The 144,179-nt window shown below is 45.5% G+C and overlaps 1 protein-coding gene across 1 annotated transcript; it reads left to right on the forward strand.

Annotated features, from left to right (window-relative positions):
- Positions 1–25,828: 25,828 nt before the first annotated feature.
- Positions 25,829–82,945, forward strand: MED10 (mediator complex subunit 10). Its single transcript, XM_086965285.1, has 4 exons — positions 25,829–26,069; positions 45,227–45,310; positions 45,842–45,944; positions 82,315–82,945. Exons 1-4 carry the CDS (start codon positions 25,915–25,917, stop codon positions 82,411–82,413), a joined length of 441 nt encoding a protein of 146 aa, XP_086821411.1. The 5' UTR covers positions 25,829–25,914; the 3' UTR covers positions 82,414–82,945.
- The last annotated feature ends 61,234 nt before the right edge of the window (positions 82,946–144,179 follow it).

Genomic DNA, 144,179 nt, shown 5'->3' on the forward strand with positions numbered 1-144,179 from the left:
GGAAGAGCAGGTTCTGGTGCCTGCATAAGAGTGGAGGTGCCCGGCAGTATACCCCCATCACCTGCTGTAAAATCATTGCTGCCTGTGCCATGTTGCACAACCTTGCCGTGAAGAAGGGCACAGAGGTGGAGTTGTCAGACTTTGAGGATCATGACGACGAGGTTGCTGTGCCTGAAGCACAACCTGCTGGAGTGTCAACACCAAGTGATGGCAGATACAGACGTGAGGAGATTACACGCAACTATTTCTGAGTAAGTAATGAGACACAGACAGGTTGTGTATGGGACCAACGTATTTTAATGGTGCCACAACGTTTAAGCATGAAAGTGCAACAAACAATAATATACACGTGGGGACTGTATGTCCCGGGTTACTTCACCCATGAACGGTAATGTCATTTGCGCCCGCGCTTCCCTGAGCCACTTAGATGTTGTTCGCTTTGTTCAGCGTGCCCTGCAGCCTCAGCTTGGCGCCTGGTACTCCTCCGTGTCTCCACATTAGAGCTTGCTATGCTGCTCCGGCTACTTGTGTCTTCACCCTCTGCCACGTCCAGGGCAGGATTCTGTGCTGTGTGGGATATCAACATTGCCTCTAGAGCACTGGTCCTTCTGGCCATGCCCCTGGTGACCTCAGTTGTATTCTGTGTCAATGTCTCCTGCATATTTATACCTCTCCTGCATAGCAGGGATGTGGTAGTGGCCAAGCGATTGATGGCCGTATTCTGGGCACGGGCCTCCCTGCACCATGTGTGTGACACACTGTCAAGTTTAGAGCATAGCTGCGTTACTGAGTGGCTTATCTGCTGCCTCCCTGCTGCAATGTCCCTATTTGTTTGTGCAAGTACTTTATTCGCCTCCACTATATCTCTCATGCCCTTCCCTATGTCTCCTATGTGCACATTCAGGGCTATGATTTGGCTTTGGCAGGCTTGCATTGATTTGCCCTGCATCCTTTGAATGCGCACCATGCTCCCCTCCAGCCCACGGAACTCAGTGCCCTCACCACGTCCACCTGCACTACTGACTCTGCGTTATCTGCTGCGAGAAGGGCCCATCTCATTTGTGGACTGCAGTGCTGCTGAAATATCATCCACGGTGTCTTCAGCCTCCCCCTCACCCTCTGCTGCCTCCATTGATGATAGTGGGGCCACGAGACGCCTCTTGGCTGGTGGGGTTACAGGAGTGGACTGGAGCAGAGATGGTGACATTTCTGGTGAGAATTGCAAGTGAGGGGATTGGGAAAGCTGTAGGGAGTGCAGCAACTCTGAGGTCAGTACAGTGTTGTCTTCCAGGGACATGCCAGTTGTGTCACCTTCGTCCTGCGAGACTTGCACTCGGCTTGGACCTGCTTCCTCACTCTCCTCCCTCTCTGGTGCAGTCCCTTCTGTGTCAGAGGGTCGACTGCGTGATTTGGCACCTAGGTATAAATGAGCGTATATTAACTGAGTGCTACTGTGTCACGGTCACTACAATACATGATTTACACATTTCACTTTCATTTATCTGCAATAATTTCACTAACTTGTTGATGTCTGCGCTGTTACGCATGGTCTTACATTTGCTGACTACATTTCCCATAATGCATTGCTCCTGTATGGTGCTAGCAGTACTGGACTGGGGTTGGCTTGTCCACAAAGTGTAAAGGGAAGCAGGTTTGTATGGGGTGTCATGCTGCGCATGCGTCTTACCTTTTTTTGTTGCACCTCTGGCTGAGCTGTCCACATCTCCCAGTCCGCAGACGCTATCTGCCTCAATGGTTGAGGCCACCAACTCCTCCAGGTCAGTCGGGGGGGGGGGGGATGTGTTCCTGCCTCCACCGGTTAGACCTGCCTGCTTGTGTCAAAAAAAAGTTTTTAAAAAAATAACTTTATTCGATTGTTCATAGTAACAACCATAAAAGCGCATTTCAATAAACATACATTGACACATAAAATCCAAGCATTGTTAAAAACGACGTAGAATAGAGTCACAAGCAGAATATACAATAAAAAAGTATAAATATAAATAATTATGTTAGTTAAAAATATATCTATCAGCAACACAATTACCCCTCCATGCTTTTCCTAAATTTAAGTGCTAATTTTAAAAAGCTGCATACAAATAAAGTGCAATCACAGCTTAGAAGTTGGAGGTAATAAAGTGCTGGTCTGATTTGTGCAAAGTTCATTTGTTTGAGGCATGGTTTTAAATATAGCTTCCGTGGTACAGTATAAAAGGGGCAGATGAATAGAAAGTGTGCCACATCTTGCGGAGACTTTTCGTCGCAGCCGCAAGCTGGCAACACTTGGCCTCGATGGGCCCCCCTCGGTACAGCCAATAATAGATGGAATATGTCTAAGCGAAACCTCGTCAGCAGAAAGCGATCATAACCTGACAAGGGCCATGACAGGTACGGTTCCATGCGCAAAGAGGTTTTTAGTAGCACGTGTTTCCGAACACTGTCTTTCTTTATTTCGACCTCCTCCCGAGCTAAATACCTAGATACAATAAAGGTCTTCTTCACAAAAATAACATCAGATTTAGTGAAAGACTCTGGGGTTGCAAAAAGATCAGGACGCCCTAGTTCAGAGAAACAGTTACTGATGTACTTAATCCAAGGGACTTTAAACCCGTTTTCCCATGTTAGTGCTTCTCTCAGGATTTGTTGGTTAAGGGGTATATCAATATTTAGCCAACAGTTTATTCAACAAAGTAAAAGATTTACGGCTATCCTATCGCATAAATAAGGCATGCCCAGCTCTTCATGGGCAGAAAAGTTTGCTGTTCCCCTTGGAACCCTCAAAACCTGTTTTAAAAAACTATTTTCTGCAACCTCCAGGCCTCCAGAGGAGGCATACCCCCATAGCTCACTTCCATAGCATGCAATAGCAGTGCTCTTAGCTTGATAGAGTTGGAGCAATGCGGCCACCGGACTATTACCCATTTTTCTTGCAAAGTCAAGTATTGCTGCATTGGCTCTAGTTACCTCTCCCATTTTTCTCTGTACTGCAGGTCCCCAATTTAATTGATGATCAAAGAGGACACCGAGGTAGGAAAATGTTTTAGCTACAGGAATTTTTTCGCCGTTAACGTTAAAGGAGTTTGGCTTTTTTTCCCTAGGTCTACCTTCATGACATAAGATTTTGAGTTATTGATACTCAGGTCCCGGGACTTCATAAAAGCATGGAAAGAATTTAGCAAAGCTTGTAGGCCAATTGCAGTCCTGGATATCAGGACTGCGTCATCCGCATAGAGCAGAACCGGCAAGCCTTTCCGACCAACATAGGGGTAATCTGCTCCTGTACTTAAAAGATGCTCTTCTAGGTCATTTATGTATAAGTTAAAGAGGAATGGGGCTAGAATACACACTTGGCGGACACCCCGATGTATTCCAAAGTCCCTCGTTACTTTTAAGTCTTGTGTGTAACGGACATTTGCTCTTGTGTCGGAGTGCATGTCGGCTAGCAAATTAATCAGATTCTGCTCTACACCCATTTTTGCCATGGCATCCCATAGCTTACCACAGTCTACACAGTCGAAAGCCGACGATAGGTCCATGAATGCCATGTGAATTGTACCTTGTCGGGCCATGGTGTATTTTCCTATAATCATGTACAGGTTCAAACACTGGGTAACTGTTGAGTGACCAGGCCTGAAGCCGTATTGAATTGGGGAAATTACATTATTTTCATCTGCCCATGCTACTAACCTGTTTAGAATTACACCCCCCACTACTTTCACTACAGAATTAATTAAAGATATTGGTCTGTAGCAAAGTGGGCTGTTACGGTCTCCTTTTTTAAACACGGGTACTATGGTGGAGATCCCCCACGACTTTGGGCAACCAGAGGCCACTGCTGCATTAACTACAGTGGCAAGAACAGGGGCCCATAGTGATGGACAAGATTTACAAAGATCAGGAGGAAGGCCATCAGGCCCTGGGGCCTTATTGCAGGTTAGGCCTTGAATTCCTTTTTCAACCTCATTAATTGAAAAATGCAGAAGGTTCTCCATAGGAGTAATAAGACTATACTCAGCTTGTGGCTCGTTATTTTTAAAAATAGTACTGAAATGGGTGACCCACTCCTCCTCTGGGATATTTGTGCCAAGAACAGTGTTACTTGGATGATCAAACAAAGGTTTATTAATAATTTCCCAGAACTTGGCACTATTACCCAAAATTTTAGGATCTAAAAGGGACTCCCTGGTACTTGCCTTTACCTCTTTTTTCGTGTCGCAAGGGATTTATTGTAGTTTGCGCGCATGACCTTAATACGTGCCGGGTCTCTGGGTCTGGCTTTTAGGGCCATCTTATGGTCTCGACTGGCTTTGGAGCAGGAGTGGTCAAACCATTTTGGGTTACTGCCGGCATGCCCATTTGCTGACACCATTAACAAGGACCCTACTGTTGATACAACCCCCTCAAATGCAGACAAAGGTTTGTCCAGTAGATGATGTAGGTGACACACAAAGTGAGAGTTCGGAACTACATAGATTATTGAGATATACAAGTTATCACAATTCACCATTGTCCATTTCAAGCGGCGCTTTCCGTTTGTGCACTTTAAAGACCCCCGGCCTTCACAACGCTTTCGCAGTTCGAAGATACCTCCACCCAATTTGATGGAGATGGGGTTATGATCACTGTGAACATTCATTTGGATGCGAAAATCTGAGGCAAAGTTGGCAAGGTCAGCAGATAATAGGATAGGGTCTCTGTATGATCCGTTTATGTTGCCTTTATATGTAGGCACGTGAAAAAGTGTGTGCTCCGCCGTCACAGACATAGCTGCAACTAGATTATTTTCATTTATCAAAATGTTAAGTTGAGTTCCACGCCGAGAATGATTGAAGTGAAAGCCTTTCAGGCTGTTGCACCCCAAATGACCCATGGACTTCACTCCTGGATTCCCACAGGGATGGGTGTTAAAATCACCTGCAATCAATATTTGGCGCGACAAATTTCCCACATTGTCTCTCAGAAGATCACACAACTGCAGTAAGTTACATTCTCCATATTGGTTTACTGCGTTATAAAAATTGATCAAGGTCAAGGTATGTTTGCCCCTCTTTAACTCTAGGACTTGGATATTCCTATTGCCTGAGTGACGATTGTTTATTTGACAAATAAGAGCCAGATTAATGTAAGTTACCAGGCCCCCTTTGCTCTTCCACTGCTCGATGGTTCGGCTGGCATGAAGAAGCTTTGATATCCCTCGATGTGAACGTATTTTTCTTCTACCAGCCATGTTTCTTGGAGGCATATCACCGCGTATTGCTTGACAAAAGACAGCCAAGTGGGATCGCAAACTTTATCAGCCAGGCCCGCCGTATTCCAGGAGACCAGGCTTGTGCTACATGATGGTATTATATCTACTTCAGTGACTGTATCTGTGTTTACATTGTCAGCTAAATTTAGGTCAATAAACTCTGTGCGTGTGACTACCTGCTCTACCATGGTGCTGTAATTTTGTTCTATGTAGGTTAGATCGGGGCTAGAGGCCTCTAAGTAGTCAGTGGATGAACTTAACCGATCTTGTAAAAGCGAACTCTCTAATAAGGTTCTCGTTTCTGGGCCTGTCTGGCCAGTTAATATTAGTTTCTCAGCAATGGTGAATTCATTCAATTCCTTTGTGTCAGCGGCTTTACCAGATGATATGTCATGGTTTGCGTAATCATTATATACAGGGGGGATTAGTGTTACGGGTAGTCAGTCGACCCCCTCCAAGCCACTCTGTTCATAAAAGGCATTGAACCTGTTTGAAATGGGAACGCTGTACTGATTATTCAGATAGGTTGAGTAGGGATATTCGTGTTGGTATACTTGGTGTGATCCTTCCCTCCTCTCTGGATGCGTTACAAAGTGATTTGTAGTTCTGTAGTTCCTGGGTATGGCTCGATTTGAATATAATGAGTCAACTGAGGTATAATGACCATAATTCCCTATAGTGTCCCAGTTTTGATGTTGGTTAGCGAAAGTATAAGATCTCCCCTGTTCCGATGAAAAATGTAGGTGCATGTTATTTAACCCAGGGTCGTTTGAGGGGTAAAAGTAACTAAGATCCATAGTACGAATCAGACTGTTTGTGGGGCCATCCCTCCATCTACTGATATGGCTTGCCACGCGGATATCTCTAAAACTTACGATAATACACTCGCCCTCGGTAGACTTAAATCTATGGCCCACCCAATCTACCCTCCTGATATGGGATATTTGCCCATTGAAGTGTGAGGGAATCGGTCTATGTGTAGTTAGCCAATGGCTCACTTTATTTTTTAGTTCCCCATATGTTTCTATTTTCCCCTCACCCAATTTCAGGATGCCTATCATTACTATTGTGTTGGGGTGAGACTCGGGGGGAAGGTTGATATAGATTGGCTTTTTAGCTAGTATCCAGTTTGAGGGTTTCTCAGGGCGATCATTTATGGGCATATTTTGAGGTACTGTGGGCCTTAGAGGTCCGGGCTGGTCATTTTGTTTATCAGTACATAAGCCCTCTGCAGCCCATTCGCTCTCATCGTTTTCAGTTGTAGGGGACTCAGAAGCTATGTCCGGGTCTGAGACCGCTACAAGTGCAATATTTTCACGAATGCTGGAGTTTTTATTTGTGTAATTTGGGGCTATTGCTGCAGATAGAGGGGACAGTGTCTGTTTAGTGTTGCCGCTGTGTGGTGGTTTCTTTGATCGTACGGTCTTATTATTAATCGGCTTTGATGAACATTTAGCCGACGTGAGATTCTCTTTTGGTAACGGTGATCTGAGTATTTTTAACATTGTTGCAGTGTTTTTATTTTGTGACACTTCAAATGTCTTGACGGTTTCCTCCAACTTAATAATTCTTTCGCGTGTGGGCAACAGGAGGGACCCTATTAGATGTTCCAGTTGGGTCAGGAGTGTGTTATCACTTAAATTTAATATTTCAGTCTGACATGACTGGTCTGTACTGGCTATTACGTTTTCTGCCTGTAGCTCTTTTGGCTGTCGGGATGCCACCAGACTAGATGGTAGTGGTGTCTGGTGGTTAGGTATTTTATTTATCAGTTTGGCCAATCTAAAATTGGACCAAACGTCCTTCACTGAGAGCTTGTGTTTACAGAGGGGTCGGGAAATTTTCCTCACTATTGATTTTGTTTTTTTCCCAATCCGCCTTTTGGGCTTAGTTATCGGGCTGCCTTTATCGGGGACAGAGTTATTTATAGATAATGGTCTCCCAGGGTATTCGTCACCTACACGTGGTGAAGCTATAGGCATGGCTCAAGAAGGAAGAGGGCCGAGTTATCCTGTGACTACAAATCGGCAGAGGGCTGCTTTCCCTGCTGTTACGGTTTAATGGTGTGCTTTTGTCTGATAATGAGTTTTCTCTGACTTGAATATTAGGCAACCCTGTAAAGGATTGCATTAAAAGTGATTCCTGAGAATTTATAGTAGTGTCAAAAGTATTGATAGTAGCGGTGTTATGTAGTGAGAGATTAGGGAAACACAAATTTGGAGTTAGCGAAAGACGCCTCTCTGTATTTTGAATTGCGTCTGCCACAACGCCTATAGTTTTCTGTAGCATTATGTCAATAGCGGTGAGGCTAGGAAGAGGTGTAGGAGGGGCCGCTTTATTCCTAGTGGAGGATCTTGTGGCAATGGGTGTCTTTTTGACTTTCATCATGTTATTATTGTTAAAGTTGGTTTCTGTATACTTTAAAGCTGTAGCCTCTGCTTATGTTCGTAAATATTAATTACAGTTGTAATACTACTATCCATACGGCCAGAAAAAATATGTTTTTTTGAAACAGTCACCTTAAGCCGTGTTCCACGTAGCTGGTTAAAAGGTAGGTGGCCGTCCCGTCCACCTTTGTCCTCTGAGGGCCACAGAGGGCCCACTCTTTGCACCTGATTGGCTGCCTTCATAGGTTTCACTTTTGTTTTTTTTTCCGATTCGCTATTTACCCAATCGGTATTTACCCAATCGGTATTTCCCATTCAATCCTATGGCCAAAAAGGCCCATAGGAATGAATGGGGAATACCGATTCGGTAAATGAAATACCGATTCAGTAAATACCGAGTCTACGATACCGAATTTTACCGAATCGGTAAAAATTACCGATTTTTTTCCTACATTCCATTTATCGGTAAAATTCGGTATTTTAGAATCGGTAAAATGGTTTTACCTACATCTGGCCCATAGTCTTCAGTACTTTCTTCAGCCAATTTTTTCCTTTTGTTATAGCTGTGTCTCTCTACCATTATGTTTGGCTGTTCAACAAACCTTTTTTCCAACCTTTTAACTGCTTCTGTATACACGTCCCAAGGAATAAATTGTCCCGGAGGAGGTTCAGATTCAGGAATATTATCGAAAATTTCCCATCCAGCATCTCCCAATAAACCATAAAGTACTGCTTTTTTCCTTTCTTTTGAATAATCTTTTCCATCAATAGCGATAATGTAACTTTCAGATGATTTAAACCATTGTTCCAATCGTACTGGTAGTTTTCCCGCATTTTGTAGAAATGGATTAATCTGATATGGCTGTATTTGATATGCCATACTAATTAATGAAAGATTTTATATAATATCTCACCTTTAGGTAGTTGTTCAATTAGTAAAATACTCCAAAAATGATGTAATTCTGCAAATAATTTATTACTTTGAAATGTACTTTCAAAATAAAGCCAACTAGCTCATCGCGTTTTAAATAAATATTGCTCCGTGGAAATCGGTGAGGTTGCTATGTGGTTGCTATGGAAAACAAGACTTGAAATGGCCGCCACGTATTCTCACGTTGATGTGGCCTTGCGTGATGATATTACTATGCGCAATGACGATACCACGCAGCATTTTCCTTCCGTTCCAAGGATGACTACCTCCGTTCCTTCAGAGTGACGGAGCAAGATTCCAGTGCACTCAGCAATGATCCAGCACGCTCTGTCCAACTCGAGCCTCAGTCAAATGAAAACAAGGCAACGGTTCAACGCGCGTGCCTCAGAAACATTAAGAGAGGTAAATTAATCTTACCCTTTGTTTCTCGTACACTGCGTTAGAGTCCTGAGTCAGTCAGTCAGTCAAATTCGCTTTATTTGAGATAAAAACTCATAAAAGCTAGACAAGTACAATTTATCCATGATTCAAACAGGATTACATAGTACTAGATTTAAAAACAAAATTATTTGGACACCAAGTAGAAAAATAAATACATATACTATTCACTAGAGGAGGAGATAAGCAACACATTTCATAGAGTAAAATAAATAAAACCATTTGATTTAAACTTAAAAAAGAGAATAATAAAATCGGCTAAAATAATCAATACATGGTCAGAGAAATTCACCCATTATTCCACAACAGTCAATTGAACTCGAATAAAATTCTGCCGTAAGACCCATGCCCATCCCAAGTATTTGGCTACAGGTATTACAATAAATGGAGTGGTGCAAGTACGTATCAGTCTCTCAGCAACAGAACTTTTGTTGGTGCCCAGTAATTTACACATTGGTGTCAGCCAAACACACCTCAGGGATGCATACAATGGGCAGGCAAATAGAAAATGTGCAAGAGTTTCTACAGAGTTCTCACACACCGGGCAAATATTAATAGAACTTACAGCAGCCCATCTAGAGGTTAAAGCCTTCAGGGGCAAAGAACCAGCTCTGAGCTGAAAAAATAGCTTCCTGTCTCCAGGCTTAGTAATAATGTCGCAGTAAGATTCGAATTTGGGCAATACTTTTGCCCCTAGAAAGACCCCCGCCATGGTGGAAGAATCTACACCACTCCATGTCTGATACGCAATCTGCTCCCAGTAACTTTCCTTCAGGATTGTTTTAGAAGGAAATGCAACTTCCGTAGGGCTGTCCCAAAGCTTTTGCATGCCCAAAGCTACCAAGCTATTTCTTAAATGGGCAAGCCAACGAATCTTATGGAATGAGTCAGATGAAATGATGTCTAAAAACCCTGTGGCGTATGCTGAAAGCTCGGGTGTCGTCCAAAGCCTACACCAGTATAAAATAGGGCGTAACCTGGCACTATCAACGATAGCTTTCCTTCCCAGATCATATCTTAGTGGTCCTAAAGGTGTACTCTGCGGGAGGCTAGTGATATTACGAAGAAACTTATTTTCAGAAAGGGACAATGGTGCCAACTTCTCAAAGCCCCACAGTTCAGCACCATAGAGGACAGAACTAACTGCTATACATTCATAAACTTCCAGTACAGGCAGAATTGGTTTGGACAATGAGTTTTTATGTTCCATAGAGAGAGCACCTGCAATTTGGCGGTGTTTAATGGCTGCCAAATTTATGTGATGCTCCCATTTAAGATCGTTGCCCAAATGGGCACCTAAATAAGTAAAAGCTTAACCGATTCAAGTGGCTTTCCGTTCATGAAAACATTCCCCTTAAAAGTACGATGCGGATTAAAAATCATCATTTTGGTTTTAGCCACGTTAATTTCTAGGCCCTTCATGGAACAAAATTTTTCAAAAATGTCCAAAGCAAGCTGCAGGCCACTTGGAGTTTTAGATATAATTAGTGTGTCATCCGCAAACATTAAAATCAGAACATTAATACCGGCTAAAGAGGGAGAATCAGTGTTTACATGTGCCAAACAATCCACTATACCATTTATATACAGGGAGAACAGAGTTGGGGCCATAGAACAACCTTGCCTCACTCCACGCTCAACCGGAAATTGAGTGGTGACCCTGCCATAACCTCCCCATTGGATTTTAGCATAGTTTGCCTCGTGCAGCCGCATCACCATAGTTAAAATCTCTGCAGGGAGACCTAATTGCTGTAGTGTCAACCACAACTGTGCACGAGGAACTAAGTCGAAGGCTGCACGCAGATCAACAAAGGCAGCATAAATACTGCCTTTGCTCAAGATCACAGCCTTCCAATGGAGGAGAGTAAATCAAAAGACTTGATCGATTGTACTAGTATATTTTCTAAACCCCGCCTCAAAGGGGGACAATACGTTGTTTTCTTCGATCCAAGTTATGATCTTATTTAAAGTCATCCTCCCAATTGTTTTTTGGATAGTATCTATCAGACTGATAGGTCTGTAATTTCCAGGTTGAGTCTTGTCGCCCTTTTTATAAACAGGGATTATTATTGCTCCTTTCCAGGAAACCGGGACCAGGGGTACCTTGAGCTATAGCATTTGCCAATAGCAAGATATATTTGCCCCAGCGAGCCTTGTCATGCAGAAAGACATCTGCCGGGACCCCATCGGGCCCTGGGGCTCTACCTCTTGCCACAACATTAAGAGCAATTAAAATATAATTACTGTTAAAAACAGAATCTTTAGAAAATACAGAACTTATATCCTCCACTTGAACTCCTACATGATTGGACGCGTACTGTGGTCTGAAATAATCAATCCAGCCTTCTTGAGTGACATAGTTTTCGGGTTGTCCAGCCCTCCCCCTCTACCTCATTTGATAAGATTCCAGCATAATCTGGTATTCTTTTTCTCACTTGCTTCCTTAAGCTCTTGCCATCGACGTTCGTCCCAAATTCTTTTGGCCTTAAGAATTGCTCTTTTGTAGGTCTGTCTGGCACAACGAACTGCATCCAAATTGCCACCCTTTATGGCCCTACCCAGGTCCACTCTGGCTTTTCTGCAGTCTTCATTGTACCACCTCAGTGCTTTTTGGGTACCTTTTTGCTTTGTGTAGCCTGGAGCTAAAAAATGGCCGCTAATGGACTTAAACAGGCTATCATGGATAGGAGTAACACAACCCAAGTCAAGATGGTCGATACAGTCTTCTAATTTCAAAAGAGCGCTGTCAACTTCCTCTGCAATTTTATTCAGGGCCTCTATATTAGAGACGACTTTTACCCAGTTGAGACGCCTCATATCATTAGTTGGCACAATGTCTGGGGGGCAGAGCTCAAGCCTTTCTTGATGGGGTAAATCTCGATCCCACCATCCATGTGTGACACACAGGGGGTTATGATCACTTTCCATGCGTTCTTTCACCTCCATATCTACAATTGTGTGCCAAAAATTCAGGATACAAAAAACATAGTCAATTCAACTCTTTCTTTGCCCATTATTGAATGTTACGGCCTCAGTCCTGTCTTTCGGAGTCCTGCCATTAAGTGCCCTAAGACCTCTTTCACAACAGACTGTGTTAATCTGTATCACTACCTCTGTCCACTTTTTAATAGGTACAAGCTCCATTTTTGGTATCCCCCATTGACTATCTTCATCCTCGTCTGTTGAGTCCCACTAAGTCGCTACTAGGGGCTCGAAGGTGGTGTTTAGATCTCCTGCAACAATCACATTAGTGTCCTGTGAGTGAAGCTCGATGAGGGAGTCCAAGGCCGCTAAAACCTGTGATCTACCCCCTCTAATAGACATTATAAATGTCCAAGCAACCCAAAGAACCCAAGTCAAGTCTTAATACTTGGATGGCCTTACTCCCAGACTATAATTATTTGATAACTACAGGAAGATCCTGCCGCACCCATGCAGTTAAACACCCCATTGGCCGCCCCTTGGTTCCTTTTGTCGCGGGGACGAAGTAATTTAGATACCCAGAAAAGAAATGCGGCTGAGATAGAAAAGTCTCCTGGAAAAGGCAGACATCATAATCACCAATGAACGCTAACCATTCTGGTGATGATATTTTAGCACCCAGTCCTGCTATGTTCCAGGAAACTAGTTTCCCCTCCTTAATATCACAATTCGCAAATGGCAGAATGTTAACCTCACTCACACGATGGTCCCTAGAACCATTGTCGGGCCCTGTGATAAATAGTCTGATAGGCTGGGTTGGAGTAATAGCCCCAACCTGGCACGTAGTAACCTGCTGTGGATAATCGGCCATAATGGTTGAACAAAAACCAGAGAGGGTATCAGCCCTTTCGTATTTTACTACCTTGGTAGAACGTTCGGCTGTGTTGGCATTACCCGTTTGTACTACTGTACCATTACCAAGCTTCGGGTTACTGGCAAAGTCTACCAAATTTATTACCGATCTTCCACTAACAGAGTCACCAGGACCTAACTCAAGGAGATTTACCGTAGCCTCACCACCTGCAAGTCAATCTATATTTTCTAGACCAGAGCCCCCAGTATTATGCTGTAGTGCATGTCGATTAAAACAATTAAGGAGTCCTGAGTCACTTTCCAGAATTAAAGTTGTTGAAAATTGCCGATCTTTATCCTTGGTGGATTAAATGAAATAAGAACTCCAAAAAATGACTTAAAAATGATTTAAAAATCCCATCTCATCGTCGCCAAAATTATGTTGTATTGATGAAAACAAAAGTCATTATGTAAAAGGAGTTTATTTAGATAGGAATAAAATATATATAAAATAATCCACAGGAAAAGATAGAAGATCCAGATGTGATGTTTTCAGGTCTTAAGTTGAAGCAAGAATGTTGTATCCATATACATGGTATTATATTGTGTGCATATTTCTTTAACAGCTCGTGTTCTTCATGATGTTATGTTTAGATTTGATGTATGCATTCTACATTCTATGTGTTCTGTTCCAGATGCGTTGTTGGTAGCATTCTTGCTTCAACTTAAGACCTGACAACATCGCATCTGGATCTTCTATCTTTTCCTGTGGATTACTTTATATATATTTTATTCCTATCTAAAAAAACTCCTTTTGACTTATGCTGTCATCAATACAACAGAGTGTCATGCCATAGGAGCTTTGGTTCGGAGTGGTGGAATTTTCAGTTTCTTCCTCCTCACTTGTTTAAAAATATATAGTATTGTGCCAAACAACAGCTATTAACAATATGGCGTTTAACAGATGCAACTATTGCAACAACAAAAAAAGAAATGTTAACATATTATTGCATTTCTCTTTCATTTTGTGTATTGAGTTAACTTGCTTTGTTTATATAAACACATTTCTCGTGTTTTGGTGTGTGCTGCAATTATTATAGAAGTCCTTAAGTATCATCATGTCTTGCCCTTAGCTCCGCTCCTAGCCCCGCCCACTCCCTACACCTCTGGATCATTTGAATGAGCACCTGCACTTATTTTATTTCCATTTAAAGCACTGGGCTTCCGTGGTCTATTTTATAACATTTCTCTCATGTAACATAACTGCTTCTACTATACAGCACTCTGACGCCTTCGGGTAAAATCCCCGCTATGTAAAAATGTATTAAATTAATAAAATAGATAAATCTCTGTCTGTCTCGCGATCCTGGAACAGTCAAGCAGTGACATACAATACACTGTATCTCTCCCCCCAGGCTGCCCCCCACCTCGTGACCGGCCTCGGTCCCAGGATTTAAATAAAAGGGCCCCAGGCAGCACGTGACCTTCGGCCGATACCCAAGTTCGAATGTCTTGGTGTGCGCTGGCAAAAGGCACATCTGTTTTGGTGACACCCTCCACAACAGGGTCGGCCCTCTTCCCTCCCCCCCAACTTACCTCATCTCATATTCCTCCCCCTCACAGTATGTCCCCTCCCACATTACTTCAGCCTTACCACTAGCTAATACGCTCCTCGTCCCATCTGCACTATCACGATACTCCAATCTCTTCTCCTCCCACATACTTCTTCCCATCACCCCCCTTTTTAGTCCACCTCTCCTCCAACCCTCTCCCCAATTAACTTTCCCTATGCTCCCCTTATCCTTCCTTCCATCCCTCCTCTCCACCCCTTCATCCCCTCGTCATTCACCCCGTTTTCGCCACATTCCCACTGCATCTCTCTCCTCCCTTCTACTCCTCCAGTACTGCTGCACTACCCACTTTCCCCTCCTTCCATCTCCCTCCCTCGGGCCCAGCAGAACCTCTTCCTTTCCTCAACTTCCCTTTCTCTCAACCCCCCTCACCCTGCCAGTTGACCGTTCCCTCACTGCCACCTCTCCTAACTGACAGGACCTCCACAACCACTGCACCTCTTTTCCTCCCAAACCTCCTACATTCCCTTGACGCCACACAGGCCTCCCCCCTCCTACTTCCCTACCGCCGTGTTCCGCACCTTTCTCCCTCCAAATTTGTCCTTAATTCCTCTCCCTCGTGCAACACCAACAATGACAACTCTCCCTTACCCTCCAATTCACTTACGCCCGCTCTCAACCTCCACCTTTACCCACCTGTGAACCCCACACCCCAACTCTCCTCCTGTCCCCCACCTCTCCCTGCCTTCCACCACCAATTCCACCCCCCCCTTGTTTCAATCGAGCCACCCAACCTTCTGTGCTCTGCCTCATTCTCACTGGAAAATACGCTAGGCTCTCTAATCACCTCCACCTCCCAGCTTACAGCTGCCATTTCACTTCTATGCTCTAAGATCTCCACCCCTCCATGCACCTCTACTCCCTCCCAACTTCCCATGAGATGCACCTCACTCCCTCACCCCAATACAGCCAAGCTCAACCTTTCATCTGCAAAAGTCATTAACTCACACAAGCCCTTGAACGCCACCCTTCTTCAACAGGCAACCCCACTATCTACACTATTCCGACCACCACCTCTGTCAGAACAAAGCATCCACCTAAACCCTCCCGAGCACCCCCGCATAAGTACAATATCCCGATCACCCTTCAGAGCCCAAGTGCCCCCGTCACCAAAACAGTCTTGACAGAGCTGCGCTGTATGCTTCACAACTGCAGATCTGCAGTAAAACACAAACTTGAAATCTCCGATACCATCACCCTTAACAAACTTGACATGCTCTTCCTCAGAGAGACCTGGTTCAAAGATACCTCTCACTCTATGTTTGATCTCCTATTACCCACAGGTTATTCCATATTTAGGAATGACAGAACTAACAACACGGGGGGAGGTGTTGCAGTCATCTTTAGAAACGCCCTCCAACTTAAGGCTTCTCCAATCAGCTCCTCTCACACCTTTGAATGCCTTTCTCTTGAGCTTCAATTGCAACACCGTTCACCGCTCAGATTCCATATCATTTACCGCCTGCCTCGTAGTGGCCCTTCGTTTATAGAAGATCTCACTGACTTAATCAGCGACCAATACTCACAAAGTGACAATCAGACCTTCGTGGGTGACTTCAATCTCCACTGGGGCGAACCGCAAGACTCCTCTGCGAACTCACTGGCCACCTTCCTCTCTGCAAACAATCTTATCCAACACTGCACTGAATAAACCCACTCCAAGGGCGCAATCCTGGACCTTGTTATTTCTAAAGCAGGCGTGCTTTCTACCACTACCCCAATTCATGTAGATTGGTCGACCACCACCTCATCCCATTCTCTCTTCAACTTTCACACTCTATAACTCTTGGCCAACCCAAGAGGGCCATCTCCTGGTTCCGTGATGCCAAAAATATTGATGTCGGTCCCCTCTGTGAATCAGCTTTGCTATCACTTCCAAGGCTAGACCCGAACATAGCTGTTGACGATCTCACCTCCCAATGCCTCACAGTTCTTGCAGCTGAAATTAATAACGTTGCTCCACTCAAAAGCAAAAGGATAAGGCCCACTCCCTCAGCACCTTGGTTCAACAAATCCCTTTATGCGGAAAGGAAGCAGCTAAGATTCCTGGAGAAGCAATGGAGGCAAGTGCCCTCCACTGACAACTTAGCCATGCTTCGCACAGCAAGATCCAAGTACCACAAGCACATCTTCCTTGAGAAAGCGGCGCACTTCAAAACCCTCCTTGACTCCGCCAAAAATAGATCCAAAAAACTATTCGATCTCATCAAGATTCCGAGCTGCTCTCCCCCAACCTCCAAGGTGGAGGATTCTACAAAGAGAGCAGCGGATTTCGCTATCTTCTTCGATGAAAAAGTGAAATCACTTGTGGATCAGGTCGCTCATCCTACACCTCCAGGGGAGCGCAAATCCTTAGCCATTTGTCAGAGCTTTGACCCTATATCTGAAGATGCCCTTCTCAAGTGCATACGCGAAACAAAGCCCTCCAACCATTCTCTCGACCCTATCCCCAGTGCCATTGCCTTTGACTTCTATACCCATTCCCTTTCCTATTGGACCACTCTGATCAACCTCTCCCTCTGGCAAGGCTCCCTTCCTGTCTCCTTCAAAACTGGGCAGGTCACCCCTCTGCTTAAAAAGCCCACTGCTGATGCGAATGACCTCAACAACTTCCGCCCCATTACTAACCTTCCCTTTCTTGCGAAGATCACAGAAAGATGTGTAGCAAAACAATATCAAGGACAATGATCTTCTTGACAATTGTCAGTCCGGCTACATCCAAAACTGCAGCACTGAAACAGCCCTACTGCAAGTGGTTGATGATGCGCTGAGGATACTCGACTCAGGAGGGTCCTGTCTGCTAATTCTCCTTGACCTTTCTGCAGCCATTGACACTGTCAATCACAACACCCTCCTCAATATTCTTCAATAGAGAATGGGCATGGAGGGCACTGTGCTTAAATGGTTTGCATCCTTCCTCTCTGACAGATCTCAAATGATCAAAATAGCAAACAGTCTTTCTTCTCCTGTGGTGGTGGGTCAAGGTGTTCCCCAGGGCTCTATACTTGCACCCACATTGTTCAATCTCTACTTAGAACCACTGGGAAACCTCCTAAGCAAATCCGGGATTCACTATCATCTCTATGCAGACGACACTCAACTCTACCTCAAGCTTGCCTCCACTCATGATCTCTCCATCCTAAGCTCTACTCTTGACTCCATTCAAGTCAAGTCAAAAGATCTTTATTCGGAATAAAAAACATCCATAAAAGTACAAACAAAAAACATTTTAAAAACATTCAGTTCAGTAGTTACAATTGGAGAATAGTCCGAGGGCAAACGAGCACAATCAAAATCAAAATCCATTTGCAATTTCACAGCCATACAAGATGTGTCCCTTCCTAATGATAGAATAACTTACAGTATTATTTAAAAACGCTGTTTAAAAACACAATTTTAAAACCATTGTTAAAAAAGGATGGACATCACATTGTTATAATATTATCTATTTACACATAATTTTTTATATTACAAAAAGATAAAAAGAGGTGGATTTAAAAATTTTTATCAAAAAGTGCAAAATAGAAAGTGCAGTGTGCAATAATTATACATCAATATTAAGGGTGATTCTCGATCTGACAGCAGCTTTGAGAAAACAACTCATCCTAAAAATGACTTCATCTGATCCCAATACCAGGAAAGACCGAAGTGCCAGTTTAAAATTAGTCAATCCGTTTTTCTTACAATAGGGCATAAGATAATGTACAGTGAGTTTTTTATAAAAACCACAAAAGAACAAGAAATGCATAAGACTTTGCTTCATGTCAGGGTTACAAGGACAGTTTAAGGTTTCGAGGTGTTTATTGTATCCCAGCGGGAAGTTCAGTAAATTAACTATACTCCCATCTCGGAAACGAAACAGTAAACCCCTTTCCCATCTACCAAGATGCAAACGCAAATATCTGTACGGTTGGCCAGGTTTTTTAATGTGTGGTTCAGAGTAGGCCGAATATTTTACAACCGTGCATTTAGTCTGGTTCTTTCTGTCCCGCTCTTTGCTATATAAGTCATACAATGCCCTTAAAATGATGGTCTTATGGGAGCGATTTATTAGGTTTGGTGATGTGAACAGAGAAGCCAAACCCACACTTGCAAGGCACTCTTTTACTGATTTCAACCATGGTATATGGTGTCCCCTATCGCACTTTAGGCAATCCAAAATAATTTCACGGGTCAATGTAGCAGCCGTGTTGTTCCATATCTTAATCCAGAATAATGCTGGTCTTGATCTCACAAAATCCTCTATGTAAGGAATATTTAGTTCGTTATGACATACATAGTTTGGAGAACAGATAACCCCCCCCAATACCTTACGGCAAAATCTATTTTCTTCTATTTGAATAGGGGAGCAGTTGGTGTAACCCCAAACCTCAGCGCCGTAAGTGCCAGTTGGCATACATTGGGTTTGATATATCTTAACCAGGGGAGTTATTACATCAGCTTGGTTGGGTTGTCTCAAGGAGGTTACACAATTAATGGCCTTGCCCAACTTATTCCTGGCATAAGAAACATGTGCATGCCATGTACCACTGTTCGAAAATAGCAGCCCTAGATAGGGAAAAGTGCTGGTACTTTTTAAAACATTTGACCCTGAAATAATCTGGGGAATTTTATGATTTTTTGGGCCACAACTCATGATCAATGATTTTTTAAAATTAGTTGTTAGGCCTAAATCGGCCATAAAAAGGACAAACCCTGATATTAAAATACGCAGTGCCTTCGGAGTGCGGCCCATCAGGACCGCATCATCTGCATAAAGAAGGGTGGGTATAGGGGCTCCATTAATGTAGGGCACATCACTAGTTAGGGTGCTCAAAGTGCCGCTTAACTTATTGATATACAAAATAAACAGGAGAGGGGCCAGCACACACCCTTGTCTGACCCCCCTACCAATGCTAATATCATCAGAAACTTCACCCATTTGATTCACACGTACACAGGCTTTAAGATCACGATGTAAAAAAGCTAAAAAATGTACCAGATGGTCATCTAAACCGTATTCAAGAAGGGTAGACCAGAGCCGGGAGCGGTTAACAAAATCAAAAGCCGAGCTCAAATCCATAAAACCAAAATATAAAGGGGATTTCTTTGCAATATTATATTTTGCCATGATCAAGTTCAGATTCAAGCATTGCTCCACCGTTCCGACACTGCTGCGGAACCCAAACTGGCTAGGATGTAGGATGTTATTCTCATCAGTCCAGGTTCTTATCCTTTTAAATAAAATCCGTCCCAAAACTTTTAAGGTGTTATCTATTAGGGAAATTGGGCGGTAACACCCAGGATCCAGCCTGTCGCCCTTTTTAAAAATGGGAACAATAATGCTACGTGACCATGTTTCCGGGATCTCCCCTTCAGTTAAATTGTTAAAAACATTGCATAGCAATGGGGCCCAAAAATCTGGCTCACATTTTAATTGGTCTATGGAGAGCCCATCAGATCCAGGCGCTTTATTCCCGGCGCTTTCTAAAATAGCATCAAATACCTCAGATGTGGAAATAGACATTGGGTGTGGAGGGGGTAACAACAAAGGAGGATTATCTGGAGTTGCGTAGATTTTACCAAAATGTGCAACCCAGGTAGGACCAGTAATATTACAATTAATTTCGGTCAAATTAGAACCGATAGATCTTATTTCCTTTACCTCCTTCCAAAACCCAGTGGTATCTTTTAGGTCAGCAGATCGTGCCAGGGAATCCCAATGGGTTTTCAGTAGATCATTTGATCTGGTGCGTAAAGCACGCTTGTACTCTGCTCTGAGCAGCCTTACCCGTGGTATGTCCCTCGGTTCAGCTTTTAAGGCAGCTCTAAGCATCCTGTTTGCTTTGGAGCATGGGGCATCAAACCATCTAGGCGTTTCCTCAGCCTTACTAGAGGCTGGTCTGGAAATTTCGCCTTTAATTACGGTGCAGAGTTCAGAGAACGCTTTAACCACGTTGATCCCATGGTCCTCTGTGGTAAGGCAATCTTTGATCAAAGTTGGATATTTTTTACATACTCCTGCCAGGATTCCCTTGTTGTCTACTCCCTTCCAGATTACCCTCAACTTATCCGTCGAGACTTCCAGACCCCTTGCGCCTATTTCACGTCTTGGACACTTACCCTTCGGCAATGATAAATAGATGGCAATTGGGTAATGATCACTGTGGATTTCACACACTACTTCTGCCCTTATTAATGCCTTTGCGACGGCGTGTGAAACAAAAACATAATCAATTGTTGTACCACCCCCATGTCCAATAAAGGTGGGGAATGGTGATGCATGGTTTTCCATACCTGCATGTTCCATGCAATTAACAAGTTCACTAGTAGCAAGAAAATCTAACAGTTCTATACCTCTTTTACATGGGGGATTTCTTGGATGTACATGTGCATTAAAATCTCCCCCTAAACATATGCCATCTAATTTCCCGTGTACCTGTCCATCCATAATTTCATTAATAAAATCAAATAAGAGAATAAAATTTGGGTTAGGTTGGGACAGAAAATCATTATTATAGAAATTGATTAAACACAGTTTTATCCTCTGGGTATAAGAGAGTGCCATGAAACTAGGACAATTTGTTTGTAGTTCGTCAATTCTTGCTTCAGCAGAAATTTTTATCCAGATGGACAATCCACCACTAGGACGACCAGCCAAAGGGACCGGAACAGTCCTATTGTGGCAACTATACCCCTCAAACAATAGGTCCTCAACACACCAAGTTTCTTGGAACATCAATATGTCATAACAATTGACACAATCCCTCCATGAAGGAATTCCCATCTTGGACTTCAGGCCCGCAATGTTCCAACTGAGAATTGTTAGGTTAATGTTATTATTATTATTCCTCAAACAGGGACCCTGGTTAGTACTTGAGGCGGATTTAGGTGTAACATGCCCCTGTTGAACGCATAGTGGACCGGGTGACGAGATCTCCAGTGTTAACAGGGCCGCCTCTGTGGATGGTTCCTCTAGCTGAGCTGCCTCAGAGCACACGGGGAGTAATTCGGTGCTTCCAGAGGGCAGTCAGTCCAATGTGTCCAGGTCCTGGAATATTCCAAACCTATTCTGTAAGGGAAAAACTGGAGGGGGTTGCATCATCTTGTGGGGAGGACGATAAAAATATTTTAATGGTAGTGGGGTCACCACAGTAGATGGACCGTGACGACCAGGATTGTAGTTCAACAGGAATTTTGCAGTGCCCGGGTTTCTAAAATTAATTACAATACAGTCCCCATTGATATTTTTGTATAGGGGACCGACCCAGGTTACTCGCCGTGTGGTTATGATTTCTTTTGAGATATCATAACCCACTCCCTTGTGCTTTGTTAACCAGTCTATACACTTATTGTGAAGTTGGACCCATGATTCTCCTTGACCTTCCTTGAGCGGAGGGATACCAGCCAGAACTAAAACATAGGGACAGGCCTCAGGTGGAAGATGTAGGGCCGGGCCTTGATGTTTAATAGGCCTATTGTCCTCGTGCATGATCTTTTTGTTGTGCTGGCTGGGGTTAACAGGACCCTTCTGTACTAAGGTGGTCTGCTTCGCTGCATTACTCTTTTTAATAGAATTAATTGATGATCCGCTTGCATCGTTAGCGGAAACAGAGGATTTTGGCGAAGTGACATGTCCATGTGTAGGGTTACATGGGAGTAAGGGGGTGTTGGTTTGACGATCAGACGGATTGCTGCCTGTTATACCCTTACTTTTAGTGACCTTAGGTGTAACAGACTGTGCTGGGTTAGTAATGGCTTGTTGTTCCACTGTCCTGATGTTGCCATGGTCACCTGTAGTGGGGACACGGGTAGTGGATTCAAGATCTTTTAACAGACGTTCTACTCTCATTTTGTCCAAGTTCGCTATACCTTTTCTCTTTGCATCCTCGTTTTTAATTAAATTCTCGTTTATCAAGTCTTTTAAAAATATTATTAAATTGTTTGATCATTTGACCTTCCAAATTTTTAAAAATTGTATCTGCAATAGTCTCAATAAGGTTCCCCTCTGACTTGGAATAGTGACTGGATTTGTCAGATCCGTGGGGGGACTCAGTCTGGGTGGAGATAGATATATAATTTGACCCCTCATTATTTATAACGACCATGTCACCCAGATGCGGTTGATCCTTTGTGGGTACTGTATGTTGGACCACCTTCTGTCTCTTCCCCTTATTCCACATACTTTGGGGGGTTGGTTGGTTAACAGTCCTTAGTGGCTGCTTCCGTTTGTTGTGGGTTATTTTAGCAGGGCCCCTCTTTCTCTTGGCTGCAACTTTATCAGATACCTTGTTAGCAGCCTCCGTAGATGTTATTACTGTGGCATGGCCAAGAGTCACTTCTGGTGCTATGTACGTGACAGTGTCATCATCGTCTAAGACAATTGGTACTTCAACAACGGGATGTGAGGGTTTTACAACAATTATTTCAGGATTTATATGGGTATTGCCATTACCATTGAGACTGCTGGTGGCATGTGGTTGGTTAATGCTCTTAGGACCCATTGAAAACCTCCTTTCAGTCTCAACAATCTCGTTGAATGCAGTGTCTATCAATGCCTCAAACGACGTTAGCAGTGTTACTGGGGACTCTGCGTCCTGAATAAGGATGTCAACATTATTACTGGTAGCGGTACAATCAGCCATTGTAGGAAACCAATTGGGAGACTAACCTTAATGAGAATTGTTGGTGGGGTGGCCGGCCCGACCACTGTTGACCTCTGAGGGCCTCAGAGGGCCCGCCCTTTGCCCGGGCTTCGCCCCGGGCGTCCCGCTCGCGTCCCGCGATGCGGGGCTCTCCTTCCTTTGAAGGGCTCTGGCGCCCCCACGCAGCGCGACCCGCGTCACTGCAGACGCGCCGCCGCGAGGCCTGCCGGGATTTGTGGTCTCCCGGAGCGGCGGCGCGGAGTCCGGTGTTCTGGGACTCTTGGCGGTGGCTGGCTGCTGCTGCTGCTAGGTGCTGGCTGCCCTCTGACTCTCGTGGCGGTGGCGGCAAAATCCGGTAAGTTTAGGTCCCCCCGCTCTGCCGAGGCTCTCCTTCCTTTGAAGGGCTCTGGCGCCCCCACGCAGCGCGACCCGCGTCACTGCAGACGCGCCGCCGCGAGGCCTGCCGGGATTTGTGGTCTCCCGGAGCGGCGGCGCGGAGTCCGGTGTTCTGGGACTCTTGGCGGTGGCTGGCTGCTGCTGCTGCTAGGTGCTGGCTGCCCTCTGACTCTCGTGGCGGTGGCGGCAAAATCCGGTAAGTTTAGGTCCCCCCGCTCTGCCGAGGCTCTCCTTCCTTTGAAGGGCTCTGGCGCCCCCACGCAGCGCGACCCGCGTCACTGCAGACGCGCCGCCGCGAGGCCTGCCGGGATTTGTGGTCTCCCGGAGCGGCGGCGCGGAGTCCGGTGTTCTGGGACTCTTGGCGGTGGCTGGCTGCTGCTGCTGCTAGGTGCTGGCTGCCCTCTGACTCTCGTGGCGGTGGCGGCAAAATCCGGTAAGTTTAGGTCCCCCCGCTCTGCCGAGGCTCTCCTTCCTTTGAAGGGCTCTGGCGCCCCCACGCAGCGCGACCCGCGTCACTGCAGACGCGCCGCCGCGAGGCCTGCCGGGATTTGTGGTCTCCCGGAGCGGCGGCGCGGAGTCCGGTGTTCTGGGACTCTTTGCGGTGGCTGGCTGCTGCTGCTGCTAGGTGCTGGCTGCCCTCTGACTCTCGTGGCGGTGGCGGCAAAATCCGGTAAGTTTAGGTCCCCCCGCTCTGCCGAGGCTCTCCTTCCTTTGAAGGGCTCTGGCGCCCCCACGCAGCGCGACCCGCGTCACTGCAGACGCGCCGCCGCGAGGCCTGCCGGGATTTGTGGTCTCCCGGAGCGGCAGCGCGGAGTCCGGTGTTCTGGGACTCTTGGCGGTGGCTGGCTGCTGCTGCTGCTAGGTGCTGGCTGCCCTCTGACTCTCGTGGCGGTGGCGGCAAAATCCGGTAAGTTTAGGTCCCCCATTCAAAACTGGATGTCAACTCATCAATTGATTCTGAATCCCTCCAAAACTGAATTCCTCCTCTTCTCCTCCTCACTCTCTCCTCCCCCGGTTCAATCATGGATGGATCAGATGAATCTACTAAACAATAAACCCGAAAATTGTCGACAGTGCAAAATACCTTGGTGTCATTCTAGACAAAAAACGCAATCTAACTCCCCACATCAATTCTATTGCAAAATCTGCTCGTTACCAACTGCGCCTTCTTTGGGGAATCCGTCGCTTCTTCCCGGAGCAGGACCTTATAATCCTGGTGCAATCGCTGGTCCTCTCCAGACTAGACTACTGCAACTCTCTTCTTACTGGCCTCCTCAAACCTCACCTGTCCCCACTTAAGTCTGTTTTCCATTCAGCAGCTCGCTTCATCTATGGGGCCAAAAGAAGCGATCACATCACACCGATGTTATCCAACCTCTGCTGGCTTCCCTTCGAGGCTAGAGCTATCTACAAGACCGCTTGTATCACCCACAAAGCCTTGCACTCCTCCTCTCCTCGCTACCTGGCGAATAAACTGAAACTCTCTGGAGGCTCTAGACCTTCACGCAATGCGGAGAATCTACTGCTTGAACCTCCCACTTTCAAGAACGAAAGAACAATGGCCCAATTCTTTTCAGGCAACGCAGTGAGAATCTGGAACTCCCTTCCACCTCAGCTCCGGACCACCGCCTCCTCCCAGGCCTTCAAAAGGGACCTCATAGTTCTCCTCCTACAGAGACACCTCCAAAAGTAATTCACGTCCTCTTGTTATTTGGAGGAAGACTTCCCACTACTGAAAATTTCTACTTTGCAGGACCATGGAAGTGCCTTCCCAGTGTGTTCTTGTGATTGGAGTGTTTGCCTTTTTGCAGTATTTTCCATGTACTTGTGTTTGGTGCCCTTTTGTAACATGCACACACCACTTTGCCCTTGCAACACACGGTTTGCTACCTCTCGCATGTTTTTACCTTTGATACTTGCACAAGTGCCACCTTTGCCTATGTAACGCTTGCTCTTGTGCCTGAGTGTCTAGCACTTATTGCAGTACTATACCTCAAATTATACTGTTTTCTCTTGTAACTGCACACTTGTCACTTTTTCCTCCTGTGCACTTTTTACTACCTCATGTATTTTGGTTGCTCACAATTTTACTACCTTGTGTATTTTGTTTGCTCACAATTGTCACTATTACCTTATGTAATGTAACGTCTGCTTTTGTAATCTGTTCTTGTGTAATGTTTTCCATCATGTTTCATCTCTGTTCCTATTGTGAAGCGCTCTGACGCCTTCGGGTAAAGTCCGCGCTATATAAAAATGCATGAATAAATAAATAAATAAAACATTGAAATGAGCAGCAAGGAATAAGCACCTCCCTGTGACTTAGGATGTGCTTAACTCTGCGTCACGTTCCTATCAAGGGCGGAGCCTGGGTGCTCACGTTTCCGTTCTCTAACAAGAACATATGTAGTCCGTCCTCTGTTTTTCCTGGACCTGGTTTGCTGCTGATTGGCTGCACTGGCGGCACCGGGACCCAGGAGACTGGAAAATGTTCGGTCGGGCAGGAGGGGAGGCGGCCGATATGGCGGAGAAATTCGACAATCTGGAGGAACAGCTCGAGAAGTTCGTGGAGAATATCAGGCAGCTGGGGATCATCGTCAGCGACTTCCAGCCTAGCAGCCAAGCTGGGCTTAACCAGAAGCTGTGAGTGCCATCAGGCTGGAATCGTTCGTGCACCTAGAATGGACATAGCGTAGTTCCAATTTATTATCCATTGTGATGCTCCATTCAGTGACTACCCCGAGCCTTTCCTGGGATTTGAGAGAGACTGCCACCAGCCTGCGAGTCATAACCCTTATATCACCCTCTCTGTGTTGAAAATATACTGGAGTTCACTTGAACTTCCCACCGTTTAGGCTAAGTGCCTTGTCGCCGTCATATTTTCTTTGTAGTATTTGATTTAGCATTGCTAGATCCGACTGTGGCAGGTACAACAGAGGTAAAATACCGGATGGGTATAGTGTCATACCGTCGGTTCTTCGTGAATAAAGTGCGTCGTTGAAGGTATCCCCCTTTAAAACTAGCTCTGACAGAGCCAGTAGGTTATGCCTGTTTATAATCCCCCACACGCTAACATGCCCCACAGAGACCGCAACACATACGTTCATCGGTGCACACAGACAGCAACACACTTAAACCCATCTATACAGACGCCAAAACGGATGCCGGAAAATGTGACAGTAGCAAGGTTTTGAAGTGTGTAGGGACGGATGAAAGTGGGTGAGGAAAAAAACAATAACGGATGTGGAAAAGGGTTTTTAATGTAAAGGGTTCGGGGTGGAATGTGGAACTTTGTTTATGTTCCAATGTTGCCTGGACAGCGATTGTTCCACTTAAGGCAGTTACTCTGTGGTTGGTTTGGGAGAATTGCGTTGCTCTTAGGCTTGAGGTTTATTCATTGCCTACGTGATTTCATCATTACAGATTTCTCTCTCAAAGAGCTGGAAATAAGGGCTACATGTCATCAACATTTCTTGAAGAGCAGGATCTTCAGTTCTTTTCTGAAAGGGAGGAGGGGTGCATTTCAGACCATCAGAACACATGGGAATGCTAGATGATTGACGTTTTCCTTCTTGCAAAACTTGAATCGATTGGATAGTGACACTCCAGCCAATAACGATTTGCTTTGTTGTACTCCACTGCATTCTGAATGCTTGATATTAGCAAGCTCCTGTTTTATGAATGATTGCAATCTTCCCTATATACTGATGGTTGCTTCATATATGATATAATTCCAGATTTGTAACTATGGTTCATTAACAACCAAACCAACTAAATATAAACATGGTTTGTGAACCTAGGTCTCACCCTCAGTCGGTAGATTTAGCTTTTTGGACCACATGTACACTGCAGTCGTTGCATAAACTAATTGTTCACAGTTTTATTATCTCAGAAGCATTGCATTCTTCACTAAGATGATAATACTGCAAGGACTGTCTAGGTTCAAGAAACGGGTAATGTGTCAACTTAAATCTCCACTCAAAGATATGTTCTTTACATCAGGCACAGATGCCTACGTTGAATAACAGTGCTTTATTGCAAAATATTCACTGTGTATTAAGTAACGCTATCCTCAAAAATGTAAATGCTGGTCAAAAGGGAGTGAAGGCAGAAATTGCAAGGCAGTGCAGTAGGTGAGGAAATATTGATTGATGAGGATAAGCATTGTCTGAATCCTGAAAGGAAAAGCGGTAATAAGACAAGAAAAGGGGTGACCATATCCTTGTGTATTATCTGAAGACACTTTCTATTGAATCCCAGGTATGCAGCTGTGCCAAGGCACTAAGCGCTGACAAAGAAACCTCAGTTGTTGCTAAGGAGAATTACATAAGTAATGTATGCGAGTATCACTGTGTGTGCATTGGAGAGAGGCTGAGAATTGGATGAGCATGTAATCTGAACACTGTTCAGGCCTGCTGATTCAAACTGTCTCCAGTCTCAGAACCAGAACTCTCAATCATGCCCCATTATCAACACCCTCCTACAACTAAAACTCACCTGGACACCTAAATGTGACTCAGCTCACATGCACCATACAGTCTCATTGGAAATCCAATAGCTCAGTCTTTTAGAGCCAATAATTCTTGGCTTTACCAATACATAAAAAATTGGAATACAAAATTGCACTAAAGCAAGGAGAGTTTAAAAATGTCAAAGTCTAAGGGCCCGATTATGAGTTCGGCAGTCCATGGGACCGCTAAGCCTGTGATGGGGGTCAACTTGCCGTATTACAAGTACAGCGGTTGGACCACGGCAACTGACAGAATCCTTGAGTGGCGGCGCCGCGGTGTAAGGAAGTATTATGCTGGTAGTGCCTCAGCGGCGTTGAAGAGCATTTTACAAGTTTTCTCACTGCCGTCCTTTTTATGGCAGTGAGATTGCCATGAAAAGGGTGCCCTACATGGCCTCTAGTTGCCTGTGTGCATGGGGGTGCTTGCAGGGGGGAACATGTGGTGCCCCCCTGTAGTTTTGCACCCTCTGTTTCTCCACGGGCAGAAATGCACAATAGGTGCATTTCTCTCTATGTAGGGATGCCTGCTACGCTCCTATGGCGATGCCTTTCCAAGGCTCTCCTTTCAAGAACAGTTAGAATAAAGGCACACAGGAATAGCTGGGACAAGGATCTGATCCTTTGTCAGAACTTAATTGGACTTAAAATTACTTACCCAATGAGAGCCATGCAGACCAAACCTAAGAGTCTAGAGGGCAATTATGTAATGATAAATCTGATCCGTACCAAAATTCTAGAGCCTTTAAATCTGATTTTACACCAAAGGTTCTAAAAAAAAAAAACAAACGTAAAAGCTATCTTCGTCATGCATTTAATACTTTACGCCAAAAAGCATGAAGTGCGTTATTGTATCTTTCACCATGTATAGCAGAGTGAAAATATTCATTAGTTACAGGTAACTTGCCTCATTTCACTTGGTAAACACTAGTTGGGAGAGTCCCCAACCTGAACTTGATATATAAAGTGCATTGCATTTCAATTTGAATCAATTCCATGTATGGCTCAAACCCTGCATCTAAATAAGTCACTGGTGAAGTCCCTGCTGTAACACTATAGGTGTCAAATACTGTTCCTTAACAAGTCTAATAGCGTCGGGGCCAAATAGGTTGAGGTTACTCCAGAGGTATTAGCAACACAAAAGATGATGGGTGGAATGCCGAATATTGTCAACTCTTCACCCCCAGTCACAAATCTGAATTAAATCCATCATTTTTTTGCTCACCATGCCACCCCAGTGTGGACCCAATCATACGCAAATTCGTCTTGACCCTTCTCCCCATGGGAACGGGTCAGCCCAAACTGCCAAGCCAGATCCTCCATTGACAGGAAAAATAAGCAGACAAAACCGAATGTGGAGCAGGGTCAAGACTGATTTTCTTATGGCTAGGTCCAAAGTGAGGTGGCACGGTGAGCAAATAAACAATAGATATAACCCAGTACTGTGACTGGGGGTGAATGTTTGACAATGTTCAGCATTCCGTCCATTTTTTTGTGTTATTACTCTAGAGACAACTAAATTGTAGATCATCTAGTGTATTTTTATTTACATGCATTGGCCAGTAGTTTCTTCCTGAATCTTCATACATTCATTGATATCGCCAAAGCAGATTGCATATATGAAGCTGCGTGAGGGTTTGGATTCACACATAACCATTATAATGAAGGTTACATGGAAATAGTGTTCGAGATGGGTCAGATTAAAGCTAGAAATACATTGGGATTAGCGATGTAGTAGGATCTAATCTCAGGATTGTCCCAGAAATCTTTTCTTGATTACCTGCAGCTCTTTGTTGTTACTAAATTCTCAAAATTCTTCCCAAGAAAATGCAGCTGCGTCTACATTTTTGCTTTTTACTTGAGGGATTGTTATTGTAAACTGGCTGTCCGCCATATTCTAAAATATTAGTAAAACATTGCAGATTTAGAAGAACCTAGCTGTGGCCTTTTCTTAAATTTGCATACAGATTAAATTGCTGGTCAAATTGAATACCCAAATAATTGAAATAGGTCACACACTTATAATCCTGCGTGCAAAATTTCCTTTTTAATGGCAAGAGGGGCTTTAATAACAAGTTATTTTTTGAGTAAGTTTAGCAAGTCCTCCTTGCAGTACTTTTTGAATCTTTCTAATAGCCTGTGCATTGAATGGTCTGTTCAAAATATAAAAATGGCATCCTCTGCAAAACGTAGGGCTGGCGTTTTTATATTGACTATTTTATTTATATCAAGATCAGATTCCATTAAATTGACTGTGTCTTTCAAAAACAAGCTAAATAGAACCAGTGCCAGTACACAGCCTTGTGGATATGCCTAGGGATTTAAAAAATGCCACTGCATTCACCAAAAGGACCATATCGGATCCTAGCAGTATTATCTCAACGCAGACCTTTCACTACAAACGGGGCATAATCAATACCCATTCTCTGCAGTGAGTACTACAGCTTATCTTGATTTACTAAATCAAAAATTGATTTTAAATCAACAAAATGACAGGTATATAAAATGCTTTAGAATTATAGTGAATTTAGTACAAGTCATGAGGCTTATTCAGTGGTTCTTGTTCCATTTCTGAAACCAGCCTGAGCGTCTATCAGGATACTATGACAGTCAGCCCAACCCTGCAGCTGGTTTAGCAGCACCCTATTTTGCTGGCTCCATCTTGTAACAAAATACATTGATAATGACCCTATCTCCACGGCCACCTACTTTTCTTCTTCAGAGTAACTGGAATTTCTGAGAGCCTAGAAAATGGAATTATGTTGAATGTTACTAATGCTGTACATGTCTTCTTTAATATGCAGGGCCACATTTTTGGCTCAGCACTTTATAAATCTATTGGCACAAGATCTGGACATGTGGCTTTATTAGCTTTCTGGTACAAAAGGGGGTAGTGATGGACGGACATCTGAATCAATCAAACACTCACACCCAGTCAAAAGATCTGGGTTTAATCCATCACCGTTCTTTAGCCCACTCTGCCACCCCAGTTCAGACATGGCTATATGCAAATCAGTCTGACCCTGTGCCTCATGGGAACAGTCCAGCCCGAACTGCCAAGCCATGTCTTCCCTGGACCGGAAACAAGCTTCCGAGGACCGGTTTCTGGCATTCCAGCTGTCTTCAGCCCGGCTTGCTTGAATCCAGTGGCAAAGTGAGCAAGTGACTCACGTCTGAGCATACCCTGCCACACTTAAGGAGGCCAAAAGAGGTACAAAAGGGGGTGGTGATGGACTCTCACTTTGCCACTGGATTCAAGCAAGCCGGGCTGAAGACGGCTGGGTCCAGGGAAGACATGGCTTGGCAGTTCGGGCTGGACTGTTCCCATGAGGCACAGGGTCAGACTGATTTGCATATAGCCATGTCTGAACTGGGGTGGCAGAGTGGGCTAAAGATCGGTGATGGATTAAACCCAGATCTTTTGACTGGGTGTGAGTATTTGATTGATTCATATGCTCCGTCCATCACCACCCCCTTTTTTACCGCTTTTGGCCACCATAAGTGTGGCAGGGTATGCTCAGACGTGAGTCCCTTGCTCACTTTGCCACTGGATTCAAGCAAGCCGGGCTGAGGACGGCTGGAATGCCAGAAACCGGTCCTCGGAAGCTTGTTTCCGGTCCAGGGAAGACATGGCTTGGCAGTTCGGGCTGGACTGTTCCCATGAGGCACAGGGTCAGACTGATTTGCATATAGCCATGTCTGAACTGGGGTGGCATAGTGGGCTAAAGAACAGTGATGGATTAAACCCAGATCTTTTGACTGGGTGTGAGTATTTGATTGATTCATATGCTCCGTCCATCACCACCCCCTTTTTTACCGCTTTTGGCCACCATAAGTGTGGCAGGGTATGCTCAGACGTGAGTCCCTTGCTCACTTTGCCACTGGATTCAAGCAAGCCGGGCTGAGGACGGCTGGAATGCCAGAAACCGTTCTTCGGAAGCTTGTTTCCGGTCCAGGGAAGACATGGCTTGGCAGTTCGGGCTGGACTGTTCCCATGAGGCACAGGGTCAGACTGATTTGCATATAGCCATGTCTGAACTGGGGTGGCAGAGTGGGCTAAAGATCGGTGATGGATTAAACCCAGATCTTTTGACTGGGTGCGAGTATTTGATTGATTCATATGCTCCGTCCATCACCACCCCCTTTTGTACCGTTTATTAGCTTTCTGGCACACTTTTGCCCTCCACCTCTGGCACCAGTGGTCAAGGAACAAGCAGTTTTGTTAAACCAATTACTCTGAACCCTATTGTTTCTCTTGTTCTCAGAGGATTAACTGCACACAAGATAAAGCAAAATTAATTTCTTGCTGATTAGCTCCCTCTCCATAAGCATAGGTGACACGCTCCCAGATGTTTATTATAGCCTTTCTAATGGCAACTTCTTTTAGCTTATTCCATAACCTCTGCTGATCCCGTTCAAACCATTCATTGATACTCATTCTATAGTTCAACAGTGATTAAAGAAGTAGGCAATAGGCTGGCCTTCTTACCACATCTAAATGTATTTTTTGCAGGTGAAGCGAATATGGTACGGTCATTTTCAAACGATAACCCAAAATTTAATTGGAGCATTGTAAAACATTTTCTCTTTTTATGGACTTTTCTCCAGTTTAGTTCTGGTTTCAGAATGCACAAGTACCCTTCTATGACCTTACTTCCTATAAATCTGGTGTGAAGGAAATGTCTTAAAGTCTCCACAAACAAGTAACGTGATTCAGAAGTATTTACAGTGCATATGATACAGCTCAAACAATTCACTAACTCGTTCCAAAATACTTGCATCTCCGAAGACCAATCCGGTGGAATATATTCATTCCAGATCTTTTCCACTTAGGTGCTTACTTCTGATAATTTCACACGCTGAACATTAGAACCTGCGTTTACAGAAATACTTTGTTGTGATTTACAATGTTGTGATTTACAATTTAACTTGGTGAAGGCCCAAACCGAGAGACCACCAGTTGGTTGCCCTATTTTTTTACTTTTCATTGGTTATGGTACTCCAAATAATCTTCCAGAATCAAGTCGGACAATGCTCATGTATCCTGAAAGCTGCAAACATCATGGATTTTCAATAATCATGTCTCTCAGCATCATCAGTTATAACATTTAAGACCGCAATATTCCAAGTCCTAATCCTCACACAGCATTTTCCCCACGATCTCTTGTCGACCCTCAAGTTGCTGCATTAAAGACATGGCTAGAATGCTGTTAAATGTTCAGCATCATTTCTTTGCCATCACAGTTGTAACAGTGTTATAGATAGTTTCTGTATTTTGTTATTTTATTTAGACATATTAAGTAAGAGTCTAAATATTGTTCTACTTAAGATACGTGTTTCCTTGATTGCAATGATATTTTGCAATGCAAGCTGTTTTTAATTTAAGGATGTTATTTGTTTGGTATGTCTTAATGTGATTTGTTTTAATGATATTAATTAATGTATGGTTCTTTCTGATATGATTCTTTCTGATTACAACAAATAATGTTGCTGGTTGGTTGCCATGCTGATTTGAAGCTGAGCAAGGGACTTCTGACCATCAAGTTAGTGGTGTGTGCTAGGTAGATCATAGGCTCAAAAAAATGATCTTTGAGTTTATTCCTTCACCAGAATAGCTTTGGTTAGTTGGACATATTTCTCTGCTAGCACATGCACTCCTGCCTGAGAAGGACTTACTGGCAAATGTGCAGTTCCCGTGCCTTGCATAAAAGACATTCTGCCAATGGAAATTTGTAGATTGGTACCTGAAACCAACTCCTGGTTCTTGTCAATTCATGAGGGTATTTATTTCATATTTAGCACCGTTGGATTCTTTGCGGCCAAAGCTATAACAGCTGGAATTTCTACTCCTGTTGTCTGTGATCAGTATTGCTCCTTGTTGTAAAATAAGGTCGCTTTTGAAAGTTTGTGCTTGTATCTGCTGACTTGTATGTATGTATTGGTATTTATTACGCGCATATTTCACCCATAGGTCTCATAGCGCTAGCTGGCGGCCGGGTCGGGACAGAGCGTTTAGAAGAGCCACGTTTTAAGGGCTTTACGAAACGACTTATGGTTGGTTTCTAGGCGGAGCTGTAGGGGCAGTGCATTCCATTGCTCTGGCGCAGTTCTGGAGAAGGACCTACAACCGTTCTTCACGGTGCAGACCTTGGGGATGGTCAGAAGGTGCTTGCTGTTTGAACGGAGAGTTCTTATTGGCTGATATTTGGTCAATGTCTTTTCCAGATAGGTTGGTCCCTTGTTGTTGATTGTTTTGTGTACTAGACAACATATCTTGAAATTAATCCTCTTTCTGATGGGGAGCCAGTGAAGAGTCCTTAGGTTGGGAGCCGATGGGGAGCGTGGAGGGAGATTTAAAACCAGTCATGCTGCGGTGTTCTGCAGCACCTGGAGCTTAGATAGGAGTTTATTGTTTATGGATGCGAACAGTGCATTTCCATAGTCTAGGCGATTGATAATTTGTCCCTGAAACAGGGGTAGGCGAGACTGAAGTGGGATCCATTTAAACATTTTCTTTAGGGATCGCATTATGCCATAGCACGCACGTGCCACAGTGTTTACGTGATCAGCCATATAAAGCTTATTGTCTATTATTACTCCTAAGTTGCGGACAGCGAGCTTGGGTGGGGGGCACAGCCCTAATTAGGGTGGCCACCAGTCGAAAGACCAAAGGTTTTGGGCGTCACCGAAAAGCAGAATCTCAGTCTTACTTGCGTTGAGCAGGAGATGGTTGTTGGACATCCAGCCATTGATAGTTAACATGCACTGTATGAATCTGTGCTGCGTATTGATGTGGTCGGGACCAAGAGTGATCAGTATTTGTGTGTCATCGGCGTAAGACACAGTATCGAAACCATGCGCTCTAATTATTTTAGCCAAGGTGACATGTGTAAGTTAAAAAGGGTCGGGCTTAAAATTGATCCTTGGGGAACGTTTTTATCGATAAACTGGCTTTTGGATGAGAATCCTTCTATTTTTACCTTTTAAAGGACCGGTCTGAGAGGTAGCTTTTAATCCACTGTAGAGCGGGACCTTCCACACCACATTCCCTCAGGCGCTCCAGAAGGATGCTATGAGATATGGTGTGGAAGGCCACCGACAGATCAAGCAGGATTAGGATGGTGGACTGCCTGGCATCCAGAAAGCGCCTGATGTTATCAGCAATCTCAACCAGGGCCGTTTCCGTGCGGTGATGGGGCCGGAAGCCCGATTGAGATGGATCAAAGATTTGATTGTTTTCTAAGTGTTTGGATAATTGATTATTGATCATTGATTCCATTACTTTCCCGAACAGGGGGAGGAGTGAGATAGGCCTGTAGTTTGATAGTTGTTTAGGGTCAGCAGATTTTTTTTTTATAATTGGTCTAACTACGGCTTCTTTCCAGTGAGAAGGAACTGCTGACTGTACTAGTGACAAGTTCAGGATTTTGGTTAGATTGGGAATGAGAGTTTGTTCAATCTTGGATAGAATTTGTGGAGATGCTGGACCATCTGGCGAACCGGATTCATTTTCCCTAAGTGTTGTAGAGATATCTTCCTCTGTTTATTGTTTTGAAATTTTCCAGATATTTGATAGTGCTGGGAAGAGATGCCGCAGAATTTTGCTGCAGTGGAGAACGGTTTGATTGGGAAAATGCTTTGTGGATGTCATTTATTTTGGTAATGAAGAAATCTGAGAGTGAGCCTACCCATTCCTGGGAGGCGGTTAGAGATGGTGAGTTAGGAGGTGGGTTGGTGAATTCTTTCATAATCTTATAAAGTTCTTTATGGGAGTTAGCTGCTTGGTTAATCCTGTTGCCTAGATACGTTTTTAGGTCTCGTGACCTACAATGCGCGCAAGCGCATTGAGGGAGTGAGAATTCAAGTGCTCAAAATCCTCGTGAAACCACGGGCTTTTTGCTGCGGTTTTCATTAAGTTCACGTGGCCACAGGCACGCGCTTTTGGGCCATAAACTTGCATTCCTCCTCCCCCCTCCCCAGCCAGCTTCCCCCAGGCCGTAGCAGCACTCCTCCCACACCTTTAAAGTGAAGCTTAGCTTCACTTCAAAGGCTGCTTCACACCGTGTCACATTTCTCCTCCCCCCTCCCCTTCTCTGCCTTCCCTCAGTCTTGTTCTTTTAGTCTATGGATGATCTCTTGTTCGCTTTGTGACCAGGAGATCAGACGAGTATCCCGGCTTCTCCACCCGTTCACATACGTGTGCTATCTTGAGCAAGCCTTGACTGGGTTCCACTATTTGCCAACGCAGCCTGAGTCATGCGCAGCGCGAGGGCTGTTTGCACCAGCAGGCCTCTTCCACAACAGTGTCTGCATCCATATTATACACATTTAAACCCAGCTGGTTTACAAACACGTCAACCTTAAATCCGGTTCAACAACTAAGTATTAAAAAATGTGCCATAAGCGCGTGGATATGTGATTGATTTCCAACCACGTGACCTCGCTTCAGGGGACTTTATCCTTAGACGGGGGACAACCTTTGGCTGTAAGTATCCGGTGTGATGTGCACAGACGTAGATTATTGTAACCGAAACGCTACGGGATGAAACACATAAAAACAAACAAATGTAAACACGGAGAAGCAGACTCCTGCTATCTGCGAGGTCTGGAGAGAGGTGCGATGCCGCGGCCGCACACCCCACAGGAGCACCGGTGCAACGCAGGCCTCTTCAGCCCCTGCCCTGCAGGAGACCCCAGTATTTCACGGGGTCGCCACTTAGCACAGGGCAATGAAATTGTGACTTATTGGAGACCCGTGGCCCCTCACCGCGTTCTGCAATGGCGGCCCCAGCATTGCATTAAGCCACTGTTTACACCCCCCCCCAGGAAACACTGCGGGTTGGGTGAGATTGGGGTGAGGGGTGTCTTTCAGTTCTCAGGGGTAATACCGCACACTATATTGGTTCCCGAGACTCGACATGCGCAGGGACACACAACACTAGCTTTGCATATAGCGTCATGCGGCACCTTGTCGTTTCTAAGCGTTGTAATGACAGTTGTCAGTCTTGTAATCCTTCAGTGCTCTACTTTACGTACAACATGTACGTTTCACATAGATGATCACACACAGAAGAAACCGCATTACGCAGAGAACGAACAACCATCAAATAATATATTTTATAACTCAAGTAGGTTAAACTCTGGGGAGAGGATGTGTCTTAACGGCCAGAGCGGCGGACCTTGAAGCTGGGGACCCAGGTTCGTGTCTGGCTGGAGGAGGCTCACGCATCCTGCGGTTCTGGGCAAATCATGTATTCTTCCCATGTATAGAAATGCATGTGTCCTTGTGTAATGTAACTGGTTCTCAAGTACAGTGCTGTGATACCTTCGGGTCGAGTTCGCGCTATATAAAACTGCAAAAATAAATAAATAAGAAAGAACCCTGCGGACGCCGGTGTGAATTGAACACCGTGCTTGGACTTGCGACGCTGGAGGGGAAACCGCACACACTAGACAATGAGCCCCATGCTGGTGCTTCGGGCAGCTAACCCGGTAAATGCCCAGTTTCAGGCACTGAACAAAAAATATTCACACAAGACACACTCCGAGGTCCTGGTGCAAAATGTGGTGCAAAACCGCTTCGAATGTGCAGTGCGTTCTCTGAAGCCAAACTGTGCTCGTGATCCGGTTTCCTGGGACTGCAGGGCACAGACACCTCTCTGCAGCAGGCACACCGACCACAGGGCAGCCCGCCGTTTACAAGCAGGCGAGCGGAACAAAGCTCAACCTCTGAATTAACACCCATAAAAGTAAACAAAACACTACTTCATCTGAAAGTGCTTTTCAGGGAACACGTACGGCCGGGTTTTGTGCTGTTCTATGTGGAGAAATTGAGAGGTTTCAGACACATTTAAGTTCAGCAGCGTCACAGTCACGATGGTCTGCAGAGGCTCCGTGTTTTGCACCAGAGTCATTCCTTCTAGGTTTCATTCTTATTTATTCAAGGAGTTTCGTATAGCGCTAAACATGGGGCCTTGCAGCTATTCGGAGCGCAATGAGGTGGATTCCGTGTATACTCGGTTAATTCCAAGCTCTGGTGACAGGGGCAGCGCCGACATTTTTTCCGACCTTTGGAATCTTGGAGATGTCTGTGTGTGGGTGGGGGGGAGGGGGTGAGGGGCGCTTTGCACCACGTCTCTTCCACTCGTGTAGTGGTGTGCCAATTTTCAAGTTTTCTAGTGCTCGAGCAGGGCCACCCGCACCTCATTCAAAACAAGCACTGGCGTTGCCAATATGTTTCGCATTTGGAAAGTTGGAGCTATTGGTTTTGTAAATGACATTTTATATTTATATATTGTTATTGACAATGCCAATAACAATATATAAATATAAAATGTCATTTACAAAACCAATAGCTCCAACTTTCCTACTGCGAGACCTATTGGCAACGCCAGTGCTTGTTTTGGTTGTCGCTATGCTTTCCATGTAATGGTGGTGCAAAGTTTTATAGTGTTGTCTATCCATAGGATCTTTCGTGATTCTCCATTTGCGTTCTGCCTTTCTTTAATATGAAAACTGACTTAATATAGGAAACATAACAACAGAAGAGTGGCATTCAGAACCCCCCCCCCCCCAAAAAAGTTATGTCTAAACAAACATTCATATCATTTTCATAATCCTCATGATAATATGTAGAGGGCTAAATGGAGATCAGGGTAATGAAACCTAGAAGGTGACCCTCTCTTTGAATATCTACCTCTTCCCCGATGAGAACTTGCTAATGTTTCTGAACATCCAATGCCGTCCTCTGCCCTTCTACTCACTGCATCATTTACTGACTGTTTCGAACTGATTGGAGAGACCACTGTCACTTGTGCTAAATTCAGTTCCTCCACAGATCTTGCATGTCGATGAGGATGTTGCAGACTATGAAGTTTCTAGCGAATACTGAGATTTGAAATCTTGCTGGAAAGGCTTCTGTAATCTGCTGCTTCAACACCCTGCTGACCAACCCATCTTCTCCTGTATAGAGGACAAAAGAATTGTTGAGAAAATCTTCTCGCATAGTTCCTGAGAAAAAATACGTTTCCAGAGTCTCCAATTGTGGAAACAGCCACTGCCAATGCCCATGGTTTAACATCAATATCTTCCCTGTAGAAAGAAAGCAAGAAGATGGATACTGTAGGAAGATGTGCAAGACTTCATCTGTTCATAAGAGCTGCCAGGGTCACTGCTTTCCTGTAATTATATGACCGCTGACTATGGGGTTTGTTAAACAAGTTTGCTGAGTCGTTTCCGAGAGAAAAAAAGATTACTATGAGATTTTTAGGGAAGGAATTCTTTCTCTGGATTCGAGTAACTATTCTTCCAAACACTCATCTTGAGTTGACCACTGCCACCGCCGTTTAATGAGTTGATTGTCATGATGGTGTCTCACCTCACTAACACCAGAGATATTACAGAAAATACTTTGCCTTTTATTTTTTGGGATTTCACTCACTTTGGTTTCCTCACAGTTGAAGTAATCCAAAGAACGAAACCTAAGTAAAATCTTTCTGATGGTTATCCGCTCATATAGACTTGCAGCACCAAACTACCTTAAACTTGATTGTGATAAAAGACCAAACGATCTGTCTCGGCATCAATGCTGACAGACCTTCTCTCACTCCAGCACTGAACATCCAATACTTTATAGCAGTGCTTGATACAAAAAGAACAAATGTGTGATTTCTTTTGAGGACAAACTGTTGTACATTTAGGTGAAATGCCACGGTGAAATCGCATATCAACCTACACTCAGATAGGGTCTCTTTGCATTTGGGCTCTATGCCATTCTACATCTTTCTTTTGCCTAATGCTACTGTCTATTTCAAACTCCCTGCAGAAATATCTGGAGGACCAATGGATCAAACATGTTGGAGGTTATGGGGACAAGAATTGTATGAAGTTGGAAGTTGGCATTCATAATGGCTCTCTCTGCATCTAGAAGAATGAGTGACCTTCCAACTCTTTGCATTCGTTTTCTAATTACAATAAGTTTTATTTTTCCTATGAATCACACCATATTACCTTTAACAAGCATTGGAAATGCAATAGGTCTCGCATTAGAAAAGTTGGAGCTATTGGTCTTGTAAATGACAAATATTTTATTTATTTGTTGGTTTTTAAAATAGCTAAATTGATAGCTTTGTCATTTACAACGCCAATAGTTATAACTTTCGCGAATGTGACACCTATAGCATTTGGAATGCAACATGTTTTGTATTTACGTGACATAGATGGCAGCTCTGGTCGTTAGGCCACATCTCTAGAGAGCAGGAGAGTGCAGCAGGTGTGTGAGGGTGAGTGGGTGTGTGAGGGTGTGAGGGTGAGTGAGGTTGAGGGTGTGTGAGGGTGAGGGTGTGGGTGTGTGAGGGTGAGTGAGGGTGTTTGAGGGTGTGTGAGGGTGAGTGAGGGTGTGTGAGGTGGTGAGGGTGAGGGTTAGGGGGTGTGAGGGTGAGGGTGAGAGGGTGACAGAGTGTGTGTGAGGGTGAGGGGATGAGGGTAAGGGTGTGTGAGGGAGAGGGGGTGATGGTGAGAGGGTGCGAGGGTGAGGGTGGGTGAGGGTGTGTGAGGGTGTGTGAGGGTGAGGGGGTGTGAGGCTGAGTGAGGGTGAGAGGGTTGTGAGGGGTGTGAGGGTGAGTGAGGGTGTGTGAGGATGAGGGGGTGAGGATGTGAAGGCGCGTTTGGCAGTGTATGTTTTAACGCTCGGAATATCACAATTAATAGTTATGTTCAAAAAGTTGTCATCTGGAAATGTTACGTTTTCCCGTTCAGAACGACGCCAGCCTTAATACAGGCGACAAGGCGGCCATCTTGGGTAGGGCTAATTTTCACGTTCGTAATTACAGCTGGACTACCGTTGTGGAACGCAATACTACCCTGTTAACAGACAATGAGCCTTGAGTAGAGACGGTCGTCAGTCCCAAAAAAAGTAAAGCTTGAATACCCAGCAGTAACACCAAAGGCCATTTTGAAACGGGTTAATGTCCGTCTGATGTAAAGAACAGCGGGTCAATGAGCGGAATCATACCTTTCAGTAGTAGGCATGAAGCCCGGCCCATCTGTTTACGTTTTCCGGTCTGGTCGCACAACTTTGTTTATCCCCTAACCGTCAACTTTAGGGAGCCGTGGGGGGCGACGGGGTTTAGAGAAACAGAACTACATTTTCCTATTTAACTTGTTTTGCAGGCAAGCTCTCTTCAAGTACAATGGTAACGTTGCATTTTATGTTAACTATCAGTACTGTTGGTATATACGTTGCAATGAGCTGCATGCTATTAAGGTAACGTGTTTTCTTTCTCGAATAGTAGCGGATTGTCAGTTGTCTCTGTTGAAGGACTTAATGAAGTAAACACAAATGAGGTACTAGCAGTGGTTTCCGCCTCTTGGAGCCCTGTCAAGTTGGCGTCGCTCGTGGCGTGTTGTGGGTTAAGTTAATGTCATTCTTCATAGAGGCAGATCTTCGGGTTGTTATGCATTGTGGACAGGTGCGTGGTCTGGACAGTTGGATCATTGGAAATTTAGTTTTGGCCTAGACATGTTAACGTTCTGGGGCGATAGACTTGCTCGATGGGAAGAGGATCAGTTTGGCCACTGTATACGTACTTCTGGGACAGCTGACTCGTGCTACCCCAATAGTTAATGAGTGAGCACTATGTATCAGAAGGTTACTCTCGTTAACAAGAGAAACACCGAGCACGGCGTCAGTGTTGGAATTGCTGGGGGGTAGGGGGTAAGTGGTGATTTAAAAAAAAAATGCGACACGGCGGGCAGGGGAGGGGGCGGAGCGGGGAGAGGGAACAGACGGAGGGAAGGCCAGATAAGGGGAGGGGGGAGGAGAAATGCGACACGGCGGGCAGGGAAGGGGGCGGAGCGGGGAGAGGGAACAGACGAAGGGAAGACAGATAAGGGGAGGGGGAGGAGAAATGCGACACGGCGGGCAGGGGAGGGGGCGAGGGGGGAGGAGAAATGTGACGTGCGGATGAGGGAACTGATGTGCACGCGCTTTTAAGCTCAATGCGCATGCGCATTGAGCTTAAAAGTCACGGGCACTGCAAGGAATCGCCACGATTCCTTGCAAGTTGGACAAAGAGTGGATAAGCCCCCATAGTCTCGCTTGCTCGATGCGCATGCGCATCGACAGGCGAGACCTAAAAATGTTTACTATGTTTTGGTGTGCCACCTCAAAACTCCATTTAGTGGCTGTTTTATTCTCTTGACAGGCAAAATGCAGTTACAGTGCTTTTCCTCGACTGTTCTGTTGCCATTGGTGCGTAATTGCTCTCAACTATTTATCCTCCTGGAGACCCTGCACCCTTTCACTATGTTGAAATGTCTATTACACTAGGGTTAGACTTGCTTGTGAAAGTTATCTCAGTTGTCCTTCGTGGGACTTTGTATGTTGTTTTTAATCAGTTCTCTTGTACCATTTGACAACGAACAGACCGAATCGGTCGAAAATGGATTTTATTTTTACACTTTGTGTCTGACTACAAGAGCAAAGAGCACCTTGTGTTTTAAATGTGGTTTGTTGGAAATTATGGCTGGTAATTGGGTTATTCCAGAGGGAAGTTTTTGGTTCAGTTTCAAGGCCCTGAGTTGGCAGATTAAGCCTTACCCAAGATTGCTCTGTACCATCTTATGGAACTGGTGATGGGTCAGATAGAAATTTCCCCCAAATTGGAACATGTAGGTGATGGGTATAAACACATGCATTTTTCTGGAAAAGGCTAATTTACAGTGCAAGAGGTTGCTGGCTGAAACACCACATGGTATGTGAACCCTGGCCAAAAGTAACATCTTTTGGAGCAGTGGCTGGGAGGGCTGCGGGGGTCCACTAATGTGGATCCTAAATTACTGAACACTACTTTATGTTCATGCTATGTGTTAAATGTTTTTGAATCCCGGACTTTTCCTTTGCATTTAATTGCAATAAACTCCGAATTGTCTGTTACTTATGTTTAAGTATATGTCCTATGTTGTTTAATGATTACTGTCCTTTGTTTAAATAACTCCGAACTCAGTATGGTCTGCCGTTCTAATTCAGTTAATTAGAACTAAGATATTTTACAGGTGATGTGTGCAACATGTACAGATTTATCTAGACTGAGCCACTAATAACGGTGAATGTCCTTCAATCCGAAATTAATTACGAAATAAGTCTAGATGAATAAAAAACAAAGGTTAATACCCATGTTCAATCTTTGTATATTGGGTTGCCCTATTTTGTTCATGCCTGCGTGTACGGAGCAAAAGTGTTAAAAACTTGAGCATTCCTTATGGGATTTTGCAGAACCCTATCCGCAATCACAATGGCCAGACCCTTATATTCTAACTATCTGTCCTAGTACACACGTGATCATGAGAGCACTTTTAAGTTTGGTTTTAGCTGTACTTCAGAACCTGTCAAATATAACAGAAGGAACTGTAGGGTGCTTGTTGGCATATCTGCGTAGGACCAGTCTTGGAACCCACTTGTAATCAAGCAGTGACTATTGCTATAATGCTTATGGTGGACCATGCCAGTGTGCCAATCCCCCTCTCAAAAAAATTCAAAAAATCTGTTTTCATAGGTTAGTGTGATTAAGCTGTGCAGAAAATAGTTATAGTAAGAGTACGTGTTTACAATAATTATTTGCACAGTGCGATGTGTTTTACTCCGTGTAAGCACTGTTGTTTTAAACTTGTATTAAACTAGCGAAATCCACCTTCGTCCTCTGAAATCGGTGTGTGATAACAGTCCAGAAGTATCTCGAGACTGTCCTTAAAGTAGACAACATGTTAATGGCAACTTGCAGAGTCTATGCAGCTGGCAGACTGAGTCTCACGCCCAGTGGTATCCAATCATCTCCTATTACAGGGGAACAGACTGTAATAGGAGATGATTGAATACCACTGGGCCTGAGACTCGGTTCAAATTTTCCTCCCAGACATCTGGACCTTTTATATCAACCTCTGATACACAGGAGGTGAACGACCTCCTGTATATCAGAGGTTGGCATAAAGGGGCAGATGTTTGAAACTTTTTTTGCAGTCCATGCAGTCGAAAATACTCTTAGTCTTACTTGCAGCCACAAAAATATGTTTGGCCATTTACCAAATCCATTTAGTAGTCAGTAAGATTCTTGCCTCCTCCTAAAATTGGTTTGCGACTCGCTACAGATTTGGTGGTTTGAAGAGGCTTGTTTAAAGCGCCCCTTTCAAGTACCAAATTTGTACCAGATTTATCCGTGGTTTGCTACATGAATTCCATTTGTTATCCACTGAAGTTACTTATCCTAAATTTGGGGTGGTGACTCATTCGCAAAAGGGAAGGGGTGAATTGTTGAAAAGGTTTTAGGTGAGTAGGAAGCGGGCCAGGGGAGCACTACCCTCTCTCAGGGAAGCTTAAAAAAATTATTAGCCCTCATTTTAAAGAAATTGGGCTGCTTAAAATAAAATGTCTTTATTTAAATGCAATCACAGTAATAGTGGCCTGCTGACCTTTGCAGTTCGCCATATCTGCGATTTTATCCAATCGGCGTGAGTTGCAATTTGCGTTTTGCAAACGACATGATTAATATTAATTGGGTAGGTCGAATGTGGTCCCCTCTGATTCGAAACTTTACAAATCAACCTAGAGAACATAGGACAGTTTCCTAAGTTCTGTATTGGTTGCAAAAATACTAGTTGTAGATTACAACTCGTTTTTGCTACCAGTACAGTGATACATCTGCCTCTCAGTGAGTTTTCACTCCTGTCTCCAACCTCCTTTTTCAGGCTTTCACCCTCCGCATCCAGCACAATTTCTCTATCGGACCACTACTTAAGATATGACCATATCACCTTAATGCTCCCTGGTTTCTAATTCAAACTCCTCACACCACCACCATATCTCTCTGCAACCCCCTACCACTTGCCAGAATCTCCATAGGTAACCACTTCATAGTGTCTGGTTTCCAATGCAACCAATTTGACTATACCCCCATGCATCCAGAACTACTGGTTCTTCGTCTTGTACCCCACCAGACTTTCCCCATGAACCTTGGTGGCTTGTTCCGCTCAATCCTAGAAGAGACACCTGTGCGTAGTGAGCAGGAGTCAGCTGACCCATTACTATTTCCTTACCAGTTTCCTAACACAGGAGGCCATTCTTCAATCCTCCCTTTCAAAACGACCCCATTCTCACTTTCTAGCTCCTTGCCTCGTTCTCCAGGTAGTTACCTGAGCAGTACTGCTCTTGTAGTTCTCATTTTTTAAAGACCCGTGATCAGGAAACGCAGTCTTTCGGACTAGTGATTTGTAACTTTTTTTTCTTTAATGTTACTTGTAGGAATTTCATGGTTTCTGGTCTGCAAGATATTGATAAATGCCGACAGCAACTACATGATATCAGTGTACCATTGGAGGTTTTTGAGTAAGTACATTTGTTTCTGCTTTGTATAATTGCGTTTTACATGTCTAAATTCCTTCTCTTGTGCTCTGCGAGGGTTTAAAATAATGCCTGTCGTCAAACTGTTAAAGACATTAATTGTGAACTGCTCAGTGCTTTACATTCGAGAACGGGTTGGGGTGGCGTCGTCTTTGACACTTGGATCAGTGAAACACGCCCCTTGTATTATCTCTCACACTTGTTAATAACAACCTTAACGATATCCGTTGTAATTTAAAGCGTAAAATAAAGATAATTTTCTGTTAGAGAGAATGTGTAGAGGTATGATTTTTTTTCCCTAGTGAAAGCTTCGTAGCTTGTAGAGACTTCTTGGGTTTTTTAGGATTTCTGTTAATTCCTCTAGAGCAGCACCCTTTTGAAAGAGGACACCTGCCTAACATATAAAATAAAAAGAATACAGTGTCCGTAGTGACCTGCTCATATCTTTTCGTACAGCTCAGCATCTATTGATAATCAGTTTTTACTTTAATGTGTGGAATTTCTTTGGATTTACAGATACATTGATCAAGGACGTAATCCCCAGCTCTACACCAAGGAGTGCCTGGAAAGGGCCCTGGCTAAAAATGAACAAGTGAAGGGCAAAATCGATACAATGAAGGTGAAGTTTTCCATCTGCCAGAGTACAGTTACTGTTGCAAAGTGGATATGTTTTGATATTTGGTTGCCGTTGTTTTCGTGTAAACTTTTCTGTAGGGATATTGCAGACTATTCCCTTGAAACTGGCTCCGGGTGCATCCATGACCTTTCTAATGAGCCTCACGTAATCTTAGATTGCAAACTCAATATTACAATATTATTAACCTTCCATTTCTTTCCATTACTTAAGAAGCTCTTTGTAATGAGGTTTGCGCAAGGAAATGAGCAAGTGAAATCTGGCTTTCTCCCTGCTTCTGAGAATCTCAAAAGCGACAGATTTGGTGTATTACTTACCTGTCCATGGTAGTCCGAAATTAGCCAACCCTTTATACCATCCCAAGCAGTTTGTAACACTATCATGGTCGACAGATTACACTTGTTGTTTTACCTGAGCAGGTATACTTCTCTTGTTCTTTTATTTAAATTAAGACTGGGCATATTAGTACTCTCGTTTATTTATTTTTAATTACACATCAAATTAGTAAACTGAAATGCAAATTTCAGTTTACCAAACTAATTTCTACAAATGTGCATAATGTTAACTCGTGTTACTGTGCTGTTTTTGATCAATTTGTATATTAATAATAGTTTTTATTGCCTTCTCCTGCATTTTTGTCCTGTTGTACAGTTTAACTGTCTATAGTTTCTGTTCCCCTATTAAAGGTCAATCCTTATATCACCTGCAAGGAGAAAATAATGAATCAAACTTACACGTGCAAAGACTACAAAAATGTCTGCACTTAACTCGCTGACCTATTTGCTCTTTAATGTGGTTTCAGTTCTATGCCTAGATAGTTGAAAGTGGTTTTACCACCGTAGCCCGCATGTGAGACATAGTGCATAAAATGTTTCCAAAAATATAGGCTCCAAAACGTAGACTGTGAACAATCTCGGCCTCTGTTAAATATCTATTTGCAGAGAAATTTACCTGCACCTATAAATGCTATTAAGGATTTGATTCCAATTATGCCATCACTAGAGTTTGAATAATCAACCAAGTCCTAAAATATGTGAAAAATTAGTTTTCCTTGATTTAAGGAATAAATACAGGTAGAAATTTGTGTAGGTCGATATTTACCTTATTTTCAGAGGCAGTGATGCCTTCAGGCCAGAGCTTCTAGCAAGCTTGTTGTTCAAGCATCATGTGATATATAAATGCATATGCTCAGATTAATTTTATGTTCAGATTAATTATTGTCCGTGCAGTACATTGCCACCTGATAAGCGTGGCTCAAATCCACCTGAGTGACTTACCGCACTCACCTATAGTCGCTATACAGGAAGTCAGCCGGACAGTGAAAAAGAATAAACAAAAGTCTTTATTAGGCCAAACAACACTCATATGAGAGGGCCCTGTCCGACCTCACTCCTAGGAGTGCGAACGAGAGGACTGACTCTCTGCATCACAGCAATACATTATAATGCAATACAGTAACGAAGGGTACGCCCCTTGTGGAAAATTACTGAGCCCCGGACCATGAAACAATGCTCTCATAGAGCAGGCATCTGCACCTGCGAGGGATACATTATTATCTCTACTCAAGGCCATGGAACTGGGTTTCGGCGTCTCCGGGCATGAGAATATTACTGATAAGGGGGCTCGTTAGTTTCGGCCACAGTAAGCTAAGAAATGAAAACTGCTGTCTTAGTACATTTCTGTATTCCTGCGGGAGGGGCATGAGCGAGCAGAGCCCGCAGGCACCGAGAGTTACACAAGATGGTGGCACACAAGCTAAGCTAAGAAACTAATATGGTCACACATACATTTGAATATAAGCATTGAGTGAGAATGTAAAGTCAGCATAAGTGCATATACGAACCGCCTTAGTTAGTCACATGATGCTAACTCGCACGTCATCATAGGGTAATTAGGGCATCGAAAAGTGAATTCTATCAGACCCTCCTTTTAGCATCATTGGCTAACTATAGCCTCATTTATTTGCAAAAGGCAGTGTCGACATCCATTCTAGGGGCAGGAATTTAAGTCTTTAATCTAGAACATCTTCTGCAATAAACATTAACCAACTTGCATCAGCAGGAATTTCAGTAACCATAGAAGTGGCATATTGACCATGTAACTTCTTTTTCGGACGTATATTTGCAGCACACATTGAACAACATGGAGGGAGGCAATATATGCAAAGGCAGCAAGACAGAATTACACTCACCACTCCAACCAAGCCCATCAATATTTTCCAACCCCAGGAAGAAAAGGCACCCCAGAGCCACCCTTGTAGAGACCATGTCCCATTATCTTGGTGCAGTTCAGTCGCTAATCTATGCAATTTTTGTACTGCCAAGTTAACAGTCGGGGCGGAGTCAGGGATATAAACACAGCAAGACGTCCCGATGACGCGACAGGCCCCGCCCCTATCAGCTAGTATGACGTCAAGGACCATCCTGTTCTGGATCGTGAATAATCTCATAGCCTGAATTTCAACAGATATATTAGTCGTTATGTCAGCCTCAGTCAGAACCACTTTTTCCATCACCCTAGACAGTCGTCTAATTGCTCTACTGTTAAATATCGGGCCCCAGAAAGGTAGCAAACCCTTAGAGAAATCAGTCCATTGCTGATACGAGGTGTCCGTCTGGTCGACGTCATCTACCTGAAGTTCCCTCCTTTTACGCTGCTCTAGCGGCTGCTCCTGAGGACTGGGAAATCGACGATGAGTTTTGTGGTAATCAGAGGGAGCCACATAAACAGGGGGAATCATGTAAGCTAGATAGCACACCCCACCCCAACCCTCAGGTAACCACAGGTATCCATTATCACCGCAAATGAAATAGATACTTGGTGGGGCAATCAAAGAGGGGCTCAGGGGCAGGCGAATGGAAGCAGTGACATTACAAGAGCTATTACCAACCTTTATGGGACCCCTTCCCTCTATACAGAAAAATGGGGAAGGACCCACCACAGCCAGAGGTATCAAGGACTTGGAACTGTCGTTACTCTGTGGAGGGTGTCTGTAAGATAGAGTGGCGTTCAATTTAAGGAAACTGTCCCTTAGTCTGTCAGTATCATTTGGTATCAGGAATCGGCCCAACCTTTTCTCACATGTCTCAATGAAAGTCTGGTCAAAACGTCCATCAGTATATATTCGTCCAAGGGAAGCTGGGGGCAGAGGGCGTACTCGCATTGTCATTGTCCACCCTCTATTCTGTAGTCGAGGAGTCAGAGAATCTGGCTGCTGGAAGTATTTAACAAGGCCTATAAGAGTATACCACCCCACACAACTATTCACTGGCGTCAAAGGAAGAGCAAGGAATCTGTCTTTCTTATAGGCAGCAGAGGGTAAGAGCCCGCAAACCCAACAGTCAGTCAAGTTGGTAGTGGCATGTGCATGATGCAAAGTCTTAATAAAAACATTTTCTTTGTAATTCTTGCGTAACATTCTCTCTCCATAATCGACAGTCACCATAACATGTTCAGGAGCAGCAGTGGGCGTGGGTGCGAAAACATGGACAGGGTAAGCCTTGTCTAGAAAAAACAATATTCCGAGAGTCACTAAAAAGGCAATCAAAACAATTATTATGACTACAATCTTTCCTTTCCGTGGAAGGGCCAACCAAGGGGAATCAGGCACAGGTCTCGGAGGAGCCGCAAAAGGCTGCTCCTCATCAGGAATGGGGCGCCCAAAGGGATACATTGTAGAACAGTCTTTCAAAAATATCGGAAATCAAAAATTAAAAAAAAATCACACTACTACTAGAAAAATAGTCCCAGACAATCCTCAACCGGCCAGAGGGGTTCTTCAACCCTTAAAAAGGGATCTTCTCCCTGTGTCCTTCAAAGCCTCACAGGCAGGCTTTTACCGTCCATACCTATTTCCCACGATGCTCTTCAACAATACAGAAACAAGGGAAGCACTTAATTCAGGCCCCGCACCACTCTAGAGTCCCAAAGAACACAATCTTCGGCTAAACACCAGGGCTCTTATAAGTCCATCCCTACCACTAAATCTTCTCATTCAGGAAATCCACTAAGCCCTTCTTCCGGTGTCTAGTCCATCAATTTCAGCACTATTACTTGTTAACTTTTTTTTCGGGGCCTGAAATTATAACGAGTGCTCCCTGGCACTTCAGGTTCCGTGAACAAGGCAGGTGTATCTGTGGCAAACGCTGGTCTTTCTGATATCTCTTCACTAGTAACAAGGGGAGTAGTAGAGCTCACTGAAGTCTCAATTCCGCTACGCTCTTCTCCAATCAGTGAAGCATCCGAGAAAGGAGCATACCTCGGGATATATTCACACTCTTGATCAGCGATGCCATCCTGGACCCATTGGTCATAGGGCAACGGGAGCGGGACTCTCTTTACATGAGAAGCGTGAGTCCACGCTTTCCTGCCCTCGATCCGAAGTGCAGTACGGGTGGTGAGGAGCACCTGGCGTGGCTCTGACCACCTTGGCTCCAAGCACGACTTCCGCTGATATCTTCGGACGACGACCCAGTCCCCTGGTTGGATGGCGTGTCCAGGCCCCTCCGGCAACGGCTTCAGAGTGTCTGCTACCTGCTGATGAATAGAACGAAGATCTTTAGTCAAGGCATACAGATAATCTGTCAACAAAGGATAAGGTACTTCAGTGAAACATTTAGGCCTGGGCACTCCCCAGATATTGGCCGGGCGGCCGAATACCACTTCGTGGGGGGAGACGCCCATTTTTGCATTCACAGTCACTCTCGTTGAAAGCAAAGCTAAGGGAAGGGCGTCTGGCCAACGGAGACCTGTACTCTCACATATTTTGGCCATCTTGAGCTTGAGCGTGCCGTTAAACCGCTCCACGAGTCCTGCTGCCTGAGGGTGTAAGGCTGAATGGAATTTCTGCGATATGTGCAAACCTTTACATATTTGTTTCACTAATTCTGCGTTAAAGGACGTGCCATTATCACTCCAGATCACCCTAGGTAATCCGAAGCGGGAGAAATACTCCTTTATCAACATTTTTGCAGTAGACATGGCCGTGCAGTCTTTCGTTGGATACGCCTCCACCCACCTACTAAAGGTACATACGACTACAAGGACGTACTTCAAGTTGTTTACTCTTTCCATTTCAATGTAATCCATCTGAATCACCTCGAAAGGGAAAGAAGGGGGTGCAAAATTGGGACAGGGGTACCCTTTCCAGGATTGTGTCTCAAACACACCATACATTGACGAACCAGGTGAGTGGCCAATTTAGAAATATTCTTATTGCTCCACACTGGGTCTAACAGTTTGCATATGCCCTTTGCACTAACATGGGCAGGCCCGTGTGCCATCGTCACCACTGGAAGGACATACGCATTCGGGAGCATCCATCGTCTTTTGTCTGTCACATCCGTCCAACATTCATCCGCATCTAGTCGTCCCTGCCCATCCTTCCATGCTCTCAATTCCTCATCTGTCGCTTTACTCTGTATGTTCTTGACACTCTGTACAGTGTCTGCGAACATATGAACATCTGGGACCCATCTAGCTGGTCCTGCCACAAACATTCGTGGTAATTTCTCTCTAGCGGTCTCTTTTGCAGTCTCATCGGCAAAAGCGTTGCCTCGCCCTACATCATCCACTATTGTCTTGTGTGCGCTACATTTTACCACAGCCAATCTTTTGGGTAGTGTCAGGGCCGTTAACAGTCGTAATATCAGTGGGCCATGCTGGATGCGTTGTCCGTGAGAGGTCAGGAATCCCCGTTCTGCCCAAAGCCGCCCATAATTATGAGCCACGCCAAAGGCGTATTGGCTATCAGTATAAATGTTCACATCCAACCCCTCACTCAACTCACATGCTCTCAGTAAGGCAATAATCTCGGCAGCCTGAGCAGAATTGTAAGGTATTCTAGAAGTCTCCACCACCGTCTGTAATGTTGTTATTGCATATGCTGCTGTCGATGTACCATCTGGTAATTTAAAACATGACCCATCCACATACAAATCCCCATCTGGTTCGTCCAAGGGCCTGTCTGTCAGATCCACCCTCCCCTTTGTCTCCTCTTCAGTCCTGAACAAACAATCATGTATGTCATTGTCTTTGGTATCTGTATCTGTGGGGATAGGTAACAAGGTGGCAGGATTCAGTGTAGCACACCTTTTGATCGTAACATGGGGTGCAAAAAGAGTCATCTCATAACCCGTAAGACGAGCACTAGTTAAGTGCTGCGTCTGTGTCCTGTTCAGCAAAATGTCCACAGCATGCGGTACCATTACTGTGAGTTCTGATCCCAGTACGAGCCCTGCCGACTGTCTTATAGAAACCGCAGCAGCCGCCGTGGCTCTCAGACAACTCGGCAGCGCTCTTGCCACATTATCGAGCATGGCAGAGAAGTAAGCACAAGGTCTCTGCTTCCCCCCGAAACACTGAGTTAAGACAGACAACGCGCAACCTTCCGCCTCGTGCACGTAGAGAACAAAAGGCTTCTGGTAATCAGGTGTTCCAAGAACTGGCGCAGAACACAAAGACAATTTTAGTGACTCAAACGCTTCTTGACATGCGGGGGTCCAGGGTAGGGGCTCGCGCACTTCCTTGGTAGTCAGATACAATAGGGGTTTTGTTAGTAACGCATAGTTAGGTATCCACTGGCGACAATACGATGTTATGCCCAAAAACGCGCGCACCTCCCGCTGCGTGTTAGGTACCTGCATGTTAGTGATCGCTTTTATGCGCTCTGGCGTCAATCTCCTCCCCACTTTCGAAAGGAGGTGACCGAGGTAGGTGACCTCCGTTCGACAGTATTGAAATTTCGGAAGGGACACTTTATGCCCCCTTGTAGCCAAATGGTGCAACAATTTCACAGTAGCATCCCGACAACCTTGCTCGTCGTCTGATGCTATTAGGATATCATCCACATATTGCAACATGACGTTGCCAGGTGGAAGTTCCAGTTCATCCAATTGTGCCTTCAGAGCCTGACTGTATATGCTCGGACTTTCAGTGTACCCCTGAGGAATTCTTTTAAAGCGGAAACTGCGGCCAGCTAATGAGAATCCGAAGAGATATCTGCTCTCTTCATGCACTGGTATACTGAAGAAAGCGTTTTTTAAATCTAGGACAGAAAAATATTTAGCCGAAGGGGGTATCATTGTCAATATTGTTGTAATGTCCGAGACCACCGGGTACTGTGGCTCTACTACTCTATTCACCTGTCGCAAATCAATCACAAATCTATAAACATCAGGAGTATTATCAGTAGCATCAGGTGAACGTCTTTTGAGTATAGGTAAAATAGGACTGTTGCATATGTTCGAATCAGTCTCTTCCACTACACCAGACCGTACTAAATCTTGTATTATTTGCAACAAGGCCTTTTCTCCCTCCCTAGGAATTCTGTATTGTGGAACTCTGGGCAATTTGGCCCCCACCTTCACTCTAATGGACACCGGGGCAATATCCATTTCACCAACATCAGTATCACTAACAGCCCACAAGCTGTCGGGTATGCCTCGGAATTCAGGTGGTAACTTGTCATCCTTTGAAAAACACTGCAATGGGCGGGCAACATTCGGTCCTAGAGTAAGGTACAAGCCATCCGGAGAACAATAAATGGTGGCATGCAATCTCTTCAATAAGTCTAAACCCAGTAAATTTTCTCCACAATTCGATGTCAATAAAAATGGTGAATCAACAGTAAAAGGGCCAATTGTCAACGTGAGAGGTTTAGAAATGGGGCTAATCACCGGAGTTCCTGCGAAACCCACGGATATATTATTTTTGCCAGACAGAGCCGCCCCTGGGACCCGAGAACGAGCCACCGAACTTTTCATTGCACCCGTATCCACTAGAAATTTTTGTTGAGACCCCATTAAGTCAGCTTCGACGTAAGGTCCCCTTTGATCAACTTCCATAAGTACTGGTCCCAGGCTCTGTCCTACGCTGTCCTAGTTGTGGGAGAACCCTGTCAGGTCATCAACTGAGTAATCATCGTTATAGTACTGGCCACCCCCGCTCTGTAACTGTTGCCTGTTCGTATTATTGTCAAAATAATTTCCACCCGGTCTCCCGCCTCCTTCCGATCGTGCCACCTGCCTTCCAGTATCACTACCACCTCTTCCTCGTCCGCGCCCTACACCAGTACTCGACTGAAACAGGGGGCAATCCCTCCACCAATGCCCCTCCTGCTTGCACTTCGCGCACTGATTCGGTCCCACCCTTTCCCTGCTCTCACCTCTCCCAAATCCGCCTCCGCGGCTCGGCGCCGCACCCCTGCCTCTGCCTCTCGCCACCTGTTGCAACAAAACCCTTGTCTTTAAATCCTTAGCCTTCTTTTCCTGCTTGTCCTTGTTCTCATTTTCCCTATGCTCGTAATATTGTGCCATACTGAGTATTCCCGAAGGAGAGGACGTTGTCCACGTGCTCTCCGACGCCTGCAGTCTAGCTGATATTTCAGGCAATAAGTTCGTGACAAACCTGTTAACGAAGAGCCGCAACCCTCCATCCTGTGACACATCCTGCCCACTGAAATCCATAAATGTTTCCTCAAACCTCGTAAAGAAATCCGATACCGCCTCATCCTTTTTCTGCTTACAGGCCGTTAACTTATCCCAATCTACCTTTTTCGGGGGAATGAGAGAATGCATATACTTAATAATACGCCCTGGTAATGCTAGTATCTCAGCCTTCGGCTTCTCCCCTGGCTTGCGCTCCTTATCCCAGTCCTGCAGTTCCTGCCACGTACCCCCTAATTCCTCCACGTGATCAGTACCTTTCACTTGTCGCCACACATCAACCGGAACCAAAAGCCCGAAAAACAATTCAACATCGGCCAACGTCATCACAGTGGAAGACGCCGCTTCCGTAAGCTCTTTGTAATAGGCGGTCGGATTCTTTCTTGAATCCGGCAGCTGAGCCTTTAATGACAACACCTCGCTTCTCTTCCATGGCGTATACACCCATTGCTCCTGGAAATGTGCATCAATTCTGTTCCTTGTAACAGCCCTCGTGACCGGGTCTAACAACTCGGGGACCTCGGGATGAAAAATAGGGTGCACCTCGCGCATTGGGTGGAGACCTGGGAAGTGGGGTGTACCAGCAGCAGAGGGTAATTCATTCCTGTATTGCAATAGCGCGCGCAGACTACTCATAACTTCTTTCACTCCTGTGTTTGTTCTATATGCTCCAGCCTGTATATCTCGTAAAACCGCCGGAGCCACACCTCCATATCCCTGCTCCCATAGCGGTATCAATACATTAGACATGTGCCACAAAGCGTGTTGTTGCATCAAGGGCTCAAAATCCTTCATGGTGGACCAAATATCTTCGAACGAATAAATATTATTCCTGGCCCATTGACACGCCTGATTAGCCACCATACGTTTTTCATCTAAACCAACTGTAGAGCGCGTAAGCAGCTTCCGTACCTGTGAAAACAATCCGCTACCTGCGCCGCGACTCGGTGTGAGCATCTCCTGACTGGGGGTGGTACTAGCTGAAACAGTAGGGAGTGCTAAAGAAAATGGTGAGGGTGCAGGTGAAGTGGTCTGGAGTAGAGAAACGAGGGGTGTCGAGGGCAGAGATAGTTGGGGGGCACTCGCTGAAGGACCTGGAACGGCACTACTAGGGGCCGAAAGTGGCAAGGAGGGGTACAAGGGCTGTGGGGCATAAGGGGGAGGGGGTCGGGCATTTAAGATGTCCTCCATCTCATCTGGGTCGTCCTCTCGCACTACATAACTTTTATTTTCTTTCAACCTACAAAGCCTATCTGAGCGCTCCATGCGTAGCGCATTCTCATTTCCCATCTGCTCACTCGCCTTCTGCGCCATAGTCTTGTTGGACCTTCTATACTCCTCTTTCTCCTCTCGCATCTTACGTTTCCTGGCCTCTTTCTGCCACACTCGCAAAGAGTCGAACATACTCTGACGGCTACGCTTAGCAAACAATTTGTCCTGCAAGTAGTCCAATTTAGCCTCATCAAAGGAACCCGTCAAAGGCCATTGTAAATCTACATTATCAGCAGTGTACCGGTGCCACAAAGTTCCAAACAAAAGCGGGACCAGTCCGTGTTTGACATACATGTCAAAGCTCGGAGTCCCTTCAGGGGGTGCAGGTTGGCTCTCGGCCAGTCTAGTATCTGAGGGTCGACAACAGCATCCAAAGCATCGTAACTTACTAAAACAGGGCATCTTTACTTCGGTGCGAAAGAAAACACTTCACCACAAACCAGTCACTAGCTCGAGCACGTTCACACACACATATAGACATACATTAGAAAACCGCGCACACACACATATACAATACCTCCAAACACGTGTTACCATATGGGACAAGGCCCGTCGACCAAGTCCTGGGGAACCTGGACTCTACCGCAGACCGAACAGTACACTAACTGTTCTGAGGGCGGGGAACAGATCCGCCACCCGTGCGGCACTATGGATTGCTGCGCACTTTACCGCGGGAAACCCAGATCTCACCTCCACTGAACCACCACACTAGGAGTTCAGGGTAAGCACCGGAGTCTACCCACAGTGAGCCACGCCTTCACCACAGTACCACCCGGTCGGATCACTACCACCAATGACATCTCATACGTCCCCACCCTCGTCAAGTCTGTCAGAGCACCAACTCGTACTCTGAGTTCCCCGGAGCACACTAGCCCCAGGAGCACACCGGCTCCTCTAACCACTGGAGACACCCTAGTCTCCCGGAACACTCCCGTTCCTGAAACAATCAAAGGTGGACCACTCACCTTCCGTAGGCGGCACCGACCTCTACCGTTCTCCACCTCCGGCTGCCAGGACCAACACGGTCAGCTTCAAGTTCCGCCTTCTGGACCCCGGCGTAAGATCCGAACCGGGACCTCTCCCGATCAGCAGGGTGGGGCAGCGCTGCGAGAACCAAGCTCGGCATCAGATGGGTACCCGGACCCACCGTGCCGACCAGCGGGTCCCCGGTCTTCTGCTACCCCCTTACGGGTGAGAAAGATCCTTATCGCGGGGTCCCTATTCGGGCGCCATCTGATAAGCGTGGCTCAAATCCACCTGAGTGACTTACCGCACTCACCTATAGTCGCTATACAGGAAGTCAGCCGGACAGTGGAGAAGAATAAACAAAAGTCTTTATTAGGCCAAACAACACTCATATGAGAGGGCCCTGTCCGACCTCACTCCTAGGAGTGCGAACGAGAGGACTGACTCTCTGCATCACAGCAATACATTATAATGCAATACAGTAACGAAGGGTACGCCCCTTGTGGAAAATTACTGAGCCCCGGACCATGAAACAATGCTCTCATAGAGCAGGCATCTGCACCTGCGAGGGATACATTATTATCTCTACTCAAGGCCATGGAACTGGGTTTCGGCGTCTCCGGGCATGAGAATATTACTGATAAGGGGGCTCGTTAGTTTCGGCCACAGTAAGCTAAGAAATGAAAACTGCTGTCTTAGTACATTTCTGTATTCCTGCGGGAGGGGCATGAGCGAGCAGAGCCCGCAGGCACCGAGAGTTACACAAGATGGTGGCACACAAGCTAAGCTAAGAAACTAATATGGTCACACATACATTTGAATATAAGCATTGAGTGAGAATGTAAAGTCAGCATAAGTGCATATACGAACCGCATTAGTTAGTCACATGATGCTAACTCGCACGTCATCATAGGGTAATTAGGGCATCGAAAAGTGAATTCTATCACACCCTACGTAGCAGCAGCGCAAACCACGGTGTTGCCTGCTCTTCTTCAGAAGGAAGGAACCCCCTATTTATATCATTTTAGGTCTGGGACAAGGGGAAGACAACACCATAAAAAAAAGACTTGTCCGGTATTTCATCCTGTATGCCTGGAGGGTGCTTTTTGTTTTCACGTTATTTGACATATTATTCCATAAACAACTTTAATGAAACGCATAACATCAATAATCCTGTACTGATAAAAAATTGTATGAATTTCCCCCCCCCCCACACCCCCCACACCCCCCAGCAACAATACACTAATTCCTACAAACATCAGGAAACACCACCTGTCATACTATCCATACACACCACAAAATACAACAGGGAAACAGTTTGATTATATCCGTTGTAGTGTTGTGAGCTCGATCATTCTTAAAAACGGTCAATGCGTGCTTCATGACAATATGATACATTACTAACATTAGTCAAAAGACAAGCTGTTCCTACAAAGTGACAGTACAGTGAGCGTCAATGTGATAAAAGTGGTACTCTTGTGCTAAACACATATATATGTACATCTGACTGATTGGGATGATATGTTATTGTACATGGCACCCATGCTATGAGTCTCAAAAACCTCAATCAGAATTTAAAATCAGTCCTCATATGTTGTTGTCGACGTTTCAACCCCTTAGCACAATTACTTAGAACAGGGTCATCATCAGGACAAAGTAAAAACACAAGGCACCAGGGGATTGGGGTACAGGGACTCACAACCGTAGATGTCCACGCCACACTATTCCCCCCCAAAGGGACCATTTTTTTTATATGTATCTACATCTGAGCTTACAGCCACCCCCAAAGGTTTGCTATTTGCTGGCACCATGGTCCCTCCATTTTTCCTTTTTGTGAAGGGCATGCACATGTCATGCCTTTTTGGGTCTTTATCCCTCCCCGAGTGCACCCCCCCCCCCCCCCCCCAACTACTTTAAACCTAAGCAGAGGCCATTGTTGTTCGTGGTTTTAGGAGTTTTTTAAAAACATTTTTAAACTGGGTTGGATGGCTGGTCCCGCCACACATTAGGAGCGTTGTTGTAAACTAGTTTCACAGCGCAGATTTCATTATTTTTAAAATGCATTGTCTGGCTGCAACCACCGCTTCCTCCTCCTGTGCCGTCTGCAACAGGACGTCTCCTGCGCATTCCCCTCTCAAGAGTGCCGCATTACCAGACTGAAGAGGCTCAACAATTTATTAAAAGCTTACAGTGGATCACCGTCATTCTAGATGAGAACAGGCAGCTCTTCTTACTTGCGCAAAATGCGCATACTTGAGTTAGTGCTAACGAAGCAGTAAGTATTTGCATGTCACCCAGTCCATTTCCACTTGGACCCTCCTCCTAGCGACGCAGGCACCCTCCTTGGACAGCCGGGACAAGTTGGCGCGAGCTAAAAATTAAAAAATGCTACCGTGACCTGTGGATTACACCGAGCCGAACCTGGGATTTGCTAGAGATCTGGGTCACAGTAGAGGTGTGAACTGACAGTGTCTCCGGGATCACTGGATTCTGCTTCTCTCTGGATATGATAAGGGAGCCTTTTCGGTACAGGACAATTTTGCAAAGATAGGGCCAAAATTATTGTTGTATTCAACTATATACAACAATGTAGGAATGTGGCATTTGTACTTGGTTAGTTATGTTTATTTGTTTTCATTTGGTTATGGTTTGTTTTGACAACAGCAAGGGCTTATGTGTCCGAATGTTTGACTTGCTGACTATTTCTCTGTGTGTTTATGCCTTCACCCAAGAGTCTCTTTCCTAGTTTGTGTCTGGATCCCACCAGTGACCCAGATCATGGCTTCCTTCTCTTTAGTAGTTTTAAAAATCGCCCTCTTATTTTACCAACTATTTTTCGTGGCATTTACGAAGTGATTTCATTTATTTTTAAGTCCGAGCATCATTGCGTACACTGTGCTCGTCCGTCTTTCGGGTTTTAACTTGGCAAACTAAGCAACAGTTTAATATTACTTGGTATCGAATTGGCACCAGTGTACACACCATTTGTATCCTACGTTCACACAGATTCAGAGCACACATATTGTGTTTATCTGCATTATAAGTGATCCTTTACTGAACCGTTTTGCATTGAGACTTACCAAACCATTACAGTTCAGACTTTGTTTATTACAACTTAAAATATACGTTGCACATTTCTTTTGCTTGTGTATCTTTAGAAAGTGTTTTGTCTTCACATTGATCAATTTTAACACTTGTGCTTCAAGTGAATTGTGTTATATTTGTTATATACATCGAATTTTCTAGGTGTTCTGAATATTTGTATAACACAAGTGCTAGTAGTATGGCCCAGTAGTATGGAAGTACGTTTTTGGTGTATCTGTGTGAGTTTTTCTTGAAGATTGAGTATTAATCCTAATATGATGTACTTAAATGTGGTGGTGATCTGGTTCATCTTGGGACTTTGATATTGCCATTATTACGAAGTTTGAATATTTAACGTGCTACATGCTGAAAAAGTTCTTCACACCTTGTCTGGGCTAGTAAGCGCTGTATAAATACTATTACAATATTTCACATGCATGCGCATCTTACTTTAGAAAACATTTACCATTTCAATACCAATCCACGTACTTAAACTCCATGACACATAATACCATTCCATGACATATAATACCACTCCACGCCACATAATACCACTCCACGCCACATAATACCACTCCACGCCACATAATACCACTTAACATAATTACTATCCATTTATTTCCACTGCACATCATGCCACATAATTCCACTCCACATAACTCCACTCAACCAACCCAATTCCATGCCACACAATTCCACTATAAATTGGTCCAATCCAACCTGCATAATTTACTCCACACTAGTCACATCCACTCCACTCCATAACACATGGCTAAAAGACTTTGCCATTGAAAACGCCATTAGCTCTCGGATTGCCGAGACCAATTGGCTTTGCCAATATTTGTCATTTATTAATTCCCCATTTTATCTGGCTTCCTGTTCCCACCAGTTCAACCAGGCTAGGAGGTAGCCTGCCTAATCTTATTCTTCCTCAGTTTCATCAGATAATGCAGACATGACACATTGTGCGTTTCATTTAGATATTCGGTCTTTACCATTGCTAATTCTGTGGTTTGATCTACTTCTGGCTGTTACCACTTTCCTGTTTAAGTCCAGTACCTGCTTCTCCAGGGCTCTAATTTTTGCTCATACTGCTTCCATTTAATTCTTCTTTTTGTGCTTTGTTTTCTATTGTGCAGTACGGTTTTATACATTTCCCTGACTAGGATCGAATAAAACCATTTCAACATTCTCATCAAAATACAACACAGAATCGGTTGTCTTCAGGCCTTCCAGCTCCTAGGTATTAACCCGCCAGTTAGTCTCCAACGCATTAGTATTGACCCTCATCACTACTGTGTACCGAATGATGAGAAAAAAACATGTGCCAGATATTCTGCCTTTTTTATGGAAAAGCTTTCCCCTGCTGGCTCATCCCTAAAAGTTTTGTGCGCTGTGGAGAAATAGGAGTACTGCCTGTCTGATGGTGCCTCAGCCTCCAGATGTTTAATAAGCCTAAAGTTCTGATGTATTGAGCCAGTGGCGTTTGATTGGGCACGTGGTAACGAGGTGATTTTGTCCTTTGCACTTCTGGTATCATTACATCATTAAAATTACTGGGCAAAACCCCCTTCAAGCAGGATTGAAACAATTATTTTCTTCAGTGCCTTTCTTGGCAGTCTTGGTGACACATACACATTAGTTATGGTGAGGCCGAGATTTCCCCTAGTCACTCGTAATTTCATAACACATTCCCTAGAGTCGAACCAAGGTTTTAGTAATCAGGATGAGATTTTTTTGGCTAGTATTGTTACTCTTTGAGCTCCTCAGGTAAAACCAGCATGCGCTAATGAAATATATCGGCCTGTTCCCTCCCGAAAATTTACATTCTGTCCTCATCAAGTGAGGTATATGTCTACAGATATATTGGGCCTCAATCGGTCTCTTGATTTTATTGCCCAGGCCATTGACGCTCCATGGGAATATTTTTAGCCTCTCATTGGGACTCTCAAACTTCACCTTACATCTTACATCTTGGTCAACCCTCCCGCCAATACCCAGAGTGACTGCTGTCACTGTGTCCTAGCTTTCTGCTCTGCTCTCTTTCTCCTACTTGTCTACTAACAAAACATCCTTACTTCCATTGTCCATATCCCTACTTTTCCAGGTTACAAGCTTGAAACTACTTGCTACCCTAACTACAGAAAGTTATTTTGCCTTCCCAACCCCTATAGTGAACCTTTTAACCTTGCTTTTAAACTTAGCCCACCAAACAAGTCTGAGTGCTCCCACTTTTCTATTGAAACAATGTGTGTAACTTGTTAACGTGAAGCTGGCCATGGAAAATGCTCTATATAATTCAATGTGTTATCTTGTGCCCCAGTCCCCATCGTGATTTGTTCCTCAATCACGTTGTTTGCCATTTTCTTATTAGCTGTCAACCACGTGGTGCACTACCTTCCATATCATAGGCGTTACATTAGTCAAGCCATTCAGACAACATTTTCCACTGTCATGGGTGCCACTTATGGACCCTGTCTCAGAAGGGCTTTCATCCTTTCCTCTGATGGGTTGATGTCCTCACAAGAGGATCTGACCTGTGTTTTTTTTTTTTTATAAATAAAATGTATTGGAGTTTCAATTAAAACACATTAGGCAGACCCCCCAGGATATAGCGATTCAGAAAAGGGGGTGGTGATGAACAGAGTGTCTGAATTAAGCATACCACTCTTACCCAGTCCAAAGATCAGGGCTTGATCCATCACCGTTATTTATCTCACTGCACCATCCCAGCTCAGAACCTGGCTATATGCAAATCGGTCTGTCCCTGGCCCAGTGCATCATGGGAACAGGGCAGACTAAACTACCAAGCCAATTCTTCACCAGAAAGGAGACAAGCTACCGGGGACCGGTTTCTGGCATTTCAGCCGTCTTCGGCCTGGCTTGCTTGAATCCTGATGGTGCAGTGAGAAAGGGACTCATGTCTGAGTATACCCTGCCACACCTATAGTGGCCAAAAACGATTCTCATTGCTCATTGCACCATCAGGATTCAAGCTAGCCGGGCCGACGACGGCTGAAATGCCAGAAACCGGTCCCCGGAAGCTTGTTTCCTTCCCAGTGTAAGAATTGGCTTGGTAGTTTGGTTTGCCCTGTTCCCATCATGCACTGGGACAGGAACAGACTAATTTGCAAATAGCCAGGTTCTGAGCTGGGATGGTGCAGTGAGCTAAAAAACGGTGTTGGATCTAGCCCTGATCTCTTGACTGGGTGAGAGTATTCTGCTTAATTCAGAAACTCTGTCCATCACCACCCCTTGTTGTTAAATATTTTGTCCACCCTAAGCCTGGAAGGGTATACTCAGATGTGAGTCCCTTGCTCATTGCACCATCAGGATTCAAGCAAGCCGGGCCGACGACGGCTGAAATGCCAGAAACCGGTCCCCGGAAGCTTGTTTCCTTCCCAGTGTAAGAATTGGCTTGGTAGTTTGGTTTGCCCTGTTCCCATCATGCACTGGGACAGGAACAGACTAATTTGCATATAGCCAGGTTCTGAGCTGGGATGGTGCAGTGAGCTAAAAAACGGTGTTGGATCTAGCCCTGATCTCTTGACTGGGTGAGAGTATTCTGCTTAATTCAGAAACTCTGTCCATCACCACCCCTTGTTGTTAAATATTTTGTCCATCCTAAGCCTGGAAGGGTATACTCAGATGTGAGTCCCTTGCTCATTGCACCATCAGGATTCAAGCAAGCCGGGCCGACGACGGCTGAAATGCCAGAAACCGGTCCCCGGAAGCTTGTTTCCTTCCCAGTGTAAGAATTGGTTTGGTAGTTTGGTTTGCCCTGTTCCCATCATGCACTGGGACAGGAACAGACTAATTTGCATATAGCCAGGTTCTGAGCTGGGATGGTGCAGTGAGCTAAAAAACGGTGTTGGATCTAGCCCTGATCTCTTGACTGGGTGAGAGTATTCTACTTAATTCAGAAACTCTGTCCATCACCACCCCTTGTTAAATATTTTGTCCACCCCAGGATATAGCGGCATGGATTAGCAAATTTAGCGGCACAAAAAAGGAAATTTAGCGGCACAAATATGGAAATTTAGCGGCTTTTTTTGGCCATTTTTCCTACAACAAACACAGAGATCTTTATTTTTGAGTTATTTAGCAACATGAAGCTATGAGACTCTATTGCTGCTGTTTTCTGTCCCAAAGGGAGACAAGAGAAGGCACGAGCGTACAGGAGATGTGCACGCGTACGGACAGGAGATGTGCATACCATATGCATGCACATCTCCTGACCCCGGAGGCTGGCAGCACATTCAAACTCTTTTATGCAACAAGACTTCATTTTACTACACAAAATGAACCCCTTCTCCTCAGGTTGTTCTGCCCATTCATCTGGGTGATGGAACAGTATTTTTGGATTTCAAGGCTAGTCCTCACAACACCGCATTCATGCTTCCAGAAGTGATATGCCTGCTGAAACAGAATTACAGTGACCGCATATTACACTGTCTTTTTTTCCGTGCAGCTTTCGACCTGGTGGACCGGGAGCAGCTGTGGTCATCACTGGTTGGTTATGAAATACAGTGTGACCTGCTAGCCCTAATCCAAGAACTGCATACAGAAAACTGGGCACAGATAATCCTGGATAAGGAGGGAGGATTGACAAAGAGAATCCCAATTGGGAACGGTTTAAGGCAGGGTTGTGTACTTGCCCCCCTATTATTCTCTCTGTTCTTAGCAGACCTGCCTCAAAAGTTGAGTGAGGTTAGAGGGGCAAACCCAAAACTGGGAGGAAACCAGATATCATGCCTCCTCCATGCTGATGATCTGGTAATTATGGACCAGACGCAGATTGGGCTCCAAAGAAAATTAAATCGATTCAAAGAATACTGTACTACCAAAAAACTAGTAGTAAATATGGAGAAAACAAAATTGTTTGTTTTGGTAGGAGAAAAACAAAGTTCTCTTGGTACCTGGGCACAGTATTACTTGAGGGTAGCTGACTATAGATATCTGGGAATGTGGTTTTCTGGTACCCTGAAATGGCATACTCATTTACAAGCACTAAAAATGAGGGCATTGGCTTCTGTGAAAGGTTTAAAAAGATTCAACAATACATACTGAGAAATGTCGGACAGACCGGTTCTGAAAGCCTATCAAGCAATGGAGCCCCCCCCAATTCTTGTATGGAGCCGAAGTTATTTACTTAAGCTGTAAGACCTCCTGGGATAGAGAGGAGGGAAATATATTAAAAAGCCTATTTGCACTGCCCAAATCTTCTATGGTACAGGCGGCCAGACTTGAGTTGGGAATCACCTCGTGGGCGATAACCGCCTGTATGGCCCTTGTACGATTCTGGCAGCGATTGGGAACAGATGAGCTCCTCAAAATCTCTCAGTGGGCCAAAGAGGAAATTACAAAGAGCGACCTACCCTGGGCAAAAGAGGCTAGAACATCAATAATGAATGCATACATGGTGCTCGATCTGAAGGTCTGCCCGCTACAAGAGCATATAATAATAGGTAAGAGAGAACTAAGACTCCAAGGCACCGATATGTCCCGCACTTATGACCGGGAGTACCTCTCACAAAAAAGCTCAGTAGCCCACATGACATCTGCTTGGGTGCTCGACCAACACTTTCTGTATGTAGACCGGCTACCAAGTCATAACTTAAGGCGGGAAGTCCTAAAAATGAGAATAGGAATAAACCCATGCCAAGCGAATAATGGAACCCAAAATCAAATGTTAAGTTATAATGGGTCCTGCACTTGCACTTTAGGTACTATTTGTAATATTATACACCTTTTATTAGATTGTATGTGGTTTTTAGATTTAAGGAAGGAGATTTTACGTCCGATTTTTAAAAATTATAATATTACAAATAGGATGCAAGCCGCTAAATTGTTGATGGAAATGGAGAACTTAGACATAGCCTGTGCCTTGGGGAAATATATGAAAAAAGTTAAGGTATTCCTCAGCTGCACAGAGTAAGATCTAATAAGATAGGTCCTTGACATCAAATAAAGTGAAACATTTAGTGTTTAAAATAGCGCTGTATGACTAAGAAGATGTTGTATAGATATGAATTAAGTGTTTTTTAAATTAATTGAGATAACATTTCGATTTTAAAAATGATAGTTAAGTATACGTATATTAAGATGTAATATGTCTGTCGATACCGCCGTGTTATGTATTTTTGTTGTTTTTATTTTCCCTGTTTTAGTAAGATAAGAGGCAAATTGTACTTTTATGGTTGTAACGAACCAAATAAAGTTTGTTTTGACTGATTGACTGACACTGTCTTTGTACTTGCGTTACAACGATCATTTAGAGTAAAAACATGCAATTGTTCAGAGTGTGACAAAGCATCATCTCATTGGGTTAATGTACCTGAGAACAAGATCTCTAAGTAACCAGAGGGGTCAAGAAGTTAAAATACATTGTTGACTCTGACTTTCAACCTTCTGAGGCTGATAACAGAAAGAGTGGCCCAGTTGGCAATATTTAAAGCACAATAATGATTTCAGACGTATACCATAAATAAATAAAATATCATCCACTATCTTACTTTCAAAATTAAATCTAGTGAAATTTACAAAGTCACAGGTGTGAAGTGCCCCTCGTCGGAATGGTGCCTTATTTCATCATCATAAAAGAAGACCGAAAGAAAGAAAGAATGTTGCAACTATTGCCTTACAAAGTCTATATACGGCCCCCTTACATTTCGATTGCTACTGCATTTCAATGTCAAAATGTCCTGATTTTAATCGAGGAATCCTCACACCTATGTATTGCTCATTATAACTTTCCCACCACAAAACTCAATGATGTGGGCTACATCGCTGGCTCACTCCCTGCCATGCACTTGCCACTGCCTGCAGCTTCTTTATTTGCTGACAAAAGGGGACTTGCGGCAGGTGAAGGCTGCTGGCACAATAATACAAAGTTGGCAGCAGCTGCCCCTGTAATTCTCGTAGGATGCAGCCGGCATGGTTATTGATTTGCCATTACCCCCTTTCCACATGTCAGATAAATAATTGGTGCGTGCATTTACCACTATTATTTATGGCATGTGCAAAACAGTGGCAGGCTCAAAGGGCTTCAGCCCCCCTCCCTCCCCCGGAGTGTTTGTCAGCCCGGGCTCAGACAGCTCCGGGCTTGCGGCCGTCTTGTCTTAAGGCAGCTGCAGGGGGAGGGGAGGAGGGGGTGTCAAATTCCTACAGCAATAGGCAGAGTGGAGGGGCAGGGGGCTCGAAGGGGTGAAAACAGAACAAAGCCTAGTTAACAAGTGAATGGTCTTTTAAAGACCTGTTAAGTACTCTGGTGCTGCTACCTTAAGACAAGACGGCCGCCAGCACGGGGCTGTCTCAGCCCGGGCTGACAAACAGTCCGGGGGAGGGATGGGGGGCTGAAGCCCTTTGAGCCTGCCACTGTGGGTAAAACATGCATGCCTTCAGTGTTTTGGGCGCTTTTTCTAAATTTCGCGGGCAGTTTTGTAAAAATCGTGGCAGTTTTACAAAACTGCTGATTTCGCGATTTTTTTTTTTTGTTGCAAATTGCGAAATCCTGAGTCTGATTAGGCTCAAGTCATTTTCAATTCTCGGCAACATGCATCATAGAGTGCCCCAACAACCATTCGTAGCTCTGCTATACAACTTCAAGAGAAACTCGTATTGCACTGCTAAATATACAGAAATACAAATCCAAAATCGATCGAGTACAAGGATGATAAAATAATAGACAGCAAAATTAAAGGCTAAAACCCCCAGTCCTGTTCCTAACTAAACCTAGACAAGGTTATCCCGCTTGAGACATGATCGAGCTATTCTAATCCACCTAAGCTCCAACTATCCCCCCAGGCATGTCGCTCCATCATCACCTAACTGGAGTTAGTCCCGTGGGCTAAGGATATAGACATGTGCGTGGCACTGCTCCCTGAGCACCTACTCTGCGCACTGCAAGTGCTTCTCCGCCTTTAGTGCGGCAAATTTGCTGGATGGTGCCCTGGATCCCGTGACAGGGGTGTAGCATCATCCTCGCTATCACTATCACTGTCTGGGTCCTTCAACAACCCCACCAATTGCTCCCAAGCCCTGGCCTCCTCCAGCATCCTCTCGCTCCCGGTTCTCTTAGCCATTTGCAACCGCACTATCCCATCACATTCTTCCCATTTATTGAATTCTTTCTTCCATCTGGTTATGTTAGGGGCCGTTCTTGCTTTCCAGTGCATTGTGATTTCTCTTTTGGCCCGCAAAAATCCCATGTCCATAAACTTGCTAGTGGTCTTGGTTTTAGCCGTATGAGGAAACCAGTGTAAGATACATGGCCCCAGGGCCAGGTCTAAGTCTCTGTCAGTCACTACATTTAACAGATCAACCACCTCCTTCCAATAAGGTACTCATGCGGGCACCCCCATATCATATGCGGGAAGTCCACCCCCTCCTGTCTACAGCGCAGACATTCATCCATTTCTGTGTTAAAATATGCTTTAATTTTCGCCGGGGTGAGATAAGCCCTGTGCAGAATATAGAAATGCACCAACTGAAATCGAGTGTTCCTGGTACTCTTCCGGGCCCGAATGAGTATGTCAGCCCAGGCCCTATCTGGTATCTCGGCTCCCACGTCCGCTTCCCATTTGAGCTTAAGGGCATCTAAGGGAGCAAGCCTCTTTAGGGTTATGCGCCTGTAAAGGCACGTGACTGCCTTATATTTTCCCGCTGCAGTCACTACATAGTCAAGTCAAGTCATAAAATTTGTATAGCGCACTACATACCCAGAGGGTTTCAAGGCGCTTAGGAAGGGGAGGAGGATTATTTGTCAAATATCCACGTTTTAAGCTGCTTTCTGAACGCTAGGTGGTTCTGGGTGAGGCGCAGGTAAGCGGGGAGTGAGTTCCATGTTTTAGCAGCCAGGTATGAAAAGGATCTGCCTCCCATGGTGGTCTTGTTGATGCGAGGTACAGTGGCGAGGGCTTGGCTGGAAGACCGTAGTTGGCGGGGGGGGGTGTAGAAGGACAGTCGAGAGTTGAGGCAATCTGGTCCGATGTCGTAGAGTGGTTTGTGTGCATGGGTAAGCAGTCGGAAAGTGATCCTCTTATTGACGGGTAGCCAGTGGAGGTCTTTAAGGTGACCAGAGATGTGTTCGTTGCGTGGGATGTCTAATATGAGCCTGGCTGATGCGTTTTGGATTCGTTGGAGTTTTTTCTGGAGTTTTGCGGTAGTACCCGCGTAGAGGGTGTTTCCGTAGTCCAGTCGGCTCGTGACCAGAGCGTGGGTGACTGTTTTCCTTGTTTCGGAGGGGATCCAGCGAAATGTTTTTCTGAGAATGTGAAGAATGTTGAAGCATGAAGAGGATACGGCGCTGACTTGTCTGTTCATTGAAAGTGAGGAATCCAGGATGACGCCCAGGTTCCGTGCGTGGTCTGTCGGGATGGGTGCTTTTCCGAGGGCTTCCGGCCACCAGGAGTCGTCCCATGAAGAGGGGGAAGTACCTAAGATGAGGACTTCTGTTTTGTCTGAGTTCAGTTTCAGACGGCTTTGTTTCATCCATTCGGCAACTTCTTTCATTCCTTCGTGTAGGTTAGTTTTGGCGGTGCTGGGGTCATTGGTGAGAGAGAGGATTAGTTGAGTGTTGAGGTTGTGTTGGCGTGCGATGACCGCGAGGGGGCTCATGTATACGTTGAAGAGGGTGGGACTGAGTGAGGATCCTTGAGGTACGCCGCAGATGACTTCAGAGGCCTCGGACTTGAATGGAGGAAGGCGGACTCTCTGGGTTCTTCCGGTGAGGAACGAGGTGATCCATTCAAGTGCTTTTCCTTGGATTCCGATGTTATTGAGGCGTTGTAGGAGGGTGCTGTGGCAGACTGTATCGAATGCTGCAGAGAGGTCGAGGAGGATGAGGGTGACTGTGTCTCCATTGTCCAGTAGAGTTCGAATGTCGTCTGTTGCTGCGATGAGGGCGGTCTCAGTGCTATGTTTTGCTCGGAAGCCAGATTGTGAGGGGTCGAGGGATTTGTTGGCTTCGAGGAAAGCGGCGAGTTGGTTGTTGACGGCTTTCTCGATGACTTTGGCCGGGAATGGAAGAAGCGAGATGGGGCGGTAATTTTTGAGTTCGGTGGGGTCCGCTGTTGGTTTTTTCAGAAGGGCGGTGAGTTCAGCGTGTTTCCAGTCTTCTGGGAAGGTGGCGGAGTTGAAGGAGCAGTTGATGACGTCTCGGAGGTGCGGTGCGATGACGGAGTCTGCTTTGTTGAAGATGTGGTGAGGGCATGGGTCTGTGGGGGATCCTGAGTGGATGGAATTCATCAGGCGGATGGTCCTCGGTGGAGATTGGGTTCCAAGCGTTAAGGGTGTTCACGGGGGGAAGATGGTCAGCAGATGGTAGGGTGGGTTGGTTTCCGGGTTGGTTGTCAAAGCTGTTGTGGATGTCTGCAATCTTGTTGTGGAAAAAAGAGGCTAGGGAGTCGCAGAGGGTTTGAGAGGGTGTGATGTCGTTGGAGTTGGCCGAGGGATTGGAAAATTCCTTGACGATGTTGAAAAGTTCCTTGCTGTTGTGGGCGTTGTCAAGTCGATCCTTGAATGCTGTTTTCTTGGCTTTTCGGATCAGTTGGTGGTGAGAGCGGGTGGCGCTTTTGAAGGCGTCCTTGGTGCTGGTGGTTGGGTCTTTTTTCCAGGCCTTTTCAAGGGAGCGGCAGAGTTTCTTGGACTTCTTGAGATCATCGTTGAACCATGAGGCTTTCTTGCTGCCAGGTTTGCTTTGACGTTTTTTCAGTGGAGCTAAGGTGTCGGCGGTGTTGGATAACCATAGCGTGAGGTTGGAGGCGGCATCGTTGGCGTTGGAAGAGAAGGCTGGGGAGTTTCGAAGGAGCGATGCGGAGATTTGGTCTGTGGTGATTTTGTTCCAGTTTCTTTGCAGGGTAGGTTGGGAGTGGTTGATGGGTTTCGGCTTGTTGTAGATGAAGTGGACGCAGCTGTGGTCGGTCCAGAGGAGATCCGTAGTGTGGCTGAAGGAGACATGGTTGCTGGATGTGAAGATGGGGTCGAGTGTGTGACCTGCGATGTGGGTGGGGGAAGTGACTAGTTGTTTAAGTCCGAGGTTGGCGAGGTTGTCCAAGAGGGTGGTGGTGTTGCGGTCGTTGGTCTTTTCAAGGTGAAAGTTGAGGTCTCCCAGAAGGATGTAATCTTTGGAGGGGAGTGCGTGTGGGGTGATGAAGTCTGTGATGTCTTCACTGAATGTTGCGCGGGGTCCTGGTGGTCTGTAGAGGAGAGTGCCTCTGAGTGTTGTTTTGGGATCGATGTGGATCTGGAAGTGAAGGTGTTCGGAGTTTGCGAGATTGACGTCGGAGCTGGTTGAGATGCGGATAGATTTCTTATGGACGATAGCGATTCCTCCTCCTGTGTGGCTGGTACGGTCTTTGTGGGTGATCTTATAGTCTTCAGGAATGGCAATTGTGATGTCTGGTGCGGAGGAAGCATTCATCCATGTTTCCGTAAGGAAGGCGATGTCCGGAGAAATGGTGTCTAGTAGATTCCAAAGGTCAATGGCATGCCTGTGGATCGATCTGGTGTTGAGAAGGATGCATTGTAGGTGGTTGGGGTCGGGAATCTGTGGTGTGGTCGTAGCAGAGATGTTGTCGGTGCCGCTGAATTTGCAGGAGTAGCAGGAGAAAGATCCATGGGTGTGTCCAGGAGCGGCTTGGACGCAGTTGGTGGCGCGGCCGGGGTTAAGGGCTAGGAGGGTGGCGGCATCGTAGGTAATGCGGGAGGGCTGGGCAGCGCGAGGGGCAGGGGGTCTGGCGCTGGGCGCGGTCCAGGCGCGGACGGGCGTAGACGGGCTTACCTTTGGCGCACCTTCGGCGTGTCCGAAGCGCGTGGACGCTGCGCGTTGGGACATCTGTCTTAAGTGGAGAGTGGAGGGGGGCGGAGTGTGGGAGGGTCAGCAGGGAGGCGGGAGCGAGGTGGGGGAAGGGCCAGGGGATGTACACAAAATGGCAGCAACAACAACAAGCTTTGCAGCAGGGGAAACGGAGGTGCTTTTAAAAATCAAGTATCTCTGAACAAGCACAGCCAAGAAGTGCGCGCTGGCGATATGAAAGGCACTAATAATGCAGGCACTGTGGTTTAAATACAGACAGTGCAGTCAAGCGCTACTGATGGTAAATGGTCTGCACTCAAGCGCTATGATAAAAAAATGCAGAGGCAGAGTCAGGCGCTACAATCACAGGTTAACACTCAGCGCTATGAAGATAATTCAGCAGAGTCAGGCGCTACAATACCAGGTCTTCTCTGGAGGAAGGCAAGGGGGAGCGACCGTTCGTGTCCAGGACAGGACGGACAACCCAAGGAAGTTCTAGGTTCAGTCTGGCCCTCCTTCCAGTGTGTTCGTATGGCCGCCGTAAAAGCTGCATGCTGCAAGAAGTCCCCTCCTTGCAAGTCAAATTGCTCCTGCAATATATGGAATGGCAGCATAATCCCGTCCTCATATAGATCCCCAATAGACGCTAGCCCTCTCTCATCCCATTCACTCAGTGCACGCCAGGAGCCCCCATGAGGAAGCGCTTCACACACGGAAAGCGGTATGTCGGACGCATATGGCAACGTCGCGGCCGCACGTCTAGCACTCCTGCTCCAACATTGCCGCGCCATCTTGAGATCCTCAGGTAGGTCACCTATTCAGATAGGAAGGTCCAAAAGGATTTGCGAGAGCAACCGCAGCTCTGGGACTCCCTCTCTTTCTTTCTCTGGACCGCGCAGCCTCATTGCCACTGCCTGTGTCAGCCACTCCCTTGCGCAGCCAAATAAGTCTCAAAATTCGGGACCGCCCATCCACCCTCTGATCGTGGTTGCTGTAATATAGTTAGGGCTACCCGGCGCCTACCAGTGCCCCACAAAAAGCATGTAATCATGGACTTGAGCTGTTTAAACACCCGCACCGGTATCCAAATCGGGAAGGTCACAAAATAATAAAGCAGCTGAGGGAGGGCCACCATTTTGAGTAAGGCCTCTCGCCCTGCCACTGATAGTGGAAGTGCACCCCAGAATTCAAAGCTGCCCGCCAGTCCTCTCACTGCTGTAAGGACGTTACCCTCTAGCAAATCCGGTTGTGTATGGTATATCTGGACTCCCAAGTACGGGAGGGAGCCATTCTCCCACGGCACTCCTGTCACACTTTGCGGGCCACTCCTATCTCCGTTAGTTGGAAAAAACATGATGTAGCCCAAAGAACTCAGAGGCCAGACAACTCTCCCAAGCCATGCAGCAGCTCCTTTGCGCCCAATAACGCTGGCCCCGTGTCTATTAAAAACATGAGTAAATCGTCCGCGTACAAGGCTATATGATGAAGCTATTCCCCCTACTTGTAGCCCCTGGTAGTACCTCCGAGCTGGCCTGCCTTGTGATGCCGGTTTCTGCAAGTTTTTGAAGCGTTTCATATTGGCAACCAGCCGTGCTTGCTCAGTCCTGGTTTGATAGTCTCCATGGGATTTAGCTTTCCTGAGTGCATTATGTCTTTGCAACCTCCGTTCCACGTTTCGCCATTCATCCTTTTCTGTCACCTGATGATCCATTTTTCTCTAGCAACTGCCACATCTCATCTGGTGCTGTGAAGAACAGTGAGGTCTTGTCCTTGATCACACCGAGTTTAGTGGTAATTAGTAGAGCATTTAGAAGTCCCAGTTCCATCAGTTTCGTCTTCATCTCAAGGAAGGTGTTTCTTTTGCACTTTCACTGTTCAGGTTCTGATGAAGTGTACTTTTCTATCATCCTCCATCCAAGGACCATGAATTCCATCTCTCTAGAATTTAGAAGCCTGGGCACCATATGTCCTGGAAAGGCCTTTAGGGCTGAGGGCACCTTGGCACTTGATATGCCCTTTCCACAGTGAAGGTCAAAGAAGTTCTCTCGTATATATTTAAGATTGACCATTTCTCCAGGAATAGTTCCCCACTTTGGCCTTCCTTTTTCTCAGGCAAACCGGTGAACCATATATTATTGAACTATGAGCGGCCTTCAGCAACTTCCTCTGTTTTTAAAGCATCACTGTAGCTATTATATCCCTCCTTCGCAGCTGCTGCTTCTCAATGCCTTACCCCATCATTGCTAGCCTTACTTTATTCTCGGCAACCATTGTGGTGAGTTTCCAGTGGTCTACTCTAGGCCGATAACATCAATCGCCACGGTGTCCATTTTAGTGCCTTCAAAATGCAATCCTACCTGATTACAGTCTTGCCCATCCCCCCTGGTTCTCTATCGGGGGCACTTCCAACTACTGAGGATGATGTCACTCTGGCTCCATCCTCCTGTATTGATGGAAACGGAGCACCCAACAAGATACCTTCATGGTTGCTACTACTAACCCCCCTTAAATTACCCCTGTTCTCATTAGTGGTTTCCTTTTGGGCACACTCGCACACCTGCAAGCTAAGGGTGTTGGAGGGCAGTCTTAGGCCACTGAGCCTTCCTTAGTTTTTATTAGGTCTTGTTTGTTAGCCAGGGGGGCAGCACACTGGCTACTTTTCAACTGCCAATCAACTAGATCCAGAACGCTGAATCTGTTACTTACAGGAAACAGACAAAGTGCAGGGATGTGATTACAATCTCCATCTCCAACCCGGTTGGTGATACCTAACTGAGCACCTGGACCCCGTCTTTCCCAGTCACCCCAGGACTGACCTTGTCTCCTTGCATTGAGGACGAAATTATTGCGAATAGGTGGATAGAAAAAGGTTAGGGGGAAAGACTGTATTTGGGTTGCTGACCGAGCTGAAAACCAATTGCAAATATGTTCGACAGCCCATCTATTCCTAAAGTTGACTACAATACAGTCTCCCTCGATATCTATCTTTCTTCCGGTGCCCCACCCAATCTACTCTACGAGCAAAGATACCTGGGTGGGTAATAGCCTATTGTAGTTCAACCAATGAATACATTTATTTTTAAGGTCAGTGTAAGCCTCCAGTTTTCCCTGACTTAGAACAGGAACCCCTACCAACACCACAACGTACGGTATTGATTGGGGGGGTGGGGGGAGGAGATCTATAGAAGGGAGTACTGTCATAGGTACATCATTTGTCAAAGCACTTTCTGCTGGAACTTGTTTTCTAGGCATTCCCTCTGGATCTTGCAACAGGCCCTCCTCTTCACCCAACTGTCCCGAATGCCTATTCTCACTTTTTCTACCCCCAACATTTTCCACCTTCCTACTCGTTGTCATATCATTAATCGCAACAGAGCTACTAGATGAGGGTAGGAGTACGTTAGGCGGTGGAATGGGGGGGAGGGGGGGAGATTGCACTGCTTTGTTCGGAGCAAACACATTACACGGTGCATTTGGTAACCCAGAGAGCCAGTCATTGTTTCCAATGTCCCCTTCGTCCCGTATAACAGCCTTAGCCTGATTAGGAACAAACCATGATCAAGGTGCAAGAGTCTGACTTCTATAGAGTTTAGTCTATCGTAAAGGGGAAGACATGACTTAGTAAATATGGATTCCATTTTGAGCCAAAAGTCTGCTCCATACTGAATTAAGTTATCGACACCTGGGCTTGATGTAGACATAATTGCTTGCACAGGCGGCTGCCTCTGTACTGCTGGCCTAGTTGGTATTCCAATTGTTGGCCTTTCCCCCACGTTACTACATTTTTAAAATTTGCGCTTTTCTATTTTTCAATGGGGCTCCTCCACGTTTCCTTATAGATGTTGTGTCCAGTTCACAGTTCTTGGCCGCTACTTTCAAGATAGGACTGCGTGCTGACCTCGTTCGCGATCTTGAACTTGAAAGTTCAGAGTGTTCTTGGTTTTGCAAAGAGGCATTTGGGGCAGTTAATACAGCAACCATAGAGGGAGAATTGCTACGAGCAGGGCCGCGAGCCGCCAAGTTGCGCTGTGTGGGCGGGTTCTGGCCTAGGTGAGAGGGATTACAGGGCTCCTGGTGGTTGTGGTCCCCCTGCGAGGCAAGTAGAGGCAGCAGCGGCAAAGTTCAGGCTACGAGCAGCTCCCGCGAAGCGGGGGTCCGAGCCGTCAAGTAGCGCTGTGTGGGCGGGTTCTGGCCCAGGTGAGAGGGATTACAGGGCTCCTGGTAGTTGTGGTTCCCCTGCCAGGCAAGTAGAGGCAGCAGCGGCAAAGTTCAGGCTACGAGTGTCCACTTTAGTCTCCATGGACCCTTTCATTGTTGAGATTGAACTTGGGATTTTGTCAAATTGCTCAACATGACTTTCTAATGCTGACTCCACGTTCCTGAGCGAAATCTCCTCAGCGATCTGGAACAGCTTCATAGTGTGGGGCTTGTCAATCTTTGGCTTATTTGACTCATTTCAGACCGAGAGGCACAGCTTGGACCCGCACACTTAAATTTATCAGTACAGCTACTGAAGCTAGCCCCATGGACAGAAACTCGATTTAATTAATTGGCTGAGTTCTGTCAACAAAAGATATTCTCTGAACTAAGCATCAAGTGTTTTCTCTAAAAAGCCTTGGTCGTCAAATGCATGTTGGGTTCTGCGATTTAATTGGTGTTAGCATAAAGGTTTAGACAGTAAGCAACAGAAAAAAATATCACTACAGCAGTAAAAGAAGCTAAACGTTTTTAAATGGCTAAGAGGGCCAGAAAAAAAAAAGAAAAAAAAATATATAAATATATATATAAATATATATAATATATATATATATATATATATATATATATATATATATATATATATATATATATATATATATATATATATATATATATATATATATATATATATATATATTACCTACTGGCGGTCGCCAGTAGGTAGTTATAGTTAGGATTTTTTTCAATGTTAAATCTCAAAATTCTATTTGGAATAACTTTGGCACCGGTTGACGAATCTGCCTGAAAATTTCCTGAAAATGGCCTCGTCGAGCTCCGGTCCTTCCTTGAAAGTTTGGGGGGGATTCGTCAAGCGGGGGCCGAGATAAAAGGGGGGTCCCAAAACGCGTTTTCCCCATGTTAATTTCCATAGGGCGGTCGATTTCACTTTTAGCCCGAACGGCTGAATGGATTTACACCAAACTTGGCAAAATTGTAGGGACTGGTAGCCCGATGTGCCTTTGCTATGTCTCAAGATATGTGCTCCAGTGGATTTTGAGTAATTTAGGTTCAAAAAAATATATATATCTATAGCAGCGCACCGGTGCGCGCACCGGAGAGCGCTCCAGGCGCGACACGGGAGGTGCGCATGAAAAGCTGATTGGCTCTCGGGTGTCTGTAAACATTCCAAACAGTCCAGAGCGGTCGCCATCTTGTGTCTCGGTAAAATCGAGACATAAGAGGCGGCTAAAACAAAGTGGGAACTGACCATAAGGCGTCAGGGATAGACCCCTTTGACCCCCTAGGTTTGATGTGGGGGCTATAAAAGGGCCCCGCGGGGCATTTAAAATATTTTTTTTTTTTTTCGTTTTGCGCGGGGGAAGCGCACGGTGCGCGCACCAGGTAGCGCACCGGGGAGCGTAAAATGAGGGAAAAAGATGACAGAGTTTTTAAAAAATGAAGTTTTTATTTAGAAATTGGAGGTAGTTCTAAAAAGAACTTTTTTTTTTCTTCTTTTTGTTGTTTTATATTTTTTTTGTGTTTTTTGAACTTTTTGAACTTTTTTTGGCTTTTCAAAACAGTTTTATATTTTTTTTGTATTTTTTAGGGGGAGAAACAAAAAAAGGGAATTGAAACTGGCTCAACTGGAGCAAAAAAACAAAAAACCCAAAAAATTATTTCTTTTTGGGGCACTTGTGATTATCACCTGCAAGGACGATGAGCTTAATACTTTGTTCCCCATAGGAGATAAGCTTGCCACAAGCAGTACAAGTAATTTTAAAATCAGCAAATCTTGGCTGAATGCAAGGCATCACCTCAGATGTTTCTGGTTGCGAGGAAGTGGGTTGGTTTCTTTGGGAGGGGGTCCTTGATGACTGGGGGAGGTTACTGGCCAGTTCCCGGAACTCTGCTCGAGAGTAGTTGTTTGGATGCTTTCTTGTCATGTGCCGAATCATGGTATAGTTACCAAAAGAATATTTCTTGTTTGGGTTGCCCCGTGAAAGTTCATCATTGCAGATGAGGCAAGTCACCTTGGGAGCATTCACCTTTTTTTTCCCCTCTGGAATTGAAAAAAACTGCCAAATAATGTGTGGTTTGGGTTTATAAGGTGTATTTTCTTCTGGCAGCCATCTTCTTCTCCCCTCCTCCTCTTCCTCTTCCTCCTCCTCCTGTTCTTGACCACCAATATAATTTGGAGCTGGTCCTCTTGGTGGTGGTGGTGGTGGTGGTGGGGCAGATGCACCAGCTGATGCTACTAATGAAGCCATTATTTAGAGCAAAAAAGTAGAGAGAGCAACAAACAGGTCTTCCTCAGTCAAAGGACAAAGTCAGAATAAGGAAAAAAGGTGGGGTCTTTCATCATTTAGAAAAATAAACTGTCCTGAACCAATGAGAAGTGTTATTTTCAGGTCACAAGACCAGGGGCTTCATCATTATGAAACTAAAACTGTTATGAACCAATGAAAAGTGTTATTTTCTGCTCACATGACCCGACGCGCTTACGCTACGCGCCCGGGGGCGCGGCCCGGGTCGCGCAGCGTAAGCGCGCCGGAAGTTTACGTTGTGCGATCGTATTCGCTCGAGTACTTCCGGGTGCGCTTACGCCGTGCGTATCACGCGGTCGCGGCTACGCGATACGTCACGATCATGTTTTCGTTTGCGATATTGACGCTTACGAGACGCTCCCCGGAGCGCGCCCGGGGCGCTTTTCAGAAATACGCTTTTCGGGGCGCACTCCGGGGCGCGCTCCGGGAGCGCTCCCCCCAAAAATTAAAAAAAAAAAAATGAGATAATTGTAGAGACAGATAGCCCTATTCTGAAGTGGTTTGTAAAAAAATTAACTTTATAAAAATATGTATTGTGCTACATTGGGCTTAATATATGTTAGAGCCAAAATGTAGCCCAAATGTAGCCCAAAGTAGCCCAATGTAGCCCAAAGATGGCCACCAGAGATCAAAAATTGTAAATGTAGCCCAAATTTCAACTAGATGTAGCCCAACTGTAGCCCAATGACAGAATGTACCAGAGTGTTAAAAAGAACAACTAGAGTGCTAACAGTCTTATTTATAAAGTGAAACTTATAGTTAGGAATTAGCATTAAAAAAACCTTTGAAATTCACTGAAAAAAACCATAGGTTTCACACCAGTTATAGTTAGGAATTAGCATTTAAAAAACCTATTAAATTCACTGAAAAAACCATAGGTTTCACACCAGTTATAGTTAGCTGGAAATTTTACTGATATAAAACCATTGAAATTCCCACGTTATAGTTAGTCGGACTCACTATAACTTGCGCGTGCAATGCACTGCTGATGACATCACATATTACATCACTCATGACATGGTCAGTGACATCACTCATGACATCACTGATGACACCATCCTTGTGACACAGTGACAGACCTCCTCTCAGTGTAAAGTAACCCTTGAGACACATATTCAAAAATAGAAACTGAAATTTTTAAAAAATGGACATACCTATACCAGTCACAACAAGCACTTCCACTATCTATATGCACATCCACTCATTCACCAACAGTTCTATATAGTCACTCATACATATACTCACTCATCATATGAAGAGATACACCTATACATCCTGTTACACACCGACATTCATCCAAAAGTTACTCACACACATAATCACACGTGCAAATAAACTATTGAACAACCATTTATTTGAATATAGAGTTATACACACACTTCCACCTTACTTCTATTGAAAATTACACATATTTATTCTCTTAAACAATCACTTATAGAAACACATACTTATTTAAACAGGAAATCTTACAATCTCTTACTCTCACATATACTCACTTATATACATCAATATTCATATATACTAGATTAAAACATATGTAGTTACTGATAAAGACACTAGTGAGACACTCATCCACCCATACAGTCCTGTACATATGCTGTCTTCAAAACACATACAAACAAAGAGTCAGTCACTCATGCATCTATGTGCTAAGTAATACCTCCACCAAACCATATAGACACTCATACTGATACTAATAAAAATATCAAATAACCCATATACATACGCATGTAGCTACTTATCAACACATGTAGCCACTTATACACAAAGTGAAACACTAATATATGTATTTAAATATTTAAACATAACTCACTAATATTTATTTTTCAGAAAGACACATATTCACTGGATGGTGTCATCAGTGATGTCATGAGTGATGTCACTGACCATGTCATGAGTGATGTAATATGTGATGTCATCAGCAGTGCATTGCACGCGCAAGTTATAGTGAGTCCGACTAACTATAACGTGGGAATTTCAATGGTTTTATATCAGTAAAATTTCCAGCTAACTATAACTGGTGTGAAACCTATGGTTTTTTCAGTGAATTTAATAGGTTTTTTAAATGCTAATTCCTAACTATAACTGGTGTGAAACCTATGGTTTTTTTCAGTGAATATATATATATATATATATATATATTTTTTTTATTTATTTTTTTAATTTTTTTATATATACACAAATACACATACTAGCAGCCCGCCCGAAGTTGTCCGGGGCAGAACTGTGTGCAACGGGTCTTAAGGGGGCAGCACCGCTGCAGGAGACGCGCAGCAGAGCGGCCAGCCCCGGGAGCAGCAGCGGGGAAGGGGCGGAGGAGGTAGCGCGGCTGAGAGCCGGGGGGGAGCGGGCGGGGCCGAGGACACGCGCCGCCAACTTTACTCACCAGCATCGTGCGACACGGGCACTCGACGCCGCCTAAGGTCCTTAACTATCCATTGTTCGTGTGGCGTTTGTTGGACATGTCGGACTTCGCAGGGTGTCGGTTCCGCGCTCCTGGCCGCCCAAGCGCACATTAGGCTCCTGACCGGTTTACTTTACCAAAATGGCTGACCCGTGATGTCAGCACGCCTACTGCATTTAACGTCGTTAACGCACACATCCACCTCAGAGATGGCGCTACTTGCAAGAACGTACTTTACCCTTCTAACGTATATTTTTTTCTGCTATATAGCCTAAGTCCATCTGCTTACCCTGCCCTTTCCAATGCTGTATTGGGTGTTTTGATTGGGGCTGTGGTTCCGGAGTTTACCAGCCTCAAAGGTTCCCAGTTCTCTCTTTATAATAGTAGTGTGTGTGTATGTGTATGTGTATGTGTATGTATATGTATATGTATATGTATATGTGTATATATATATATATATATCATCCAAAGTGCCCAAGAGCTTTTAAACTCTCACTCCCAGCAATTATTACCTTCTAGCATTAAACACGGCAACAGACCTCGGCATGTCAGGAAAACATTTTATTTCATTAGCCAACGCGTTTCGAGGCGGCAGCCTCTTCTTCTTGGGCTCCTGCTGAAAACCGGCTTGAGGAATGCTATTCATTGCTTGCACCTGTACTGCCCACAGTGGGCCATGTTCTTCACGTAGATTTGGTGCATGTAGGGACTTGTGGTCCTTTGAATTGCAATTGAAACACCCGTAGTGGGCTCCATGTCCGTTTTCAATTCGTGCAGCATTTACCATGAAGTACAACACCTTTAGTGGGCTCCACGATGTCAGGTCAGTTGAATTAATTCCCATTTGCTGTGCTAATCGCAACGGTGCTCAGTTCAGTGTTGCGTAGCTTCCTTTGTTTACAGGCTGGTGCGAGTTTCACGGCAGGGTGCCGTGTGAGTAATTTTGTCATCCAAAGTGCCCAAGAGCTTTTAAACTCGCACTTCCAGCAAATGTTACCTTCTGGCATTAAACACAGCAACTGACCTCGGCATGTCAGGAAAACATTTTATTTCATTAGCCAACGCGTTTCGAGGCGGCAGCCTCCTTCTTGGGCTCCTGCTGAAAACCGGCTTGAGGAATGCTTTTCATTGCTTGCACCTGTACTGTGTGTGTGTGTGTGTGTATGTATATATATATATATATATATATATATATATATATATATATATATATATATATATATATATATATATATATATATATATATATATATATATATATATATATATATGTGTGTGTGTTTTTAATTTTTTTTAAATAACGTTATTGAGGTTTTGGCAACAAACTTAGTCAAACCAAATCCAGTCACTACTGTTCATCAGCATAGGAAATAGAATCATAGCACATCACATAGTCAACAGTTTAAAGCTCAATAAGCACAGTCATGAGGGTACAGCCCCCAGAAATTTACAATAACGAACCAAGACCAACATGATCCTATTATTTGCTCCAGAATCTAGCATGCTTTTTGGGGTAGCCCCAGGCTACATGTACTGTTTGTTCTTGCTGTGCACACCAGTCCACTCCATGAGACAGCAAGGGCAAAGTGCGGGATTGCCATCTGCAAGCAGTGTCCGGTTTTGCAATCATGCTGGCTACTTCAACCAGTGCCTTGTTGGCATTCGTGCCTCCAATGCCATCAAAGGTTCCCAGGGGATGGGTTTACATGAAAGGATCACCTTCTACCCCACTACCACCAACAATGTCTAAGAAGATATCATTTTTAAAACTTAATTTCATATTGCTTTTGTTATTCTTCTAGAGTAGATGGCCAGAAGATACAATTTAAAAACCTAATCACACATTTCTTTTGTTTTTTTCTAGAAATTCAAAAGTTTATTGATTCAAGAGTTGAGTAAAGTGTTTCCTGAAGACATGGCAAAATACAAAGCTATTAGAGGTGAAGATCACTCATCGTCTTAAGCAGCAGCATCATCAACACCCTTATGACTTAATTTGATTGTTTTTGAAAGGACATTGGTTTTGCTCACTTTACAGTTTTAAGTGGGACAAAGTAAAGTTTTTCCCTCAAAGCTATGATTGATGGAGGAGTGCACGCTCTACTGGAGTTTAATATTGCAGAACGAGGATGCTATTCAAACTGAAGCGAACATCTTGTCACAGCTTTCGAAATGGGATTAAAGTACCCTTCACCTCTACTTTTAGAGTTTGGTTGGTTGTCTGAAACCAGAACTTGATCAGATTTTGATAAAGGTAAACATTGCAAACTCATCATGATGTGTGATGATATTTCAAATGTCCATTTTGTAAGGGCTAAAGAACGGTGAAAATGTGATATTTTGAATGTTCAAATATCCTTTTGTTTTTACATTTGTGTGTTCATCATTTTTGTACTTCTGTTTTTTGTAAAATTAAATTGTCAGACTACAAGGTGAGGAGTAATTTGGGATTTTTTGCGTTCAATACTGTAATAAAATGAGTTCTAGATGATGATGATCATGAAATGCCTCTGTTCATATATCAGTGCTGGATTCCTGTTTTAAGTATGGTGCAGGTAATCTGTTGGTTCAGTACACAGAATAGGCCTCTAAAATCCATTGGTATGCTTGAGTTAGCGCACTTCAGCCTTTAACTTCAGACATTGCCAACCCCATCTTGAAATGGCCTTGTGGTGCATTCAAGTCTCACTGTCATCCGTTATTTTATTGAGTATTTAGGTGTTTCCATCTATTTCCTAGGTATTGCTTCTATTAAAATGTATGAGTGTCTATTGTACGTTTGAAATGTTTGCTAAGTCATCACACTTTTTATTCCATGCAATTCTTTCTCATACATGCATTGTGAATAAAAGGTAATCTTTATGGTTATTTTGTTCACTGCTATTCACATTTGTTCACTTTACGGAAAAACAAATGAGCTGTTAGGGTTGCCAAAGGGTTGTTCTTCTAATGGTCTCCATTACTGGAATGGTCTATTAGCATCCTTAGCAGCCATATTCTTCTTGTCTGCTGACCAGACTGAATGTGCCTATGTGCGCCTGCTTCCAGGTCGCTGCAGACCGCATGCCCAGTGGATTTGACAAAGACAGTAGTTCTAATTGATAACTTCAAACCCACCCTACTGGCTTCACCACTGCTTAAGAGTTATTTAACCACATCGCTGCTGTGCATTTTCCCCTCCTGTGCTGGAAAGTGTCATTTTGCTTCATTTATGACGAGCTCAGCTCGTCATCAGCACAGCTCCACTGTGCCTCATGACGAGCTGAGCTCGTCATGAGCATGGAAGGGGTTAAAGACGTTTATAGACCGACTTCGACACAGCTGTAAACTACAACTATACCTGTGTCTAAATTCACAAATTAATGTTGATTGAAATATTCCAGTGTAGTGATGCTTCATTGGTGACATTTATTTATTTATTTATTTATTTATTTGTTAAATTTGTAAGGCGCTCAGCTACCCAAAAAGGGTTTCCCGGCGCCAAGACGGAACATTAGCAGTAAAGCAGGACCTTCAGTAGATGTTACTGATCAAACAGCCAGGTTTTGATGTTTTTTCGGAAACTCATGTAATTAGTTTCTTTACGGATGGAGGTAGGAAGAGTATTCCAGATGGAGGGGCCTAGATGAAGAAAGACCTCTTTCCCATTCTGGAGAGTTTAAACCTGGGCACACAAGTTTGCCGAGGTTTCAGTTCGTAAATGCCGGGCAGGTACGTAAGGACATACTAGTGCTTGGAGATATTTGGGAGCAGTACCAGCTTTTATCCTAAACATATAGCTCAGGGCTTTAAATTTGATGCAATTTTCCACCCTGAGCCAATGTAGGTCACGTAGGTATCGAAATGCTGGAGGTCTTTGGAATCCTACAAAGCAACCTAGCAGCAGAATTCTGGATTAGCTGTAGTCTACGTACCACGGCTTTGTTTGACGCAAGATAGAGAATGTTGCTGTAGTCAAGTCTTGATGTAATCAGAGCATTGACTACGGTCTTTTGGGTGGAAGCGGGCAACATCCATAAAATCTTCTTGAGCCATTTTAAAATGGTGAAACATAGTGCAGCTACCTTGACAGTTTGTTGGTGCATGGACAATGTGTTGTCTACAATGATACCCAAGTTCCGCACATGGCTGGTAGGTTCAGGGAGATTGCCCATTTGAGTAGGCCAGTGAAGAGACTTCCAAAGGTCTTTTTGTTTACCTAAGATAAGAACCTCCGTCTCATCACCATTTAGTTTTAACTGGTTTTTGGTCATCTAGTTAGAAATGTTGGTGAGGCCCTGTTTGAGAAGGGAAGGAGCTAGCGGGTTAGAATCAGAAAGGGAAAAGATGATTTGGGAATCATCTGCATAGGTAAACAATGTTAGTCCATCTTGATCTGCTATATCCGCTAAAGGTCTAACATAAAGGTTAAAAAGCAGTGGACTAAGAATTGAGCCCTGGGGTCCTCCATGAGGTGAGGTATAGATTTTAGAGCAGGCTGAAGTTGACATAATTTGGAAAGTACGATTTTCTAGAACGGAACAGATCCATTCCAGTGCTGCAGCGCATATGCCAATGTTTTTAAGCGTATTTAGTAGACTTTTGTGCAAGATGGTATCAAAAGCCGCACTAATATCTAATAAAATAAGTGCGACTGTTTGACCTTCATCTAGAAGCTTACGGATCTTTACGGTGACACCCAGTAATGCTGTCTCTGTGGAGTAACCGGCCCGAAATCCGGATTGAGAAGGATGGAGAGAGTTATTGTTTTCAGTGAAGCGTGTTAAAAATAAGTGAACATGTCTTTACAGGATTTTTGAAAAGACTGGTAAGAGGAAAATTGGCCTATAATTGTCCAATTATAGGCCCATTTCCCTCTTACCAGTCTTTAAAAAAAATCCTGGAAAGACATGTTCACTTATTTTTAACACACTTCACTGAAAACAATAACTCTCTCCATCCTTCTCAATCCGGTTTTTCGGGCCGGTTACTCCACGGAGACAGCATTACTGGGTGTCCGAGTCAGCCATTGTTTTTTTTAGAAGGGGGGGGGTCACCATTGCATGTTTCCAGAGAGCAGGTACAATGGATTGCAGAAGTGAGGTATTGAGAGTATTGAGAATCCCCTTCAAATGATGATTATCAAGTTGTTTCAGAATATTGATGGGAACTGTATCATTTGGTGATCCTGATTTAATGCTTTCAAGGATAGTTTTAAAATTATCCATATTAATGGGAGGCCAACAATCTAAGGTGCCCACAGGGGCAGAGGAAATTAGTGTCCTCTTGATTCGTAGACAAGGTGGTGTTAGAGTTGGAGCTATTAATTTCCAGGATTATATTTTCAATTTTCCCTGTGAAAAATTGTGTGAAATTATCGCACTGTAGCTTGTTTAAAGACCGAGGAGTTGCAACTGTTTGGGATCCTGCCAATTCTTTGACCATATTAAACAGAGTTTTTGAACGGTTGGTGGCTTCGGTGATAGTTTTAGAAACATAGGTGGCTCTCGTTTTTATACAGGAGGTATGATGATTATTTCTAGCCTTAGTATATATAATTTTTTTCTCAGGTGAATAGTGTTTACGCCATTGCCTCTCTAGTGCTTTACATTTGGTCTTTTCAATTTTGATTAAGTCATTATACCATGAGGCTGGGGGGCGATGATTGTTACGTTTTTTTATGAGGTGTGGGCAAACATGAATCAACGGCTTCAGAAAGCCAGGTTTGTGTGGTTTTAGCTGCAATTTCCATTTCAAGACCATCTGGGGGGGAGTTACCACAGAGAGCTTTATTTAAAACCGAGAGGTCAAGTTTTTTCCAGTTCCTTCTCGATGTTATCTGGGGGGAGAAAGGAGGGGTGATTGCGACGGATAGTCCAAGAGTAAATTTAGATAGAAAGTGATCTGACCAACATATAGGAATGGCAGGATAGCATACCATCTCGGAGAGGCTAGAGAATATAGGATCTATTAGATGTCCTGCTTTGTGTGTGCCAGAGTTCAGAAGCTTGATGTTAAGGGCTGCAAGGTCATCTATCAGGTTATTGCAAATATTGTTGGAAAGATCTTCTAAGTGAAGATTGAAGTCTCCAATAAGAGATAAGTTCTTAGAACCAAGATGAAGCAGGGTAATGTAGTTGGCAAAGGTGGTAGCCAATTGTGTTGGGTTTCCTGGAGGACGATAAATCAGCATGCCGGATCGTGAAATTAGGGGTCAAAGTTAATTTAAAAGCGGCTGCTTCACAATCCGGGATGTTTAAGGGGTTGAAACTACATTTCAGGTGATTTTTAATAATAATGGCAATACCACCTCCTGTTTTCAGTGCTCTATCTCGCCGCATGATGGCATAATTGGCGGGGAGAGCTGTGGCTATATCCGGGCCGGCGCTGTCGTGCAGCCACGTTTCAGTCAGAAAGAGAGCATCTGGCTATTCTTCCCAAATGAGGTTAAAGATGTCAAGTTTATGTATAGGAAGTGAGCGACAATTTAGACTGAAAAACAGAAAGTTGTCAATGACCGGAGCAATATGCGGGCTATGCAAAGTGCAATTTTTCGTAGTGGGGGGTGGGGTAAGGTTGGAGGTTTAGGAGCGAAAAGTTGCAGTTAGGACATGAAACGCTACCTGCGTGTTTAGCCTTTAGTATTATGCAACCTTTTGGTCTAGGGGGACGGAGTGCCCACAGCTGTTCAGATGAAAATACCTGTATGTTTGGGGTTGTTGGAGCAGGGGTCCTGGCCCCTGGTCCCGTCCGGGCTCGAACAGGCTAGTCTTTGGCTCGGCTTCGGCACGATGTCGGTGAGACAGCTGCGCGCGTCCGCTGCGCGGGTTGCCTGACATCTGATTAAAGTAGAGGACGGGCTCTAGGTCAGGTGACCGTCGGGGCTCCGCCTCTACTTTCTGGCCCAATTGCGTAGGTCCCCTGGACAAACAGACACTGCCCTACACCCTCCACAACAATCAAGCCTAGCGCTTGCGGTGGACCGGGGTGTTTGAGGCGAGGAGATAGCGCTGCCAGTGAGTATTCACAATTTAAAAAAATTAAGTGCTAGGGAGTGCGTTAAAAAACCTGAAAACACAGATTGCAGGTCAAAACTTACAGGTCGCGCTTTAGTAATGCGCGCGTCGCATAATTAGCATAAATTACTACAGGGTATATCAAACCATTATCTGGGGATCTGGAACAGTAAATGTTGCTCTAATGGATGTATATTATAGACCAAAGCCTGCTAGACAGCGCAGCTGTCTGATTTGCTATCAATATCTTGGGGACATTCGGAAAGCTACTCTGGGAATGCCTTCTGCCTATTGCTTACCGTTAGCTTTGTGGTTTGTAACTTACATTTGCCGGCTCTATTTGTTTTAGGCTGTGCAGCTCCAGTTTATACCTTCCCTTGCCTAAATCCAATTTACTGTATAAATCCACCAGCTCAGGATTTCTGTAAACAGGCCTTTCTGCTCTTATCTTGTCACATTTGCTGTGCATTCAAAGAGGTCAAATGCCAAGCTCTGTCTTCCTGGGAGCTTAGTCTTTACTGTTCTTTCTCTGACTTCAAAGTGAGACGATTTATGTGATAATCCTTCTGGCTACTGTGGGAGTGTTTGAAGAATTATGTATGATGCGATATCCTTTTTTTTTGGCACACAACAAAATTTAAATGTCTGTAAATTAACTGTGCCGATGATTAAGGATATATCAGAGTTGGAAAAGTACAAATGAAGCAATCTTTTGGGTAATTATGAAGTGTGGTGGAAACAAATATTTTAAAGCGATTAAAACAAATCAATACACTAGGTGATGACATTTCCACACATCGTTTGGGCACTGTATACTTGTATCCTTGCATCAGTAAAACTGGGTATGTGCAAATATAATTGTCACTTCATTTGTAAAGTCCTAGGATGCCCGACTCCGGACCAGGGAAGACATGGCTTGGCAGTTCGGGCTAGACTGTTCCCATTAGGCACAGGACCAAGACTGATTTGCATATGGCCATGTCTGAACTGGGGTGGCTTGGTGTGCAAAATAACGATGGATTAAACCCAGATCTGTGACTGGGGTTGAATGTTTTGCCATTGTGCAACATTCCGTCCATCATCTTGTGTGTTTTGAGTTTGGGACAGTGTCATAACAAGTGGAGAAGGGTTCCCGGGTTCCCACAACCACGCCAGGGGAGTCCGTCATTCTGTGTGTTCGATTTAGCTAATCAGGCTGGGGTATAATACCAATATGACACAATTTTGAAAGCTGTCTCTGTGTGGCCCACGGAGTGTGCGAAGTGATGTGACCTATAAAAAATGTCCTCCCACTCTTTGTCCGATAAGGTGTGGCCTATTTCTGCTTCCTATTGCTTCTGTCCCGCAGAACAAGTCTTAAGTGTGAGAAACGGTACAAAAGGGGGTGGTGATGGACGGAGCATCTGAATCAATCAAACACTCACACCCAGTCAAAAGATCTGGGTTTAATCCATCACCATTCTTTAGCCCACTCTGCCACCCCAGTTCAGACATGGCTATATGCAAATCAGTCTGACCCTGTGCCTCATGGGAACAGTCCAGCCCGAACTGGCAAGCCATGTCTTCCCTGGACCGGAAACAGGCTTCCGAGGACCGGTTTCTGGCATTCCAGCCGTCTTCAGCCCGGCTTGCTTGAATCCAGTGGCAAAGTGAGCAAGGGACTCACGTCTGAGCATACCCTGCCACACTTATGGCGGCCAAAAGCGGTACAAAAGGGGGTGGTGATGGACGGAGCATCTAAATCAATCAAACACTCACACCCAGACAAAAGATCTGGGTTTAATCCATCACCATTCTTTAGCCCACTCTGCCAGTTGAATTAAAGTTAAAAGGGGGAGCGGCCCTCTGCCAACCGGGACCGCTCCACCGGCCTCGGGTCCCAACACACCCCCCAACCTCTGGAGACCGAGCCCCACTCACCGGGCTCTCTAGTGAACGTCTCCGCGCTCTCTCTCCTTTGTCAGGCGGCTTCTGCTGCGGGGCTTTGCTTCCTTGTTCCTTCTCTGGTGGCATCAGGCGGAACTGGGCAGTAGGCGGGGTTCTACCGGGCACAGGACCCCCTCGGACCTCACCTGCTCAGTCCCGGCTGCCTCTCTTCCACAAGCACTCTTCCTCTGGACACCGGAGCGCGGGGTGGGCTGCCGTCGACTTCCAGTTTCTGGAGGCAGTACTTCCGGGTCACCGCGGGCAGTGCGGCGGCCCCTTTCAGGCACTTGTAGGCTGGGAGATAATCAACCGAGGGGTAGGCTCCCTCGAGTTGACGAATAAACTGGGCCAAACGAGGGGTAGGCTCCCTCTGTACTTTAGATATAAAGCAAGGTGGGCGCTCGCTCGGGGGCACAAAAACGGCACCAGGACCCTGGTGGGGTGGGCACTCGCCAGGGATTCTAAACTTGCAATCTTGCGGGAAAAATGCTGGGTGGGCACCGGCTTGAAACAGAGAGCGCTCCTAAGGCGATAGGGGGGAAATTACAGCGCTTCCAAGCGCTAGCAAAGAAAAAGCGCTTAGAGAGCAATCAAGCGCCCCCAGGCGCTAGAGGAACAAAAAGTCCAGCAACAAGGTCCTTCAGGAGGATGGGGGGGCAAGGCTGGGCCCAGAGTCAGCTCACAGGGTCCTCCTAGGCAGGGAGGCAATCCCCAGTGGCGGTCCTCCTGGCGCCCAGCAGCAGCCCCCCTCTGGAAAGGATTCAAGGAGAGAGAACAAAGCCCCTTTTTATACTACGAAATCCTTTGTCTGGCTTCAGGGTGAGGGGAAAAACAGTTGCAGCTGGTTTGTGAGCACTCTTGATGTGCTCAGCCCCTCACTCTATTCACTGGCAGGGCTAGGGACATTAGAAGTACCACAGGGGGCGGAGCCAGCATTGTGTGGGGAAAGCCCAGCCCTATTCAGTTCCCAGGTGTACCACTCCCTCACATCAGCATGCTAATCTCTCCATTCACCACCGGGGCAGACCCATCCAGACTCCTGGAGCCAGGCTCACCAGCCAGCTCCAGCCAATCACATGCCAGCACACTCCCTGCACACGCACACCCATGTCTAGAAGTGGCATGTCCACACTAGACACATTTACGCCGCACACATCATTGCGCAGCATTCAATCACACGAGTCCGCACATACCAAACTCGAGCCTGCACACCTCACGCATCAGGAAGTACCAGGGACACAGATATTCCCCATGCATTCCTATGGGAGGGCAGCCAACCTTACTCCACGCACTCGGAGTGCGCACGCACTTTCCACTGGACAAAGTGAAAGTGCGCAGAAACCAAAAATCACTACCACCAATGCACATATAAAAAGCAAAAAGTTCTGGGGTGAACCTGCCAGAATGGCCAAGTCCAACAGTCAGCGTATGCCGAATATCTTCCACCACAAGCGGGGACTGCAGAAGTGCGTCTCTCAGGTGCCAACGAGATGAGTGCGGGTCTGCTGGTGGGAGTTGCAACGTCAAAGTGATTTGCGCATGGTCTGAAAGGGAGCGCGCCTCTATAGAGGAGGCCTGGATGGAGGCCCATCCTGCCCGGGTAACGAGGAAGTGATCCAAATGAGCGTATGTCTTGTGAGCAGCAGAGTAGAAGGTGTAGTCCCTATTGGTAGGGTGTAGGCAGCGCCAATCATCTCAAATCCCACAGTCATCAAGCCATGCCCTCCCGTTCCCAGATATAGCTCCCACCCCTCCAGTTCTCGGGCAGGAGCGATCTACACTGGCGTCCATAACAGTGTTCAGGTCCCCTCCCACCACCCCCAGGGAGTCAGGAGAATGCAGTACCTCAGCCATCGCATGCTACAGAAATTTCTCTTGAGGGTCGTTGGGGGGGATAGAGAGAAGCTATTGTGATAGTGGTGGACCTTATGTGTAGTCGCAGCGCGAGCATGCACCCCTGTATCTAACAATACACCCACATGTGGTGTGTCACACAGTGTGTGACATGATACCATTCTCCGTGGAGTAGGTCACTGCTGTGTGTGATGTGTTGCTATGCAACTATTATGAGTGTTCCCAGTTAGGGATGTACACATACAGGCATGTACTTAAGGTTAACTGTTGGACATGCACACCCCTATGACTGGGCACTGCTGGGGGTCCTGTGCACACCCCTCTCCTATGTCTGGCCACTGCTGGGAGTCCTGTACACACCCCTCTCCTATGTCTGGGCACTGCTGGGAGTCCTGTGCACACCCCTATCCTATGTCTGGGCACTGCTGGGAGTCATTTCCACTCACCCCTGTCATGTCTGGGCACTGCTGGGGGTCCTGTACACACCCCTCTCCTATGTCTGGGCACTGATGGGAGTCCTGTACACACCCCTCTCCTATGTCTGGGCACTGCTGGGAGTACTGTGCACATCCTTCTCCTATGTCTGGCCACTGCTGGGAGTCCTGTGCACACCCCTCTTCTATGTCTGGGCACTGCTGGGAGTCCTGTACACACCCCTCTTCTATGTCTGGGCACTGCTGGGAGTCCTGTACACACCCCTCTCCTATGTCTGGGCACTGCTGGGAGTCCTGTACACACCCCTCTCCTATGTCTGGGCACTGCTGGGAGACCTGTACACACCCCTCTCCTATGTCTGGGCACTGCTGGGAGTCATATCCACCCACCCCTGTCATGTCTGGCCACTGCTGGGAGTCCTGTACACACCCCTCTCCTATGTCTGGCTACCACTGGGAGTCCTGTACACACCCCTCTCCTCTGTCTGGGCACTGCTGGGAGTCCTATCCACCCACCCCTGTCATGTCTGGGCACTGCTGGGGGTCCTGTGCACACCCCTCTCCTATGTCTGGTCACTGCCGGGAGTCCTGTACACACCCCTCTCCTATGTCTGGGCACTGCTGGGAGTCCTGTACACACACCCCTCCTATGTCTGGGCACTGCTGGGAGTCCTGTACACCCACACCTCCTATGTCTGGGCACTGCTGGGAGTCCTGTGCACACCCCTCTCCTGTGTCTGGCCACTGCTGGGAGTCCTGTGCACACCCCTCTCCTATGTCTGGGCACTGCTGGGAGTCCTGTACACACCCCTCTCCTATGTCTGGGCACTGCTGGGAGTTCTGTACACACCCCTCTCCTATGTCTGGGCACTGCTGGGAGTCTTGTACACACCCCTCTCCTATGTCTGGGCACTGCTGGGAGTCCTGTACACACACACCTCCTATGTCTTGGCACTGCTGGGAGCCCTGTACACACCCCTCTCCTATGTCTGGGCACTGCTGGGAGTCTTGTACACACCCCTCTCCTATGTCTGGGCACTGATGGGAGTCCTGTACACACACCTCTCCTATGTCTGGGCACTGCTGGGAGTCATGTCCACCCAACCCCGTCATGTCTGGGCACTGCTGGGGGTCCTGTGCACTCCCCTCCCCTATGTCTGGGCACTGCTCTGAGTCCTGTACACACCCCTCTCCTATATCTGGGCACTGCTGGGAGTCCTCTGCACACCCCTCTCCTATGTCTGGCCACTGCAGGGAGTCCTGTACACACCCCTCTCCTATATCTGGGCACTGCTGGTAGTCCTGTCCACACCCCTCTACTATGTCTGGGCACTGCTGGGAGTCCTGTACACACCTCTCTCCTATGTCTGGGCACTGCTGGGAGTCCTGTGCACACCCCTCTCCTATGTCCGGCCACTGCTGGGAGTCCTGTACACACCCCTCTCCTATGTGTGGGCACTGCTGGGAATCATATCCACCCACCCCTGTCATGTCTGGGCACTGCTGGGGGTCCTGTGCACACCCCCTCCTATGTCTTGGCACTGCTGGGAGTCATATCCACCCACTTTGTCATGTCTGGGTACTGCTGGGGATCCTGTGCACACCCCTCTCCTATGTCTGGCCACTGCTGGGAGTCCTGTACACACCCCTCTCCTATGTCTGGGCACTGCTGGGAATCATATCCACCCACCCCTGTCATGTCTGGGCACTGCTGGGAGTCATATCCACCCACTCCTGTCATGTCTGGGCACTGCTGGGGGTCCTGTGCACACCCCCCTCCTATGTCTGGCTACTGCTGGGAGTCCTGTACACACCCCTCTCCTATGTCTGGGCACTGCTGGGAGTCATATCCACCCACACCTGTCATGTCTGGGCACTGCTGGGGGTCCTGTGCACACCCCTCTCCTATGTCTGGGCACTGCTGGGGGTCCTGTGCACACCCCTCTCCTATGTCTGGGCACTGCTGGGAGTCCTGTGCACACCCCTCTCCTATGTCTGGCCACTTCTGGGAGTCCTGTACACACCCCTCTCCTATGTCTGGGCACTGCTGGGAGTCATATCCACCCACCCCTGTCATGTTTTGGCACTACTGGGGGTCCTGTGCACACCCCCCTCCTATGTCTAGGCACTGCTGGGAGTCCTGTGCACACCCCTATCCTATGTCTGGCCACTGGAGTCCTGTACACACCCCTCTCCTATGCGTGGGCACTGCTGGGAGTCCTGTACACACCTCTCCTATGTCTGGGCACTGCTGGGAGTCCTGTACACACACCTCTCCTATGTCTGGGCACTGCTGGGAGTCCTATCCACCCACCCCTGTCTTGTCTGGGCACTACTGGGGGTCCTGTGCACACCCCTCTCCTATATCTGGCCACTGCTGGGAGTCCTGTACACACCCATCTCCTATGTCTGGGCACTGCTGGGAGTCATATCCACCCACCCCTTTCATGTCTGGGCACTGCTGGGCTCTGCTGGGGGTCTTTGCCGCCCACCACTCAGATGTGACGTACCGTACCCGACATTTCAGACGTGTGTGCGGCATGTATCACTATTGCAATAGTGATACCCGCTAGCCAGTGGCACACCGTACCCCGACTTTTTAGACGTGTGCGGCACGTATCACTATTGTAATAGTGATATGTGCTAGCGTGTGGCGCACCATGCCCCCCCACACGTTGATGGCGTATGTGCGGCAGGTATCACTACTGCAATGGTGAAATGCGCTAGCGTGTGGTGCACCGTACCCTGACGTTAGTGGCGTATGTGCGGCACGTATCACTGTAGCAATGATGATATGCGCTAGTGTGTGGCGGACCGTACAGGTATACTTCCGATGTTGTGGTACGTTGTACTCACTGTCTGTGCCGTCGTCGGTTTCTATAGGTCGTAGGCATACAGGGCTGGGATGACACGCTCAAGGGGGTTCATGTCTTGTATGTTGCGTACCGGGGTGCAGTTCGGGCCGGATTCTGGTTTTACTGCTGTTTACAGCTCTCGTAGCAAAAGGGCCGTATGGAGTGTCGTCAACACGAATCGTACTTCCTGGTTCGGAAATCGCTGCCTATTTACGTACGTACGTACGGACGTAGCGTACAGCGTCACCCGGAGACAATCCGTATGTACTTTGGAGTTGTACGGTGTTTGGTACGAGTCGAACAGAGTGGTGCATTGGGTTCGGATCGTACTTGCTCGTTCGTACGGGGACGTTGTTGATGTACGATTCGTATGAGAAAAACGCTTCGTATAGCTAATCGGAGCGCTTTTTCCCGAATCGGAATCGACCCTTTAGTGTAGCTATATAATCTTCTACAGATTCTTCACTAGACTGCTAACACATTGCAAAATTAAACCTCTCCAACATAACATTTGTAGTATCTGAGTACTGTTTACCCATGCATAATTTTGCTTCTATATAGACATTCGATTCTACATCTTCACCAATGGGTGCAGGTTGTCTGGGTAAATTTTAAAAAACTCTGCGACCTGCTGTTCCCAAGTGCTTTACTAATAATGCTAATTTTCTTGTGGGAGAGTACTCATTTGCGTCAATGGCAGTTAAATAGTTCTCAAAGTCTCTAAGCCACTCTGGCCATTTGAGTTCAGGTTTACCTGGTTTTAATAAAAAAGGTACTGGCTGGATAAGTCCTTGAATTGAAGCCATGGATTAATGAACTGAAAATATGACCGCAAAAACAAAAATCTTGTCTTAAAATGATGAGTGAAATCTTCTAGATTTTACTTCTTTTGAAATGAATTATAAAAAATGAAACTCACTGTAATGGAAGATAAAAGGTGTGTGAATCACCGTGTTACACTGAAGCAAAAGGTTCCAACTTCATAAACTCGAACAACATAGATGTGCAAATCACCGATTGGCAGAGAAGAGAATGGTGTGCGAATCACCGATCACAGAATCACACCATAAAATTAAATGTAGGTTTGAAAATATAGGTGTGGGAATCGCCGATCATCGATGTCGCACTGTCAAATCCTGACCGAATAACTTGCCGCTCACCGATAACTTCTTCCTCAACAAATATGGCCGCCGCCGTGTGTAGCGTGCGTCATATCTCATACGCTTCCAGGATGCACAGGGCCAAAACATCATACAGCAGTGATGACTTCCGAACTGGAACACACGCCACTCGTCGTACAGCTGCGTACACAAAATCGGGAACTTCAGATAAGATGTGTACGTTCAAATGTTGAAGACAGCACGAGGTATGCACTGTGAAATTTGCAACTGTCAAAGATGCGAGGTAGTCAAATCCCAACATGCACGATCGTCACGTATGCAGCAAAACTCACTACTTCTCACTAAGATTTCGCCCAGTAACAAAAAGTTCACAGCGACAGATCCTTAAGAGTTCTCAATTCACATGTGGTTAAAATTTCCACGATGTGGAGTGAATCGACAAAAAACAGAAATCCAGGACTAACCTCTTAAAAGGATATAACTGTCCTTGTAAAGTCCTTGGCATAACGTGGTGACCTCTTCTGGCATTCTTCAAATCGTGGATCATTTCTTCATTATAGAATGAATCTCAATGATAATCCGTGTGCTCCAACGATAATCCGTGTACCCCACTTCTGGTACCAATTTGTAGTGTGGGATACAACAGAATCTCAGGAGGCGATTCACGATGATGAAAGAAGATAGTATTTATTGTAATTATAAAGAATATAAGTTAAAATAAAGAGCTCACAAGTAAAGCGACTCAATCAGGAAAGGAGCCAGTAGTAACTTCTACAAAACGAACTCTAAGCCCCATGATATAGATAGAATTCTAATAAAGAATAATTTACTTAAAGGAACAGAACAGCTTACTTATTACAGTTTGTCGTCTAGTTCACGCCGTAGATTAAGTTTATTGTACATTGTAAGGCTGCAACTTTAGAATTATTTGAAAGTCCGCGCAAAGACCACTAAGCAAAGATTTTTACCAAGCATGTGCGCCTTTTGTTTACTTGAAAGAGTGGAGATTGTGCTCCTGTTGGGCATTTGTGAGGAAAGAACAAGTGCAGCTCCATATGTTTTCAAAGTTACTTTTTACATGTACGCAGTAAAAATGAAAGTTGACCTTGGTGATCTTGGCACAATAATATGGACTTAGTGGGTGCACTTGCCAGGTCGAGATGGCAGTAGAAACTGCTCGTAGACACTGCAGTGGCAAGTCTGAGAACTCTTTAGAAGGCTGCTGGTGTGGGTGGCACAATCAGTGCTGCAGGCCCACTACCATCATTTGTTTTACATGCCCTAGGCACACACATTGCACTGTACTAAGGACTTAGGAGTAAATCAAGTAAGCCAACCATGGAAACACCAATCCATAAAAACAATTTACAGTAAGCACACTTGCACGTTAGTACTGATCAGTAGTATTAAAGGGCACAGAAGCACTAAACCAGCAAAAACAAGATCCAGAGCACTACAAAAACCAGGTCAGAAGCAAAATGACCGGAGAAACACGCCAAAAGATGCCTTGTCTAAAAGATATAATTTATTAAAGCCGTAATACTGTGCCTGGAGTGATAAAAGGCTTTTGTCATATATCACAGAAATATCGAAGTCAGTTTGGCATTTCTCTCCTCAACACAGTTCTGTGGTCTTCCAGGTACTGTTAAACAAATAAGTAAACAGAAAAACTGCAATATACCAAGAACCGAAATTCTCAAGATGTGCCTTAGCAGTATTGCCATGTCATTTTCATTCAGTTTTTAAACTTTTGAGAATTAGCTTAAAAAATCTAAATAATTTTTGACAGCATACACTTTTATCATCTTTGTGACTATTAGAAATTATGAACTTCTCTAAGACCGCTTGCTGAAGAGTTCATTTTATCATCAAATGGTGTTGACTCCCAATAGGTCGCAGAAAAGGCATGTCAAACTTGTGGCAATATTTCTTTGTATCTTAGGTTTCTTATAAAACATTTGTGCCAGTCATGCTCTTGATTTCGCAACCCAGTTTTCATGAAGCGCAGCCATGTTTAAAAAGCATTGTGGTCTCGTGCACTGAACCACTGTGAAATTAGGCAGACATGGGGTACTGGTAAGCGCTCTTTTATTACCATCCGTCCTACACCTGCGACCGGCAGCAACTGTCGTCCTCCCTGCTCTTGAGTTCCACATAGGGAACTCCCAAACGCCCCGCATTCCAACCCAGTGTTTCCACATATCCCAACACACCCCCCTCTTTCACAAAACAAGAAATAGAACAACCAAAGAAAAGCGAAATAACATAAGGTGAACGTCAAGTGGAACAACGAAAAAACAAAACAATTAGAATCTGCAATAATCCTTGAACCTGGCAGGAGCTGTCTTAACCCTGGAAGACACCCTGCTCTGGTGCACATGACTTTGGTCTGCGCGCCCATGATCTTTGGAAGACAAACTCACACAATGTGTCGCACCGGAATCCACCTGTACACCCAATGTATGGTTCACATACGCAGCCTTAGCTTTGGGCACCATGGAAACAACATTCTTATTCCATCTTTCCATTCTCCAAGATGACCACACAATTCTTCACCTCCCTCATGTGAAAGGGTGCAGAAAAACGAGAAAACCCCTGGCGAATGAAACCAGATGTTTAAATTCGCACCCAATCATCAACACACAGAGGGGATGCTCTGCCACACTCGTCTCTGGTGCCATACATTTTCTGCACAGCAGCCCTCACATTCACCACACTTTTCAACTTCCTCTCCTCTACAGAATTCCTGGACATCCGATCTTTGTTAAACTTAGATATATCCACTCTTCCTCTTAAAAGGGTAAAAGGAGAAACTCGAGAACTGATGTGGGGTTTGGTCCTCAATGCCCACAACATGTCCTTGACCGCTTTCCTCCAATGCAGACCATTACCAAGAGCCAATTGCAACTGATCCTTAATCACTCGGTTTAAACACTCCACCAAACCCTTACTGCGCAGGTGATAAAGGGACGTAAGAACATGTCTGATGCCATTCTCTGGAAGAAACTTTTCCATCTTCCTGTATACCATTTGTGTCCCATTATCAGTCACCAACTCTTCAGAAAATCCCTCCCTGAACAACACTTCTTTGAAAAACCTGATTACAACCTCAGTACTCACGCTCTCTACAAACTTCACCTCTGGCCAATTAGACACGTAGTCTACCAATACCAAAACATAAATGAAAGAACAACTTGTGACCCCAAAAGGTCCAGCAATGTAAAAAACAAGTTTACACCATGTTTTTTTTTTTTTTTTTTACAATAACAGGATCCACAGGAGAAGGGCAAGTGACTAGGGTCTTATCATTAAGCACGCACATGCAGCAATCAGGAACATAATGTTCAATAGCCCTTTCTACTCCTGGCCACCCAAAATCTATCCTCACTCTCCCTTTCGTGGCCCAAATCCCCAGGTGACCTTCGTGAGCTAGGTCTAAAATTCTCTTTTGCATGCAACTGGAACTACCAACAAACTTCACCTGCGCAAGACACTCCCCACCATAAACAATTCTTCACTAACTGCCATATGGAATTTATTCCGTAGGTGTGTCCTTACAATTGGGTCAACCAACAGAAATACATTTTTCCACCACAGTAAGCTCCACATCATCAGAAACTGCACTTCACCATTCCTGCTCAGACAAAGCACCCTTAACAGCATCATCATTCACTGAAGATACCAAGCACACCATCTCCAAATCATCAATAGATTCTTGTCCTTCACTACCGTCAATCTGGGGTAACCTTGATGGACATTCTGCTACAAAGTTCTTAGCACCAGCCACACATTCAAGTTTGTAGTGAAACTCCTGCAATCTGTACTGCCAATTAGCAATACGTGGAGTAACTCTACTGCCTCCCTTAGTGGTGAAAAGACCCACCAGTGGCTTATGATCCATTATGAGGACGAAAATGTACCCCCAAAGGAAACTCCTGAAATGTTGCATGCCCCACCACAATGCCAGAACCTCTCTTTCAAATGTGGAATATGTGCTTTCCACCCCATTGAAATGCATGTGATGCAAATGCAATGGTCTCTTCAGAACCATCATACCTTCTCTGCATGAGGACAGCGCCAGAACCAACACTGCTTGCATCGCAGACAAAATAGTTACATTGTTGATGTTAAATGGTTTTAGTGGTCGGGCCAACACAATTTCCTTTTTGATACATATGAAACTATCTTCACACTCTTCGCTCCACACAAACCTGTTGTTCTTCAACAAATCATGCAAGCACACAATTGTATCTGAGAAAGTTCCAACAAATTTGGTGTAATACTCTACCAACCCAAGAAAGGAACGCAATTGGTTCTTATCAACAGGTCTGGGAGCATTTTGTATGGCTTCCAAAATTTTCATCCTGCGTTTACAACATAGACAGGTCCAGTGGCAGAGTTCCCTTCAAAGTCCAGACTTCCCTTGAATTTCCCTAAAACATCCACCCTGCAACCCCTGTAGGAAAAGATCTTTATACTAGATTGATACAACTGCATGTCCTCCAACTCCCCAAAATCCTTTTGATTTATTAGCGCAAAAGAAGAACCAGAATCAGCCCAGAAGTTGATCCTCTTGTTGTTCACCACGACCACACAAATTGGAGCATTTCTCTCACAAAATCCCAACAAAGCAGATACACCTAGTTCCCCATCAGATTGCACAGATGAGGAGGATAGTATTAGTAATACATTCTTATCTTTGTCCGAACACTCCAAACTGTTCTCAATGGCTTTTACAGGTAGCATGGAGGATTTCGGAGCTTATGTCGCTTTACATAACCGTGCAAGGAATCCTTTTCTGCCACACTTGAAACAAGACTGATTTAGAGCAAAACGTGGCATTCCCTAGGTTGGATGTGCTACCGCACCTGAAACACACAAGTTCAGATTTGTTGAATTTTGCCTTACTGGATGGTGTTTCGGGATTGCATAATTTAGTGGACATCGTTTCAGAATATTGACTTGGGCTCCCTTTGGAAGGTTTAGAAATATTTTTGGACCACAATAGTTTAGCCTCGTCAAACTTGGTTGAATCATTCATCTCTCGCATGCACAATTGTGAATGTTCAATGCCCCTGGCAAGTCTAAGGGCAGTTTCGAGATCGGGATCTTTAGTGGAGACTAGTTTTTCTTGTACTTTCTGATTTGAGGTTCTTTCAATTAATTTATCACAAATTATCTCATCTTTGAACCCCCCTTCAATAACAAGTGGGTGCCAAAATTCCTAGGGAGGCAACAAAATCAATTGATACCCCGGGAATCTGTGCTCACAGCAAAATTTTGTGGCGTTCCAATACAACATTTTTCCTGGGTTTGAATCTCTTATCAAGTGTTTTGATGATAGATGGGTAATCATCAATTAACATAGAATCGCCATCATTACTGCCACTGACATGAGTGCTAACAATTTCTAATGGTAGGGTTTTCAGAATATTCCTCCCTTAAGCACCCAAATTTTAAACTAAAAGTGCCTTCTTTTTTTAAAAGTGAAGGTATCACCGTCAATGGCTTCTAAATGAGACTCAAAAGAGTCTTTCCACAATTGCCAACTCATTGGGGGAGGGCCAGCTATTTGCAGGAAAGTTAGAGGTGCAGAAATGCGATCCATTTTATAGATCTGCGTGGGTGAGTTGCTGCCACATAATAATGTATTTGGTAAAATATGAAGTTCTGGTATCAATGATATGCCAAGGTTAATCAAACTATGTGTTCATGCAATCCAGTGAAAGTAAAATCCTCAACATTATACACAGTGCAGGTACAGGTGTGCTTGTCACCGAAGTCACACAAGAAAGGTGCAGGCTGGTTAAAAAATGTTGTACCTGTCGCAGGGTAAACTCCATGTTGTAACTTAACTGTGCATGAAAATATAGAGAACACAAACACTGTTTGTTTGTTAGTCATGAAGTATATTTTGGCCCCAATCAAAAATGGTGGCCGTGTTTCACACTTTGCGTGTGTTGAGTATCACAAACAGAATAGATGAATTTGGCCCCAATGCAAAATAGTCGGCTTGTTGCACACTGTTTCAGGAGAAATTCGGGCGCAAAACAGATGGGGAGGCGAGTGCACCTACTTGAGAAGGAAATGGCGGCGCGTGTCATCCGATCAACAGGTCTGGCCCACAGCTCAATTAGCGCCCACCTAGAGCACAGCCGGCACAATCAGCAAGTACCTTACCCGGAGCAGCGCCAGTCCCACGAAGGCTTCACTCTGTGCTGAGCGAACCCACGGCAGCACTTGAGGCAATCCTGCGGCCACAGAAACCAACGGTAGCAACGACACGCCGGTCACCACAGGACACAAAAGGCGGGCCAGTTTAGGGACGCAGAAAGGACGGACCAGCTCATCGCCAGTGAAAGGAGGCAGACAAGGGGTACTGGTAAGTGCTCCTTTATTCCCATCCATCCTACAACTGCAACCAGCAGCAACTGCTGTCCTCCCCGCTCCAGAGTTTCATGCAGGGAACTCCCACGCACACCAGCATTCCACCCCTGCATTTCACATATCCCAACACATTGACAAAGGACTTTGAGCTCAACCGCAAATGGCAGGTGTCACCCACTTTTTACCTCTGTTCATCAGCCTGACAATCAGATGCCTCCCTAATGGAGTCACCCGCTTTTCATGTCTATATCGCCCGCCCAAAAAGTGTTCATTTGCCATAAACGTTAATCAATCTCCTTCTAAAGCACCTGACTTAAACCTAATTTTTGAGGCAAGAGATTGCCAGGATGATGGTCCAGTCCCCAACAAATAAAGAACATTTTGGAAATAGGTGCTACTCGACTTCATGAATGCAACTACTTTTTAGACCTTTCTCGCCCAGAATTGTTCCAAATAGACCTTGCTTCTGCACTGCCCTAAGGCAAAAGAAAAGGGTAGGAATGCACGTATGTATTAGATATGGCGCATTACTGTCTTTTTCCCCTGCGCTGGTGCACGATGGGCTGCCGTGTGCCAAAGCAGGAACCTTTGCACCATGGTACAATCGTGTCTGTGTTGCGAGAATAATTATTTTTGTGCAGGAAGGCTTCCCTTCCTCCACACAAATAATCACAAGATGCGTTTTCCTCTTTCTATGTGTGCTGCAGAATGCACCACATATTGAAAGGGGAAAAATGAGGAGAAATGAAGATGTTTGTCCTCATTGTGCCTCCCTACATATGTTCTTGGTGCTGCCTCAGACTTACAATTTCTCTTAAATCTGGGGTAGTGTCAAAAAGCCATGGATAATGCTGGGAACACCCCCAGTAACACCAGTGGAATGCCCCTTTCATGCAGTTTTCTGTGTGAAGGTGTCACATATTAACGTGGCTTTACATGACCATATAAATATTCTAGCGGCACATTGCACCAACAGAATATCAAAAAAGTGACGTTCTGGCCGTGCAATAGTGCCGGTAGGGCCTCATAAATGAGTCATTAAATGTTCATGATGAAGCAGGAACATAAATACACACTGAACGTCTCACATAGGATAACAACTTTCCATGTGAAACCTCAAATCATTTAAGGATGGAGATGGAAGGCAGGAAGAAGTCTGTATGTTTGCCTTCTGGGTTCAAGAGCCTCGTGTTGCAGGTCTATCATGTTTGCGAAGCTTTCTTGCTGCAGCATGCCTTTTCATTTTGCATGAACGCCAGGGGAATTTAGCAAGAACCTTTAGAGTAGCAGCTGATTCTCCTCCTCCTTAGAGGCACCCTCTGATCTGCCCACCACCAGAAGCATGTCACCTCTATCTTTGGTGGGTTTTTCGGGTCTTATGGTCACGTAACTGGAGCAACGCATTAGCGAGAGTGCCCACAGCTGCAGCTACAGGCAAGGTCCCTATGCTTTTCAGTGGCCAGTGCTCCAGTGTATAAAGGACAGTGATTGGGCCTGGCTTCACTATCTTTATTCTGCCTCCACAGGCCCAGCTGGTGGAAATAATTGTTTATCAGTGTTTATTCTGCCTTGCTGTGTAAACAATCACAAGGGTGGTGCTTCCTACTGGTTAGAACTTTGCCTCTATTCCCTTCCTTCCCTCATTCATTCCTATTGTTAATTCTACCTTCCTTCTGTCCTTCTTCCTATACCTGTCTTTGTTCTTTCAGGCAACCTTCCCTATTTCTCTCCCAATGCCTGCCTCATTTCCTAGTACTCAAACTCTTCTTTCCAGTGTTGCATTTAAAGGGTGTGCATGGATGGAGATATGTTTGCAGCTAATTAAGATTTGATTGCAACAATAAAAGGTTAATTATGGGCATTTACACACCTTCCTTATGCAATAATCTTCAGAAATATGACAAGGATCAGCTGAATTAAGATTCTCTACTTGGGCCATGAGGTGTATATATTTATATATATTGTTCGGTTCTTGATGCTCTGGGCCACAAAACCATTGGGCATAGTTATAAGGAAATGATGGAGGGCGGAGCTTCGCTAAGCTCTGCCATTTCCAGAGCGCATGGATGTGTTGTATTTACAACAATATGGTGCACCTGTGTTTTCCCTACCACTAATAATAGCTGCCTAGTGTCAACACAGACACCCTTGGGCCATAATGTAAGGGTGCCTGTGTTGCAGTGAGTGATTGTTTATGTGCAGGAAGGTGTCCCTTCCTGCACATAATCAACAATGGGGATTTCTACTTCTATGTGTGCTGCATGCAGCACACATAGAAGTAGCAAATCACCATTATTTACTGACTATTTATGACCAGAAATTGACACCTTCCTGCACATAAACAATCATTATTGTGGAGAACCGCAGCCTTAAGGCCCTGCGGCTCAGGGTACGCCTGAAATCCCCGGGATTCACCTGCCTTGTCAAAACAGAGACACAGACTCTTCGTCTGGCGTAGAAGATGGTATTTATTTACTGCAGCTAGTACAGTGGTCTTAGAAGTCGTCAATACAACAAGGTTAAAAAGAGACTGCCACTTAACTCTGTGGCGCACAGGTTTATATACGATACAATACAATACAAAATGCAATCACACAAGAGCATGAGCTATAGGCAAACGTTATAGAAAATGTTTTAAGACCAAAGCAACTCAAGTTCCCGGTTCTGTTTGTCACTCGACCCCTTAAGTAAATCACAAATGAATCCACACAATTTGATTTACAAGTAGAGAAAACACAGCTGCAGGTTGTAGAAGGACAGTCGTGAAACAGGAGAATGCATGAGACGTGTAGCGAAGGACAGCAAATAAGATAACTAAAAGGAAACAATGGTGTGAACCAACATGTAGTCCGGACGGGGATTAATCAGCTCAGACAGGAATTAGTTCGGCCAGACCCTGACACTCGTTAGTAAACATAAGCAAAGAAGCCACCTGACACGGAAAGGCAGAAATGACAAAAACATCGCGTTCGCCGAGCTGCCTGAGTGAGGGCAACATAAAATGGCGGCGATCACAAAATGGAGGCTGATCACGAACGAATTCGTAATTTACAGAACCTCAGACCCTCCTTTTGCCATTACTCAGGCAAAAACAAACCAACTCATGTTAATCTGAGTCAGAATCAACACTGATGTTCATAAGATCCTCAAGCTGTTGCTGCACCATCATTCTAATATTCTCTGTCTTCTGAGTAGCGGATTGTGTAACACATAAAGTAGCCAACGGGCCACAGACTGCGGGACCACATTGGACACATAGGCAACAGGAGAATATGATGGCCAAAATCGCTCCAAGGAACGTTAAGATCTTCCATCCCCAAGTTGACAATATTCCCCAAAACCATCCCATAAAAGACCAATCTCCTTCGTCCTGATGAATTGACTCGGAGACCGTGTGCAATTTGGAAATGGCTTGGTATACTGCTGGGGCGTCATCTGGAATATAAATGCAGCAACTAGATTCGATCAATCTACAGACACCTCCTCGGTCTGCTAAGATCACATCTAACGCAATTCGATTTTGTAACGTCATAAGACGGTCAGCCTGAAGCTCTGCTGTAATGTTACCTATCGCACCTGCAGTAACATTAATAGTGGTCTCAACCACTCGAACCAGTTTCCTGATGTTTCTTTGTTGACCATCGGGCCCCAAAAGGAAAGTAATCCTTTAAGGAAATCTCCTCCCTCTTGTTCTGCCGTGTCTTTGGCATCAAATACACCTCTGCTATGTCTAACTCTGTGATGGTCTGACGGAGCCGTATATGTAGGGGGAAGGAGGAAAGCTATGTAACAGGTTCCAAAAAAGTTGGAAGGTAGCCAAGTATAAGCTCGGTCGTTACAGACAAAATATGTTCCTTGAGACGGAATTAACGGAGGGAAATCAAGGGACGAGAAAATATATTTGTACGAACATTTCTGATTGACGTCAGCTTTCTTGCTGTTGACTTGGAGACACAAATTACCTTGATGGGGCACAGTCTACACTGGAGAAGACTCACCCTTTCTAGTTTTGTCACCAAGAATAGGGACATAGGGCCAGATGTAGCTCACCATATACCGGTCGGTAATGGCCGATTTCGGCTGTTACCGACCGGTATTTGGTTTGTGACATGTAGGGGGCCGGAAATGTACCAATTCGGTAAATTTACCGATTCGGTAAAATACCGAATCGGTAAATTTACCGAATCCGTAAATCTACATGTAGATGGCACTGAAAACAGTGCCACAGGCCCTTTAGAATTCGTTATTTACCATCAATTACTATTTGATGGTAAATAACGAATTCATGTGTACATGCACATCTGTGCATGTACACCTGTGCCATGTGGCACACATACATGCTCTAAGGGCTGCAACAGGGTGTCAAAGTGACACCCTGTCCCCCTTGTCAATTCGGTAATTTTACCAAATCGGTATTTACCGATTCGGTAATTGCCATTGGTTCCTATGGGCCTCAAGGCCCATAGGAATCAATGGCAATTACCGAATCGGTAAATACCGATTCAGTAATTACCGAATATTGCCAAATTGTTAATTTATTCGGTAAATATACCTACATAGCATTTACCGATTTGTAAATACCGAATCGGTAAAATTCGGTATTTACCAATCGGTAGATACTAATTACCTACATCGGGCCCATTGTGGGTAACATTCCATCCATCATAAGCTCTCTTCTCATCTAATGGAATCTTACTCTTCTCTATAATCTTGGCCATTACCACCATACCTTTAATAAAAGAGCTGTGACTAAAATCTAGTCGATTCCCAGAAGTTCTCACAGGGCTTCTAAGTCTGTTGTGGTATGCGGCTGAAAATATTGTCAAATAGGCCCAAGCTGAACCTTCGTATGAGAAAGGAAGAACCAAATATGGCATTCCCTTTTGTGTATTGTGTGGCATGAGTCCGCACACCCAAGAATCAGTCATTTTAATGGCCAACTGATGTTGGTGCAACAACTGAATAAACGTATTATTCATATACTCGGCGCTCCTTATCTGTTCATGAGGAGGTAGAGTATGCATTTTGCGTGAAAAGACAGAAAGACGAGAAGGCAAAGAAATTGTAGAATTAGCAACATTTCTTGATTGCAAAACATGTATGATCCAACCTGTGCAAGCTAATAAAATACACAAAAACATAAGAACACACAAAGTTACGCCAAATCGACTATGCAATAATGTACAATATTTTGATCTCATTTCCTGCTTCCTATTTTCCCTACCTACGATTGCTGTACCATCCATCTTTATCTAAAAAAAATGTCGCTCAAGGCACTCTTCCTTAATCACTCAGCTTGTCACTTCTGTATATCCTGAGGCACTAGCCACTTACTAAAAGAACAAAATCAGGTTAAAGTCTGAGTCTCCTACCGTGACCCTGCGACGGAGACAGATGGCCACCTATACTAATATCACACCAAAAAAGAAGCAAAAAGGACCCAAAAAGGAATGTCTTTAAATAATAAAAAGAAGTGTTCAAGAAAAATATTCAGTTCTCTTTGTTGGCTCTTGGTCTTAAGTTGTAACGTGTTTTGCTCGGCATGGTCTGATCCTTGAACAATGTTTCTGGATTGGTAGTGTCTATTCGACCATGCACAGGCACAGCGGCTTGAAGAATATCATCATCTGCTTTTTCAGACTGAGTCCCATAAATTTGAGCATCGCTGAAAGGAACAAAACAAGGAACCGCTGCAGTATCCGATTCCCTTACACCACTGCGAATCCACTGGTCGAAGGGTAATGGTAGTGGCACCTTTTTACAGTGAACTCCATGCACCCAGTTACGCTTGCCGACCACTTTCACCGCCATGCGGGTAACGAGCAAAACCTGCGTAGGCGTAGACCAGCGAGGCTCCAAATTTTAGTCCGTTGAAAGTTCTTTATACGGACCCAGTCACCGGGCAATATGGTGTGACCTGGGTCTGTAGAGGCCTCCGGCAAAGCACTTTGCACCTGTTGGCGAATAACACTTAATTTAGTAGTCAAATCATGCAAATAATCAATTAACAGAGGATATGGTATGTCTGAGTATCTTTTGGGGCGGGGACGCCCCAAACATTAGCTGGGCGTCCAAATACCACTTCACATGGGCTAAGTCCCATACGAGAGTGCACAGTAGTTCTGGTTGACAAAAGAGCTAGGGGCAACGCATCAGGCCAAGCAATACCTGTACTGGCTTGAATCTTGGCCAGCTTAAGCTTGAGTGCGCCATTGTAATACTCAACCAAACCCGCTGACTGTGGAAGGTTTGCCGCATGGAATTTCTGTCTTATACCAAGACCAGAACATACTTTCTGCATAATCTGGCCCACAAATTCACTTCCATTGTCACTCCAGACAATGCGCGGCAAACCAAATCTAGGAAAGAATTCCTTAATCAATACTTTAGCAGTTGATAGAGCAGTGTTATCTTTCAAGGGGTAGGCCTCTATCCAACGGGAAAAGGCACATACCACCACCAGAACATACTTGAGGTTGTTGCAGCGATCCAGGTGAATGTAATCAATCTGCAGCACTTCAAAAGGGTATGATGGGGGAGCAAAATGACCTGCCGGAGTTGGGGTACCTTTTCCTGGGTTATGCATTAGACAAACAATACAATGCTTAACCACATTTTCTGCACATTTCGGGATTTCTTCATTCTGCCATACCGGAGCCAAGAGCTTACATATGCCTTTTGCACTAATGTGAGCTTGACCATGAGCCATAGTCACGACCGGCAACACATAAGCGTCCGGTAACAACCATCGCTGATGTTCCGACAACTCTGTCCAACAACCCATCGAACCTAACATTCCAGTACTTTCTTTCCACGTACTCAATTAGTTCTCAGTAGCCTCTCCATGAATCGTTTTCACACTCTTAATCATGTCTTCACACATTCCAATTTCCCTCACCCAGTTTGCAGGACCTGCCACATACATACGACTAGTGGTGTTTCTAACTGTAGTTTTCGCTACCTTGTCTGCAAACGCATTTCCACGACCCACATCATCTGTAACTTTCTTGTGTGCGCTGCACTTTATGATTGCTATTTGTGCAGATAAGGTAAGTGACTCAAGAAGATCAGTCACTAACTGACCATGCTGAATCTTTGTCCCGTGGGAGGTAAAGAATCCTCTCTCCCTCCACAACTTTTCAAAACTATGCGCAACACCGAAAGCATACTGACTATCTGTGTACACATTCACTCTCTTTCCCTATGACAGCACACACGCTCTAGTCAAGGCTATCAACTCAGCTGCTTGGGCTGAATTATGTCCAATACGTGCCGTCTCAACAATTGTGCATAGGGTGGTGACAGCATAGGCAGAAGTAGTTTCTCCATTTGGAAGCTTAAAACAAGAACCGTCCACCCATAGGATCCCGTCCGGGTCCTTGAGCGGAGTGTGCTTTAAATCAATCCTACCCTTCGTTTCTTCTTCTGTTCGGAGAAAATAATCATGCTTTTCCTGATCGTGTTTCTCATCTGGGAGCGGCAACAGTGTAGCTGGATTTACATCTTTGGATATGTACATGGCTCGCTAGAAGTGTCAGCTCGTAACCAGACAAACGAGCACTCGTAAGATGCTGTGTCTTAGTTCTATTCAACAAAGTATCCACTGCATGTGGAACCATAACAATAAGTGTGTTATCCAACACTAATCCGGCAGACTGTCTAATAGAAATTGCAGCAGCTGCCGTAGCTCTGAGACAACTGGGCAAAGCTTTAGCTACTGGGTCTAATGTAGCGGAGAAACAGGCACATGGCCTCTGCTTATCTCCGAATTGCTGTGTCAAAACTGACAACGCGCAACCTTCTCTCTCGTGAACATACAATGTAAAGGACTTGCTATAATCTGGGGTACCCAACACTGGAGCAGAACACAGGGCAGTACGTAAGTCAACAAAACTTTTCTGACATTCATCCGTCCAAGGGAGCGGATGGGGCGTATCTTTCAACATTAGTGCCACCAATGGTTTCGCCAAAAGTGAAAAATTGGGAATCCATTGTCTGCAGTAGGAAGTGATACCCAAAAAGGCACGCACTTCTCTCTGTGTGGTAGGTACAGACATCTGTGAAATAGCATGAATACGTTCTGGAGTTAATCGCCTTCCCTCTTTCGACAAGAGATGACCTAAATAGGTCACTTCTTGTCGGACATACTGCAACTTGGAGGGCGATACTTTATGATTTAAAGTCGCCAAATGATGCAACAACGCAACAGTCACACTCCTACACACATCGTCCGTATCAGCAGCCACCAGCAAATCATCCACATACTGAACAAGCGTAGCGCCTGGAGGCAAAGAAAAAGTATCAAGTTGACATTTAAGAGCTTTGCTATAGATGGAGGGACTTTCACAACAGCCTTGAGGAGCTCTTTTAAATCGAAAACTTTGGCCACCCAGAGAGAAACCAAAGATATCCCTACTTTCCTCAGCAATAGGAATACTAAAGAAAGCGTTCTTGAGGTCTATCACCGAAAACCAAGCTGCTGAAGCAGGAATCATTGTCAATAAAGCTGTAATATCCGGAACAACAGGGAACTGTGGTACAATTATTTTATTGACTTCCCTCAGGTCAATAACAAATCGATAAACAGGAGGCTGTGAAGGATCGGTCCTCTTAAGGATCGGAAGAACAGGGCTGTTACAGACATTGCCTCTGGTCTCTTCGACCACACCTTTCTGAATAAAATCAACAATAGCCAATAGTGCTCTCTCTCCATCACTAGAAATACGATATTGGGGAATGCGTGACATTATAACATTATCTTTAACTGTGACAACATACGGTGGGATCGCAAGACGACCCACGTCATTCGGGCCCGTGGCCCAAAGACTTTCTGGGAGATAAAGCAACTCAGGTGGAAACTGGTCTTGGGACAAATACATGGGGGACATCAATCTCTTTCCCAACGTAAGATGCACACCAGAAGGGGAACAATACAATGTTGCATGCAGCCTTATCAACAGATCCAAACCCAGCAAATTCTCACCACAACCAGTTGTCAGGATAAGTGGAGCTTCCAAATCATAGGGACCAATCGAGACAGGCAAAGGGCAAGAAACCAGATTACGGACTGGAGCGCCAGAAAATCCCACAGAGGTATTCATTAAGCCAGACAAAGGTGCCCCAGGGAGTTTAGAAGGAATGATAGAACTTCTCATCGCACCAGTATCCAAAAGAAACGGTTCTGAAACACCCATAGTATTGACAATGACATATGGCCCATTTTGATCTACTGGAATTGACACAACTCCCTTACTTTGTCCATGGCTGTCCTATTCAATCTGAAAATCGTCAGCCCTATCTTCAACATGATAATCATCATTGTAATATTGTGTGGACGGAACTGTCTGTTGAAAATTACCATGACCTCGGGGAGCGGACATCCCATTATTACGCTGTAATAAAACCGGGCAACTATTCTTGAAATGTCCTTCTGCCCTACAATATGCACATTGATTAGGACCTAACGAAGGTCGCGGCGTAAAATACTCAGGCTTCTGCAACTATCTCTGAAACTGTGGAGGTTGCTGAAACTGGGAATTTTGCTGGTGCTAATTCGAGCGAAGCGGATACGCCTGCTGTAAAAGAACCTTTGTTTTCAAATCTTTGTTTTTCTTTTCTTGTTTCTCCTTCTCCTCCTTATCCCTATTCTCTTAATACTGTGCAGTAGCCAATATTTTAGCAGGAGAAGAGACAGCCCATGCACTTTCGGAACTCTTTAATTTGTTCGATAACTCGGGAAGCAAATTATATACGAACTTGTCCACAAACAATCGCTGACCACCCTCTACACTCAAATCCTGACCACTGTGGTCAATAAACGTCTCTTAAAAGCGGGTGAAGAAATCCGAGACGCTTTCATCTTTCTTCTGCTTCCATGCGGCCAGCTTATCCCAATTTACTCGCACCGCAGGCATCATTGTCTTCATCAATTCAATTATTCTACCTGGAAGAGCCGTAATCAAATCGTTGGGTTTCGCACCACCCACCTGATTCGCATCCGCAGCTCTGATAGCAGCCCAATCACCGCCTAATTCAGCCACATGATTTTCCCTACGAATCCATGCCCAAATACCTTGCGGAACAACATTTCCAAATAGCATATCAATGTCAGCCAAATTCATAATACAGGCGTCAACTGTTTGGGACAATTCTTTGCAATATCCAGCAGGATTTTTACGGGGGTCTGGAAGAGTTTGCTTAAGTGCCAACACTTCAGACCTTTTCCAGGGTTCGTGGACCCATATACGCTGGAAATGAGCAGGGACTTGAGGTGGACCAATCACCTCTTCTCTCCATACGGGAGGAACTTCAAGCACTGGATAATTCTTACTACCTTGTTTATTAGCGGGATCAGCCTCGGAAAAGGACAGGGACAAAAACATTGTTCGAAACGCAATGAGACTATTCACTGCCTCTTCAACTCGATGTCCTACAATAAAACCTTTATCAAAATCAGCTTGTAATTTCAGTAGTTCCGAAGGAACTGTATCTGACTCCATATCTTCCCAACCTCTAATAAGGGTTTGACATATAACATTGAAAACATATATCTGTGTGGGCTCTCCCCAATGATAGAAGCAACTCATGATATCTTCGCTACTATATTCTAGTCCATGCTCAATCCATTTACGAGCGAGAGAACCCAAAACTACTTTCTGGTCCGTAAGGGGAAGTTGACACCGAGATTGTCGTTTAGAAAAAGCTGGGGACAGATTTAAAGACCTAACAAAAGTAGAGAAGAAACTTGAAACAGCATCTGCTATCCTTCTCTGTGAAGTAGGAGAATCCCTCGCGAGGATAGGAGGCATTTCAGATGTAGAAGGCAACGGAGACTGAAACGTAGCAGACTCTAGAGTAGGAGCGGGAGAAGGTGGGGGCTGAATTACAGACTGTGAGGATGGAGCAGAAGCAGACAAAGGAGCACTAAGAGGCTGAGCCGGTTGTTGGACAATCGGCACTTGTGCAACCACTTGTTGGGCAACGGGAGGGGGTAACGGAGGTGCATTAGCATTCGGGACATAGGGCGGAGGTGAATTCAATAAACAAGACATTAGTGAGTCTTCTTCTAATTCCTTATTTTTATCTGAAGAGGAAGTAGGCAACATCGGATAGCATCTATCTATCGCCATACAATGTTGTCTCTCTAATACCTCCTTCGCACCATCTACTTTGTTGTCTTTAAACTGTTGGGCAGCCTGTAAAATCGACATGTCTTGTGCTTTCTTATCCTTTTTCGCTTGTTTGATTTCTTTCTGTTTGGCTTCTTTACGCCAAAGGCGAAAGGAGTCAAAAATAGCCGGCCGGGCTTTTCTTCTAATCGGAATTGATTCCAAATTATCCAGTATAGCGAGGTCAAAGCTACCATTCTGGGGCCTTCTCAAAACTCCACTATTTTCCGTATATCGGACCCATGTCTCGTTAAAGGTAATGGGACCAATACCGTGTTTTGAATAGAGCTCATAAGTGGGAGTTCCAACTGGAGGGATCGGGCATGATTCCTCCAACTGGTAATTCCTCGTACAACCTGAACAACAACATTTTTTAAACTTATTCAGCCCAGGCATCGTCACTTCTCTAGACTGATCACAAACAACAAGGGGTATAGATAAGTAAAACAGTACAATCATACTTACCCCTTGGCTTCAGCTATTGCAATACCTGAAAAGAAAAACCCAAAAATAAAACAAAACAAAGGTCTGTGTGTTGTAAATAAAACAGCGATAGTATTAAGCATTCGCTGAAGACATGCTATCATGTCTTTGTTCTAGTTTTCCCGCTTGTACTTTAAATACGGCCAGACTCCATTTTGTTTCCTGGCGTCCATCTTGTATGCCATACATTGCCATGTGCTTGCCACGAGGCAAGTCCTACCTCACTGATTGTCACACCTGGAGTTTGCCCAGCAACAGGCTATAAATAGTTCTTTGTGCATCTAGCGCATGCTCAGTAGGAGTCACATCTGTCTCTGATTAGCATAGATTGGAATGTGCATTTCGGAGGGTCTCAAGAGCCGTTAACTCCACCCATGTATCGATCATGTTTAAGAAATGTCCATATATGGTCGTAAATCATGTTTTGAGCTGTAACCGCCTACTTATGAGCCCCTTCTTTTGTGTATAAAAGGGGACCGCATGTCTGAGTTCATTGTGCTACCTTGTACAATAGTGTAGAGTGTTGTGTGGGCTGTAGTACCACCTTTAAAGGTTTATTAAACTATGTCTTTGTATTTCCAGTTTCCGTGCCAATTTCTTTGTGTAGTCTGAGGACTCCGTCCACAGAAGGGCGAACCCTTTGCATTTGCAGGCCTTGCTGAGACCTGTACTCATCAATTGGCGCCCGTCACGTGGGGCTCATCGGCGACTCGGATTCTCGAAGGATTGATCGTGACGAAGGATTGGAACCTTGCCGGGAACGTGATCACTGCCTGCGGCGCCTTTTAGTCCTGGCATCCCGAGGTATTCTTCCTTCCCTTCCAATCTGACCATCTGGGTGGCGCCGGTCCTCAACTGAGACCTCTTCTGTCGGTGTGCCGCGTAGAGGCCATTTGGGCGAATTTGGTACTTGGCAGTTGGAATCTGGACGCTCTTGATTGGTAAGAATCGTTGTACGGTACTTGCCGTGAGCCTTTGGTAGTCTTGATTGGCAAGGCAGTTTTAGGATACGCTTGCCGCGACTAAATCTGTTTGTTTGTTTGAGGTGACTAGTCATATTGTTTGGTTTGAATTTGTACATATATGCGTTGCAACACATATAGGCAGGCAATGTGGAGATATTTCTCCTGAACTTTGGATTTGAGCGGCGCAACGTTTTAAGTGCCATTTTAATTATATTATTGCATAGTTTGCACTATTTTTTGACATGCCTGTTTTTAGCGCACTCCGTAAGTGGTGCTGCTGTTTTGGAAATGACCGGTTGATACTTGAAGAATCACAGCCGGCTCCCCCGAAAGGGACGCCGAATAGGGATATGTATGTGAAGTTTGGTCTTTCCCCTATAATGTACAGCACGTTATGGAGGAAATATACCAAAAAAGATCCTGAGTTACAATGGCCTTTGTATGGATCGTTTGATTTGCGGAAAATTGAGTATGTAGAGCAGTGTATGTGTAAGCGGCGAGTGAGGCAAGACATGTTTGAGTGTATACGTATGTGGGTGAAAGAAGTGCGAGAGCGAGAGAAGCGTGAGCAGGTACTGATTGAGAAAGAGCAACGAAAAAGTGAACGTGAGAGAGCGCAAGAGTCGAAAAAGCGCACAGCAAAGGAATTAGAAGAGAAACAGGAGAAAGAACGTCGGCTACAAGTATCTGGCCAGTATCCTGTTCAACAGCCTCTTTATCCTGTCCTTAATAAATATGATGATGATTTTTTGTTATTAGATCGTACTCCGCCCCCGTACGCTGGCCCGTCTGCTCCGAGAGGACGAGATCAGGATTCTGGACCGCCCACACAGAAGGTGGATACGCGGTCCATGTTATCGGCCGACCGTATGGCTGATCTCCGAAAGATTGCTTATCGGGTCAACAATGATACTGTCTCCCTTGCAGAGTTATTGAAAGAGCTTTAAGCATGGGAGGATAGGGAGAAATTATACTTTACTAAGTTTGTTTCTAATGAAGTAGTGACAGCTTTTCGGAAATATTCCGATGTTCTTGAACCTGATGATGTGATAGCTGATTCCAAAGATCTGCGTAAAGGTTTTCTTCTTCCTTCTAAGGTGCCTGATGCGGTTCGACGGCTGTTTGCGTTGCGGGAAGAGATGTTTCGGCTACGGGATGAAGCACGGAAAAGGAAAGCGGACGAGGAGAAAACAAATCGAATGGCAACGGGAAGCAGTCATCCATCTTTTATTCAGATAAGATTGATGCAGTGCATGTTAAACCGATGCGGGAGTCAGCGCCTTTGTACGTTCCTCCTAAAGGAGCGGGTACTAGTTCGGATAAAGGGTCTCCTGATGCTAAATGGTATTTCATCTATAACTGGGTTTATACTCCTTGGAATAGAGCAGATGTTATGGCATTAAAAGCTGCATTACCTGATCCACGAAAGAATCCTGCCGCCTTTTATGAGGAAGTTGAGGGGGCCCTAAATTCCTGTACTATGACCCTGGCCGATATTGATTTATTTTTTGGGCTTATATTACCCCCAGATATGTGGAGATCTGTACGAAGGGTGGACGATCTTGTAGCATTTAAGGCTAGATGGGTGGATCTTGAGGATGAGGATAGAGATAGGAAGCCTGCACAGAAACCACCTCAGTCGATTCTAGATCTTCCTGCTGCCATTTTGACTAAGTTAAAAACGATCATTCCTCCTAAAAAGATTGATTGGACTATGTTAGCATCATGTAAACAGAAAGTGGACGAATCAGTCTCAGATTTCTTTACACGATTTGAGGAAACTTTCCATGATTTCAGCGGCCCGTCGCTTACAGACGACACGGGTCGGCATCTTTTCGTTGATAAATATGTTTCGAATTTATTGCCGGGAGTAGCAGCTCGATTGAAAGCGAGTGAAAGATCTTGGACGACTTCGTCGCCGGCATCCCTCCTGACAATGGCTCAGTATTATGAGCGTCAGGAATTAGAAGCGAAGGGTAATGATGAAAAGAAATCTTAAGATTTAAAAACGAAGGTTATGTTAGCACAAGTGTATGGACCGCCTCATAGAGGTAATGAAAGGGGCGGTCGGAATTTTCCTGGTTCTTCCTCGGGCCGCACTGATTTGGCCCGGGATCAATGTGCATATTGTAGGCAGAGAGGCCATAGGGCGAACGAGTGTCCATTGTTGCGCGCACAGCGGCAAGAGCGTGGGCAGGGACAGATGAGGAGTAGGGGAGGTTCTTCAGGCCCTAGGGGCAACACGAATGATCGAGCTAGGTTTGACTCTGGTATGCGACCGCAAGATGGGTCCAATGTCTTTGATCGACGAAATCAATATCAAATGTCTGAGTATGTACCTCCTGAACAGCACGATTCACAGTATGCATAGGATTGCGTAGGATGGGGTAAGGAATCAGTCGAAGTGCCAGTAGATCAGAGGGGCCCTTATGTTACAGCACATGTTTTGGTTTCTACTGATCGGTTCCTGGTTGATACAGGAGCTACTCGTAGCGCTTTGTCTAAAGAATTGGTTCCGAGGGCTCCCCTGTCTGGCTTAACAATCACTCTTAGCCCACTATCACAACCTCTTGCACTTCATGTAGATAAGTTTGTTGCACCATGTCCATTTTTGCTTTCCCCGAACACACCTGATTTTATTTTGGGCCTGGATATGCTCAAGCATTTCCGAGCTACGATACGATGCTCCCCTGAAGGAGTACGTGTTATCTTGAATGACAACTATCCGACAATGGAGAGGGTGTGTACGATTAAAGAAAATGCTGCATTGGCCTCTTTACCTCTTACTCTGTGGGCTACTTCGGATACTGATGTGGGACAGATGATCATTCCCCCGGTACACATTAGTGTAAAGGAGGGAGCTGTGTTGCCACGCCTGCCTCAGTATCGAATCTCACAGGAGGGGGAGGAGGCGCTTATACAGATAGTGCAGGATCTGATTAAAGTAGGGGTTGTTGAAGAAGTTCCATACAATGTGTGTAGCAGCCCTATACTACCGATTTTGAAGAAAGACACTGACACTAGGATTTATCGATTTATTATCGATTTGAGGGAGGTCAATAAGATAGTGATACCTCAATACCCTGTGGTTTCTGACATTACGACACTTCTTACTCTGGTCCCGCCAACTGCAACAAAGTTCTCTGTTATAGACTTGAAGAACGCTTTCTTTTCAATCCCTATTCATCCTGACAGCCGATATCTGTTCGGATTCACTTTGAATAATAGATCGTACAGATTTTGTAGAGTTCCTCAAGGCTATACTGATACTCCCAGCATTTATAGTCAAGCATTGAAACGACAATTGGATTCTTTTATTCTACCTGAAGGTGTGGCGCTTATACAATATGTTGACGATATCTTGTTGGCAGCCGACACCCCCGAACAATGTGAGGAGTGTACATTGTCTTTACTTACTTTCTTGGCATCGCACAATCACAAAGTCTCGAAAAAGAAATTGCAATATTGTAGACCAAAGGTAACCTACTTAGGTCACCTTTTCTCTAAGGAGGGGCGTGCACTTACAACAGATCGCATCCAAGCAATTTTGGATACACCAGCACCCTCCACTCAGAAAGATGTTCGAGCTTTCCTGGGTCTCACTTCCTTTTGTAGACAGTGGATATTAGGGTTTTCATACATAGTTAAACCACTGTTAGCACTTTTGACAAAGGATACTCCAGTTCCCCTTCCATGGACAGATGAATTTGAGAATGCTTTTCAACAATTACGTCAGGCCCTTTGTTCAGCACCAGTGTTAGGCACCCCTGATTACACAAAGCCTTTTACATTGTATGTACATGAGGGAGATGGATGCGCATTATCAGTGTTAGTGCAGATGCACGGCGACAAACAGCGCCCTTGTGCATACTTTTCGGCAATGCTTGATCCTGTGTCTCGAGCACTGCCTGGTTGTCTTCGCTCAGTTGCAGCAACAGCTGTGTCAATACGCCAGAGTGAAGGGATTGTGTTATCTCATAAGCTGTTGGTGTTGGCCCCCCATGCTGTAGATGCCCTTTTGAATCAAACAAAGACGCAGCATCTAACTTGTGCTCGTCTAACAGGATACGAGCTAACGCTGTTGCCTCCTCATATTACATTGAAGAGATGTGCAACACTAAATCCAGCCACGTTGTTGCCCTTTCCGGTGACTCGGCCTGAGGCGCAAGAGACACATGACTGTGTCTTTGTGACCGAGGAACAGACAAAGGGTCGCATTGACTCGCAAGATACACCCTTTACAGATGTGGATGGAGAGCTGTGGGTGGATGGGTCTTGTTTGAAGTTGCCAGATGGAACTACTTCAGCAGCATATGCAATTACTACGCTACATACAATAGTGGAGACAGCACGCATACCGCAGAAATCAGCACAAGCAGCAGAACTGATAGCGTTGACACGAGCATGTGAGCTTAGTGCAGGGTTATGCGTGAATGTCTATACGGATAGCCGCTATGCTTTCGGAGTAGCGCACGATTTCGGCCTGCTCTGGAAGGAAAGGGGCTTTTTGACATCACATGGAGCACAGATAATGTATGGAGAATTAGTACATAACCTCTTGACTGCGTTGACCTATCCAAAGAAGATAGCTATAGTGAAATGTAGCGCACACAAGAAAGTGACAGATAAAGTGGGACAAGGAAATGCTTTTGTAGATCGAGTAGCACGCGAAACTGCGATGCAGCCGGGCTCCACTCCGATGTATGTTGTGAAGTCACAAGCTGAGCGGTGGCACGATGCTAGGGAAGAGGTGTTAGAGATACAAAAGACCTCTTCTGACAAAGAATGAGAGCAATGGTCCAGGGATGGAGAATTGGATGATGAAAGTTGTTGGAGGAATGAGCAGATGGATAGGTGGAAGTTATCCACAGCCTTTGTACAACCTATGGTTCAGATGGCACATGGGCTAGCACATGTTGGAGCTTCAGCAATTGTGAAATTGCTTACGCAAGTTTGGGAGCATCCAGAAATTGCTAGCACGGCTAAGAGAGTAGTACATACCTGCATCATTTGTCTTAAATACAATCCAGGAAAAGGGACACGAACTCCAGCAGGAGGATTTGCAACACCTACTGCACCTTTTGAAGTATTGCAAATGGATTATATTCAGCTGGAACACTGCAATAATCTGAAGTATGTTCTGGTTGTGGTTTGTGCATTCAGTAAATGGATTGAAGCATACCCTACGAAGGACAATACTGCAATGACTACTGCTAAGGTGCTGTTGAAGGAATTTTTTCCTCGCTATGATGTTTGTAGATTGTTGTGGAGTGACAACGGGCCCCATTTTGTGGCAGACGTTGTTAAGTATGTCCTGAAAGGATTAGGAATAACGCAAAAGTTTCATGCAGTGTTCCACCCACAATCAGCAGGATTGGTGGAAAAGTACAATGGCACGTTGAAGCTCAAAATAGCGAAAATACAGGCTTCTACCTCTCTGACTTGGCCAGATGCTTTGCCTTTGGCATTATTGTCTATCAGATCAGTACCGCATTCTCGGACGGGCCTAACGCCCTATGAAATTGTTTTCGGGCGCCCCATGAACATATGGGGGGTGCCCAAACCAAGCTCAGTGTACGATGTACCTTGTGTTTTAATGAATGACTATTTGGCACAATTAACTGATAGTTTGGTTTCCATTCATCAACAGGTTCGAGAGGCACTCCGGAACCGGTCCACAGGAGAAGGCCATAATCTCCGGCCTGGTGACTTCGTCCTTGTGAAGTCCTTTGAGAGGTCGAGCAGTCTGGAGCCGAGGTGGTGTGGTCCCGAGCAGGTTCTTATCGCCACAAGAACAGCTGTCCGAGCCACCAACTGGAAGAACTGGATACATTCCATCCATTGCCGGAAGGTGCAGCCTGACCTGGTGGAGCCTGCTGTATTGACCGACCATCGAGATATCTTGACTGCGGAAAGAGGCCGTGCTGTGGTACCTGACAAATCTAAGGAGTTCTTCCCGGACCCGACAATTCCTAGATCAAGAAGATATAATCTGCGACCAAGAAGGGAATCTGCAATTGTGTGAGAAGTTGTCAGAACGGTCCCTAGGTCAGTGAAACGGAGAGCCGATGAGGCAAGGGGGAGGGGGGGATCAGCCCTGCATTAGAGTAGTGACACCCGTCTTGGCCCGCTGGTGAAGAAAACAACCGCTACCTAGGGGTAAGAGTTCTGACAACACTTAAGTTTCAGGAAGATACTGTGTGTACATTTGTTCCAATGGATAAGAAGAAGATTTTTGGTTCTGTAGGTTTCATTGCTGTTGTAGCAGTTGTTGCTACTGTCACATGGTTTGTAGAGGATAAAGCTCCTGCCCGTGAGCTATATGTTGTTTCTACTCCAGTCCCAGATGAGCATTTCTTCTATACACTTCCATATCAAGAGTTGAAACATCGACAGTTGTATTTGAATAACACTTTCATCCAAATGCTACATCATACCCACGCTGCTACGAATGCCACGAACTGTTGGATATGTGGGATGATGCCGGCTCATCAAAAGTAAGGGGGAACACCGTTCATACCTCTCCCTTTCTCTCATAATGGCTCTTGTAGAGCCTGGTATACTTTGCTTTTTGCTACGAGAAAACCCACAGTGGGTTGACTGCTTTTCAGACTGAATAAAGAATGCCATCAAGATAAGGAAGGCTATCCACAAGCCAATGGAACTATATGGAAGTGGGAAGAATATCGACCGGACAATGAATCAATGCCTTATATCTTTACGAACACTAGAGACACTGTTGGAAAAGAGAAGTTTGTGATTTCTGTGGCCCAAGCACAAGCAGATTTATGTGTACAGATTGTAGGCCATATTCCTGAAGGTGTTAGTGATTGTATTGTTGTATTGAATATTGATGGTCTAAATAATAGCACATTTCTAGCCTCTCATAATACTTACTTTGTATGTGGAAACAAAGGCTATTATCGATTACCAGCTGGATGGTCCGGAGTATGTTATGTATCATTTTTACTGCCACCTGTATTCTTGGCACCTGCATCATATCCTAAAGATTTGAAATTACTGAACAATGTGACTGTAAACAGATATAAGCGAACTTTGTTTGTCGAGGACGTTGATCAAACTGATACTAGTCTGCAGCAGTATATAGATTTCAACCTAGGATTGTTTTTCTTTGTGGGGGCTGCTCTGAATAGTAGAAAGATTCGACAATTGACGAGAGTAGTGGAAGCTGTTACTAATCAAACTGCTACAGCCCTTGGAAATCTTACCGAAGAGCTGCACATTACTAGGATTGTTGCATTACAGAACCGAATGGTTTTGGATGTAATGTTAGCAGACAGAGGCGGGGCTTGTAGAATTATTGGAAGTAGTTGTTGTGTCTTTATCCCTGACCATACCCCTTCTGTGTGCAAAGCTATTAACAAATTTCACAAAATTGCAGCTGATATACATGTTGAAAATGGGTCTTGGACCTTTGCAAGCTGGTTCTGGACCTTGATCTCTACATGGGGTTGGAAAGTTCTCACTGGACTTTGTATAGTTGTTGCCATATTATTCACGTGTTGTGTATGTATCCAATGTAGTCCAATGATATATTCTTTATGTGTTTCGTTTTGTGTGCCCAATCCGTTGCAGAGGCTGCCCATCAGAAAACTATAACTAGAGAGATAGCCAAAATGATGAGCATCGATATAAACGATGAGTATTTAGATTATCCAAGAAAACTGAATGTCTTCAGCAAATGCTGAAAGGGTCGTCTGTTGTAAATAAAACAGCGATAGTATTAAGCATTCGCTGAAGACATGCTATCATGTCTTTGTTCTAATTTTCCCGCTTGTACTTTAAATACGGCCAGACTCCATTTTGTTTCCTGGCGTCCATCTTGTATGCCATACATTGCCATGTGCTCGCCACGAGGCGAGTCCTACCTCACTGATTGTCACCCCTGGAGTTTGCCCAGCAACAGGCTATAAATAGTTCTTTGTGCGTCTAGCGCATGCTCAGTAGGAGTCACATCTGTCTGATTAGCGTAGATTGGAATGTGCATTTCGGAGGGTCTCAAGAACCGTTAACTCCACCCATGTATCGATCATGTTCAAGAAATGTCCATATATGGTCGTAAATCATGTTTTGAGCTGTAACCGCCTACTTATGAGCCCCTTCTTTTGTGTATAAAAGGGGACCGCATGTCTGAGTTCATTGTGCTACCTTGTACAATACTGTAGAGTGTTGTGTGGGCTGTAGTACCACCTTTAAAGGTTTATTAAACTATGTCTTTGTATTTCCAGTTTCCGTGCCAATTTCTTTGTGTAGTCTGAGGACTCCGTGCACAGAAGGGCGAACCCTTTGCATTCGCAGGCCTTGCTGAGGCCTGTACTCATCATGTGGGAGCGACCCAACAAATACTTAACTAAGGATCGTTCTACACCAGCGAAGGTCCGTCTATCGTCTCGCTTTACCAAACGTCATCAGAAGGGTCCAAGGCAGGGCGACAGTCAGGGCAGCAGTCGTCAGCAGCCGTCGGAGAGGAGTAGCCGCGCTGTCAAAGACCTTCGGTCCTCTTCCGACATACAGGGGTCGATCACGTGGTGCGCTTCCTCAGGAATTTTCTTGCTGGCTCCTCACGACCCTCGGGCTCAGCCGCTACCGCTGAAGTTGCCCCACATTGGGAGCCAGTTGGAGAGCCGCAGCCTTAAGGCCCGGCGGCACAAGGTACGCCTGAAATCCCCGGGATTCACCTGCCTTGTCAAAACAGAGACACGGACTCTTCATCTGGCGTAGAAGATGGTATTTATTAGCTGCAGCTAGTACAGTGGTCTTAGAAGTCGTCAATACAACGAGGTTCAAAAGAGACTGCCACTAAACTCCGTGGTGCACAGGTTTATATACGATACAATACAATACAAAATGCAATCACACAAGAGCATGAGCTATAGGCAAACGTTATAGACAATGCTTTAAGACCAAAGCAACTCAAGTTCCCGGTTCTGTTTGTCACTCGACCCCTTAAGTAAATCACAAATGAATCCACACAATTTGATTTACAAGTAGAGAAAACACAGCTGCGTATTGTAGAAGGACAGTCGTGAAACAGGAGAATGCATGAGACGTGTAGCGAAGGACAGCAGATAAGATAACTAAAAGGAAACAATGGTGTGAACCAACATGTAGTCCGGACGGAGATTAATCAGCTCAGACAGGAATTAGTGTACTCGGCCAGACCCTGACACTCGTTAGTAAACATAAGCAAAGAAGCCACCTGACACGCAAAGGCAGAAACGACAAAAACATTGCGTTCGCCGAGCTGCCTGAGTGAGGGAAACATAAAATGGCGGCGATCACAAAATGGAGGCTGAGCACTAACAAATTCGTAATTTACAGAACCTCAATTGGCTCTCTGCTCTTTCTATGTGTGCTGCAGAATGCAGCATACACAGACAAAGCATAAATGTGAAGAAATAAACGTGTTTCTCCCCATTGCACCCTTCTAACGCCTGCTATTACATGGCGTTAGTTTTTTGGTGCTGCCCCAGATTTACACCTCCTTGTAAATCTAGGGCAGCGTCACAAAGCAATGGGTGTTGCGATGGAAACACTACAGAAACACCCATTGCATGCTCCTTTCGCACAAACACCTGCATGAATGGGTACCATATTTACAAAGCGGCGTTGAGCCACAAAAAATGGTTTAACACCACTATGTAAATGTGGTGCAGTGTATGAAGCCACCAGAACGTAAAAAAGTGACGTTTCTGTGGTGCAATCACCTTGTAAAAATGCCCCCATGTTCTTTGTCTCAAGACACCAAGAAAGGAGATTGCAATTTATGCATTTTTACTGTGTAATCTGGGCCTACACCTGCTCTATCTAGTCATGGGCAAGAAGCCTGTTAATGAATGAGTGTACATGCTGTTAGCTATAAGTACTTTGGTGACTGCAAACTGTGATGCTCTGTGAAGAAACAGCTGAGATAGTAAAACTTCATGATCTGCAACAAGGCTTTTAATGTTTTAGTTCCCACCATGAATCAAGTTTATTTTACACTGTAAGACTGCAACTTTGGGATTATTTGAAAATCAGCGCAAAGACCACTAAGCATTGATTTTCACTGAGCATGTGGGTCTTTTTGTATTTCAAAGAGTGGAGACGGTGCTCCTGTTGGGAATTTGTGGGAGTTGTACAAAGCACTTTATCCTTGTATGATGTGCATACTGCACTGTTCTAATGTATTTTCTATCTTGGGAAAAGAACAAGTGCTGCTCAATATGTTACCAAAGTCCATTTTGACCTGGAGTTAGAAGGAATGAAAGTTGAACTTGCCGATCTTGGTGCAATAATATGAACACGTTCAACATCTGTGCATACGCTCCGAATGGGCTCAGGCACCTGTTAATGCTGAAACTGAGGTGTTCGAAAGCATAGAGCAGGAAACACAGAACAGTGGTTGCCTCTTCATGTTTCTGAGCTGTAATCTGTGTAGCAGAAGAATAATTGCACCTTCCCTATGCCTGGCCCCGGGAAATGTGTAAGGCAGAGGCCTACTGGCAAATGATGAACTCTGAATGTTACAGCAAAAGCAATTGGGAACAGGTACAACGTAAACAACAAAAATTATGACATTATACAATTAGGGAAATGGAAAAAACAAAGGGTTGTTGAATGAAGATGAATATTAATACATCAAAAATGACCATCCTTAAAGGCCTGTAATATATTTTATTCCGAAAATTTGCAAAAATAAAACAGTGCCACCGGGGAGACCAGCAATATATCCAAAGAAAGCTTGTTTGAAAATACCTCAAGGTATATTGACTTCTTTCTACAAGAAAATGTCAGGAGTTAACCCTTGTTTATAAAAGATACTGGAGATTTCTTGAAAAGAATATATGACATTCCATGGCAAAGGTGACTTACTCCTAATCTCATTAGATATGATTGCTCTCTATAGGAGTATTAAACATTGTGATGGATTGCATACTATGGAATAGTTCCTCAGAAGTAGACCACTTTGCTTGTATAACTGTACTAAAATGTTAATCAGCATGACAAGGTGGCATTTGGGAAATAATATTTTCCTCTTCAACAAAGAGGTTTTCAGCCAGTTGTGTGTTCCTGCGATGATCACCTGCCTCACCCCCTGCTATGCGTGCATGCACATGGGCTGGTAGGAGGAGCATGTGCAAATCCATGAACATGGTGATGTGTGGAGTAATCATATAATTCGCTGGCTACGTTTTATTGATGATATATTTATAGTATGTAGGGGCTAAGTGAGGCAGCAGAGGCATTTGTAAAAACGACTTGCTTTTGTGGCATTGAGGCGGTCGGTGCTTTCAGCACCACCCGCGGCAATGTTACAAATGAGCAATGCGCCCGCCAGTGTGGCGGGCGCATCCTAATTGTGGGTGCAGGACCGCCGCAAGCATTGCAGGCAGTCCCGATTCCCGGGGGTATAGCAAGCGGGCAAAGTCCGCCTGCCATACTAATGACCCCCAGAGTATCCAAATCCTTCAACAAAACCTTTGAAACCTTCACAAATCTCTCAACTTGTATGTATCATTTAACTGGATTTTCTTTCAACCTTTGAAAATCATTTCTAAAGGACAATATATCTGATTTTGTCCTTGGCACATGTACATACCCTCCTCCAGGTACCTCTCTCATAGGGAGCATCTTTGCTCCCTCACCTTCAGCATCCTCAATGACTGGGAACATCTGCATTGTAACTTTGTGCTTCTTCTTTTTTTAGCCCATCTTCCTTTCCCCTTTTCCAACTGTCCACACTTCCTGAATGCAGTTTATAACTCCTTGGTTTGAAATCCCATTCCCAGGATTCTCATGTTTTTAATGTCTCTGTAACTAAAGTCTAGTCAGTATGACTTCTGTAATGTCTTTGATCTATATATGTCTACTCTGTACTTCTGTGCCAATTCAGACAAGTTCTCATGTGTGTTTCAAGCACATCTGGTCCTTGCAGGTGAACAGTAGTTCCTTGTCCTGAAAAGTAGCTATCCTAGCTGGATTTATAGTTCTAATTATCATTTCTTCTAGATCTACTTAGAGTTTTGCTACATCGAGAGTCTTGTCCTTAGAATTTTTGAAACTGTAGACCTTTGGGCTCTCACACCTGTATAATAGAGAGAAATGGCCATGTCTCTGATCCAATGGTTAAGTTCTCCAAGTGCAAGGCATATCTGGCTTTCTGGTGTATTCCCAAGCAAATCTTCGCGCTGTCCTTCTGCACCTGTAATGGGAATAGATGGTAAAAGGGATACGTCAGAATCTGGCGATCCCAACTGAAGAGCACATCTTGCTATGTTTTGGGTTCCCCATTGTGGGGTTTCCATGCCATTTCCAGGTACATATAAAGTCGAGGCTTGCCCAGACCTCACACTTGTTAGCATTTATTCTACTAGGAACATTAGCTGAGTTCAGAATAAATGCTCTCCATCTGTCTGTCCTGATCCCGGGTCTGTAGAGGTAGGGACTGAGCTACTCATCCCAGTAGGGATGTCTAAAGTTTGTGCGTTTTGTCCCCAACTCCAATATTGGCATAACGGACCTACAGGATCTATGGTCACAGGGGCAGTCAGGGTATCCAAAGAATTTAGCACAGTCTGAATATTTGTTTCAGGTCTCCCTGCAATATTATTGACAGGTAGGAAAGTATTATTTGGAGTCTGACTTATAGGCATGGCAGGTGCATCAGGAACTCTACCAAAATAAGAATTTGCTACACTCTGGTGTTGATACTCATTATAGGGTGGTGGACGAATTAATAATAATCCATTTAAGAATTCATCATCAATTTCATTTTCACTATCGTCAGTCTGTGCCAGAGTCTGAGGATACTCAAGATGTTTCTTCTTTTCCTTACACTTCTGTCCTTCTTATTTCTCTGCTGCTAATACAGAATACATATGAGTTCCCTCAGCCATATCTGGTCTCCAAACTTTCTGTTGTGCATTCCACCTAGCCTCAACATATCAACGTAAAGTATTTTTGTATCTTCTCTGAACATTTTGTTTTTCTTTCTGGTGGGCAATGTGTTTCCTTTCACTAAGGACTTTAAACTACATGGATGTTGTAGATGGTTTGATTCCATACAAATGCCTTTGTACGTTCTCAAGAATTTGAATGTTAAATGTTCCATACTGTGGAAAATCTAAAGGTCCGTCTTTCACAGTATATTTAATTCAGTTCTCATGCCATGTACCTGTGTAGTATCCTCTCTCCTGTCTCATGTACAAAGCTAGCGAACCCTCAGGTGATATTGGTACCCCTTCTGTAGTGGGCACGGGCACATCTCGCTGCATCAGGCTCTTTAAGTTTTTCAGAATTTCATTGTCCTCGAAATGTAATATTGTCTTTCACAAATAATTCACCTTTGACAATTTCCATTTTTACTTCCTTGTTAGTTTCAACCAGCCAATACCAGTGCAACGCTCTATGACGTTGTCAACCTAACCCAGTGTGGGGTTACACCAACCGACCGATACCAGCGCAGCACCATGTGATGTCAGCTCAATCCTTGCAGCAACTACCCCTCCTTCAAAATCCTCTGTGCACATTCTCTTCTAAGCAATATTCACAAAATGCAAGCATTTTCAAAACCTCCTGTGTGCTCCACCATAGGAAACTATAGATTCCACTCACTCGAAAGATTCAATAAACACAGCAATCTACCTTTACCTAACACACACTCTGAGTGAAATCTCGACCAACACGATCTCACTCTATTTATTACAATTGTTTCCTGTCTCTCAACCGTACTTATGCAAAGTTCCCTTCAGTTGGTGGTACTGCCAATGATGTCACATGCACAGTACGTTCTAGACAAAAGCAGATAGTCTTACTCAATATATATCACACTGAGACCACCCGTAGGTGTATATCCCTGGATCTTAGGCAACATCAGACCCGATAACATCTTCAACTTCAATTCACAAAGTGCATCACTCAAACATAAATTCTAAGTACTTTGCATACCCTCACACCGCCATATTACTGCTATCTAAGCTTTAAGCAATAACAATGCACTACCCTATTAATACTCACACCACTGTTTTGTTACCTTTGTCGTACTCCTCCAATACTGGGTGCAAAAGACTTCTCCATGCATGTCTCGAATTTTGGGGACTATCCAGTTGGCCAGAGGATGAGTAGTGAGCCAATGAAGCAATTCACCATTTTTGTCTCCCCAGCCATAAACCTGGGCCACTGAGGACCTCCAAATCAGTTTAACAGATTCAAGAGAGATGGTCCTAATCCCTTCATGTATTAGTTGGAGCTGCCGGCTTTCTGCCTCCCCGTCTGCCGTTTCCACAGCCATTTCCAGGCGGAGGGCCCTGGCCTCAAGCTGGGAGGGATGGCGATCTTGGACCTGTCGTCTGCGTTTGAGGAAACTTTTAGCGCACCCACGGATCGTGGCTTTACCCGCCTCCCATAATGAACTATGTAGTTGCACTGTGCCCTCATTGGCGTGGAAGTAGTGTTTCAGTTCTCCCTTTATCCCAAGTTTATATTCTTGGTCCTGAAGGAACCAGGCATTTAGTCTCCATATAGGACGTAGATCTCTTGTGGTGCCCCCCCAACTGTAGGAGGAGTGGGGAGTGGTCTGATGAGCCTCGTGCCAGGATTTGGATCTCAGTAACTGTGATACAATCCGGAGCAGGCATGAAGATGATGTCAATGCGGGAGTGGGTATGATGTGCAGTAGATGTGTTTGCATGATGTAGTGTTCTAGGCTGCCAGGTACACCAGACGTCACAGAGGCCCAATTTGAAAGCCCAATCTCCGATACGTTTAGCACCTAGTCTTCTATGGGAGGATGGTGTACCCGTGGCATCTCTGGCAGGTTCTGGGACAGCGTTGAAGTCTCCCCGTGAGCACTGTCAGGCCCTGGGGGAGGGAGGATATTATCTACACCGTGTCTCGGAGAGTGGACTCGAGGTTTTCTGGGAGGGCGTATAACGACATCAGATTGATAGTAGTGTCCCAAAGGGTACCCCTGAGGGTGACAAATCGGCCCTAAGGGTCACTAATTGTGTGAACCAGTGTGAAGGGGAAGGAGCACAACAGAAGGATTGCCATTCCTCTAGCCCCTCTAGAGAACCCCGAGTGCCATACCCTGTTGAATCCCTGATGTGCTAAAAAGGGGCATCAATTTCCTATCAGGTGCGTCTCTTGCAGTAGAAGGACTTCTGGGTTGACCCTCTGTGCATACTTTAAAATCGCTGTCTGTTTAATTTTTATCTTTGAGTCAATTAACGTTCCATGAAAAGACTCTAAGGGGGTCACCCCCACTATAAGGCTGTAAGGCTGTAACTTTGTTATAGAGTGGCGATGTCTGAGAAACCTAGATGCTCCAATTGGTTAGACCCTGGGATCAACTGAGTGCTTTCAGGTTCACTATGTGGACTGCCGGGCGGCCCATCCTGGACTTTGTATACAGTGTTGCAGAGAAAGAGAATGACACAAACAAGAGCAGGGAGGGCAGCCTCTACCCAAAAGTCCAACCAAACTCCGTCCCCATACTTCTCCAATCGGAGCATCTGTCGCACAGTAAACAAAGACTTAAAGTGTAAAGAAATTAGCTATTGGAGTGTAGTATAAGAGCAACGTGTTTGGCTCCTCTGGGCTTAAGCATTAGCATTCCTCCAGTTGAAGTTATTGATAATGGTAATGCTTGGATTTGGAGCACTCTCCTGATGTCGGGTCCGATCTGTCAGAGTTCTCACGGATTCTTGGCAACTCCTGTGATGGCGATGGCTGCTCTTCTAATGAGGGAACCGGCGGGCGAGGCAGATGCTGCTCTATGGGTGTTGCACAATCTTCGGGACCCAGTATGCCTCCAACGGGAGCCTACAGTCATGCCCACCCGCAGCACCTTCTGAGGTTGAGACGGGGGCACCCTTCGGTGGGCGGATTGGGCACTCCTCAGTCGCCCAGGTCCATGCCACCTCTGGAGTATCAAAGAAATGTGCCTTGTTTTGAAAAATCACCTTGAGACGGGCCAGGAAGAGGACTCTATAGGGCAGACTGAGGGCCTGCAGTGTCTATTTTACATGGATGTATGATTTTCTTTGAGCCTGCACTTTCTTCGTGTAATCGGGGAAGATCATAATTTTGCTGTCCTTATGGAACATTTCTGGTCGGGTGTAGGCTTCTTGCAGGATTGCATCGCGGTCCCTGATATTTAGAATCCTCGCTATTATTGGCGGGTGCAGTGCACCCGGCGGCTGCCTGGGCGCAAGTGTCAGGTGGGCCCGCTCCACAACAGACCATGGTGACAGGGCATTCGGGGGCATCCAGGATTTGATCCAGTCTTCAATGAAGGTGTTCATTTGGAAAGGTTCCATCCCCTCTTGGTGGAGATTGTTATGATGTGATTGTTTTTGCATCCTCAGCCCATCTATTGAGATAAGTCAACTGGGATAGAAGCTGTTCAACTTGCGTCTTTAGGGTTGAGACATCATCCTCAACTTCCGAAAGGTGGGATTCTGCTTCTGTGATGTGAGCAGTTGCAGTGGGGAGGACCTTGCGGTTGAGGGCCATGTCCACTCGCAACTCCCCAATCTTAGGGCCCATTAGGATGGCGGGCGGATCGCCGCGGCCGGACCGGCTGTAGTCACCACCGGACCTGCGGGTGCGATCCACCCGCCATGCTTGCAGAAATGACCACCCGCCCCATCACAATGGCTGGGAGATCCGCGGCGGTCTGAAAGACCGTCTGCTGGGTTCAATATGGTGGCGGTGTCTGAAAGACACCGCCAGCCATATTAGATGTAGCCTTAGAAATGCCTTTCCGTTGCAGCATTGCAGCCACGGAAAGGCATTCAGAGTCTGCAGGCCCCCAGGGACTCCGGGGATGGTGGGGGGTGCACATGGGGGTTACCTATGGTACCCCCCTGCCTTTCAATGAACAACATGGCAGGCACCACGCGGTGCCTGTCATGTTGTGCATTGAAACGCACAACCTGCCTCTGTGGCATTGTGGTGGGAGATGCTCTCTGCACCACCCACGGCAATGTTGCAGATTCTCTATGTGCCGTCAGTGTGGCCAGTGCATGCAAATCAGGAGTGCAGGACCCCCGCGCCCTCAGCGGGTGGTTCCGGTTCCCGATGGTATAAAGGACGGTAATGGGGCCCTTAGTCTCCATGGATTCTTGACATGTCTAAATAGCCTGCAGGATGGTGGCCAGATCACTTTTGGGGTGGTAGGCCATGGGAGGCCCAGTCTTGCCATGGCTAGGACCACTGACTGCATACTGCTCCATTGGCGTCTGGTTGGATGGGGGCTTCAGCCCTATGTCCTTCACCATGGCTGCCCGGTTTTCCAGAGAGGGCAGCCAGACCCCGCCGTGCGCGTCTTTGTTCAAGCTCCTGGACTGTTAGCTGGCTTTGTCGTCCGGAAAGGTCTTGGGGCCTGAGAGGATCTCCGCAGCCAGGTGAATCCCAGAATGCCAAGGCCGCTGTGTTTACCTGTTCGGTTCACTGGTTGTGCAGGGCAGCAGCCCGGCACTCAGGGCATGCAAGATCTCAGGAGAGGTGAGTCCAGGCCAGAGGGGGTAATTGACAGCTCACCCCCGGTGATACTCAGGAGTATGTGGGCACTTGTGCGCTGTGAAGCATGAACCCGGGGTCTCGGGGACTGGGGGACTCTCCGGATCTTTTCAGGGATTCCGTTTCTCAATGCTGTCTCCTGCCGATTGCAGGTTAATCCGTGATATCCCCACCCTCAGTAGGCCTCTGGTCCTGGACAGGCACCCCCCCAATGTCAAGTCTGGGCTCCACACTTGCCCGCCGCATTTGGAAGTGTCCCGCCAAGTGTGGGCCAATGCGCTCTCTACCCCCTACAGTAGCACTGCGCTACTATTCCTTTCACAGGCACTACTGCTGCCACCGGTCCACCAGCCAGGATGCAGGAGATCCTTGTGTCTCCTCTGACTCAGTCCCGCACTTAATCTCAAACTCTGTGCATTGAGGCGACGCGTAATTGCGGGGCGAACAGCGATTGCTTCCCGCTGCTGGGATCAGAGGAGGCGGGGTCTGTCAGCTGAGGTCCCACCGCATGCCCCCGGCCGTTTCGGGTGTCCCCTGTACTCGAGTTTCGTGGTCCCCAGCGAACAGGGGCCTTTCGGAGGTGTCCTGCCGATTGTAGATCTAAAGCCTTGTTAGCTTCCCACAGCCCAGCAGGACCCAGACGGTGCATCTATGCCTCCCAGAGTCACTCTACACCTTCGGCCCACCAAACTGGAGGCACGAGAACCTTGAGTCCACAGCGCTACGAGTCACAGTCAGCACCGACAGGTAAGTGTTGAGTCCTTTCGACCTCGGGCCCGGCTGCACCCTTATTTCTGTTGTCGGGGTCAGAGAAGACAGGGTCCACCGGGGGGCGCTCACTGCATCGCCCGGCCTCCCCAGGCATCCCTCACATTCAAGCCCCACGTCTCACACCCATCAGTGCCCACCTCAAGGTGTCCTGCCAGTCGCAGGCCAAATGCTTCTAATGTAACACACTGTGGTCAGCACCCAAGGGGCTGAGGGCTGCCGCAGATAATGAAGGCAGTGCGACAGTTCCACTGTTCCTCACAAGTACCCTTTACTCACCTCGGGTGCTGCTGCAGGTCGCGCCCTCCTTCCTCACTCGCCGGTCGCCATATTAGGTGTTGCGGAGCGGGTAGGCCCCTAAAGCCGCGCTCAGTGTTAGCGGGGTCAAAGTCATCAGCTTCAGGATCCAGTCAGGTGGCGAGGTCTCTGGAGCTCCCCACGATGGCGTGCTGTGTCTTGCGGCACTCACACGGCTAGCCTCCCAGGCACAGGCAACTCTGCCGCCATTTTGTCACAACCTGGGCTGCTTTGCTTGTCGCCACCTCCTCAATCCCCATCTGTGCCTGTTATGGGGTCAGGGCTGCTTCAGATGTGGGAGCCCCAAGGATAGAGGTGCCCCAACCAGATGGTTTTCACTGGAGAAGCGTCAGGATGGTAAAGGATAATAGAGGGGTCCGGAGCACTCTTTGAGTGCGACCGTCATCTTGGCTCGCCAGGCCACACCCCCAAAGTAGAGAATTATAATGCTTGAGGTTTGCATATACAAAATAGACATGGAGTATAAGAAGTTGTTGGCTTGAAAATGAGGAGAGAGTGGGGATGGGACATCCTCCCTCCCTTCTCCCACTTCTGGCAGCCAAAGGAGGGGGCTGCTTCTGGCCTGATGTGCTGGTAAACTGGATCCCGGTAAAATGTTGATGAGTTATTTATAGAGCTCTTTTGTATGCCGATCTGCGTACAAAATGATCATAAATGCCACTATAGAGGAATATCACGACAAGTGTGATGAGTAAGTGCTGGGGATTGCCAAACGAACCAGGCACAGAGAAAAATATGTAGAAAGAGAAGTTTTAAAAATTGGGGAAAAAAGACACTGATATAGGCATATATAACGAGCTGGAGAGAGAAAATTAAGAAGGAAAAAGTAGGGAGGGAGAAGAAAGGGTAAGAGGAGAAAGGGTGGAAAATCGAAGAGGTCCTGAAAACAAGAAATGGAAAAGGATTCATGTGTGTAAAGGATGAGTGGATAGAAGGGTAAAAGGATAAATGGGCAAAAGTCTGATAGAAGAGTGAAATGAAGGGTGGAATGGGTGAAATGAAAGGTGGGAGATCGAAGGAAGGGTAGATGGATGGGGGGAAGGACAGATGGATGGAAGGGGCGAATTATATATAGATCGTCATATGATAAATGGGGGTGGGCGGAAAGAAGAATAGATGCGTGGAAATGTAAAAGGATAAATAAAAGGTGCGGGGTGAAATGATGAATGGAACGAGTATGAAAGGTATACAAGTGTGAAAGGATCTCTTCTAGAAAGAGGAGGGTTGGCCTGCTTGCCTCGCTTGGTGTAACTAGAGAAAAGGTTCAATGTTGGGGCACTTACCCTTTTTGACTTCTCCCTTGTTAGGAGAAACCCCTTACTCCCATACGCTGTGCAAGAGAGAAATACTTCCAGGGCCATTGGACCAATTCGGAAACAGCAAGTGCCCCTTACAAAACAAGGACGGAACAAAGCGCAAAGCCAACCAAAGGCAGTCAATCTGTAGGCTACAAGAAGAGGGAGTTAGACCACAGCAAGCAACGTAGAACTTATTGCTGATGGATCATAGCTTGAATTGCGTGATACTAAAATGTTCCATTTGCATGGTACCCTGTCACTCGCCCATACATTGCTTGTGACTCAAATCCTATCATTCATGCGCAAGCGTAACCACAAGAGAACTATTTAAAATCATACAGACCTTCACTAATCCTGTGATGTGTGAGAGCCCAGATACTTTCACTCAAGATCTTTGTAATGAAATATCAAAGTTCTTCGAGGATAAAATAGAAGGGATATACAAGAAAATTATCTCAGTCTCAGGTCCCTTGGATGTTGAGGTCCCTGAAATCTCCCCAATGGTGACTTCTGGGAAAACCCTTCATGTAATCCCTGAAATAACCATCAAAGATCTAACTGCACTTATCAATCAAATGAAGACCGGCTACCTGATACCCGCTAAACTAATCTCCTCTCTGAACGAGATATTAGGACCCTCCATTCAGAAATTGCTGAACCTCTCCTTTGCCGAGGGACAACTCCCACAATCCTGGAAGGAAGCGGTAGTGAACCCTATACGCAAAAATTCCACCTTGCCCTGGTCAGAACTCTCCAACCTTCGCCCAATTTCTCTCCTCCCTTTCATCAGCAAACTGGCAGAGAAACACGTTAACACCATCATCTCCAGCTTTATCGAGGCGACAGGGGACCTGGACCAATCTCAATCTGGGTTCAGGCCCAACCACAGCACTGAATCGGCCCTTCTCTCTGTGACAGATAAGATCAAAATGTCACAGGATAGAGGCGGTTCCATGATCCTAGTGCTGTTGGACCTGTCCGCAGCCTTTGATACTGTGTCCCATAACATCCTTCTCAGCCGTTTGCAGGGAGTAGGAATTGGAGGCTTAGCTTTATCATGGTTGGAGAGCTTCCTCTCCGGGAGATCACAATCTATCAGCTTGTGCCCCTTTCGTTCCATCTCAAGGGTGCTCACGAAGGGGGTGCCACAGGGCTCATGCCTTAGCCCTACATTGTTTAATGTATATGTGGCCCCCCTTGCTGAGATTGTGCGGAAGTATGGGTTCATACCGGTCTCCTACGCTGATGGCACCCAGCTCCTCTACCCTTTCAGCTCCCTTGACCCTAAGGTCAAGGAGAACTTTGCTGAGGGTATGAGGGCAGTGTCACATTGGATGGCTGTCAATTGCCTCCAATGCAATGTGGGAAAAACAGAGGTTATGCTCTTTGGCAAGGCGAGTCTCCTCTGGTCCCCAGACTGGTGGCCATTAGATCTGGGCCGAGTACCCACATCCAAACCTCATGTTAAGAATCTAGGGGTGAAGTTGGACCAAAAACTGACCTTAAAGGAACACACCAATTACATCGCAGGGCTGTGTTTCCACACCATCGGCCTTCTCAGACGTGTCTTCCCATATCTCCCTGCCACCTATAGGAAGACACTTGTACAGGCCTTGGTCACCAGCCGCCTGGACTACTGCAACGGCCTGCTGACATTAGCAAATGCAGATGCAGTAGGTCGTTTGCAGGTAGTCCAGAACACAGCGGCGAGATTGGTCATGAGTGTACCGGCCAGGACTCCCTCTAGGCCCTTGCTGGAAGAGCTACATTGGCTCCCTATACGGCAGCGCATCAACTTTAAGATATGCTGTACGGTCCACAAGTGCCTATACGGAGCAAGCCCTAAATACCTGTCACAATCTCTTGAGCTGTATCAACCTAGCAGGTCTCTCCGCTCAAGTAATCAAGCCCTCCTAAAACCCCCTGCTACAAAGAAATCCAGACAAGGAGACCGTGCTTTCTCCTCGGTTGGACCTGCCTTATGGAACAAGCTCCCCACCGATGTAAGAATGACCACCAACCACCTGTCTTTTAGAAAGACATTAAAGACCCTTCTTTATCAAGAAGCATTCCTGTCCTCTTAACTCCTTGTGTCACACTACCTGATGATCCTATGGCTGGCAAAGCACGGAGATACCCTTACGGGATTGATTCCAGCGCTATATAAGAAATTAAAATAAAAATAAAAATAAATAAATACACTTGTTGGTACTACGCGTAGCACTGAGTCACCGAAGGAGTGCGCTGAACTGGAAAATATGCATTTTATTTGATAAAGAAAATGAAGATTCAAGACCTTTTTAAATGAGTTGTTTCAGTTGATGCCATCAATATTTTCTGGATGGCTCGCTGTTCTCTTGAGCAAAACAATGGACCTTATTTTACTACGTTAAAGCTGGCAAAGCAAACAGAATCGTGCTTCTACCTCTACCAACAACAGTATGGCACAAATATTTGCCTGAGAGCACACCCCCTCAGCTAAAATAACAACGTATTTCAAAGACTGCAGACACAGTCATCAAAGGAAAATCTCTGCTTTTAAAAATGTTTTTGTGTGTGTTTAGTACCTGTGTTGATGACTGTCTTTTCTGCGGGTATTGTTGAGGATATTGTTTCCTTTACTGTGGTGCTCATATAAAAGAATGATACATCTACTCTCGGACTGTGTACTCTGACTAAACATCTGTCAAACTTCATATATACTCTGTGCGTAAGAACAATAAGGGGGCAAGTAATTAGAGTTGTGCTATATATAGTCGCAGGGTATGTATAGTAATATAAGATAACATAGCAGAATATAAAACAACACTACATAATTCTTTTTATTTGGTAGGGATTTGCATTACAATCGAAGAGTAGTATATGTCCGTGTTATTTGATGTATGTGATCGTTTATCAATAATTTAAATACCAAGGCATAAACATGGAATCTTCCCTAGTTGTTAGTGCTAATTTTGCAACTACAATGATGCAAGGCCACTTGGATGAAATGTGCTAGCGCACTTGGTATACCAAAAAATTCATACCAGTTTATTTCAATAGCGTGAATTCCATTATATAGGTCAAAGCGGTGGCCTAACTAGTCAGGTGACAGCAGAGGCTTGGAACAGGTTCATAGGAGACCCTTTGACCCTCCATACAGTGCTCTCAATCAATCAATCAATCAATCAATCAATCAGGGGGTTTATAGAGCGTGGTACTCACCTGTGAGGGTCTCAAGGCGCTGGGAGGAGTGGGGGTGGGCAGCTCCAGCTCAGTCGAAGAGCAAGGTCTTGAGGTCCTTTCTAAAGGCGTGCAGGTTTGGAGAGCATCTGATGCTAACTGAGAGCTCGTTCCAGGTCTTGACTGGAATGCAGGAGAAGGCCCTTCTTCCTGATCTGCTTCTGCGGATGCAGGAGGTCTCTGCTAGGGCGAGGTCTTCGTATTAGAGTTTTCTTTTGGGTGTGTGGAAGCAGACTTTCATTGAGGTATTTGGATCTGATATTGTGGAGGTATTTGTAGGTGTGGGTGAGAAGCTTATTCTCTTCGGGGAGACAGTGTAGTTCTTGCAGGTGTTGAGTCATGTGTTCGTGCCGAGGAGTCCCGAGGACGAGTCTGGCCGTGGCATTCTGGATGGTTTGGAGCTTATGTTGAAGGGTCCAGTTGACACCGGCTTAGAGGGAGTTTCCGTAGTTCAGTCTGCTGGTTATGAGTGCGTGTGTGATGGGTTTTCTGAGTTCTCGGGGTATCCATTTGAAGGTCTTTCGGAGGATGCAGAGGCAGTTGAAGCTGATGGAGGCGACAGCGTTGATCTGGCGGGTCACGGTGATAGAGGAGTCAAGGATGATGCTGAGGCTCTGAGCGTGGTCTGTTGGGGTGGAAGGGCTCCCGAGGGCGGAGGGCCACCATGTGTCATCCCAGGCATCGTTTAGGGACCCAGGATGAGGACCTCTGTTTTCTCTATGTTGAGTTTCATGCAGCTGTCCTTCATCCAGGCCGCAACATCCTTCATTCCTTCCTGGAAGCTGAGCCAGGTGTCTTCGGGATCCTTCGTGAGGGAGAGGATGAGCTGGGTGTCAGCGGCGTAAGATACTATGTTGAGCCCATTCTGTCTGATAATGGTGGTGAGGGGGGCCTTGTTGAAGAGCGTGGGGCTGAGCGATGATCCCTGTGGTACACCACAGTTGATCTCTGTAGGTTCGAAAATGAAGGGGGGGTCTGATCCTCTGGGTTCTGCCAGAGAGAAAGGATCGGATCCAGTTGAAAGCGGTGCCTTTTATCTTGGCATTGTGTAGTCTGGCTGTGACGGTGTGGTGTGAGACAGTGTCAAAAGCCGCAGAGAGGTCTAGTAGGATGAGAGCTGCGGTGTGTCCCTGGTCGAGTAACATGCGGATGTCATCAGTGGTGGCGAGGAGGGTGGTCTCGGTGCTGTGGTTGCCGCAGAATCCGGACTGGGAGGCGTTGAGGATGGAGTTCTCTTCGATGAGTGCGGTCAGCTGGGCATTTATAAGTCTTTTAGTGACTTTGGCGGTAAAAGGGAGCAGAGAGATGGGCCGGTAGTTCTTCAGGTCCGTTGGGTTGGCCGTGGGCTTATTCAGGAGGGGCTTGACTTGGGCCCGCTTCCAGTCGTCAGGGAAGATGCCGGATTGGAGCGAGGCATTGACGGTCCGTCCTAGTTCGGGGGCGTTGGCGGCCCTCTGGTAGATGTGCGGTGGGCAGGGGTCCATGAGGGCTCCGGCTCAGGTTTTCATCATGGTCGTGGTGATGAGATCCTCTGTGGCGGGAGTCCAGGTGGTGATGGTCGGTTGGAGGTCGGCGGAGGGGGAAAGGGTGGTGAGTGGCTTCTGGCCGCTGAAGTGGTCATAGAGGGCCTTGATCTTCCAATGGAAGTAGGAGCTAAGCTTGTTGAAGAGTTTCTGGGAAGGTGTGACGTTCGTGGCCTCGCTGGGGGGGTTTGGTGAATTGCTGTATGACGTTGAAGAGTTCTTTGGCATTGGTGGCGTTGGTGTCGGGTTTGTTCTTGATGAAGGTCGTTTTGGTGTCCCTTATTAGCTGGTGATACTCCATCATGGCGCTCCTAAAGGTGTTCAGGTCTTCTGTGGTTTTCCGACACTCTAGGTGTCTACAGGTGCGCCTGGTTTGGTGGTGAACCAGGTGACCTTCAGGGGGCGTTGTTTGGCGGGGCGGTGGAGGGGGGCGATCTTGTTGGCGCATCTGGAGATCCATCGGTGGAGGTGTTTGGCTGTGGCGTTGGCGTCGGTCGTGTTGATGGGGGGTCCAGGAGGAGGGTGGAGTTGAGGTGTTCCTCTGTGATTTTGCTTCCGTTCCTTTGTGCAGTTCCTTTGTGCAGTGGTGGTGTTGAAGGTGAAATGTACACAGTGGTGGTCGGTTCAGCGTGGGCTGCGTGGTGTGGCTGAAGCGGACGTTAGACCCTCCTGCGAAGATGGGGTCAAGGATGTGCCCTGCTCTGTGCGTGGAGGTGTTGACTAGCTGCTTCGGTATGGGGTTGGAAAGGTTGTCGAGTAGGGTGGGTTGAGTCAGTTTGTTGCCGTTGTTGAGGTAGAAATGTAGGTCTCCGAGTAGGATGTAGTCCATGGAAGTGATGGCGTGGGTTTGACGAGGTCGGTGTGTTAGAAACAGGTAGCGTGGTGCAGAGTGGTCGGGCCAAACTCCGGAGGAAATGTGTAAAACATCCGCGCAGCACACACATGTGGCACACAAGGCACACTCCAAAAAGAGATGCTACACAAGGTTGTGTAAGAATAACTTTTGTATTGTGTAAAACGCAAGATAAAAATCACAGTAATCTCTACACTGCGCAAACTGGCGCCAAGTCAATATGTACAGGGGGATCACAGGTGCAGATTAACTGTGCCAGCTAGGCACCAGGTAACCATTTACAGGGGACTATTTACACAGCAGGGCTAATCGGGCCAATGCCAGCATCATCAAACGGTTCAAAAAATAAAGATAAAGTACTCAGCAATAACTGGGTGGCAGCCAGTACCTACTGGCAAATGCATGCACTTGGCATTATCCCAATAGTATTGAGCATGAAGTACATTTGCCTGAGGCCTCTCAGTAGGCATAAAAGCATTAGGCCTAAACCTGTGGCATAACTGCAATATCATTAGGCATAAATCATAATGGGTCAGACATAGGCCTAGATCACTATAGCCCGATATTGGCAGACACATTAGTATTGGGCATACTCACATGACATTAGGCAAACTTGCATGTGGCGTCTCAATATGCATAAAACCACATTATGCGCAACAATTAGGCATGGAAACATAGGGGATACTCTCATTAGGTGTAGACCACCTTAGGCGGGGCATAAGCCACCTCAGCTCAGGTATAGCACTGTATACAGGACACCAGCAATGCACGCACTAGGGGATAAAAACCTTCAGCATCCACCTTAGGCATCTAGACGCATTAAACATCCGTTACATTGAGCATCAATCACAATCCCCCCATTAGACCAGAATCCTGAGCTACCCCACATTAGCATGAAAACATTAACACCCCATTAGGTATATGAGCATCAGGGGGAAAACCTTAACACGAACCAGAGGCCAATTATGCATAAAAACATTTGTATAAGTCACATTGGCCTAAATCAGCACTGCAAACCGGAGGGAAAAACATTAGGTATCATCCTAGGTGCAAATGCATTATGCAACAATATTATGCAAGAAATCATATGGGGCAATAGGCCTCGCCAGAATAAACACAGTTCGCCCCAATCGGGGGCACAACACTCTGAAACTGGCCCCAGGCCAACTGGCCTCTCTCCTGGGCTCAAATGCCCTATGTCCATCAAAGTCAGGGCTGGCTGCAAAAACAGCAAAAGCAAAGTACGCAAAGCACTGGGGCAGGGCAGGAGTGTCTCTCACTCCTCTCTCTCTACCCCTGAGGAGTATAATGCCCCCAATACGTTGCAGCTGACCACTGTCAACCAAGCAAGAAGGGGGGAATCCCACATGCCGAGATCCCCTCGTAGTGCTTTAGAATCCCAGCGCTGCAGACGTGCACTCCTCTTCTCCTGGGCACAGTTGTAGCACCTTGGCAGGAAGCAGAACACAGTCGATGCTCGCTGCTTGAGCTTCCCTTTGTGCTGCTGGAGGGAGACTAACTTCTTCGGACCTTGCCGTTTCCCTGTGGGTTCCTGCTGCTGGAGTCTTCGCGGGACTATTCGCCAGAGACTGCTTGGCGGACGAGGCTGCGGGGGACTGCGAGGACCAGCATTCCTTGCTGCTGACACCAGCTGGTCCTCTTCCCCTAATCAGCCCCGCCCTCTGCTCGCAGCATTTAACAATTCGCGGCCCCCGCTTCGCGGGAGCCGCTCACTGCTTGAGCTTCCCTTTGTGCTGATGGAGGGAGACAATCTTCTTCGGACCTTGCCGTTTCCCTGTGGGTTCCTGCTGCTGGAGTCTTCGCCGGACTATTCGCCAGAGACTGCTTGGCGGAAGAGGCTGCGAGGGACTGCGAGGGCCAACATTCCTTGCTGCTGACACCAGCTGGCCCTCTTCCCCTAATCAGCCCCGCCCATTTGCTCTATTTTAGTAGGCCCCTGCCGTGCAACGCAGGACGTGTGCCGGGCGAAGCCCGGGCAAAGGGCGGGCCGTCTGTGGCCGTCCGGGGCTGTCCGGGGCTGGGCTGGGCCACATCATTGATGTTTTATGTGGGACATCTTTTTGAAGTAAGGAACATTGTTTGCAAATACCATTTGCCATTTCACGTTTGTTGATATGATTGAATTGACTTCACTTATTGGTTTTAGGTAATAGCGTAAATAAACCCAAGAGGTATAATTATTACGAGTTAAGGAATCATCAAGTCCTTGTACTATTATATGATTATTGTTTTGGGGTTCTGATTAGTGTAATCAAAGCAGGTAATGAGTCGCATTAGTAGTCTAGGAAGACTTTCCTTGGTAGAGGGTTCTGTCAGGGGGAAGCTAGACGCTTTTATCACCAGGGCTGCCTCCGTTTTAGAAAAGGAGATAGCCCTGACAGAAAAGCGTCTCTCCTTGGAGCTAATGAACAATAAACGCTCCTATTTGGGTCCTGTTAATCTAGTAGTTACTCCTCCTAGGCAGACCACAGACAACACTCTACCCCAATCCCAAGACTCTCAAGGTGTAATTGATCCATCGCAGTTGCCACTAACCGAACTGCCTACCAACGACTCTAATGGATCAGAATCAATACAAGAGACATCCATAGACATGTCTTCTGATCCTGTCATAATGTCACCTATCAATAGGCCAACTTCTGGGGAGATTCCGGTCATAGCAATCACTGACACTGGTCCCATGGCAAAAAAGAGGAAGCGTGGGAGGACTAACAGGGGTGGTAAGAGTCAGAAATCCGCTAAAACATCACAAAGTCCGGTGAAGAGCGCTCAAACAGATTTTTTCAAGAACGCTCCAGTCCTACAGCTTCCCCCGACCCTATCTGTAAATGATCTAATGGCCGGTTTGGAACAGCTGGTAAAATCACTAATTCTCCCCTTAATAGAGAGGGTTAAGAGATTAGACGAACACCTAGGGTCCATAAAAAAAGGAAATAGTAAAGTATACTGAGCTACTTAGTAACGCAGTTTCCTCGAGACCTACGGCCCCCTTGAAGAAAATTGTATCAGGACAGAGGCCGTCACTTAACCCTGCTAACAAGGACCATTTACCATCCTTAACTCAGACAAAAATGGTCCCCAATGTTATATCTAAACCCATAGAAAATAACCAAACAAAGGGAGAACAAATGGATAAGCGAGCAAAAAATCAGGATATACCCCAACCGAATGTTAACGTGTCCACCCTCCCTAACGTGAGGAACAGAGTAACCCATAAAAGAATAGACTTACCGCCAGAATCAGCACCTTATGTTGTGGTTATGGCGGGAGTCCCGGTGCTTCCGGATGGAATTAAAGAGGACCATCGAGCTTTGAAAAAAAAAGTAATCTTTTGGTTGGGTAATAATAGACCTTTACCGGCTCATATTAACGGTGAAATCCTTAATGTAAGGCGTGTCTGGAACATTGCGGGCCTTCGCCCCAAGGTGTAGATGGAAGTGCTTTGAATTTCCTCCAGAAACATCATTTTATTGGTCTCCAGGAGACGTGGTCAATGTCCAAATTCCATCTGGTAGGATATAAAACCTACTTTACTTCCGCATTAGCAGTGACATCGGGCAGGGCCAAAGGAGGTCTGAGCATTTTCATAGCCAACACATTGGGGGGATTGAAAATAACAGAGGCAGAGCTGGAAGTAAATTACCAGCTACTCAGCCTTTCCTTCAATACCATGGACACCATCCTTCTGCTTAATTTCTATAATAACTTATCAGATGGTGAGGTTTTGCGGGTCTTGTGTAACTTGCGAGACAAGCTCTCTCGGTTGACAAGGGACGCAGGAGATAGAGTAGGTGTAACTATTATTTGGGGGGGATTTTAACCAACATCCCTGCCGACATAGTAATAGTAATCTTTGCGGGTTGACGGATAAAAACGAGGACCCAATTGCCCACTTCAACCATTCTATCACAGGGAAGTACTTGAATGAAATTCTTGCCGAATTAGATCTTGTCAGTCGATAAAATGGATACTAATTCCGGTCTGTTAGAACCAACATTTTTGGGGAGGGGGT

The sequence above is a fragment of the Lissotriton vulgaris genome, chromosome 4_1, assembly GCF_964263255.1.
Source record: "Lissotriton vulgaris chromosome 4_1, aLisVul1.2, whole genome shotgun sequence".
In the NCBI taxonomy this organism is placed as follows: Eukaryota; Metazoa; Chordata; class Amphibia; order Caudata; family Salamandridae; genus Lissotriton; species Lissotriton vulgaris.

Coding starts and splice junctions, on each gene's coding strand:
- MED10 (XM_086965285.1), top strand. CDS start 25,915: ATGTTCGGTCGGGCAGGAGGGGAGGCGGCCGATATGGCGGAGAAATTC. Junction 26,070..45,226: donor GCTGGGCTTAACCAGAAGCT/GTGAGTGCCATC, acceptor TGTTACTTGTAG/GAATTTCATGGTTTCTGGTC. Junction 45,945..82,314: donor GCAAAATCGATACAATGAAG/GTGAAGTTTTCC, acceptor GTTTTTTTCTAG/AAATTCAAAAGTTTATTGAT.